The following is a 144,179-nucleotide window of genomic DNA, read 5'->3' as shown; positions in this document are numbered from 1 at the left end:
AAGGGAAAATCCCCACTTCGTCACACCTTGATTCTACCAGAGCTCACAGCCCTTTATCTTTTGCTCAGGCAGCAAAGGCTCTTGTTTTTGAAGCAGAAGGTCAGGAGTTCTACCCTGCTGCCGCATGACTGTGAGGTGAGCAATGCGTATATCTGCATATGATCGGCCACAGATTATTTATTTGTAAAATATAGGGCCACTGAACAGCCCTCGGATGGTAACAACTTTCAGTCACTACAGACAGTGCTGGATTCAAATTGATTTTGCCCTGCAGCTGAGAAACTGGATAGCACATCACCAATCCTTTGAGCCATGCAGTCTCCCATCTTACCAATATCCAGTTCCTTCCACTTAGGGCTAAGCCATGGAGGACCATCCCCACATCCTCTTCTCAAGTGTCACATTGCAGCAACCTGTCTTCTGACCAAGGAGAGCTAGGTGGGACTCTGTTCGGACCCACTAAAGCTCTCAGATTGGCCAGACACATTGCAGCAGACCAGTACAGGGGACCCTTGCCCAAAATATCCAAGTCTCCTATGCTGCTCTCACAGGGCATCCAAGGGGCCAGGAGCAGCGTTCCCCCTAAGCAGTGCGCACGCACACAGATCCTAAACCCCCCGCGCATGGCGAAACACCGCACGCACAAAAATTGGCACAGAAGCACAACAATTTGCACAGAAGAAATTTTTTGCGCACACGGCCTGTCAAATATCAGAAGGGAACATTGGTCAGGAGCTTGGCCTGGTTTGCAAAATACCATGCTTTATGTTTAAAATAAACAGCACTGGCTTTCAAGAGCAGTAACCTGGATATCTTTCCCAGGTTGGATGGACACGGATCATGGAACTTGCTGATCTCTAAGCACACTGATTAAAGAGGGCAGGGAAGGGAAGGTTGACCACTTTGTGAGGGAGAAAAGACTGAGGGGGAATGAGAGATTGAATTCATGGGGACGCTGAAGAATAACCTCCCTTAGACCCAATTCAGAGAAACATCCCTGTTCAGCACAGCACTTAACTTTAAGCACATGCTTAAGTCCCATTAAAGTCAATGGGACATGAAGTTAAGCACAAGCTTACATGCTGTCCTGAACTGGGCGCTAGGGAGCCTGCCCTGAATCGAGGTATCGAAGGCTGGAAGGGTTTGCCTTCACCTCTGTCCTTCTGGACTTTACAGAATTTGCTAGTGTTTTATGTCATCAGATTGTGCCCTACACCATTAACAAACCCTCTCTGGAGGGACATTGTTTTCTCGGGGAAGAACAAATCACAGGCCCTTGCTGCTGCAGTTCTCTCCCCAAAGAGCTAATGTGGACCTTCAGCCCCTTTGCACAGTAAATTAAAAGCAGCACTACACTCTGAAAGCTGTGTCAACCGCTTCATTTAGCACAAGTGTTATGTTAACTAACAGCCCTTTTCCACAGGGGCCTTTGGCCTCACAGAGCCTAATTTCCATGTAATTTACATTGGACAGTCACAGAATGCATCTCCTCTGTGTAACTTCCTCCAAATCATTATTTACCCACAGCATGCAATGAGCCACTCCAGCCAGTTCACAATGGATGGGGAACGGGGGATGCCATTCCAAAACGGGGAGGAGAGAGAAGCTGTTATCCGTGGTTGCTTAGAATCCTCATTGCTCAGGATTCTCAAAACCAGGCCAGACAAACACTGGAAAATGTACTGGCGGGAGTGTGTCTGCCATGGCAGGGTGCGGGCTGCATGGACTAATATTAATTCTTCTTGTTCTATTATTTATCAGCACAAAGCAAAAAATAAACAGTCAGATCCTGCTCCCATTGCAGTCAACAGGGATTTTGCCCTTGACTTCAGTAGGAACAGCCCAGGTGCCGGTTCATCCTTGCCTTAGGGAATTTACCATCTATAACCCCAATCCTGCAAGCGCAAAGGGATGGGTGCTTCCCTTCACGTGTGGAGTGTCGCTGATGTCAGTGGGGCTCAGTGCAGGGGCAGGGGTCCACCAACCCTCCTGAGTTCACACAATCAGGGTCATAAAGAGAGGCACAGAAGACAAGATGCACCACAGCAGGAAGGTGGTGTGGTTACTCTCTACTTCTGTTGACTTTGTAGATTAGTGGTTGTGAGACTTGCAGAGGGTGGGAGTCTCTCGGAGGGATTTGTGTGAGGAAAGGTGGTGGGAGGGCCTGGTGCACCAGGGCTAAGAGAGGTTTCAGAGTAACAGCCGTGTTAGTCTGTATTCGCAAAAAGAAAAGGAGTACTTGTGGCACCTTAGAGACTAACCAATTTATTTGAGCATGAGCTTTCGTGAGCTACATCCGATGAAGTGAGCTGTAGCTCACGAAAGCTCATGCTCAAATAAATTGGTTAGTCTCTAAGGTGCCACAAGTACTCCTTTTCTTTTTTCAGGGCTAAGAGGTCATTCCCTGCACAGGGAATAACAGAAAGGAAGGTCCAAAGGCAGGAGCAGGAGAAGGAAAGAGGGAGCAACCATGGCTGATGCAGTTGGCAGAGCAGAGAGGGTGTGGGGCATCAGGCCTTCTCCAGCTGTAACCATGATCCCATGACTGGGCCATCCCACTGCATTCCCCCAACCCCGAAGACAAAGTTTGAAATCAGAAATGAGAAAGTTAAAGCTGCCCAATACATGTGCCCAGTCTCAAACATATAGCCTCTGCACCCTGCCTTAAACATGTGGTCTCTCCCCGCAAGTACCACCACGCACCACTACTCCAGGCCTAGCTTGAAGGTTGGGTGGATGCCACAGAAGGCTACACTGAAGGGCCTGAGAACATTGGCACCTTGAGAAATCCTTGCCCTTGGAGTGGGGTTTGCCTGATGGGGGCATCCGCAGGGAGCTCCGTACATCATGTCTTTTGCTAGGACTCTCCAAGGGCAAAACCTCTCCTTTTACAAGCACCTAGCAGACCCATGCCTCCGTAACCCAGCCACAAAACAGAGCGTGCAGAAAGCCAGCCAGCCTACCTGCTGTTGTCTTTGAGGCAGGTAGCAAGTCTTCTCCTTCCAGTGTCTTCTGGGGTTGTGATAGGTTCGGTCACAGAGACCCCCTTGAGACTGTCACCTGATGTGGTGAATTTGCCTCCGAGCCCATTTTCCCTGCCAGCCTGAGACTCCAGAACCCTGCCTTGTTGAGCCAGACATGCTAGCCTGCTGCAGTACAGACCCAGGTCTGGTCCACACCCCCAAAAGCTACAGACTTTAACCAAGAACTGCTCAGCAGGTCACAAGGTGGGAATCCTTTGTCTCTCTCTGGGTTCCCACCCCTCCTTCTGAATGGAAAAGCACCAGGTGAAAGGTGGATTTCAGTACCAGGTGACATGTTCACATATCCTGGGAGACCCCTAGTCTCCAATCCTCCAGGACTGGCCTGCAGGTATGCAGCGGAGGCTTGCAGGTAAACAGAGCCATCTACAGTCAATTGTCCTAGTCAATGGGAGCCATCAAGAGTCCAAACCACCATTAATGGCCCACACTTTGCATAATTACAATAGGACCTCAGAGTTATGCTACACATTTCTAGTTTCAGATACAAGAGTGATACATTTATACAAATAGGATGACCACACTCAGTAGATTATAAGCTTTATAATGATACCTTACAAGAGACCTTTTGCACAAAGCATATCCCAGTTACATCATATTCACACTTATAAACATATTTCCATAAAACATATGGAGTGCAGCGTCACAGGGGTATCTCCCACCTCCCTAGGAAGCCCCACAATCTCTGTCTTCATGCCGCTCCCTGCTGGACAGTGGAAAGAACATTTAGTCAGGAGACACCCAGGCTGGGGTCTTGACTGAGAGGCTGTAGTGGCCACCATGGAGCAGCTCCCTGTCCTGCGATGTTTCAGAGTAGCAGCCGTGTTAGTCTGTATCCGCAAAAAGAACAGGAGGACTTGTGGCATCTTAGAGACTAACCCATTTATCTGAGCATAAGCTTTCGTGAGCTACAGCTCGCTCCACTGAATGCATCCGATGAAGTGAGCTGTAGCTCACGAAAGCTTATGCTCAAATAAATGGGTTAGTCTCTAAGGTGCCACAAGTCCTCCCGTTCTTTGTCCTGGGAGAAGAATTCTGTCTCCAACTTGCAAAGGAACCCCCTCCCTATGTGCCAATGTCACTTTTACCCAAGGGGAGGATTTACCTTGGGTGCCCATCCGCAGTTCGTCTCTTCTCCCTGTGTTAAATACGCTGAGCAAGATCCCCAGCTGGCCACGGCCTTCAGTGGAGTTACCCCCACTGAGGAACTGGCTCTCCCACTGTACCTAATGGGTGGCAGAAACGTGGTCTCTCATGGTACTAAAAGAGAAATCTCCCCCCTTGATCAGATCCTGAAACACACCATACTCCAAACCCTTGCCCATAGTTTAGAATTAGGTGTTGCTCTATAAGGAACAACCACCTTTGTTTGGAATTCTGACAGAATTCTACAACACGCCTGTCAGTCCTACTGGGTGAAGTCATTTTGATTTAACATTTCTATTGTGGTAGCAGCTAGAGGCCGGAACCAGTTCGGGGCTCCATTGTGCTAGGTGCTGTACAAACACATAGCAAAATGATATACACATATTCAGTGCCTTTTTGTGATGCACTCTGTCTCCAGCTGTCACTTTGCACATTACAGCCCAGTAACTGTAATTCAGTCTTCTCAATTAGAAAAATTTTGGGAGGAAACTCAAAATACAACAGGGGCATTTCTATTTGCCCAACTCTTGTAACCGCATCAAAAAAAGATATCAAGTTAGTTTGATAGGATCTATTTTTCATCAGCCCATGTTGATTGGCATTAATTACATTACTCTTTTAATTCTTTATTAATCGAGTCCTGTGTCAGCCATTCCATTATCTTGCCCAGGGTTCAATGTCAAACTGACAGGCCTACAATTACCCAAGTCATCTCGTTTACCCTTTTAAAATATTGGCACAACATTCGTTTTCTTCCAGTCTTCTTAAACTTCCTCACTGTTTCTTAATTTTGAAAATCAACATTAACGGTCCAGTGAGTTCCTTAGCCAGCTCTTTTTAAAATTCGTAGATGCAAATTATCTGGACCCACTGTTTTAAAGATGTTTAATTTTGAAACTGCTTTTTAACATCTTCCCGAGATACTAGTTGAACAGAAAGTACTATAATATGTTATGATTACATCATCTGTTTTGTCCCCAAATACAGAACAGAAATGTTTGTTGAACACTTCTGCCGTTTCTGCATTATTACCGATAATTCTACCATTTCCATCTGGTGATGGACCAATACCATTGTTAGGATTCTTTTTGTTCCTGTTATACTTTCAAAACTCCTCCTTACTGTCCTTAACTCTGTTGGTGAGAGTGTTCTCCTTGTGTTCCTTTGCTTCTCTAATAAATTTTTGACAATTCATAGCTTCTTGATTTAGACTTCAATGGGGTTCAGAATTTCACCCACTATTATCCATGATTATTTGCATAACATGGGTAGCTCTCTCACTAATTAATGCAAAGAGGTATAGAGTCACAAAAAAGGTTAATGTGATAGCACTGGGTCATTACATTTTACACCTACTTTAAGGCACTTTCACACTGCCAGATTGCTTTTAAGGTTAGTGTAAATAAGTGTCTGTGCTCACTGTCTTTAAGCTTTCTATTGCACTCACTGTGCTTGGCACTAATAATCCCAACTGGACTTGCTCAGTTTCTTCTTCATTTACTTCTCCTTGCTGCTGATATCAGCACTGGAGCAGAGCAGAATTCCCTGAATAACTTACTGATAAGCAGTCTGCAAAGTCTTATTAGAGTCCCTTCTGTGGAATGACTGACTATTCTCAGAAAGGACACCTTCGCTGTGCATTTAACCACATGGTTAATAAAGAAAGCAAAATAATTCCTACAGACCCAAAGTGCCCTCTTTCACGTCCTAGGAGTTCTCAGTGGATCTGTCTTATTGACATTATAATCCATGATGTACCTTTAACTCTTCAAATTGTCATGAGTTATCTGCAGAATTTTTTTTTTTAAACTAAAAAACAAACAAAACAAAAAACAACAACAGGCCCTTTGGTGCTTCCTCAACATCCTCAGAACAATCCTTGTCCATTTTAAACTATCCTAGTTTCTGACCTTTATGTTTCCTCCCATTTGTAATGGTCAGAATCAGTATGTTAATTGTGTGCCCCCCATTTATGAAATGTCAGTGGGGCCCAGAATATTTTTGTAACTAGCCATCCTGACTATGGAATTCTGTATGTTATTTGTACTATGGTAGCATGTAATGGCCCCAACTGAGTTCAGGGCTGAATTGTGCTAGGCACTGTACATCTACATAGTAAGAGACAGTCCCTACCCTGAGAAACTTATTGTCTAAGTAGATGAGATAGACAAAGGGTGGGAGGAAAGAAGACTGATTATCCCATTTCACAGATGGGGAACTGAGGCACAAAGATTTGCCCTATGGTCTCATAGGAGGTTGTTGCAGAACCAAGAACTGAATACAGAACTCCTGTGCCCCAGTCCAGTGCCGTATCCACTTTGACCAACTTTCCTGTTTCCACTTGTGATGTTCGGTCTTGTCCTATTATTTGAGGTAAAGCTCTGGCAAGATGTTCATCATTTTCACTGTTCTAAAGCTCTGATAGATACATTATGGTCAGCTGTTCAGCATGTTAAGATACTGCTGCTAAGGGCGACAGGTAGATCCAGATGCAACAACAGCTCGTATTTTATTCTTAATCATTATACAGTGGCATAAGTGTACATGTGGTCCGTAGAGTGGAAGATAAGAGGATGGACATAGACACTTCAAAGAAGGCAAGCCCATACATGTGACATCTGGGTGTGAATGTCAGCACATGAATTAGGTTCCTTGTGTCCATTTGCCATGTCAGCATTTAAATCACATGCTCTGAAACTGCCAAGGGGAATAACCAGGCATCTGAAAGAAAGCAAATCTGTTCTTGGCTTATGCTACTACGTACTATTCATGTTGTAGCATAAAGGCATCATTTGGCTACCACCGCAGTCAGTGACACAACTCCTGTTGACTTCAGTGAGAGCAGAAGCATGGGTACAGGAGCGCACACAGACATAACACATGGATCAGAAATGAGAAAATGACGGCTATGTCTGTCTATGTCTCCTGTTAGGCCAAATCTTGAGTCCCTTCTTACTCAGGGAAAGCTCTTGTTGAAAGTGATGGGATTCTCTTGAAGCCAATGAGAGGTTTGCCTGTGTATGGACTGAGTGAAAACTGAGCTTAGGCTTCAGAAAATGGCCCCCGGCTTAAAGTACTTTCCCCCTCGTTGGATCCCACATTTGGACCTGAGGACAGAAATGCACATGGAAGTGACTGATGGAGGAGCAATAGTATGCATTCTTGTGTATGTGTGTGTTTTATCACCATACTACAGATGGGAACAATAAGAAACAATTATACACATCTGTTCGAAAGCTTGTCTCTTTCACCAATAGAAGTTGGTCCAATAAAAGTTATTACCTCACCCACTTTGTCTCTTTTAAAAAAAATGTTAATCCGTAGAGCTTGAATACAGTTAGTTAGAGAGGCTCCTTGAGGTTCCGATACGAGCTGCACTGTAATATTAAACTTCTGTCATCTGAAGGTGTTTGTAACCTTTTGAATGTCTTATTACTGGTAACAAAACACTTCCAATGGGGGGAGGGGCAATACTTGGCTTTGTAGGCATACTTTCAACTTAATTCCAGAAGCCAAGTGCTTCCCTTTTAATGCTGAAACTCGCTGATTGACTAGATGGAAATGTTTTGCTGGGGAAGAAACTGGGGACTTGATGTTTCTTTTACACTAGTCTTGGGGGAGGAGGAGAAAAAACAAGAAGCTAATCTGCACTTTATCACAAAGTATCTAGACATGAAAGGACTTCTTGAAAGCAAGGAAGAATAAAGGGAAAATAAATTAAATGCATCAGAATAACACCTTGTCCTAAAACCAGAGTTTTGCATCCATTTTTGTCAGAAGATGGCTATCTCACGAAGCTTGTGCGAGCAAGCGCAATTCCCAACCAGTCCACACTATATATAAACTCCTGGCTGGGGTCTGGCTTTCTAAGCAAAGAAATTGACACTGGGTTGACATAGTTTAATGAAGGCCTATGACCCCCAGCTTCCTCCTTCAGGACTGCTCAGCCCACACCCTCAATCCAAGAGAGAGAGAGAGAGCAAGCCCACTCCCGCTTTCCATATACCCCAATGGGGTAATGAATCATTTGCTTCCAAGAGTCAGCAGAGCCAATTTACTCCAATGTACAGAACACAGTTCAGTCGTCAGCCTCAAGTTTGTGTGCAATGTGACTGAAGGAAAAGGAACTTAACAGGGAAAAATAATCACCTGCAATGGAAGGCTTGTTGTAAAACTCCGCAGACACCTTTCATATCAGTTATGACCCTGAGAAGCATCTGCCTAAGGGAAGTGAGAGTGGTCCATTAACACAGAGGACGGGGTACCAGGAGACCTGGATTCTATTTCCAGTTCTACCATTGTGTGAACATGGACAAGTCACTTAACCTTCATGTGCCTGTTTTACTCCTCTGTAAAATAAGGGTAATGACGCTTCCCCAACTTTTTAACATGCTTGGAGTACGACTAGCGACGAGAATACTGTTATGGGTGGGAGTCAGCATGTGGCACTGATAGAGTCTTACGGGTTCTTTTCCTCGGTGCTTGAGCAAGGTGCAGGATTTGAAGCCATGCTGTCCTGGCATTTGCTTTTGTAGCACAGGTTCTTTCAGGAAAGTCGTTGCAAACAGCAAGGGAGTTTGCTCTGTATCTCAGGCGTTGGTGCACATGAATCCCTGCTATTTGCTGCCTGGGTAAACACAACAGTTTAGTCTCCGGAGGGTTGTAATAATTTAGTCTTATCCAAATTACTGGGCTTAATACACGGGTAGCGGGGTGGAGTTTAGCCCCTGTGGTATGCAGGAGGTCAGACTCGATCATCTGGTGGTGTCTTCTGGCATTAAACTCTATGACTAATCCCTTTAACTAGAGTCTATCCTTGGTGCAGATTTGCTTCCTGGGAACAGTGCATGGGTGTTTGGCTGAGATTCCTGAAAGAAGGGTTGAATGTGGGCTGTTTGTGACCACTTCTGTTCTAGGATTGGCATATGTGCCCACATAAAAATAATGCGTATTTATTACATTAATAAAATACACAGACTGTGCCATGGATTTCTCCTCCAATGGGAAACTGACTTCCAAGACCCTGGAATCTGCTGCCATTTGGCAGAGGGATGACGACACATGGGCACTTAAATGCTGCTTTTATTACAACCTGGAGTGGTTAGGAGAACCCATACTTTAGTACCAAGGACCTCCCCCCATATGAAAATCATGTCCAAGAAATCCAAAGAGGTTTCTCTACTCAGTAAAATTTCATGTATTGTTCTGCAGGGAGATACTAACTCTTCCGGTCAGACACCAGAGGACGCTAGCTTTTCTTACTCACAATGCAGAGTTTTCTTATTTCACTTCTAAAGATTTACCATAAACTCTTTCTTACTCATATACTTCTAGGGATTAATGTTACAGTGAGGATGGGGAGATGCTGCTGTTATTCTAAACCTCTATGTTTATAAATATATATGGGTCAGATCCTCTGCTTGTGTAAATTGATATAGCTTCATGGACTACAATGAAGCTGCACCAAATTACACCATTTTAGGATCTGGGCTAGATATATTTTTAATTTACCCACCACTACTGCCCTCAAATAAAGCTTATCCTGCTGCTACCATTAAATGAGAACACTAGTGTTTATTCTACAAAAAGCCATTTTAGTGTCTACTTCAAACCAGCCTTGCAAAAGTCTACTCAGCCATCGATGGGATGAATACAGTTTTTGAACAGGAGAATGTTTCATTAGTAATGTATCATTAGTTTCATTTTGGCCATTATGGGAAGGGTAGGCAAGTCCTGGCTGGTGCATTTTCATAATGACTTTGGAAGGCTATCTGAATGCTTTGAATATTGCAGGTGAGTATATGCTCCTCTCTCCAAAATGCTGATTTGAATCTGCTCTGAAGAGCAGGCTTCCCAGACTTTCATGCAGCCACATTTTGTTTGCACAGATTTTGGGAGGGGAGTTTTTACTATCACTTGTATCACCACGATAATGCCTACAAGTTCTAGTCATGGACCAGAACTCCATTGTGCAGTGCGCTGTACAAACAAAGGACAAAAAAATCCAGAATCAAACAGCAAATTCTGAATATCGCATACTCAAAGGCATAATTCCACTAGTTCATGAACAAACCTTGGGGCCCAAATACTTTTGTTACCGACAACACCCAATAGATAAGCACCACGCTTCATTTATAGGTTAACAGAAAAAAAGGACAAATTCTGCTAACACATATTGAGTACAGTAACTCCTCGCTTAACGTTGTAGTTATGTTCCTGAAAAATGCTACTTTAAGCGAAACGACGTTAAGCAAATCCAATTTCCCCATAAGAATTAATGTAAATGTGGGGGTTAGGTTCCAGGGAAATTTTTTTCGCCAGACAAAAGACGTTATATACATATACAGTACAAGTTTTAAATAATTTTTAACAAACTATTTAATACTGTACTCAACAATGATGATTGTGAAGCTTGGTTGAGGAGGGGCGTAGTGGGGTTAGGGTGTGGGGGCTTGCCCCACTCTGCCCGTCCAGTGCTCCTACCAGGGAGGTGGGTCGGGGGCTTGCCTGCTCCCCAGCTGGAATGCGGGTGGGCAGAGTGGGATAAGCCCCAGCGCCCCGACCCCGCTCTCTGGCAGGAGTCCTGGGTGGGTGGGCGGAGCAGAGTGAGCCAAACAACCTTATAAAGGAACTTTGCGTGACTTTGAACGAGTACGTTCTCTAATAGATCAGCAACCTAATAACGAAACAATGTTAACCGGGACGACTTTAAGTGAGGAGTTACTGTAGCTGAACTAGCTCTGCTGGAAAACCTCACTGCTGGTATGTTGCATCTGCCGTAGGAAAGACAACCTCTGTCTTTGTTATGAACAAAACTACTTGCTTTAACCAAAGAAGGTTACACAGAACATGTCAGCCCAGCTTTCTGGGTAGCTCTAAATGGTGACACACAGAACAACGAACTTCTGCTTCTGGTTGAAGCCTGACCATTCCCATCTGCCTCAGCTTCCCATTCTGATAGTTCAAAAGGAGTCACCTGTGTAGAAACATGACACCTTCGTTCCTTGGAACACAAATGAGGAACACTCCTTGAACCAAGTTTCCAGTACTTGCCTCCAAAAGTACAGATTCTGAAATTTGAAAATTACGCTGTTTGTGATGCCAACCCCCCAAAAGGCCATATGCATGCACAGAGTGGCTAATCCTGGTGCTATTAGCTCTTTGGTGCATGCAAATGAGTTTTTGGAGTAAAAATGTCAGTTCTAATAGCACGGCACAGACAGACTCTGATGACATAATGCATACAGATTTTGCATATGTACTTTAAATGGCCATTTTTGATCATTTGGCCCCTTGTTGTCTTGCTTAATCATCTTCAAACTGAAGAACGAAAGTTTGGTCATTGGTCCTCAAACCATAACCCTATTGTGAGTGGCAGAACCGTTCAGATATGGCCACTAGAGGCTTGAACCTTGAATGAGTCTTTAAAAAAAAGGAGGGATGGAAAATCAAACATCCCCTGCTTCGCTTGAGCTTAGAGTGTGTCTGAGCTCGTTATGCTGAAGTAGAGTCCCTGAGCCAAGCACAAAGCCACAGGGATGTCAAGTAACTGCCTCCTCGACCTGTTCCGCAGACAAGTGCTGATACATGGACAGTGCACAAACCTGGGCTTTGATTCACTGCCTTCTTAATGCTTTGCCAGCCAGGAATGCTTTGCCACACAGAAACAAAGCATGACTCTACTGCTCCCTTAAAGCTAGCCCATCCCTAAATGGACTGGGTGTCACCACGCTTTTAGCATAGCTGCCTGCCTTTTTGCAGTTCAAATTTTCCTTTTAGAGCAGCTATTTCGTTTTGCAGCTTGGAGAGTGAGGGATGAGAGTTGGGGGGTGCTGAAGTAGGAATTTACATAATCTGATTAAAAGGGGATTATCCAATGGCTGCTAAACAGCCTTAGTGTGCTTGAGCTAAAAACCTTACTATTCATTGCTCTCACCACCCCGCAGAGAGATTGCACCTGCAGCACTGGCTAGCTCTCTACTGGGATCTTCAAGGTGGGGAGGAAGGGGATTTTAGAGACATGCTGCTTCATGTGTACATAGCCTTTAATTGAACTGTCTGGATTAGTTTTAAGGAAGCTAAAGTGAAAGCGGGGCCAGTTAGCGTTATCAGGAAGGGTCATCAGTTTCTGAAAAGGGCCAACTTGCATCGCTCCTCGTTGGTTTCCATTTGGGTGATTTATAATGTTAGATTAGCCAACAAGAGTTGCCTAGAAGATAATTCAGACCGAGATGCCCAGCATGTGCAAGAACTAGTGTCCACCAGTCTTACCCAAGTTTGTAAGTGGCCAGTGCTAAAGAGGGCAGAGTAAACCATGCAGTAGCCATCTCAACCCTGAACCCAACTGGCCAGTGGCAGAAGATCTGTACATCAAATTAGCGAAAGCATCCTTGGGTGGGGGCCATGCCAGCTTACTCCACAGAGAAGGGGCAGAGGAGAATATCAGTGGGGGGCAGTGGTATATGGCCCCAGATCCACTCCACCCTTCACTGTAAACATGCTTCTGCAGCTGTGAAGTTCCTTCACTCCTGGCTCTATGGCACACAGCCTTGGGAACAGCCTGCATCTTGTTCAACCTAGCCATGAAGGGAGATAACGAAACAACATGGACTAAAATGCCAGCAACACGCAGATGAAGCTTCCCACTCTATCGCACAGTCACCTCATACAGAAACAGCACCAGGCCACAGCTATTCAGGCAGGCTTTGCTGAGATCAGCAACGGGCTGAAGGGGAAACTAGGAAGGCCTGAGGCAATGCAAGTGGGTAGAAGGAAACACTTTGAATAACCCACCACGGATATATCGTCACCATCCAATGAGGGTGTGTGCCCTCACTTTGCTGTCTTCAGCCACTCTACATCCAATACTGGGTCACAGTCAAGATTTTGGTCCCCATCTTCAAAGCCACCCACGGGATTGGCTGCTGTTTGCTAGAGGATTATTTTACAATCTTGCATGATCATAACCTCCCATAACAGCTGTGATCCACCGAAACAATGCAACTCTCAACCTCCAGAGTGCACAGTAGTTAGAGTACTTTCAGTGACTTGGCCGATGAATCCGGAACTTGCTCCCAGAGAAGATCGTGAGCCTCTCAGCAAAACAGAAATTTGACTTTGAAAAGGGAACAAAAAGATGAAAACCCTACACTGCACCTACAATCTCCCGCCAATGCCCAAGAGGAAAAGAATAAACTGCATATGTCACATAGGAGTCACATCGCTTAATGAACTACTGGAAGATGCACGTGATATGAGCAATATAAAAACCTATACCGTACAGGATAGCACACATGGCACAGGATGATAAATGCTAAAGCAAAATCACAGGACAGTACGGAAAAGAAAAACAATGACACTATATCCATGAGTGACGCTATAGACAGGGATGCTACAAGGACAAAAATATTCTTAATTTAATGAAAAAATAGTTTGCACTGAACATCATCTCATGATGTACTATTCTTTGGAGGGTGGGGCAGGCAGGCGGTGCCTAAAGCTTCCTGTCTTTCTGCATGAGCCTGCCCTGGAGTTCATATGTCCTCCATTGTTGCAAGGTGCTTCCTCCTGAACAAGCAACTAATAAAGGTCTAAAGACATGCTACAGCCTCACAAACGGTGTATTCCACATCTGCACAGAGGCAGTCCATGAGACAATTTCATAACTTCATGACATTAGCCAGAATTCATAAGGTGTCCATAGACAGATTCCCCAAATAGTCACAAGCACTTATATAAAAATTACTGGGAAGAGCATATCTAAATCTAGCTGCATAGAGTGATCACAGTCTAGCAGAGTACCTCACGCCAGTGGAATACGCAAAGCTAGGACAGGCTTTGAACAACTACATGAATCAGTGACCAGAGAAATGAGGCAGAAATTGGGAGATCTACAAAGCACATTACACATCCAGAGAACTGGGTAACCAGTGTCAGAGGACAGACACACATGGAGAGAAACTGTTTTTACTCCAACATTCGAAAAAACTTGGCAGTACAAGAGATTCCCACAGGTGATGTTGAACAATTAAACGATTTTCACTGAAAGGAGAGGAGGAAAAACTCTGCATAACCCGGGAGAAAGGAGAGAAATGGTGCCATATTGTGTAGCAACTTCCCACCAAATCAGAAACGGACAAAGGACATGGGTAAAATCCCAAATCCACTTCGAAGCTTTACACCAGGCAGATTGTAATTAATCTGGCTGCCTTGTCACTAACTTTTTAAAAAACACGTTGGCAACATCTGTGTAGCTTGGTGTGTCGGGCCCCTGTATTAAAAAGATAAAAGGTTAAATCTTTCTTACCCAGGGCCTGGGCCATAGCCCAATGCAGTCAATAAGAGTCTTTCCATTGACCTCCAATGGGCTTTGTATTAGGCTCTAAATAGAAGGTAATCACAGGTGAACACCTGACCCTGCTGAAGTGACTGGAGTTCTACTATTGACCTCAATAGAGCCCGAATTTAATCCCACGCGTCTGTCCTCACTGCAGAGCTCATGTTGAGGGACTGAGGCAGACTCCAGGGCTAGGGAGGGTTCTTTTAATCAATAGTTTAAAGGCAGAGTGCCTTGGGGAGGCTGCTCTCTGGACCAGGGAAGATACCAGGCAGTGTGTGCTGGCCTCTCCCAGCAACCAGGAGAAAAATCTGGATTGCGGAACAGCATATCATTAAGAAAGGCTCTGGCTAAAGTGGGAATGAACTGGACATCTTTCCCTTGCTTTGAGTACACTTTGTCAACCCTGGCAGCCCCGAGAGACCATGAACCATCCTGGCAAACAGAAGCTGGATTCCCCAGAAGAAAAGGACTTTTTTTTGTTCAATCCAACATAAAAGATTCCCCTTTATAATCACCCGGGACTAATTTGTGAGCCTTTACTTACAGGGCCACACACCCAACTAGGTCCTGACATGCTGGTGCCCCCGGACCACATTCACCCACCACGGCTGTCTGCCTTGGCGTATCAGAAGGCTGGGCTGCAAGCAGCCATCCACAATCGTCACCCAAACAAATGTTAAGTGTGATTTATTTTTTCTCCTCCATGGCTCTCAATATTTTAATACCAGTAAGTGTGAATAAGGCATGATGCAGAATGATCCGTGAAATGGACAGAGCGTCAACAGAAGGAAGATGTTCTGCCTGTTTTATTTTTCTCCAATTCGTGTAACAGGGAGGGGAGCTTTCCTTCTTTTTTAGGGCAAAATGAAAAATAACGAGGGGGTGGGAAACTGCCGTTAGCATCTTTCTCTAGATAGGATCTCTGGGCCAGATCCCCCACTGCTGTAAGTCAGTTTCAGGGGAGCTACGGCCACTTACACCAGCTGGCTCTCTAACTTTGAGCTCTCTGCTGCAGAAACCCATGGGTCCAATCTTATCCTGATTGACGAGTTCAAACCTAAACCCCACAGAGTCACCAGGGGAAATTCTCTGGCCTGTGCCGTGCAGGGGGACAGACAAGAGGATCATAATGGTCCCTCTTCAGGACTCACAATCTAGGACTCTAATACACCTTGTAAATGCCCAGATACCACACGGGGGGTGGGGATGGGGGGTATCAGACAAATGCTCATAAAGACAAAAAGTCATCCCTAAACTTTGGTATAACTCAGATTCAAATCCAAATGTAGCAGCTGGTCCGGATCTCTAGAAGAAGCTACACGAAATCCCTGGATCCAAACACTCCTGAACTTCAGGAGAGTTCAGCTCTGTATCCAGGTTAAGTGGCTTAAGCCCAGCTCTGCTATTGACATAGTTCTCCTTATCACCCTCGCCACTTTGACTTTGTCCGGATATCTTCAGAAGGAGGGCCAGACTGTGATACCCTAACACAAAGTAATACCTGACTCCAGGGATAGTTCCACTGGAATTCATGGGACCGCTCTATTATTATCATTTATTTTATTAGTGTCTTGAGACCCCATTGTGTAAGGCACGTACATAAACATAAAGAATGACCCCTCTCCCAAAGAGCTTAAAAACTAAATAGACAACACACAGAAATGGGAAACAGAGGCATTAAGAAGTGAAGTAACTTGCCAAGGTCATACATCAGGTAAGTGAAAGAGGGAGGAATAGAACCCAGACATTCTGAGTCCCAGGCCAGGTCTCTCTCCACTTGACCACACTGCTGCCCATGGAATGAGGTGCTAGAAGCCCTAAGTGTCTGGCTTCTCATGATGTCCCTGGGACAAAGAACATTTTCACTGAGAACAATCATGCTGCTAAATGGACACACAGCAGCATCTGTTGTCTCCATCCCATATTCCCGCAGGCAGACCCTTTCAGATGTTACCCTGAACTTTGCAGTGGGTTAATAAAACTTCCTTTCATTCACCGGTTTCAGAGTAGCAGCCGTGTTAGTCTGTATTCGCAAAAAGAACAGGAGTACTAGTGGCACCTTAGAGACTAACCAATAATTTGAGCATAAGCTTTCGTGAGCTACAGCTCACTTCATCGGATTTCATTCACCATCACTCTTTCTCCATGACTCTGTGCCCCGGGGAGCTTTCAGATCTCTTTATCTGCCATCCATTCCCCAGGTACACAAAGTCGACCTCCCTGGAAACACAAAATGGGCGAGAAAGGAAAGAAAAGCTTCACTTGAGCAGCAGGTACATTTCTCACCATGAATCTCAACCCCCTTCTCCCCCCCATCCCCCCAGTCCTGCAAACAACTGTGGCTGCTTGGTCCAGCACCCAGCAGAGCTATGGAGCAATTGCCATGCCAAGGAAACACATTTAACCTCAGGGCTATTGTGGACAGTGTCCGACAGACATAAGTGACTAGAATGGTGGTGTGTGGTGTAGCAAGCGGGTGGGGGGAAACGGATGTAACTAACCTGATGTGTCGCTTGTTTCTTTTATCGAAAAGGACACCCCGTAGAGAGCACCCTCCCGTCTCTCCCGCTCCATTTGTTTGCGCTGCTGAACAACTGCTCAGCAATCGAGGACAGTTCAGTTCTGAAGGCCTTATGTTATTTATGAGGTTGGAAATCAGAGACATTTGGTTCATCGCCAGTAAATGGCACTGACTGGAAGGCAGGAGGGGAGGGCTTGTGCTTGGCTCTCCATTCCCTATTCATTGTGAAAAGGGGATCACTCCAGCTAACTGGCCCGTGGAGATAAGGATTTCAGACAATCTGCATTAGCCTGATAAGGACTGTTCGCATTGCAGAAAGATTATTTGTTAAGAACCTCAGTAAAATAAAATACAGTCAAAGAGCTTATCACAACTCATTTCCCACTCACTAAGCATGCCCACCCCCACCAATTTTTCTATAAATAAAGCCCCCTGCTTGTGTCCCAACTATCCAGGGAGGGTAAACAGATTGGGAGCCTCGTGCCCGGGGGAGAATATCCTGGAATCACCCAGTCTCTCTTGTTCGCTCTCTCATTGTTTGAATTATTGCTAGGATTCAGATTATCTGGAAGGGTAGAAACATGTTGTTCTTGCTTAAAAATACAGCTGATATAAGTCACTATGAAGTCACCAGCACTGCACCAGTTTGCACCAGCAGAGGGTCTGGCCCATAGTGGGCTGTTTCTCTCTCTCATTTTACTGCTCCCCCTCCAAAAAGTAAATCCCATCTTTAACATACAGACCCCAGGGATTTCTGAGCCCCTTGCAGCCCTTCCCTTCCCCCCTCACACAAAGCCAAGCAGGTGTTTGCAAGAGGCTGTGTTGTGACTCCTGCTTAGGGAAAAAGCCAGGGGTTTTGCTATAACCTCCCTCCCCCAACTTTGGAAATCGTCTAAAGGAAACCCCCATGCTCATAGCTTTACCCCCACCCCCTATCCCCTCCCACACACACACTCTCCCAGCCAGGAATAGGAGAGGTCTTCCTGCCTCCTGTTTTCTTTATTGCTCTTTCCTTCTATCACATTCCAGTGTTGTGCAGCGGCTGTTCCCCATCCCCCTCCGAATCACAAACCCCACTGATATCAATAGTAAGACAATCCCCCCTCCCCCGAGGTGGATTAAGGTTTCCTAGGGCCCTGGGCCAGAGCAAATGGGGGGCCCTCCCCACCCCTTCCACCTGTGGTCCCGCCCCCTCCACATGTGACCCCACCCATGGCCCCACCCCTTTCTGCCCCTTCCCCTGGGCCCTACCCCTGTTCCACTCAGGGTCCCCCCCACTGCAGCCCCAAGGCCGGAGAAGCTCTGTCCCCCCCATCCCTGAGGCCGCAACAGGAAATGAGACCTCCTCCAGTCCTGGGGCTGCAGCTGGGGTCCCAGTGGTGGGGCTTCCCCTGCTGCTCCCCAGCTTCTGCCGGGAACGGGGGTTCTGGGGGCTTCCCTGCCACTGCCCGACTACTGCTGGGGACAGGGTCTGGGAGTACTGGGACTTCCCCCACTGCCTCCCGGCTGCTGCTAGGGATGGGGGACACTTGGGCTTTCCCTGCTGCCCCCACCTGGCCGCCAGGAAGTGGGGTCAGGGGAACGGGGGTTTCCCACATCCAGCTGCCAAATAGCAGGGTCGAGGAGGTGCTTCCCCCACCACGGTGCCAGCCTGCCCACCCAGCGCTGCAGCCAGGGAGCAGGGTCAGGGCGTGGGGGCTTTTCCCGCCTGCCCAGGGCTCCAGGGCCCCTCACCTGGCCAGAGCCCCTGGGCACGGGCCCCGTAGGCCCACTAGCTAATCCGCCACTGACCTCCCCCTCCCCCATGCATTCAATGGACTTTGGACTAGTCCCGGAGATGCAGCATTCAGTGGATTATCCTGATTTCAGACAACCGGAACGGGGGCAGTGCCCTGATCCTGAGGCGGCAACAACAGCACCCAGAGAAAAACATTCATCCCTTGTCCCGTTCCTCCCCATTGGTCTTTTCCAAGCAGAGAAGTGAAATGACAAACTGACCTGTCCTGAAGGCCGTGTGGCCAGAGTAGTGTTGAGAGCCCCATAGCTGCTGATGAAAGCGCCCAGCGCCTCCCAGGGGAGGGCTCAACACTGGAACAACCCCAACAACTTGTCTCGGCAGAAGACTCCCTCTCTAATCAGGGCCTGAGTAGTTCCACTGGAATAAGCAGGACTAACCACAGAGTCAGGCATGACTCAACATAAGGGTGGCCAAATCTGTTCCTTAGTTAGGGGAGTTTCCAAGTGCCCAGTTGGATAAACTAATAAGAAACAATTGTAATAATGGCAGCTACCTGTCAATTATGGCTCAATACGTTGCCTGAAGGAAATGAACGTATAAAGAGAATACAGGCCAGTCTACTCTCTCTCACTACTGGCTCAGGACACAGTCGTAGGAGGTCTGCTAAATACACAAGCACAAAGGTATGACAGACTTCAGAGAAGTGATACCAGGCATGAGCTTGTCTCCCAGCCTCCTGTGTTATTAAAGCTATTTCAAGAACATTTCCTTTAGGCCGGAGGAGGACAGAATAACTATAGCCTGCAGCAGAATAATGGAGTTTCAAGGAGATACACACACCTGTTTGTGAACACTGAAAACATAGGACATCATCCAGAACATTGCCCACTTAAGGAAGACGACCTTTCTCTTCTAAATCAACTGTGGGCACGTCTGATTGTAAATCATGAGCTGCTGATCTTGGTCCAGATTCTAGCAGACAGGTTTTTATTACATGGATGTCATCATTTGTCATCAATATTTCAAGCTATTCTAAATTTTTCTAACCAGACCTATTCAAAGTCACCTCCGGACATACGACATGAGTAACTTCAGCCATCATTGCTACACTCACCCTTGTCATAGGACTAGTGAATTTTGCTTTGGGAAGATCCTAATGGACCAGAAAGTACAATAGGTACATTTTATCTCTCCACTTCACAGCTTCCCCTTATGTTTTAACGTTAGTTAAACTTTGGTACCTAACACTGCCAGTGCGTTCTGCCAATAGGAGTATTTTTCTCTTCTGCATCATCTTCCATCAGAGAATCCCAAAGCACTTTACAAACAGTGAATGAAGCCTTCCAATACACATGCAAGGCAGGAAAGTCCTATTTTACAAGTCGGTCATAAACTGAAGCCTGGCAGGTTGTGTGACTTGACCGAGATCACAGTATGAACCACTGACAGTCAGGAATAAAACAGAGATCAGATTCCCAGCCAACATTCTACCCAGGCTCCTCCTCTCTGTCCTTCCTAGGATTATAAATCACACAACTGTAGATTTTCTTTTGATGCATAGATCTGAGAGCTAAATTATTCAGTTGTTTTGAATGGCTATTGCATAGCCTCAGATTCTTGAGCACAGTGGATTCTGTGGCTGCACAATAAATAGGCCCATGTGACGATAGGTAGAAGAATGGATGTTCCAAAAAAAAAAAAAAAAAACCCCGACTTGAAACTTTGTTCTTACTTTTAGCTCTGGTCTAATACACAGATTTGGACCAGCCTAAACTATTCTGGTAAGAGTGGTTTTTTTACCAATACAGTCATATTGATACAACCCTGAGTGCAGATGCAGTTATACCAGCATAAAGGTGTTTTATATTGGCATAGCTTATTCCCTTCCCCATATGGGAACAGCTATACCAGTATATCTGCATTCAGCTAGGGGCATTGTATCACTTTATACTGGTTGAGTTGAAGGAGGGCAATTATGGTGTGTAAACAAGCCCTCAGGCTTTCTGCATGTTTTCTCTATGGCTAAGGCTGAGAAGGATGTAGAAAAATAATTGTCAAGGCACCAATGTTTACAAATAAAGAAAAACAGATTCCCCAGGAGATCAGGCACCATATGTCTGATCAGTCATATAGCCAAGCTGAGACCCACCCGCACATAATGGCTTCCCGAAATAAATATTTCGGGCTTGCTCTTGTCTCCAGCGGCTGGCACCTTTTTAATCGGCTCGCCCATGCAGTGTTTGCTCAGTACTCCCTCTTTCAGTGCAGCTGGGAAGGTTGTTACTAACGGGCGACCAAGCCTGAATGCTGACAATGGAGGACGATTATAACCGCCCGAAGAGTAAACATGCAGACTTTTCATCCAAAGAGACTGCTGCTGCCATGCCAGAGGCTGAGATATGGCTCCTGACACACAGAGTGATAAGTGGGGTGTAATGTCAGTTCAAGATGAGAGGCTACAAAAGTCAAACAGCAATTCTATTGCACTATAGCTACACTCAAGAGTCTTGACTTCCCTGGCTGGAGGTGACTGGCTAAAAAAGCCAAAAGCAGCATTAATTAGCTTATTTGTGGGAAAGGGGGCTGTTCAGTTTATTTTTGTAGCAACAGCAACGCTAACGGCTGAGTCAGGGAGAAGGGAAGAGAGTTGGGCACTGGAGGGACAGCTTCAGACTTTTAGCATTCCAGTCAGTATCAAACAGTCCTAAGGACCTTATCCAAAGTCCACTGAAGACAATGGAAGACTCCCATTGACTTCAGTACCAAAATCCATCTGCTATGTGCTTAGTGTTAGCTTGTGAGTGTGCGCTTTGCTCTGATGCAATTTCATTGGAGTATCTAGAAGGCATTCCTTATACTCCATATACTCCTAATGTCATCTATTCAGATTTAGCAGGCTCCCTTCAGATTTCTCCCTAACCGTAGATGGAGACTAACCATGCTGTGGATCTACTGAAACCAGAATGACCAGCCTACGACCGCAATAGAATGAGATCAGTGTAGTTAACAGCAAACCCTGGCCAGCTAACACCATGTAAGGTTTTGGAGTGGAAAAGTTCTTTTTTAGTCCAATGCCTGGACCCCAGTGGTCTGTGGCTCTCTCCCAGTGGAGCACCTGCACCCCAGAAATCTGTGGTTAGTTTTTACTCCTGTACCTTCGAAACACGTTTCAAACAGATTTACTATTGTTGCTTGCTGCTCTTGGTTTTCATTTCTTCCCTCTTAAATCCTGATTTGATATTTAGGGATTAATTTTCTAACACAAGAAGCTAAGTACTCATGAGATCAGCAAAAAGGGGAAGCTGCCCTTACAGTGTAAGGAAAACGAAGGTGCCCCTGTTTGAAAATTTGGCCTGTAGTATTTGTAGATTCCTGAGTGTGGCAGTTCTTAAGAGAAATTTTTTAAAAATGAATTTATACACCAGATTTTTCCCATTTTCTCAGCAGTTGACTCACTGAACACACACATTTAGAATTTCATATTGGAATCACCAACATCAGATAGTCATGCATCCATCAGTGACATGGTGCTCACAGTGGAGGCGACCATGGCATATGGATTAGACATGGCTGAAATCTGGAGCACTTGAATACTCAGGTATTCCTGCCTTCTTAATTATGCAAATTATAACTGTAATATTTTAAACCTTGGATCAAATTTCTCAAATAGGTTTTGACATTATTAGTTTTACGTATTATTGCAACACCTAGAGACCACACCTGAGATATGGGCTCCATTGTGCTAAACATCATACAAACACAGTCAGAGATAATCCCTGCCCTGAAGAGTTTACAATCTTAATAGACAAGACAGAGAAAAGGTGGGAGGGGAAACTGAGGCAGAGCGAGGTGACGTGACTTGACTTGCCGAAAGTCACACTGCAGTGCCAGGAACAGAAAAGCACAGTTACTTACCCTACAGTAACTGTGTTTTTGAGATGTGTGGTCCACACAGATTCCAGGGCCCCATGTGTGTGACACTGGATGATTTTGGCCAGCAGTGTCTGTTGGTGCCGTGCCTTTGCTAGAGATCCTTATGCTCCCCCACATAGAATATTAGGGTTGGAAGAGACCTCAGGAGGTCATCTAGTCCAACCTCCTGCTCAAAGCAGGACCAGCACCAACTAATCATCCCAGCCAAGGCTTTGTCAAGCAGGGCCTTAAAAATCTCTAAGGATGGAGATTCCACCACCTCGCTATGTAACCCATTCCAGTGCTCCACCACCCTCTTAGTGAAATAGTGTTTCCTAATATCCAATCTAGACCTCCCCCACTGCAACTTGAGACCATTGCTTCTTGTTCTGTCATCTGCCACCACTCAGAACAGCAAAGTTCCATCCTCTTTGGAACCCCCACTTCAGGTACTTGAAGGCTGCTATCGAATTCCTTCACTCTTCTCTTCTGCAGACTAAATAACCCCCGTTCTCTCAGCCTCTCCTTGTAAGTCGTGTGCCCCAGCCCCCTAATCGTTTTCGTTGCCCTCCGCTGGACTTGCTCCAATTTGTTCACATCCCTTCTCTAGTGGCAGGACCAAAACTGGATGCAATACTCCAGGTGTGGCCTCTCCAGTGCCGAAAAGAGGGGAATAATCACCTTCCTCGATCTGCTGGCAATGCTCCTACTAATACAGCCCAATATGCCGTTGGCCTTCTTGGCAACAAGGGCACACTGCTGACTCATATCCAGCTTCTCATCCACTGTAATCCCCAGGTCCTTTTCATGAGGGCACAAAGGGCAGAGTGAGCCCAACCATCCCTCAGTTCCATTGCCAATACAGACTCCCATAGAAGGACTCCATTGTGACCAGGAAGAAGAGTGGTAATCTAGGTGGACAATACATCTCAAAGAACCACACTTACTGTAAGGTAGGCAACTGGCTTTCTTCTCCAAGAGATTGTCCATATGGATTCCATACTTGGTGACTAACAAGCAAATGTCTACTTGCCCAGAGATGGGTAGTAGGAGTCCTAACTAAACAATGACTGCAGGACAGCCCTACCGAAAGAGGCTTCAGTCTCCATGGATACTAACAGGCGCAACAGTTAAATTTACTTAAATATTTTAAAAGATAAATAGTGATTTTCCTTGAATTTATCAACTTCTGCACATTATTTCTATATCTCATTTTATCTATATTTTCAACCCAATATCAGTAACCCACTAATGACTTCTAAGTAGCACAGACTGGTGTGAGCTCTCAGGATGCATGGCCTTGCACAGTTAACAAATCCCCCCCCCGTTTCTTGTCCAAGAATCCCACCAGGTTACAATGTCTTCAACAGGACTATTCATATGCTTAAAGTTAAACTGTGCCTAAATGTTTTCCTGGATCAGGGCCAGAGTACTTGGCACCTTGCAGGATTAAGCACTCACACTGTTGTAGTGAGATCAGAACCACACCCTGCAGCCTACAAAAATTTTCATTTTCAAAAATAAGGTGGGATTTTTAGTTAGGAGGACAAAAAAGAACAAATCTGCAAAATCAAAAATGCATCTGGGATTAGATTGTGTGTGCCACCCTCACAATTCAGTGCTTCATAACAGAATAAATACAGATTTTTAAGTCTGCCATTTACTCAGAAGTGATGATCAATACTATTACACAGTAGTTCAAGATCTGCATTTGGCATTTGCATAGAGCGCTAACATCAGAAAATGTGACTTCCAGTATCAAGGAATTAATTTTATCACGCTGGCTCTGGTTGTCAAGCTTAAGTGAGAGCAAGAGCAACACACCATGTGGGGTGATCGGAGCACAGCTACAACTCATCTCCAGCATGATAGGGTAAGCCAGATGCATAACAGGATAAGGCAGCAGGAAATGATTCCAGTGTGAGTATAATGTATCATTAATTTTCTACTTTTCTATCTTACTGTGTGTCTGTTGAAGACATCATCTGATCTATCGTCAGACGAACCATTTTCTGAAGGGGAAGCTGCAATAAGCTATTTCTAAAGGAGGACCCCCTAGGAATATTCTGCGAAATGGATGCAACTACATCCTGGGTTCAAACCTGCCCTAGTATATTTGCTTGCTGCTTTTGGTTTTGCCCGTGGTTCTTCCAGAATCTTCTGCCTCTTTCCTTATGTTGTTTCATCATGTGGCATCTGTTGTAATAAGTTTATATTTTATATTGCTGGAAGCAAAAAATAGGCTAACAAGTAAAGAAAGCAGACCAGGAGAGTTCTATAGGTAGAACAAAGTGTGTAGATATCGCTAAAAAGCTACCAAATTTCTGACAGATGTGAGGAATCTGTTACGCTTGCTATTGCCCTTCTGCAATCTTATGTGGGCATAGCAACTACATAAAGAAAGCAATGCAGGTAAGTGAAAGCTACTCACATTTTACTTGGCAAGAGTGGGTAAATAAATCAGTGAATGTCAGAAAGGTTTGCAGCAAGAGCTGGGAAGCTGGCACAAATTTTTCCCTCACTTACACCTGTGCAACCACAGTGAAGTCAATGGGATTGTACCAGTGTAAGTAAAGGGAGAATCTAATCCAATAATAATATCACCTATTTCTCAGATACAGTAAATAATTTCTGGTATTTTGTACAAACAACATTGTTTTCACAGAGTTTATTAAAAATAAAAGCATATGGTAAACGATTAAATAAAGAATTTAGAAAAACAAAGATCAAAAACATTCCTCTTCAAATTATTCCACAGTAAATAGTAACACTGAACCGTATGTTAAAAATGCTGTCCTAGATAACAAAACGTAATTGTACATTAGCAGACTGAGTAGAAAATTAAACTCATTCATTCAGGCCATGTCTACACTAGCGAGGTTACAGCAGCACAGCTGTATCAATGCAGCTGCACCACTGTAAGGCCTGGTCTACACTATGAGTTTATGTCGGATTTAGCAGCGTTACATCGAATTAACCCTGCACCCTTCTACACAACGAAGCCATTTTTTTTTACATAAAGGGCTCTTAAAACTGATTTCTGTACTCCTCCCCAACGAGGGGATTAGCGCTGAAATCGACATTGCCGTTTCGAATTAGGGTAAGTGTGGATGCAATTGGAAGGTATTGGCCTCCGGGAGCTATCCTACACTGCACCATTGTGACCGCTCTGGACAGCACTCTGAACTCAGATGCACTGGCCAGGTGAACAGGAAAAGCCCCTGGAACTTCTGAATCTCATTTCCTGTTTGGCCAGGCGAGCTCATCAGCACAGGGGACCATGCAGTCCCAGAATCGAAAAAGAGCTCCAGCATGGACCGAACGGGAGGTACTGGATCTGATCGCTGTATGGGGAGAGGAATCCGTGTTATCAGAACTACGTTTCAAAAGACAAAATGTCAAAACATTTCAAAAAATCTCCGAGGCCATGAGGGACAAAGGCTACAGCAGGGACGCAACACAGTGCCGCGTGAAACTTAAGGAGCTCAGACAAGCGTACCAGAAAACCAAAGAATCAAATGGACGCTCCGGGACAGAGCCCCAGACATGCCGCTTCTACGTTGAGCTGCATGCAATTCTAGGGGGGGGCCACCACCACTACCCCATCCCTGTCCGTGGACTCCGATGATGGGGTACTCTCGCCACGGCTGAGGATTTTGCGGATCGGGAAGTTGAGGAAGAGGAGGACGAGCTTGAGGAGAGCACACAGCACACCGTTCTCCCCGACAGCCAGGATCTTTTCATCACCCTGACTGAAATACCCTCCCAACCCAACCAAGCCGGAGAAGGGACCTCTGGTGAGTGTACCTTTTTAAATATAATACATGTTATAAAAGCAAGCATTTTTTAATGATTAAGTAGCCCTGAGGACTTGGGATGCATTCGTGGCCAGTACAGCTACTGGAAAAGTCTGTTAACGTGTCTGGGAGTGGAGTGGAAATCCTCCAGGGACATCTCCATGAAGCTCTCCTGGAGGTACTCTAAAAGCCTTTGCAAAAGGTTTCTGGGGAGAGCAGCCTTATTCTGTCCTCCATGGTAAGACACTTTACCACGCCATGCTAGTAGCAAGTAATCTGGTATCATTGCATGACAAAGCCTGGCAGCGTATGGTCGCGGTGTTTGCTGGCGTTCAAGCAACATCCGTTCTTGATCTCTCTGTGTTATCCTCAGGAGAGTGATATCGTTCATGGTAACCTGATTGAAATAGGGGAATTTACTTAAGGGGATATTCAGAGGTGGCCATTCCTACTGGGCTGTTTGCCTGTGGCTGAAAAGAAATCCTCCCCGCAGTTAGCCATGCGGTTGGGGGGGGTGGGGGCGGGAAGGGGGCATTGGCGCTGAGCTGTTCGCGTTTGGCTAGCAGAGATCTTCCCTGATACCAGCCACGCGGTGGGAGGAGGGGTAAAGCGACCATCCCAGAGAATTGGATGGGGGGTGCGGGGGTTTAGTTTGGTTTCTGCTGCTGCACGTTAACAGGAAAACCGCAGCAGTAAATGGCCAACTCAACGTGCTTTGCTCGGTATGGGAGAGGAGGGCGCTGCTGTTATGAAGGTTGCAGAAGCCGAAAGACTATGGCTCACCGTGGCCGCCTGCAAGCCGAATTCTGTTGCCCGGCACTGCGTGTGTGATCTCTAGCACGAAAGCCGCAGGCACTCAATATAAGATGCAAAATGTGACCTTATACCAAAATCACATGTGCTATGTAATGTGAATAGTGTTGTTCACCATGAAAGAGTATAGCCATTGTTCTGTAAAATGTACTTTAAAATACTTCACTCCTTTTTTTTCCTCCAGCAGCTGCAAATGTTTCAAGCTTCCCTCCTCTGTCCCAAAGGCTATCTCAGATAAGGCAGTGGAAAAAATGCACGCACATTGAAATGTTCTCTGAGCTCATGCAGTCGTCCAGCACAGAGCTCAGCAGAACGTGTAGAGGGGTCACAATAGCAGAGTATAGGGAGGTGGCGGCAGGAAGATCAGAGGAGGCATGAGGCAACGCCGGAGCTACTGCGGGATAAAATGGACATGCTCCGGCGTCTGGTGGAGGTTCAGAAACTGCAGCAGGATCACAGACTGCCGCTGCAGCCCCTGTTTAACCACCCTCTCTCCTCCCCAAGTTCCATAGCCGTCTCACCCAGACGCCCAAGAACGCGGGGGGAGGCTCCAGGCACCCAACCACTCCATCCCAATGGACAGCCCAAGCAACTGAAGGCTGTCATTCAAGAAGTTTTGAAGTGGCCTTTTCCTTCCCTCCTACCCTCCTCCCACACCCCACCCGGGCTACCTTGTCAGTTATCTCCCTATTTTTATAATCAATTAATAAAGAATACATGTTTTTTAAACGATAGTGACTTTATTTCCTTTGCAAGCAAGCTGTGATCGAAGGGGAGGGGGCGGGGGGCTTACAGGGAATTTAGAGGCAACCAAGGGGGTGGGTTTTCATCAAGAAGAAACAAACAGAAGTATCACACAGTACCCTGGCCAGTCATGAAACTGGTTTTCAAAGCTTCTCTGATGTGCAGCACTTCCTGCTGTGCTCTTCTAACTGCCCTAGTGTCTGGCTGCGCATATTCAGCGGCCAGGCGATTTGCATCAACCTGCCACCCTGCCATAATCGTCTCCCCCTTACTCTCACAGAGATTGTGGAGCACACAGCAAGCAGCAATAACAATGCGAATATTGGTTTTGCTGAGGTCTGAGCGAGTCAGTAAACTGCGCCAGTGACCCTCTAAATGTCCAAATGCACATTCTACCACCATTCTGCACTTGCTCAGCCTATAGTTGAACAGCTCCTTACTACTGTCCAGGCTGCCTGTGTACGGCTTCATGAGCCAGGGCATGCTGGGTCCCCAAGGATAACTATAGGCATTTCAACATCCCCAACAGTTATTCTCTGGTCTGGAAAGTAAATCCCTTCCTGCAGCCATTTAAACAGACCAGAGTTCCTGACGATGCGAGCGTCATGAACCTTTCCCGGCCATCCCACGTCGATGTTCGTGAAACATCCCTTGTGATCCACCAGTGCTTGCAGCGCCATTGAAAAGTACCCCTTGTGGTTTACGTACTGGCTGCCCTGGTGGTCCGGTACCAAGATAGGGATATGCGTTCCGTCTATAGCCCCACCACAGTTAGGGAATCCCTTTGCAGCAAAGCCATCCACTATGACCTGCACGTTTCCCAGAGTCACTGCCTTTGATAGCAGCAGCTCAATGATTGAGTTGACTACTTGCATCACAGCAACCCCCACAGTAGATTTGCCCACTCCAAATTGATTACCGACTGACCGGTAGCTGTCTGGCGTTGCAAGCTTCCACAGGGCTATTGCTACTCGCTTGTGAACTGTGAGGGCTGCTCTCATCTTGGTGTTCTTGCGCTTCAGGGCAGGGGAAAGCAAGTCACAAAGTTCCATAAAAGTGCCCTTACATATGCGAAAGTTTCGGAGCCACTGGGCATCATCCCAAATCTGCAACTCTATGCAGTCTCACCACTCTGTGCTTGTTTCCTGGGCCCAAAATCGGCGTTCCATGGCATGAGCCTGCCCCAGTAACACCATGATCTCCAAACTGCTGGGGACCGCGGTTTTAGAGAATTCTGCGTTCATGTCCTCATCACCGCGCTGCCGTCACCTCCTCGCCTGATTTCTCAGGTGCTGGTTCTGCATAAATTGCACGATAACGCGCGAGGTGTTTACAATGGTCATAACTGCTGCGGTGAGCTGAATGGGCTCCATGCTTGCTGTGCAATGGCGTCTGCTCGGGCAATCCAGGGAAAAGGGCGCGAAATGACTGTCTGCCGTTGCTCTGACGGAGGGAGGGGAGACTGACAACATGGCTTACGGGAATTAAAATCAACAAAGGGGGTGGCTTTGCATCAAGGAGAAACAGAATGGCTCCCTCAAGGATAGAACTCAAAATCCTGGGTTTAGCAAGCCGTTGATTTCAGGGAGGAAGGAGAAAATGAATACAAAACAAATCTGGTCTATTTCTTCTTTTGATCCACTTCATCTGTCTTTATACATCTTGCCGGCAGCAGATGGTGCAGTACGACTGCTGGCCATCGTCCTGTCCTGGGTGCTCGGCAGAAGATGGTGCAGTATGACTGCTGGCCATCGTCGTCTCCTGGCTGCTCATTAGAAGACGGTGCAGTAGGACTGCCAGCAGGACTGAATCCCCATGAGACGAAACTTAAAAGGGAAATGACCTGGCTGAGACACTCCCATGTTTGCCCAGGTGCCCCTGACGACCTCACCAAGGTCAGCTAAAAGAGCACCCTGGAGTACGGCGATGATGGCTACCAGTCATACTGCACTGTCTGCAGCCAAAAGGCAATGAGCGGCTGCTGTGTAGCAATGCAGTACCGCGTCTGCCAGCACCCAGGAGACATACGGTTACTGTGAGCTGAGCGGGCTCCGTGCTTGCCATGGTATGGCGTCTGCACGGGTAACCCAGGAAAAAAGGCACGAAACGATTGTCGGCCGTTGCTTTCATGGAGGGAAGGGGGGGCCTGACGATATATACCCAGAACCACCTGTGACAATGTTTTTGCCCTATCAGGCATTGGGATTTCTACCCAGAATTCAAATGGGCGGCAGAGACTGCGGGAACTGTGGGATAGCTACCCACAGTGCAACGTTCCAGAAGTCGATGGTTGCCTCGGTACTATGGATGCACTCCGCCGACTAAATGCACTTAGAGCATTTGTGTGGGGACACACACAATTGACTGTATAAAAACACTTTCTACAAAACCGAATTCTATAAATTCAACCTAATTTCATAGTGTAGACATGGCCTAAGAGCGCTCGCCTAGCTGCTCTCTGCCGATGGAAGAGAGCTCTCCCAGAAACATAATAAAACTACCTCAATGAGTGGCAGTAGCGATGTCATCAGGTAAAGCTCTCCACCGAATAGCAACATTCACACTACCACTTAGGCCAGTGAAACTTATGTTGCTCCTGGGGGTGGTTTTTTCACACCCTGAGTGACACAAGTTTTGTCAACATAAGTGGTAGTGTAGACAGGGCCTTAGTCAGTGTTAAAGAATATCTTTTTCTCTTCAGAAGAAATGTATTTTAACAGCCTGGACAATCAGTTAAACACACACACATATACAGTATTGTAGTCAGATATTTAAAACATTCTCTTCTGCTTAGGGGATGAGTATTTTTGTTTTTGCTTCTAGCCTTTCCATTTACAAATATAAAATCACAAACTTGTGACAGGATTGCACATTTTCTATCCTGACACTGTCTTATCTTTCCATTCCAAAGCTCTATCACATTGTAAAAACAGAGAGCAACTGTACCGTATTTAATAACATAGTGCTGCATAACACAGAGCTCTGAATAATACAGCCATCAAAAGGAGATTAGCTTTAGGCCATATGTAACAACAACAAAAAAGAATGCAAGAAGTACCACCTGAAAACTCATCCCTTCACAGACTCAGTGCTTCACCTCATCAAGGAAAAACATTACTAGGATTTAACCTCTTCCCCTCCCCAATTTGGCAAAAAATACTGACGTTTTTGCAGCGTTTAAAAAGCCAGTAGTAATTAAGGATGTGACAAATCCATTTTTTAAAGTACTAGACAAATTCTGAATTATTTACTGCAGTATTCAGTGGCAGGAGAGTTCTGGAATTAGGAGGGTTGGCAGGAATAAAGTGTGTCGTGCACTCTGTAAATACCAGGGAAGCCCCAGAGTGCACCTGGAATGGTACAGCAGTAAAACAGTCACTCAGATGCAGCTGTGTTAGCTATTCAAAACTGTATTAACTTGGATACATAAATACTCAATTTTTCAGGTATTTGTATCAACTAAATACAAAACTAAGATTTGTCCTATCTGTAGCCAGTAACTGACAAAAAAGCCGTGACTTGTAGATAACCGTCATACTCAAGGAAAGAAATCTGGAGTACAGCCTTATTATACACAGATATGAAAGCATCAAATTGCTTAACTACTTGACATTGGCACCATGAGTGCTCCAGGGTTAGTGCCAGTACATGTGGTATTCATATTTCATTAACAACCCCAAAGCTCGACTTGCCCACTGAGAAGGAGCTGAACAAATCAGGGTCATTTAGCTTCACTGACTTCACTTTGGGAATACTCTAGATCCATCTCGCTAAACGGATCCAAGCACAGATTCAAACAGAAGCTATTATTCAGCAATCCCTCCCCAAAACAAAAAACAAGAAAGTTTACTGTACTGACCAACAATGCAAGTAGTAATGAAAGGAGATACAGTTGAGAGATTTTTATATCCAGTGACACACCAGCAGTAGCCTTTAGATTACACTACTGTAAATCTGAGGAAGGAGTTGGCAGTTGTATACAAATTAACAGCCTGGGGTTTACACTTAAAAGATGAGGGTAGTGATTCTCAACCTCGTCCATATCATGACCCCAGGTTACAACAATAAAGAAGTTTCAGGACTCTGCTCCTATCTAACTCTAAAAAAAGGGAGGGTGATTATGACCCTATAAAATCTGTTTACAACTCCCAGGTTACTTGAGACCCATGGTTTAGAGCATCAAAGATCAGAATTCTGGACTCTCCTTTTATACAAAGTGTCCCCCTGTAGCATATGGCTCCATGTTAAAAATACAAAGCGTGGATAGCATTCCCTGACATATTTACATAAAGTGGTTAATAGAAAACGTCTCTACTTTTAACTGAGCCCCAAGTTCAGGGTTTCCCAAGGGCATATTAGGAAAGCCCACACCTCCTCTGATGTGGATAGGACTCTTCAGTGTCTTACCCTACCTTTTCATCCAGGGCTGCCTTTGTATCCCTATCTTAGCTGTGCCCCTTCACAAAGCAGTGACTCCTGCTCTGAGTAACTGGACAACATTCCAGTGACCTCTGAAGTCAGACTGACTGCCACAACCACTGGGGGATGCTTTAGATCAATGCATCTATCTATTTATGTAAGGTATTTCTATGGTGCCCACCACTCTAGTATTTCAGTGCTGAATGTCTAAGCAAATGACATCCTTCCCCCCACAAGACAAAGCATACTGAGCCATTTGGTCTGGGTTCAAGTTTAATTTTTCCTACCTATATCCCCACTTCAATCTTTCTTACACTCCTTTTGTACCTTTCCTCTCAGATAGTCTTCTCAGTTCACACATACTACCTTCATTCTCTTCCTTTAGCTGTCACAGAGAATGCCAGATGTAAGTGTCGTGAGTAGTACACACACCACCTATTATGCCAAAAAAGATTCAAGATCTCCTTAGGAAGTGGATGAAAACTGATCTCAACATCTTGGGGTTAGGGAAATTAAGCATGGATAGGTCCAGTGGTACCAAACAAATCCTGGTTACATCCATGTGATCAGTAGACTTGAATGACATCATCCCATTCATCAACAGGCCACATCCCATTGGACTGCACATTGGATGGAGAGCTTTTCCAGTCCCACATCTTCACAGGTACCTTCCAGTCCTTGCCATAGTTGGCTTCGACATATTGGAGGGTTTCACAAGGCACATGTACCTTGAGTTCTACAAACTCAGTCCAACACAGTGTAAACTTAGGAAACAGGTACCTATGTTACAATAAGAGAACACAATAGTTAAGACTCAAATATAGGTATGATATTCAGTAAACAAAACCTTGAAAGCCACTACAACATTTGATTTTTAAAATTATGAAGGAGTACAGATTGTGTATTGTGGCCAGAGCATAAGACAGAGTCAGGGACATCTTCATTTCAATTCCTTCCCTGCCCACAAATGGCTGCATGATTTTGGGCAAGTCACTTAACCTCCCCACTTCTGTTTCCTATCTGTGAAATAGGGATAATATTGACTTATTTACCTTACAGAGATGTTGTGAGGATTAACTAGTTAATGGTTGTCAAGTGCTTTGAAGCTGGAGTTTTATTATGGCTACATGCTCAATATGCTCTCCCTGATTGCTTCTCTGCAGATGCAATGCCCTTAAAAATAAAAATCACAAAGAAAACCAAACCTGCCATGGGGCACTGAAGTAATACGAGTTGCCAGACCTATGCAGAATGCCCCTCCCTCTTTTCACACCTGTGGTAGAATGAGACATACCAGCAATGCCCAGGTGATCCAATGGAGAAGATACAGACCACGGAGCCTAGGATCTACTTCCAACTTTGTCACTGACTTGTGATGCAAACCCAGGACAAGGGAGGAGGGGAGGGATAGCTCAGTGGTTTGAGCATTGGCCTGCTAAACCCAGGGTTGTGAGTTCAATCCTTGAGGGGGCCATTTAGGGATCTGGGGCAAAAATTGGGGATTGGTCCTGCTTTAAGCAGGGGGTTGGACTAGATGACCTCCTGAGGTCCCTTCCAACCCTGATATTCTATGATTAAGTTACTTCGGGTTAGACTGTAACCCTACAAGCTGACCTGGACAAATAGTAGTCAAGCAGCCCCAGAAACAGCACATGTGCCGCGCATATTTTATTTTAATTTTTTTGCAGAAAAAAGCGTCTGCTGAAGAGTTGCTACAGTTCCACCTTTTGCCCACCAGAGGGCGCTGTAGCATCAAAACACAGCAGCTGCTCCCAGCTAGGATAGGGAAGAGAAAGAGCCTGCAGTGCCTTCTTCAGAGCACCTGTTGGGCCAGGTCAGGAGACAGGGGATATGGGGAGACAGACAGCATGGGGCTGCTGGGGATCAGACAGGGGCCCATAAAGGCTAGTGGGGGAGGACAGACTGGGCCAGGGGCTGAATGGGAGTAGAGGCGCAGGGCCACGGGGGGGAGGGAGGTGCAGGGCCACATTGGCAGAGAGGGAGGGGGTGCAGAGCTACAAGGGGGAAGGGTTATGGCTAAGTGGGGCACAGAGACACATGGAAATGAGGGAAGGGGGCTGGTTGAGGGGTTCAGAGACACACTGGGATAGGAGAAGGGTGTAAGCCAACATGAGGACAGGAGGGTGGCTGAATGGAGGCCACAGAGACACATGGGGACAGGCACAGATGTGCCTCACTGAATGGGAGAGGCTAGGGGTCAGCAAGGGTCTGCATGAGGAGATGCTCCCTAACAATCCTTCCCCACCCCCCCAAAATACCTGTTCCATATTTTTCCCACCCACACCCAACAACCCTTCAAGTTCATACCCAGGCTCCTTCCCAGCAATTACTTCCCTCTCCCACACTGACTCCTCTAAACCTTTGCACTGCTTCTGAGGGGTGCAGAAAATATGGTTCTGTAGTTTCAATGAATTATTACTCAAGAGTTCTGTATTAATATGCCTAGTAAGGAATCTATTTGTCAAAAAAACATTTTCTGATCTTTTTGTTTTCTATATTGTTACAGACATACTTGCTGATAGGTATTTTGAAATAATTTACCAAAATAATTGAAACTGGTGTGATTATATTGTGTTATTTTGACAAATAAAATATGCAGAATCTTTCAGAATTTTAAAATAGCGTGCGCAGAATGTTTAATTTTTTGGTGCAGAATTCCTCCAGGAGTATCATGTGCATAAAGTTAATCACAATATATGTGTTTGCACGATTGGGGCCATACTCACAAAACTGTCTATTCAAGGCATCTCTTGTGGAAGTTAGGAAACCAGCTCCCCAAGAACAAAATATGACTACATGAAAAATAGCTACAATTCTAAAAAATTAGAACAACATGTGCCAAACATAACTGCTCAGATACTTTGCTTTCCTTTCCCATATCCTTAATCTATATTTTGGCTATTCAAATTATGCATTTCTTGGAGTAGGGACCCTGCTTTTATTCATGACTGTAAAGCATCAAGATCACTTCTAGTATGATGTAAATAACTGGTGAGCATTCTACACTGGGCATTTACTCTGTGTGGTAAAAATGACACTATTTGATCATACCAGTTCCCTAACAGAAGTCTGCAACAAGCCTTAGCACACACTAGTTAAGGCACAACACTCCTATGCTGACTGTCAAATTAAGTGATCCTTAAGTGATCACTCTGGTTACAGTGTGTATGGTAACACCCATTGTTTCATGTTCTCTATGTATATAAATCTCCCCACTGTATTTTCCACTAAATGCATCCGATGAAGTGAGCTGTAGCTCAGGAAAGCTTATGCTCAAATAAATTGGTTAGTCTCTAAGGTGCCACAAGCACTCCTTTTCTTTTTGCGAATACAGACTAACAGGGCTGCTACTCTGAAACCTGTCAAATTAAGAGTCTCTCAAATGCCAGTATAAAAGTCACCGCTGCTCAACCAGCTGCACTGTCCTTATAATTCAGAGGCAAAAACATTGTTAAAATACTTATAGTTGTAAATAATTATACAACTACAATTGTTCCAATAAAATTTTACTAAATTAATGTTTGAAAATGAGGAAATTCATAGTGTTCCTATACTAATATTATTTACCCTAATGCTAAGTTTTTTGTTAATTTCCCAATGTGATTTGTTTGTTCAGTTGGTTGATTTAAATCTAATGTATCTTATTGTTTCTACCGTGAAATATTAAGTTGTTGCTATACCACAGTAACTTCAGAGCTTCTAAATTCTGCAGCATTCACTCCCAACCATAGAAATTCTGGTACAGTAGAACCTCAAAGATATGAACACCAGAGTTCTGGACTGGACACCTTGTGAAACCGGAAGTAACCAATCAGGCAGCAGCAGAGAGAAAGGGGGAAAAAAAAAAAAAAAAAAGCAAGTACTGTACTGTGCCTGTATTGCATCTTAAAGGTAGGCACATCTGGGCTGCCTATCCCCACCCCATCCCCACCAGCAGGGCAGCCACTTACAGCAAGATGCTAGGGTTGCCAGACTAAGGCAGCTGGAGCCAGCAGAGCAGGAGCAGGGCTGGGGTCCACACAGCTTTTTCCCCTCCCTGCCAGGAGGGAGATGAGCTGTTTTTACCCCCACCCCCAGCTGGGAGGGGGGACATGCTGTTTTCTCTCTCACACAGACACACATGCCCCTGGCTGCAGGGGCCAAGCTTGCAAACTCATGCCAGGGCTGAGTAGGGAGCTCAGCTGCTGCTTGGAGTGTCAGCTGTTGGATTTGGAGCCCAAACTGCGCTTTGTTCAGAGTTACGAACATTTCAGAGTTACAGACAACCTCCATTCCCAAGGTGTCCATAACTCTGAGGTTTGACTGTATCACCACCACTTATTCTTGAAGAACAGTCAATTCAGAGATGATTTATTGTATGACCATACAGTTCCAGGGGCTCAGACCTAGTCAAGGTCACTTAGAGATAAAACAAAATAAAAAGTTAAATGCGAGCTCTGTATGTACTTATGATAGAGCTTCTAATTTCTGCAGCAGTAACTCTATAGCTTCTAAACTCTATAGTTTTCACTTTGATGTTTAGAAGCTCTCCCATCCGCAGCCTTGTACAGCTCTGTTTTTAAGGTGATAACAAGTCTTAGAAATTCACTCCAAGCTGAAGAATTAGATTCTAGCATGACTTAAACAGAATAACTTCTGTCTTGGTTGACCAACCCCATTTCCTCCCACGTTTCACAATCATTTTGAAAGAACAAAGGGAAAGCACCTAATGGTGGTGGGTATCACAGCCTTTAAAGTCAAGAGTAGTTAATATTAAGGTTTAATGGCAAATAAATAAATAAAATAAAATAAAATAAAAATAAAAAAAATCTCCCCTCGTATCTCTCCTTTTGAGAAGGTATTTAATACAATGGAAGCTAGGTTAAGACATTCTAAACAGGTACATTCTGTTACTGATCAAGAGGACTAATTTCCATGCCTCTTTTTGGTATATATTAGATATAGTTTACTATACCTAGAAAGCACCTCTTTAGGATTTAACGTTTTCATTATACTGACTACTTTCTAACCACACCTATCACAGACCAAACTTCCACACCAGCCTCTCTCCAATACTGCTTAAAAAGGATTAGAACAATCATATTTTTGTCTTCATCTGTGAAAGCTGGAACATCTGTACCATATCCAAGAGTGCAGCACCTTGGGCACAACACTGGAGCATGAATTCAAAGCCAACATCCATTCTCACACATGGGAGGCATTCTGCCTTGTGCAGGGAGAAAAAACACTGCTTTCATGCTCCTAATGACTGGTGCACTTATATAATTTTGGAAGAGAATATCAGCTCTTTTGACAAGGAACTGGATGTCACAACATAGGTACAGCACAACTTTTGGCCCGCACAACCTTTATCACTGGAGATGAGGTATCAGATGGAAAGAACCCAGTCTAACTCTCAGAACCCAGGCTGAGTTTGCGCGGCTGACTGTTTATATAAGAATGACCATACTGGGTCAGACCCAATGATCCATCTAGCCCAGTATCCTGTTCCCGACAGTGGCCACCACCATATGCTTCAGAGGGAATGAACAGAACATGGCAATTATTGAGTCATCCATCCCATGTCATTCAGTCCTGGCTTCTGGCAGTCAGAGGTTTAGGGATACCCAGAGCAATGGGTTGCCTCCCTGACCCTCCTCGCTAACCGCTATTGATGGACCTATCCTCCATGAACTTAACCTGCATGCTTAAATCTACATTTACCTGCATATTTGATAGAGAAAAGAGCAAGATGCTGTAAATGGGGTTCCATGTTTCCTAAGCCACTTTCATAACAGGAACATACTTTAAAAAACATCAAAGGCATTTGATAGTAAGGACTCATATCACTGCAGAAATGCTATTGTGAAATGTACTGTTGTGGACCATTACAGCAGAATCTCAATGAGTTGGGTTATTTTGCAAGGGACATGTGAGCCCCCGTGCCATAATCTCTAATCACACAGATAGATGACTGAACCCTCAGTGCTACAAAATAAATAAAAACAAGCACTTGAAAGAAAAAAATGGTAGGCTTGATTCCCCTTTTCCATTTTTATTAAACTAGTGCTGGTCTTAGTCCAGATGACATCTGTTTAACGATTAGATTCCAAGGCTACTGCAGATTTTCAAAGGGCCTGCTGACAATGCTGAATATAACACCAATTTGACGAGACACTTAAATGTCACTTTTCAGAGTAGCAGCCGTGTTAGTCTGTATTCGCAAAAAGAAAAGGAGTACTTGTGGCACCTTAGAGTATTTAATAACAGCATCTAATGCGGTAACAACTTGTTCAACTAGTTTTCCCTTCTATAGATTTGAAATGAATTCATACTTAAATTTCTTGCCCGATTTGGCTTGAGTTCCTCCATTCCATATGTGGTCATCGTCTTCATAGAAGAAAAAAATATCAAGTTTCACACCATCTTCTCCCTGAAAGGATAGTTCCAAGCTGTCTTCTACCTGTGAGACAGTCAAATACACCTCATATACTCATAATACAATCAGGAAAAAAACAGTAAGAGGTTGCCTGTGATTTATTTGTGCTGACATGTTACAGGGGAGTAATTGCCTTGTTACAATCTCGGGTGTCCCCCTCAGTGGGGAACACATGAAGGGTAAAAAGATAAAAAGAATCTGGTCACCTTTAACAAGCCCTCTCTAAGACCACAGAAGACCAGTTTCCATAGCTCTATCCTGTATACAGATTTGCAACAATGCAAGTGTAACCACATTTCTTTAGCCAGATCTCACAGCAGGAGTATTTTATTAGAACTCAAAATGCAAAACTGTCTTCAATTTGAGAAGGAGATGGATTCTCACATAAAAGAGCAGAATAACCTCAATGAATTACTTTTTAACGTTCCTTCCTTTTAGTTTCATAAGTCCATTAGCACCAGTTAATGATGAATCTCCTGGATCCAAGCTAAACTAAGATTGTTTGTGAGATCACACGCTGGCATAGGGGTTGTATATAGCCCCTGATTAAACACTTATAATTACATTTAATTAACAATGTTTTTTTTAAACTTGAAGGTCTTCCGCATCTCTGTCCAAGACCTGTGATTTTGTCTCTTCACTCCACCCTTGTGACCCTGCACTGTAGCCACTGACTTTTTGGAGTCTAACAATGCTGTTTCTTGAACCATCTGGGGCTTTCTGATGGGCACCCTGAGGCACTTCCCTTGCAGTCCTTCCAGCCCCTGCCGGCTGTAAGCACTAGTCTATGCAGAATGACACCCCTATAAGCAGGCCAAATCAATAGCAACAACACAATCCACCTTCTTATTTAAAGTTCTCTAGTGACACTAACACACAATTAGAAACCCCTTTAATATAACAGTATATACAGAATAGAATTCAGAGGCAGGATCAGGATTCCATTATGAAAGGTGTTTCCCTAGCCAGAAAGTGCATGAAGTCAATAAGTTTACACATGGATAAATTAAATGTGCACAAACATTTGCAGGATCAAGGCTTATGAGATCCTCTCTTATGAAAACTGTTTTTAAACACCTTCAGACAACCAGAACCTTGAGAAAAATGTTATAATGAAAGTTAAGTTCACAGTTCAGATTTGTTACCTACTAACCTTGCCGAACTTGTGCTTCAGTGATAGTCCTGCCTTCTGAAATGCTGGAATAATATCAGATCTATAGTCTTGTATGAAGACCCCCAAATCCACATCTTTGCTATAAGGAATAATATTGCACTGTCTATACCAGCCTAAAATGGAGAAAAAATGAAATCAGAGACATGGTGAATACACAGCTAGAGCTGAAACAAAGTAAGAATGAAGTTTCATGTGCCACTAGCTGAGACATCTTTGAGGGAAGCCACTCAGCTGCCCCCTACAGAGACACCTGGATTGGAAGAGGAGGAGCATAGGGAGCTACTCCACTTGTGGCCCAGCTGTCTCCCCTGGAAAAGCTAGGACTGTGAAGGGGCCCTATCACCACTTAAATAACGACCCCTCAATCTCTCCTAAAGGTATGTTTTCTAACTTACATTTTTAAAAGAAAACCATTCCTGATCTGAGCCCTTTATGCCAGGTTTAATCTAATATTTATGGAGTCACAATTCTATTTTAAAAAATGGATTACTTCATTTCAAATACTAGGTATTTCTGGGATGTAAACTGCCTACCCACTGCTGTTGGGAAATGGTGAGACTAGAAACCAGACATGCTTCCCCCCTCCCCCTTTTTGTTTAAGCCACATCATAGGGAACTGCACATCACTATAATAATACTCCATTTAAAGGCAAAAATAAACCCTAACATTTAATGAAATGCTAACAAGAATTATTAAATCTATGGCTATAATATACTTTGGAATTTAACATTCTCTTTCACCAATAATGAATTTGAGATATTGCTTTCAACCTTGATACAGTCAATAGGTTACCATATGGTCCCCCCCTACTGAAGTTTTATAAATAATTTATCACATTAAACACCAAGTTTGTGTGGGATGGAGGAAAATCTGCATCTAAAATAAAAGATAACTGAGAAGTAAGATTCCTCTGCATTTTCTTTCAAGTACCTTTACAAATTATTATTAGTGACCTGGTCCTGCAAGTTGCTGAGAGTTTCCTGAGAGGTGATCAATGTACTGACATACTACTGACTTAAATGGAAACGCTCAACATTTCATATGAAGCATGCCCAGCATCTCAAATGGCTGGGCTCCAAGTGGCTTCTGAAAGGGATCTTGGAAATAAAACAAATACTGCTTTATTTTATTGTAATTTGTGAATTCCTCATTTTGACTTAGTAGTGAAGTTATTTTAACTGTGCTAATGCACTGGACTCCTGCTTCACACACCTATCAGATACCACCTACTAACCTGAAGCATTCAGCTGTCAATCTCAGCCACCAGCACTGGAACTAAACAGGATTAATTGTTTCAGATTTCGAAAGGGGCTTCAATGGGTTTGAAAAGCAATACGATATAAGCTCAAATACTTTACCAAGGCACGTTCCACTGCTCAGCCAGAACCTCACCCCTAAGTTATTTAATGTCAGGGCAGCCAGATGCAGCAATGCTTTTGCTTTTCTCCTAAACTCCACTGCATCAAGAGAGGCATCATCAGGGTACAGCTAAAGGGATAAGGAAATTAAACTACTTTCAGACATAAATGCACCTTAATTTTGAAAATGTTCTTAGTTAAAGAAAAAAAAAAAAAAGGCAATTTTTTTCAAGACTTTGATTAGTCTCTGGACACTGTCCACATCGCCATCTTGTGGCTGTTTGGCAATACAAATGGTGAAATGAGAAAAGTAAAATTTAAATGCCTATACAAGAAACCAGCGGTTCTCAGCCGGGGGTTCGTGGCCCCCTGGGGGTCCGTGAGCCCTTTCAAGGGGGCCATGGGGCCACGCAACTAAAGCCCTGATTCCTGGGGCGCCACATGGGGCGGAAGACGGACTGAAGCCTAGAGCCCTGATGCTCCCTGTGAGGCAGAAGCAGAGTTGGGGACATGGAGGGCATTCCCCCACCCTCCATACACCCCAAACTGCAGCACTAGATTATGACAGTCTCAGGGGCAGCTCTGCACCTCCCCCCCCACATCTCCTCTCCCTGCCCCTTGGCCACGTTGCAGGTGGAAGCTGGAGCTGGGCAGTGCGGGGCAGCTGCTGCTCTGGCAAGCGCCATGTAGTAGGCAGCAGCAGCGTTCCTTCCTCTCCTGCTGGTGCCCCAAGTTGAAGCTGCTCCTCAGCGATTTGCTCCAGCAGAGGCAACCGGTAAGAGTCCCCCAAGGTGGAGAGACCCAGCTCTGTGGCTGGCTGACCCCTTGTGGAACAGGGACTGCAGGGGAGTCCTCCCAGCACACAGCCCCTAGCACCCCTCTCCCTGCATCCTGAGCTATCTCCTGCCTGCACACAGACTCAGCTATCCCCATCCCTGCATCTAAGCTACTCCTGTCTGCACACAGCCCCTAGCCGCCCCCTCCCTCTACCCACAGCCACCCTGTGTGCACACAGCCCCTAGCTACCCCATCCCTGGACGCTAAGCTGTTTTCAAACTTTTTGAGCTAAGCCCCCCAACTTTGAGTTATAATTTTGGGTTGCACCTGCCCCCCAACCCAGACAGGCTGGGTGGCCTACTGAGGTGAGTCAAGGGATGGAGGTGGCACTCCCTCCCTGGACCCCACCATGCAGAGGTGGTTCAAGCACTGCTGGCCCCTTCTCCCCCGCCCCCAAACAGAAGTAAAAATATGCCTATACCCAAGGCCCCTCCCCGAAGCCCCTCCACCCCCGAGGGGCCATGGAGTTTTTATAGCATGTCGAGGGGGGGCCCTCAGATAGAAAAAGGTTGAGAACCCCTGTAATAAACCATCCTCTTTGTTATCTTTTCCAAACTGATAAAATGTAAAAGTCAGTATTAACATACTACTGGAATGATCCACACCAAAACCAAAAAGATGAATGTATATATTAAAGAAACAAAATATGTAAATGCTGGTTTCAGAGTAACAGCCGTGTTAGTCTGTATTTGCAAAAAGAAAAGGAGTACTTGTGGCACCTTAGAGACTAACCAATTTATTTGAGCATAAGCTTTATGAAGTGAGCTGTAGCTCACGAAAGCATACAACATACAACAAAAGGTCTCTATCCCAGATAACTCTGGTACCAACTTTCCAAAACAAAACTTTTTTTTTCTTTGCTCTGAACAAGCTTTAAAAAGATTCAGCCCAATCAATCACTTCAAAAGTTACAAACCCCTGAAAAAGGGGATTTTGAATGAATATACTTTCAAATTTAAGCATAATACCACAAATGTGCTGTAATGCATGGTCAATCCTACTGTGACCAAAATCAAAAAATTACCAGAAAATTGGGACTCTCGTTTACACTACGGATATTTTATACAACTCTGACAGAGAAGAGGGGTCTTAAAGTGTGTGCAAATTTATATATTATCATTTATCTATTCTCCATATGATTTCAAATGCAGAGACAAATGCACCCAGAATAGAACCAAACAGATGAAACAACTTTAGTTATTCACAGAAAAAAGTTCTAGTTATACGCTCAATTTTTAAAAAAAATTAGTTTCTTTACTTTGTGAGAACGAAAGCCACCATGCTGCACTTATGCAAGAGTTTAATTTTAAGCCTATGAGTAGACCCATTCAAGTCAAACACATACCTACGTTTTTGCAGGATGGGGGTGTATGAGTGGAAATCTACTTTACATTTCCTGACTACCACTCACCTGAAAGAAAGCCCGAGCTTCTCTGTACCTACATTCAAGAAACCTAGAGTGTGACATCTCCTCTAGAAATTGGGACAGATTTTTTGGAATCTGAACTTTTAAGTCATCAATGGAAAGTTGTAGTACTTCTGGCCTGCAGTGAAAGAAAGACATTATATTATCCTGGCCAAGAATGCATCATCCGTGACTAATCAAATGCCACCTCCTATCTCTGGCCCAGGTTATAAAGATCTAAAACATGTTGAGCACTTGAGCAGTTGCTACCTATATCCAAATGTATTACATCTGATTACACAAAACCAGAACCTCTTGGGTGCAACAAAATCTACAAGCTACTCTCCTAGGCAAAGATTTTCAAAATAGGAGCTAATATTAGACTCCTAAATCCATATTTAGACAACTGAATAAATCACCTTATTTTTCAAATGTGCCAAATACCCAGCAGCTCACACTGAGTTAACTGGGAGCTGCTGTTTTTTCAGAGCATTTGAAAAACGAGGCCATTTATTCAGTTGCCTAAATATGGATTTAGGAGTCTAATATTAGCCCCTATTTTGAAAGTCTTGGCTCATATTAATAATTTAACAATAGTTTAGGCCTTCAAGACAACTGAAATGTTGAATGACATTTGATAGTTAATGTCCTGGATTTTAAATGTTTATGCATATAATAAATACAAGAGTCCTAGGTATAGAGGGGACATTTAGTAACTCAGTAATTCTTAGCAAAAATAAATCAATGTGTTTTCCTTTTTTTTTTTTTTAAACTACAAGTGTTTGTTCTGTTCTGGTTGTTGTGACAATTTCAAGTAGACTGCAAGAATATTATTCTCACAGTCAGGCTGTATGCATCTTGCTTCTCCAAGATTGCAGCAAGTGCGTAGATTTGCCATTTTTCATATGCTACTGAAACACTGCATAAGTGAAAGCAGCCTACTTGTGGCTTAGAAGACTTACAATACAAAAGTACACATTGCTCAGGGAAGGCAAAAATAAAAGGAAAGATAGAAAGAGAAATTGAGACGCAAAGAATCAAGTTACAAGAGTTCCAGTCAACCATTGCTGAGCTCTTTATCAGTTTCCCAAAGGCCTGTCCCACAGATGTTACTCTCTGTGGACTCCCACCCTCCTCTTTTTAACCTTCCCTTATTATAACCTTATTCTAATTATTTCTGACACTACTATTTTACCATGTTTACTGAAGTGAATGAAAGAATCAGGCCCCTATAATGAAAAAAATAAATAAAGTCACAGTACAGCAAATGTGAAGTCAATTCTCTCTCAAAACCCACCCTCAAACTCCAGATCTGATCACCCTGGAAATCTGGGGAAGTTCAGAGCCAGGCCACCTGTTTTTGACCAATTTTAGCAGAGGCACTTTCATGTCAAGTTCCTATTTCAGTCACTTACAGTAACTTTAAAAATGGAAGAGAAGCACAGTTTAAGCACAAGACTGGGGACAAACAATTTATCCCAGATCTGACACAGACTTTGCACATCTACCAAGGCAATTCACTTAACCTGGCTGCTTCAACTTCCCAATCTGTACAGTGAGAATACAAGTACTTCCTACCTGATGGGGTGTTGTGAGGATTAATATTTGTGAAATGCATTGAATATAAAAGCACTATAGGCTTGATCCCGGTTCCATTTAAGTAAATAGCAACACTCCCATTGCTTTCAATGGTGCAGAAGCAGATAATACGTTACTATTCCTATTCTGGCTGAAACTGCTTGATTCATTCAAAATTTTATTTTTGGTGGGAAGCTTTTGGTAAAATTCCAGTTGGTCATTTCTGAGGTAAGCAGGCCTGCAAAACCACTGGTTTTCAAAAGTCCATATATAAGCAACTAAATAAGTGGACCTAAATCTACTGCACCAGCAAAACCCCACAGTTGTGCATAAATATGGGTTCCCTTATTTACATGCACCAATATGGGGGAGGGGTTTGACGCAATGGGTTCAAATGCATTTCTGACCCAGCTATGCTGGCATAAAAGAGGTCTCTCTTCAATATCCTTCCACTTTAGTCACTAGGTCAGAGGTGGGCAAACTACGGTCCGTGAGCCACGTCCAGCCCACAGGACCCTCCTGCCCGGCCCCTGAGCCCCTGCTGTCCCCCCTATCCCACAGCCTCAGCTCACTGCACCGCTGGTGCAATGCTCCGGGCGGTGGGGCTGCAAGCTCTTGCCGGGCAGCACAGCTGCAGAGCCACGGCCTGACCCGATGCTCTGTGCTGCGTGGTGGCGTGGCTGGGCGGCGTGGCTGCCTGTGCTGGTGCTCTGGACGGCGCGGCTGTAGCGCCGTCAGCCACCGGTGCTCCAGGCAATGCGGTAAGGGGCCGCAGGGGTTGGATAGAGGGCAGGGGAGTTTGGAGTGGTGGTCAGGGGGTGGGGGTGTGGATACGGGTCAGGGTGGTCAGATGGCGGGGAATAGGGGGGTTGAATGTGGGCATGGGTCCTGGGGGCAGTCAAGAAGGAGAGTGGGAGTTGGATGGGGCGGCGGGGGGCAGTCAGGAGCAGGGGTTCCAGGGGCGGTGAGGGGACAGGGAGAAGGGGTGGTTGGATGGGGTAGGGGTCCCCCCGGGGGGGGGCAGTCAGGAATGAGAGGAGGGGTTGGAGGGGCAGGGGTTCGGGGGCAGTCAGGGAACAGGGAGGGGTGAATGGGGTAGGGGTCCCAGGGGGCAGTCAGGGAACAGGGGGTTGGATGGGGCAGGAGTCTTGGGGGAGAGGAGGGGGGCGGGGCCGGGCCACGCCTGGCTGTTTAGAGAGGCCCAGCCTCCTCTAACCGGCCCTCCATAGAATTTGGAAACCCAATGTGGCCCTCAGGCCAAAAAGTTTGCTTGCCCCTGCACTAGGTACTGTTACACAGTCCTTTGCTGCAAATGTAGTCTCCCCTTTTCTCAATGCTTAGAGTGTCACATATGAAGTTTTCTGACCAAGTTTTGGCTTTGTAGCATAATACAAAACGTACGGAAAGAGGTTACTAATATCAGATATTGCGGTTACACTTCTTTAATATCAGATATTGCTAATATGACAATCCCCATCTTGCCTGACATATATTTACATCAAAATATTTCAGACATAAGCTGACAAGCAGAGTCATTCAATTATCTGCTGGCAAGATGTGCTACTATACCTCTTTGGAAATCAAAATATCCTACCACAAATCAATGCTGGGTTGGCCCATTACTGGATCTCTCACGCCCAGGTTAAGCCACTTAACCTCTCTGTGTCTCAATTTCTCCATCTGTAAATTGGGGAAAATACTTGTTTTACTATTAATATCACTGGATCTGTCACCTTAAACTTTTGATTCACCTGCATTTTAGTGAACACGAGATGAATTTCATAACTTGCTCTTTAGACCCGTGAATTACTGATTTTAAGACAAAGTGGTAGTATTTAACGTGCTATAATAGACTTAAATCCTCCTTGTTGTCCTCCATTTATAACTTACTTGTTGTAAGCTCCAGGGTAGTGACCAAAGTGTAGCTTTCGAAAAGGCACAAACTTTCTGTCTATGTTTTGTTTCAGCCGCAATGGACCATGCCAGACATAGTTACCACTCCTCTCATAAAAGACCACCAGGTGGATGGCATGAGCTGCCAGTTTGAAGATATAGTGGAAGGGAATTTCAATCCCAGAGAGGTCATCCATCCCTTCCAAACGGGGGTCTTTGTTCTGTATCTTTAGCCACTGGAACCCCATTTTTTCAGCAGCTCTCAACAAGCTCACCTAAACATCAGAGAAACAACACTTTCTGTGAAAAGGACAAAAACAAGACTTCAACACTAAGGGCCAATTCTTCATGAACTTACGTGACTCCTGATTTACAACATACAACTTAGATCAGAATCAAGCCCTACCTATTCCAGAATTTCTCCTAAACCTTAAAAGGATGGTAACTGTCTATGCACATTTTCGTTTTCTATTTGTTTTCACTTCAGCTACCTTAATCACAGCAATACCAAAATAAACAGGTTAAGCTTTTTTTTTTTTTAAATGTCCCCATTTCTTCCAGTTTTGTAGCGCACAATGAAACCATATGATGAGTTCCCTCTTTTGGTGAAAGCCCTGTAATCATAAAATAGAAACTGGGATATGACACCTCTTCCACTACTTAGGGCTTGAACGTTTAAGACCAGGTATACACTACACACATTGGTATAACTACGTCACTCAGAGGTGTGAAAAATCCACACCCCTGAGCGAAGCAGTTATACCGACCTAACCCCCAGTGTAGACAGCGCTACTTTGACAGGAAGGCTTCTCCTGTTGACATACCTACCGCCTTTTGCGGAGATGGATGAACTATGTCAAAAGGAGAAGCTCTCCCGACAGCAGAGTAGCTTCTTCACTAAAACGTTCTACGTGTAGACAAGCCCTTAGTTTGCAGCAAGCTGGGGTGTGAATCTACCCTGCACTAGTCTGCAGCACACCCTCAGTGTGGATCCTGCTGACATGCATTAGCAGTTCGTTAATGCACTTTGATTAGTCCCATTTCAAAAAGGACAAGATCAATTCACATTAACGAACTGTTGATGTGCGTCAGCAGAGTGCACATTGACAGCACACGGCAGGCTCGTGCAGGGTAGAGTCACAGCCCAACTTGCTGAGAACTAAATGTTCATGTAGACAAGCCCTTACTTAAATCCAACTCCCACAAAATGTTTGAAGAAAACTGCCACTGTGTAAATATATATGCACAGATTTTTCACAGGAATGATTATAAATGTTTACACTGAAGCGGCCAACCTCTGTGCTACTTTACAGATTCTACTATGCAACACTGTACCCTTTCTGATGCCTTATGCAAGTACTCAGCTCCCTGGTATTCTTCTCTTCTTGTTTGAATCCTACCTCTTTAGCCATTAAAACACACATAAACAAACCACACACGTAGAGATTTCACATCTTTCCATCCACTACCAACATCTCAAAATGTTCAGTGTTTCATTCTCTTCATTATCTAGTCTACAAAGGTTGTTATACAATGGTCATCACTGTAGTATCCAAGTGACTTCCTGAAGTGCATTAACCAACGTGACTAACATCTGTCATGTGTTTGTTCTGATACGTCTTATGACTCCAGATAGTCTTTGCTTTGTGAAGAGACTAGATAATTTCACTGCTAGATTAAATCATGATCATCACTTCATCCTTCAGCTTTCTCCGTTCAGTCTCTGACCCTTTTGTCTCCCATCTATCTTTGCCTGTTTCAACCATATCCGCCCCAGCGAGATCATAACTTCCTCTAAAACCGAATGCTTCGAAGACTGTAGTCCTTCTACAGAGTAAAAAGTCCTCTTTTTCCCATTGTCTCTATTACTTTCCTTAACTCGGACCTTTACTTTGCATCCAACGCTGAAACCTTGAGAAAGTCCTTGACTTTGAATTTACTTGTTTCCTCCCACATCACCTTGTCTTTAGCTTTGGATCACTCTCAGGTTCAATGTAGGGATGAATTCTGGCTCTTCTGACATCCTTATTTATCCCTTGATTATATCATGACTTGACTGTTGCAAATCCTCCTTTTATGATCTGCATAAATGTTAGCCTAAATTTCATGAGTTACATGAAGCCAATCAGCTTTAACATATTCCAAAGGGAGCGGAATAAGATGATGACTAAAGAGAAGAAGAAGATCACTCAAGACTTAAAGAGCTCTTTTCAACAGCAAATCCAGAACTGTAAGCTCCCCTTTTACAGATGGCATCAAAGAGGGAAATCTAGAATAGTGTGCTGACTCATGGCCCTATACTCAGTTTCTGTAAGCTAAAATTAGCACTGGCAAAGAGAAAGAAAGAAATACAGCTGGCCTTCCTTACTCAGGCCCAAAATGGGCCACCACTTTTCACTGTGTTTGAGTAAGAATTTTACATTTGCCTGTCTCACATATTTTTCTCCTTTCTTAAATAAAATTATTTAGATTTTTATTGAAGTCATCTTCATACATCTTGTGCTAGTTAATCAAATAATACACATTTCCAGAATACAGTAATTTTGTACATCTAGCTTTTCTTTTTATCATAAAGCCCCAGCTTTTTCTGTCAGAAACAGTTTAATGAAAATCTTATAATATAAAAAGTAAATGACAAGGTACCAAACATGCATCAATATATGGTTGCTGTACATTATGAAACAATCATATCAATGCACATTAACAGCTCTGCTACCTCTGCAATGGATACTACTCAGAATTTACTATGGCCATATGTATCGTAAGTTTCTATTTCTTTTTCTTCTCCCTTTCTTACAGATCTCTCCCTCTCTTCCTTCTGAAAGTTGGTCCCCTCTCACCTCAGTCTATGTATGTTGTGGACTGTGACCCAACTATCTTTGGGCTACCTGATGAATTCTCAATTCACTGAAACAGCCATTGAAACATTTTATCTGAGCTTTCTTAAAGAGTGTTGGCAGAAGCTACTCTCTCCTAGGGACCTCCCTGCCATGTGCCTTGCATCTTGAACAGACTGTTGCATGACTTCCCTTTACCTCAAGAGGTTTCAAAATAAAATAAAATAAAATAAAATTTAGGTACACCACCACCTTTAGACCAGTTCCACATCATGAACTTTAAACCTGGAAGTCTTTAAGTATGTTCTGTTCAACCATTAATCCTATAATGGCTGGGTGCATTACAGCAGACAAAACTGAAAAGGGAGAAAATCTTACTTCATGTTTCCATGTTTTATCCAGTAGTGCAAACGTGGTGAAATCCCGTGGAACACAGAAATACTTGCATTCTGGGCTCATGCCATCAGAAGAGCTGCTGAGCTGTTCAAAGTCTTTATGAATTAATCCCAGAACCAAAGGATCAATGACATACACTGGTACATTGTGACTGGACACTAAACCAAGGAATTTCTTAATCACGTGCTGTTTGGAAGAGCAAAAAATAAGAATCAGATCACCCTACCAGTGTGTAAAAGTTAACCTTTTAAAATTATGAATCCATTAGGAATTGATCTCTCCCAATAAGACTTCTGCAATGGGAACAGAAAGTGGAACAAGCACCAAACCTGATAGAGTCAAAGGAGTTTACAGAGTGAAGTATGTACAGTAACTCCTCACTTAAAGTCATCCTGGTTAACGTTGTTTCGTTGTTACATTGCTTATCAATTAGGGAACATACTCGTTTAAAGTTGTGCAATGCTCCCTTATAACGTGGTTTGGCAGCCGCCTGCTTTGTCCACTGCTTGCCGGAAGAGCAGCCCGTTGGAGCTAGCTGGTGGGGGCTTGGAACCAGTGTGGACTGATGGGCAGCCCCCCATCAGCTCCCTGCTCCCCTAAGTTCTCTGTGCAGCAGCTGCCAAGCAGGCTATCAATTGCTGGCAGTTCAGCTGTCCCTCCCCCCACTGCCATGTGCTGCTCCCGCCCTCTGCCTTGGAGCTGCTCTCCAGAGCCTCCTGCTTGCTTGGGGGGCGGAGGGGAAGGAGGAGGAGAGGGGGGCTAATGTCAGGGTGTCCCCCTCCCCCCTGCACCCCGTTTACCCCATCTCCATAGAGCAGGGGGACACATGACAGGGCTCAGGACGGAGGGAGCTTCCTGGCAGCAGCTGCCATGGGTCTCAGCTTGCTGATTAACTTAACAACTTAGCCCTGGTCTACACTAGGACTTTAGGTCGAATTTAGCAGCGTTAAATCGATGTAAACCTGCACCCGTCCACACTTTATTTCGACTTAAAGGGCTCTTAAAATCGATTTCCTTACTCCACTCCAACAAGTGGATTAGCGCTTACATCGGCCTTGCCGGGTCGAATTTGGGGTACTGTGGACACAATTCGACGGTATTGGCCTCCGGGAGCTATCCCAGAGTGCTCCATTGTGACCGCTCTGGACAGCACTCTCAACTCAGATGCACGATTGTTTGCCGTTGCTCTGACGCAGGGAGGGGCAACTGACGACACGGCTTACAGGGCTGGCTTACAGGGAGTTAAAATCAACAAAGGGGGTGGCTTTACATCAAGGAGTATTTCAGGCAGGACTTCACGGAGGGTTCCAATAAGAAATGGAGCACCTAAGTTATTGTTCTTATTGGAACAAGGAGGTTAGTCTGGCCTCTGATTGATACATGGCTAGATTTACCTCGCTGCACCTTCTCTGCGAGTGACTGCAGTGTGACCTAGAGGAATGAGTCGCCTAGACAGGGGGCGGGGGAGGAGGGGGTTTGCAAATGAGTACAAAACAAAACTGGTCTATTTCTTGTTTTGATACACTCCATCTATCTTTTACATCTTTGGCTGGCAGCAGACGGTGCAGAAGAACTGCATGCCATCCACATCTCATGGCTGCTCAGCAGAAGATGGTACAATAGGACTGCTAGCCATCCTCATCTCTTGCCTGCCCGGCAGAAGATGATGCAATAGGACTGCTAGCAATTCGTATCGCCTGCCTGCTCACCATAAGATGGTTCAATAGGACTGACTGCAGGACTAAAGAGAATGACCTGATCAAGTCACTCCAAATTTAGTCCCTGCGCCCATGTCTGCCCAGGCGCTCCTGATCGACCTCACACAGGTGACCAGGAGCACCTCGGACATGATGATGACGGCTACCAGTCCTATTGCACCGTTTGGTACCACAAGGCAATGGGTTGCTGCTGCTGTGTGGCAATGCAGTACCACGTCTGCCAGCACCAGGAGACATACGGTGACAGTGAGCTGAGCGGGCTCCATGCTTGCCGTGGTATGGTGTCTGCACAGGTAACTCAGGAAAAAAGGCGCGAAATGATTGTCTGCCCTTGCTTTCACGGAGGGAGGGAGGGAGGGAACGGGGGCCTGATGATATGTACCCAGAACCACCCGCGACAATGTTTTAGCCCCATCAGGCATTGGGATCTCAACCCAGAATTCCAATGGGCAGCGGAGACTGCGGGAACTGTGGTATAGCTACCCACAGTGCAACGCTCCGGAAGTCGACTCTAGCCTCGGTACTGTGGAAGCACTCCGCTGAGTTAATGCACTTAATGCACTTAGAGCATTTTGTGTGGGGATACACACACTCGAATATATAAAACCGATTTCTAAAAAACCGACTTCTATAAATTCGACCTAACTTCCTAGTGTAGACATACCCTTAGTGTACTTAAGAGTGGTGTCAGTGTACTTAAAGGGGAAATGCGCATCTCTCTCTCTCTCTCTCTCTCACACACAAGGTGCGTGTCTCTATCTGCCATGCTGTCTCCCCTCCTTCCATTCCTGCTGCCTTGTAGAGTGTGAGGCTACATTAACAACAATTAGTTAACCCTTGAGGGCTCAGCCAATTGCTAGTTCATCATTTAGCAGTCAGGCATTCCCTGAGAAATATCCCACCCTCTGACTCCACCACCTCAACCAAGCTTCACAACCATCATCGCTGTGTACAGTATTAAATTGTTTGTTTAAAACTTATACTGTGTGTGTGTATATATCTTGTCTGGCAAAAAAAATATTCCCTGGAACCTAACCCCGCCCCCCATTTACATGATTTCTTACGGGGAAACTGGATTCGCTTAACATTGTTTCGCTTAAAGTTGCATTTTTCAGGAACATAAATACACGTTAAGTGAGGAGTTACTGTACATAAAAGAACAGGGTTGTCCCGTGACACACATTTAAAATCCTTCACTGACTGGCTATACTTTATGTGCAATAGCATGTGTATGATGTAGTCCTTATGTGGACATATAGGCGCTCTCATGTCCATATATTTTTAAGAACTCTAAGCTCACGTTTTGGGTTCAGTGTTTCTGGCCAGTGCAGTTCTTGCTGTACAGCAGAGCCCTCTACTGGAAAAAGTAGGGCCAGACTAGCTTTTGAGACAATGATCGTTAGACAACAGCAGCAAAATTAAGAGTAAATTGTGGGTTTAGTGAAATGTACTGGCTTTTTTCACTTATGAAATAAGTTAACAAAAATATATTATTTTCCTGAAAGCACAAATTGTGATATTCATACGAATTAGAATTTAAATTCTTTACAAGACTATTTTTAAAAAATCCCAGTCAACAGGATTATATAATCATGTGAGCTAGTCATCTTACAAAACGGTCATTCAAATTTGGGAGGAAGAGGAGTTTATTATTACACTTAGTAGATACTATATGCCATAATAATAATTAGCATGTATTCACCACTTTAGGTCTTCAAAGCACTATACACGTATTAACTAATTAATTCTCATCAATATGACAGAAACAAATATATATTCTTATCCTATTTTACAAATGGTGAAACGACAAGAAGAGTGAAGGAAACTATCTTTGATCATAAAACATGCTCATGGTAGCACTATTTCAGGGTGTCTTTTGCTGTGAAACTGGCAAAATCTAATCAGGAATTTTTGCTTATTTATTTTTGAGGGGCAAGGGAGAAGTATTAGCAGGTGGATTTCAAGAGTATCCTCAGCAAACTGCGACATTTGGTCACTCCATTAAGGGGAACTGCACAATTCATGCCATCAATGGTTTCTGGTATGTACAAAATGAGCATTGTTCAGACAAGCATATATGTAATGCACTCTTTGTTTTGTCTAGACCACTCTGATGTTTTTAAGTATAAAAAAAGTACTGTAAGGACTAGATGCTTCAGCAAGATTATCCAGTCTCTAGGTGGGTGATTTGTTAGCTTGACTCATACACAGGTATTCTTTCAATTAGATACATTCACATCTCCATGGAAGATGAAAAATCAACAAACATTTACAGCAATTTATTGTACTGTGACAACAATTAAAAGTTAATCTAATTTAACACTGCAGGATGGATTAAATCAATTACAAGCAAATGCCTTAATGTGCAGTTCTACTCTGAAAAGTGAATGTAAAAATGGCATTGCAGGATTGCATGTTCATCATACCTCAGTGATTCCAGATCAAATGTGTTCCGTTAAGAGACTCTGCCCCACCCTCCAACTACCACCCTGCAATCTGAACCTGGCATTTGAATGTCAAGCTATGGTTTTGTTTGGGTCATACATTGTGTCCAATAATATACATCTGTGGCCCATATTCTGCCACCTCTAGAACACAACTGGCTTTAACAGGGATGCACAAGTGTAAGTGACAACAGAATACAGCTCAGCAAATTGAATTTATGCACCAGTTCTATAGGAGTTTCACAAGAAGGGATGAAATCCATTCCCCCCGTGAGCTCTGCAGAGCCAACACAACTACTAGGAAGGTAAAGTAGTAAAAGTATTACTTTTGTCATTAAAGTGAGCAGATTTGCCTCTGAATATCAGGGAATAAATCTGTGGGAAAAGGAAGGTGTCATTTTTACAGCGGAAATGCTCTTCAAGTTTAGACTTAAATAGGGTGACCAGACAGCAAGTGTGAAAAATTGGGACGGGGGTGGGGCATAATAGGAGCTTATATAAGAAAAAAAACCCAAAATCAGGACTGTCCCTATAAAATTGGGACATCTTGTCACCCTAGACTTAAACAAGAGGTAGCGGGGGATAGTCCTGAAGTCAAGAATTTTCAGGTATTCAGAGAAGTTGAATAATTTAGGGCTTTATCCTGCAGGATGAAAGCTGAGAAACAACTGCAATGAGCCTCCAGCAGGATAAGTATTCTGCTTTGTTACTAACAATCCAAGTAAAGTAAAGTAAAAGCTACAAGGGCACTATTCCTGCAGGCTGTTGAGCCAGAAAGAACATCATGTCCAGTACATCTCACGAAGCACTCAGTAGCTGGCTATGAGAAATGCCACGTCTTAGAATCATCACATATTCTGTGTAAGGCGGCAGTCCTCGCAGCTGCCCCTGCTTTGACTTTCCCCAAATACAGCTCTTGAACATACCAGAGTAGCCGTTACACCTGGCTGGCAGTACCTAAACATCTTTAAAATGACTACTATGCACATCGCTTGCAAGCGCAGGACCGTATCTAAACCAAAGGACACAGCTAGGGCACATTCTTAAGGCTGCCAGGCATCTGGTTTTTGACCAGAACGCTCAGTCGAAAAGGGACCCTGGTGGCTCTGGTCAGCACGGCTGACTGGGCCGTTAAAAGTCAGGCTGGAGGTGCTGCAGGGCTAAGGCAGGCTAGTATCTACCTGTCCTGGCACCGCACTGCGTCCTGGAAGTGGCCAGCAGGTCTGGCGCCTGCGGGGGTGGGCACGGGGTTCCGCACGCTGCCCCCGCCCTGAGCACCAGCTCCATATTCCCATTGGCCGGGGGTGCGGGGGGGACGGAGGCAGGGGGAGGGGGAGAAAAGAGTGCGGTGCCTGCTTGTGAGAGTAGCGCGCGGAGCATCCTGGTCCCCTCACCTAGGAACCGGACCTGCTGGCCACTTCCGGGGCTCAGCGCGGAGCCAGGATAGGCAGGGAGTCTCCCTTGGCCCCGCTGTGCTGCTGACCGGGAGCCGCCCAAGGTAAGCCTGTGCCCCAACCCTCTGGCCCAGGCCTGTGCCACCCCCGAAAAGCAGAAGCCCTCATTTCTGGCCCCACCCCAGAGTCCGCACCCCCAGCCCAAAGCCCGTACCCTCTCCCATACCCTAACCCCCTGCCTCAACCCGCAGCCCCCTCCCACATTCCAAATCCCTCGGCTCCACCCCCCCAGCCTGAACCCCAAACCCCTCATCCCCATTCCAGAGCCCGCACCCCCAGCTGGAGCCCTCACTCCCCTCCCGCACACCAACTCCCTGCCCCAGCCTGGAGCCCCCTCTCGTACCCTGGGGTGGGGTCTCGGGGATGGGGCAGGCCAAGAGGCGGAGCCACAGGGAAGGGGCGGGGCAAGGATATTCAGTTTTGTGTGATTACAAAGTTGACAACCCTACACAGTCTCCCCCTTACATCCACTTTTCTCCATAACCATCAGTGTGGTGTTCATTGCAGGCACAGAGATTTGTTCACAACCCACTTTTCTAAGCAGGTTCTGAACAAATACCAAGCATAAGCATTACAACTTTGGCTCTCTGAGCTTCTTTCAGCAGTGCTCAACAGCCTGCAGGATTAAGCCCTAAAAAAAGCAGCCAACCAAAACATATCTTGATATTGAAGTAATAATAAGACGTAGAAAGGTAACTTTGCCCCCTGTTTGTGAAGAACTTTATAAGTCAGCATAAACAACTAACATGAAGCTAGAGTGACAGCAAGCAAAACAAGGTCAAACAACTTGGAAGAGTGTGCAGTATTATGTAATATAACTATCTACCAGTAAAAATTTTAGCTGGTGATTTTGTGCCAGCTACAGCGTATTAAACAAGCTGGAATTCCAATAAGCAAAGCATTTCAATATTCAGTTTGGAAGGACACAAAGGCATGGATCAGAACTTCTGCATCAGAAAAGGAAAGACAAAGCCAGATTCTGCAGAAATGTTTCTTAAAAGGTGGAAAAGTGTCTTAAGGACTACACAGACAAAAGAATCTCCAAGGTCCCCAAACCCACAAACCTAGCTTAATACCTCTGTTTCAAAAATAGGGAATTTCAACCAATGTCTTCAAATGCTTTGTAATATTGCTCATCTGACAAAGGCCTCATCTGGTACGTATAAGTATTACACTGTATGGTGATCCAACAGAAGGTATCTTTTACTTTACCCAGATTTTTGAAAGGTGAACATGGATACAAACATTTCTGGTATAAAATTTAACCAGCAATGGCAAGGACTCTAGACAAAAATCCAAATACAAATAATTGCATAATTCCACACTTGCTATCAACTCTTTTTAAATATTCGATTTTGGATTCTTCATGAAGGCTACTGAGAGTCTTACTGTACTGTAGCATATACACAGGATTATGAACTGTAGTTAAAATAAACTATTTCCTAAAAGGCAGATAATTTAGTATGACAGTGTGCATGCTCTAATGATCCCCAGAGTCTGTGTCAGCGGGGGCTTTTTGCTCCTGGTAGGTTCAACCATGCTGGATTGTTTTGTCAGTACATGGCCTGAGTCCCATTCTGATGAGAGAGAAGTTTACATCATGAAATTGTCACAATTGGCTCAAACTGTGACCTGTGCTGGTTGTCTCATCAAAAGTGGCCAAGGATTGAACAGACATGGAAAATGACTTCCCTCTGAGCCCTGAAGCACCATAATTATATTAAGCGTCAAACAGAGTTGAACGAACAATTTAAACCGTTCCAACTGAATAGGTTTTGAAACCAGTATATTATAGATGGGGGCACAGGAGCTTGGGGAAGCTTGCACTGCACTCCCATTAGCATGCCCAAGTGTATCCTACTGATAAACAGAAGACTTCAGAAGACTTTCAGTGTTCAAATCCATCAATCTGATACCTTTCACAAACACTAAATTCACTTTTAAAAAAGGTAAATTAAAGATTTCCAGTTTCTGTGTTAGTGTCTTGGCCCAATTCTAATCAGATTAAATTACATGCTGCTTATCTAACTTGTCCCTGCTGTTTTAATAGGATAAGTTATTCTTCACTTCCTGTATCTAAACTATTTTGTTATACTGATGCCACCACTACAAGCCTAAGTTCCACTCCAGAAACAGGTGCATGATCCTGAGACAGCCGAGCACTCAGAAATCCCCTTTACTTTAATGGTCATGTTCAGGGCGGTAAGATCAAGGCTGCTTCCATTTAAAACAACAAAATTCCCAATGACTAAACTGGACGCAGAAGAGGACCCATAATTTGCAATTCTATAAGAGTTTATTGATACTTACAGGGATGCTGTATAAATAAATAACATTGAACATACCCATTGTATGCCGTCTTGTCCTGACTGGCTTCCTTTAACTTTTGAAAAAACAGCTCCATTCTAGCAAGAACAAGGACAAAAGATATTTTGACACCTAAGATGTCCCAAATGGTGGTTTTGTTTAGATTTATAAAAGGAAATTGTACATATCTTTTTCACAAACACTTTACATTTCAAGGATTGCAGTTTTAAGTCACTTATATATGTTACATGAAGTAAAAATCATGCCCAGGAATATTCACTTAATATATTTAGAAGGACCATGCAAGGACTGCTGGATCTAGCCTTATGTTTCCAAGTCAATAGGACAATTAGTAAAAGAAAAAAGGACAGGGTGGGTAAGAATAAACAAAACGATTTTTTAAAATGTAAATTAAATATAGGTTTATTTAAAAAAACAAACCTATTTAAAATTACCTTTTGGATAACAACCTGTGTTTAGGCCTAAACTTATTATAATCTATTAAAATCATTTAATTAAATACAAAAAATAATATTAAGCAGTACATTTAGGGGACTGGAACACATGACTCATGAGGAGAGGCTGAGGGAACTGGGATTGTTTAATCTGCGGAAGAGAAGAATGAGGGGGGATTTGAGAGCTGCTTTCAACTACCTGAATGGGTGTTCCAAAGAGATGGATCTATACTGTTCTCACTGGTAGCAGATGACAGAACAAGGAGCAATGGTCTCAAGTTGCAGTGGGGGAGGTTTAGGTTGGATATTAGGAAAAACTTTTTCACTAGGAGGGTGGTGAAACCCTGGAATGCGTTACCTAGGGAGGTGGTGGAATCTCCTTCCTTAGATGTTTTTAAGGTCAGACTTGACAAAGCCCTGGCTGGGATGATTTAGTTGGGGCTTGGTCCTGCTTTGAGCAGGGGGTTGGACTAGATGACCTCCTGAGGTCCCTTCCAACCCTGATATTCTATGATTCTGTGTTTGCTGCCAAAGTATTAAAGAAAGTCAAATTACTGAACTCGTGGAAGTTACTGGCTGAGGATCTGAAATCATATTATGCTAAAGTGCTAAACCAGCTTTTGACAGCAGTAGCCTCTTCTGCGGTTGCAGCGAGAATATTTCCTTCATTTCAGTTTGTTCAGCAAGTTCAGTGCACTCAAAATTAAAAAAATAATTGGGAGTTAGAAAAGGAAAACAAGCTTTCTTGCTTTTCAATCTATGATTAAAAACAACGTGAGATGATGATATTTACTACTGTTAAATGAAGACATGGTAACCAGAAACAATAAGTTCAATTCACTAACTACAGATAATACTTCGTTTAATAAATCAGTTAGTTTTAAAGGCAAGATATGTTTTGATAATTATTTTCTTATGCATCCAGGCTATTTAAGGTAGTTTTATTTAATTTAAAATGCTGGTTTTCTGCATTTTAAATGTAATTTGAATTTCCATCCAACTAGGGCTGGATGCAAAGTGCAAGTAAAAAATTAACCTAGTGAACAAGAAATGCATCATTCACCATTTTCTAACAAATATAAAAAAATATACAAATTAAATAACTTCTTTTAAGTTAAGCAATATACTAAAATGTACAAATGCAAAACGCGATTAAAATTGATTTTTTAAATCAAGGTTTCCTATTTGTTGATTAAAATCATGATTAAAATCAGTGATTTAAATCAATCCACCCTGAAAAAGGAAGATGAAATAATGCCAGTAGCCCCAGAACACTGGGGAAAAGTCATACCTTAGGTTCAGTGGTGCAGCCTGTCAAAGATATGACCCTCAATGGATAAGTTTGAGAAGGAAAATATTTGTGTCATAAGAAAATATTTGTGTTAAAGCCTCAGATTCCTAGCTACCTAGAGGACAATGATTTCTAATTCACAGCCTTGCTGTGGACAGCATATGAGGAAGCCAGACTGTAATGTCATGTAACACTAAGAAGACTTCAGACTGAATAAGTGTTCCCCCCACCAAAAGAGCTAAGCCGGAAATTAGATACCAACAGACTTTCCTTCTAAAGAAGGAGTAAGTGAAGACATACTGTTGCCTTCAGTTCTTGTACTGTGTGTATTGAAATCTAGAGATAAACCATGTAATCCTCATGAGGCAAGATTTCACTTCTAGCACCATCTTAGCTAATTATTGCCTTTATTTTCCCATTACGGAAAGATTACATCTAGCCACATGTGCCTCTTGGTTCTCAATCAGAATCATAACTACAGGAATTTACATTTGGTATCTAGAAAGCTTTACAGTAGAACCCCAGAGACAGGTTAAAGGTGACTGATTCTGCAGAAACAGTAGCTTCTTTTAATTTTAACACATCTGTTGAAGATGCTGCAAACAACAAATTGCATTTTACTTTTTTGCTTCCCTAAACAGCCTTACAGAAACTCAAGGCTGACTCAGGTTTCAACACAGAATCATACATCAGTCTGGGTTAAGTAAAGGTGCATGCACTTGGGAAGTTTTTAAAAAAACTTTTGATGTACCAGACCGAGTTCGAATGTGCAGAAAAACCTGGAATTGTGGAAATTCAATCCAGTGTCTGATTTCATTGGTAAAGTCTTTGTCTAGCTGGCAGAGTGGCTCAGGATTGAGAGTAACATTCTAACCTCATTTTTTCTATGGTACCTACTCACTGTGTCCTGTTGGGTAATGTATTTAACTTTTGCAAGTCAATCTTATGGTAATAGTCGTCAATCCCACAGGGATTTTTGAGTAATAATTAGTTAATATTTTTAATGCACCTGAGCATAATAAGTACTATTTTAATCCCCCCCCTGCAAATTCAAGTCTTTAAAGTGATATTTTTTACCTTTGGAGATAAGTAGTACTTATAATAGTACAACTGGAACAGGAGAAACACTGAACTTGTCAAGGTAAGAAGAGCCAAAACCACGTTCTTATTAATTCTCTGCATTAGTCTTCAGGGCTCACTTGATTATCACTTGAAAGCAGGTCAGTCTTTTTCATCTTTTCAGATTGCGTATTACTTCTTTGCTTTTCTGTGAGAAAAGGAAGGTTGCTTAGTTTAAGTAAAAAAAAAAAATATACAAAATCTACTTTTTAATACCAAGGTATAACAGTTCTGAAAAGCTAACTGAAACTATAGTAAATTGTGTGAACATAAAGTACTTACAGAAGAAAAAAAAGAGTAATGCAAATTATGTGTAAATCCACATGAAATGGGTGCTAATCAGTGAAACTGCTGGGTTTCTAGTCTTATCTTTGAAAAAACATATTTTAAACAAATAAAACCCCTTCAAACTACAGCCAATCTAGATGCAATCCTAACTATATAAGCAAGACATCTAGGAAAGCTACTGGAGTGAGAACACAATCGATGTGCAACTAGCATGTTTAATAAGAAACAATCACCTACTGAAGGGGAAGAAATGCCAACTAAATAAGAGAGACTACCTAAAAAGACTCATTGGCTGGGGAGAGGAACAATGTTTGCATTGAGACCATTTTGTTATTTAAAATATTTAACTATAATGGGAGAAAGAGGAAAAACAGATCTAAAACAATCAGAGCAAGAAACCAGGATTGATTAATAGGAAAGAGAACGTTTTTCTCTTTTGTGTGTTATTTTTTCTTTCACTTGACCAGAAATAGGGGCATCTAATGAGAATGCAGTGAAACTTCATTCTGTGAGAGAAAATCCTGCATTTGAGGAGACACCAGACACTAGAACAGTCATTTATACTGTGATTACATCTCTGATTATGTCTCATGTATTGTGTTGTTCAGAATGATAACATTGGTTCATTTCCTTTCTTCAATCCTGCTCTTCCTTAGCTAAATAGCTTCCATGGTTCCCTGTCCATATAAAATGAGCTTAGAGTAGTACTGATGATGCTAGTCAACGAAACATAAATCAGAGCTTTAAACATAGTGAGTCTGAACACTAACATTTAAATCTAGCACTAGTAGTAGAATGCAACTACCATTCAGGGTATCAAAGTTTGAGACTCCAGTTCAATCTGTCACTTCTGAGCTGGCATAATTTGGGAAATTTGCTGGGTGGGAAACACCTATGGCTCTTCTCTAGTAAGGTTTTCAGATACTTTGTAAATTGGATTCTATTCTGGCACTAACACCAGCATACAATCAAACTCAGCAGCGTCTGATTTCATAAGTAAAGGATTTCTCTAGTTGGCCTAATGGTCTGAGCTCAGGATGGGGAGTCAAATTCTAATCTCATCTGTTCTACCTACTCACCATGTTTTAGGTAATTTAAGCATGTCAGTTTTATCATAACAGTTGTAAATAATCTCCCTGCCCAATGTATTCTGAGAGGACTTTTTTTTTTTTTTAATCTCATTCTTCTTAAGCATCATGGGAGATCAGACACTGGACAGGGAGGGCTAGGACTCTGAGGTAGCACTGAGCATTCTCTCAGGTGGTTGGCTGGCTGGATTTTGCTCACATAGTCAGGGTCTAACTGATCATCATATATGGGGTCAGAAAAGAATTTCCCCCCAGATCAGATTAGCAGTGCCCGGGGGTGTAGGGATGTCACCTTCCTCTGCGGAGTATGGGTGTGGGTCACTTGCCAAAATTATCCCGCCATATTTCACTTAATCCCTGCCATTGTAGGGGCCTCAGACATTGGTGCACTCTCCTATTCTCTGCCTTGGGCATATAACAGTCTAGTCTCCTGTGGACTGAAATACTTGGGTCTCATTTTGGTCACCGGTTACTGTGCAGGTATGGGTGGTGGCTTGTGATCTAGAGGTGGTCAGACTAGATTTGTGGTTTTCAACCATTTCTTTATTTGCAGACCCCTAAAAAATTTCACATGGAGGTACAGACCCCTTTGAAAATCTTAGACATAGTCTGCACACCCCCAGGAGTCTGTGAACCACAGGTTGAAAAGCACTGGACTAGATGATCTAATGGTCCCTTTTTGCCTTAAATTCTATGTTCTGAGGAATAGTTAATCTTTGAGAAGCACGCTGAGCATATTTAGGCTTCCCAACCCTCCCGGTTTGGCCAGGAGTCTCCCGGAACTGGGCTCGATATGCCGGAGGCTACTGAAGCTAATCCTGGAGACTTTAAGCTGCTAGAAGTCCGGCAGCACAGAAGGTCTAAGGCTGACACCCTACCTGCCTTGGTTCCACACCGCTCCTGGAAGCGGCTGGCATGTCCAGTGGCTCCTAGAAGGTGGTGCAGCCAGGGGGGTCTCTGCGCACCGCACCAACTCCACTGCTCCCATTGGCTGGGAACAGGCAACCATGGCAATGGGAGCTGCAGGGGCAGTGCTTACAGGCGGGGGCAGTGTACAGAGCCGCCTGGCTGCCCAGGAGCCGCTGCTGCTTCTAGAACCCGTCTGAGATAAGTGCCATCCGGTCGGTGCCTGCAGCCCAAACCCCCTCCCAGAGCCTGCACTCCAAACCCCCTGCCCCAGGTCAGAACCCCCTCCAACACCCAAACCCTCTCCCAGAGCCTGCACCCCAAACCCCCTGCCCCAGGTCAGAACCCCCTCCAACACCCAAACTCCCTCCCAGAGCCTGCACCCCCAAACCCCCTGTCCCAGGTCAGAACCCCCTCCAACACCCAAACTCCCTCCCAGAGCCTGCACCCCAAAGCCCCCTGCCCCAGGTCAGAACTCCCTCCAACACCCAAACCCTCTCCCAGAGCCTGCACCCCAAACCCCCTGCCCCAGGTCAGAACCCCCTCCAACACCCAACCCCCCTCCCAGAGCCTGCACCCCAAACCCCCTGCCCCAGGTCAGAACCCCCTCCAACACCCAACCCCCCTCCCAGAGCCTGCACCCCAAACCCCCTGCCCCAGGTCAGAACCCCCTCCAACACCCAAACTCCCTCCCAGAGCCTGCACCCCCAAGCCCCCTGCCCCAGGTCAGAACCCCCTCCAACACCCAAACTCCCTCCCAGAGCCTGCACCCCCAAGCCCCCTGCCCCAGGTCAGAACTCCCTCCAACACCCAAACTCCCTCCCAGAGCCTGCACCCCCAAACCCCCTGCCCCAGGTCAGAACCCCCTCCAACACCCAAACCCTCTCCCAGAGCCTGCACCCCAACCCCCCTGCCCCAGGTCAGAACCCCCTCCAACACCCAACCCCCCTCCCAGAGCCTGCACCCCAAACCCCCTGCCCCAGGTCAGAACTCCCTCCAACACCCAAACTCCCTCCCAGAGCCTGCACCCCCAAACCCCCTGCCCCAGGTCAGAACCCCCTCCAACACCCAAACTCCCTCCCAGAGCCTGCACCCCAAAGCCCCCTGCCCCAGGTCAGAACCCCCTCCAACACCCAACCCCCCTCCCAGAGCCTGCACCCCCAAACCCCCTGCCCCAGGTCAGAACCCCCTCCAACACCCAAACTCCCTCCCAGAGCCTGCACCCCAAAGCCCCCTGCCCCAGGTCAGAACCCCCTCCAACACCCAAACTCCCTCCCAGAGCCTGCACCCCCAAACCCCCTGCCCCAGGTCAGAACCCCCTCCAACACCCAAACTCCCTCCCAGAGTCTGCCTCAACCCTGAGCCCCCTCCAACACCCAAGCTCCCTGCCCCAGCCCAGGGAAAGTGAGGGGGGGGGGAGAGCGAGAGACGGAGGCAGCGAGCGGGGTCGGGGCCTCGGAAAAGGGCGGGGGCAGAGGGGCGCTGGGGAAGGGGGGTCTGTGATCAGACAGCTGGCAGCGCTAAGCATAGGAAGGCCCAAGTCCTGCTGTTTTTTGGTTCCATGCCGGTCTCCGCACAGAGGCTGGGCGGGAGGCGGTTGTGCGGCTCCCACCTCAGGAGACAGGCAGCGCTTCTAAGAGCCCGCCGGGGCAGCCCAGACCTGCAGCCCCGCCCTGGGCCGAGACGCCCGCGGCCCGCCCCGAGTCACCCCACGCAAGCGGCGGAGGCGGCGGCTGCTGGGAGGGCGCTTCGCTGCCCGGCAGGCCGCAGAGCCCGGCTCGGGGCCCGGAGGGAGCGAGCCCGGGGTGGGTTCTCCCGCAGCTGGGCGGGGCGGAAGCTACCGGGGGCCCGAGCCCCCGCCAACTGACCAGGGCCGGATCCACCCCGGGGCTGCAGTCGCCCGAACCGGAGCCAGCCCCACCCCCACACCGGCCCCAGGGGGGCTTGGGCAGCCCCCGCAGGCCGCCATTCCGTTACCTTGGCTGCCGCCACCGCGCGCCGCTTGCGTCCGCCAGGGGGGCGTGGTTTGCAGCAGCCGTAAAGCCGTAGAGGCGCCCGCCTGCGGCGGGGTCGTCTGCGCATGCGCCAGGCCGGGGCCCGCGTCGCGCGCTGTGCTCCGCGGCCTGCGCGTGCGGCCGGGCTGCCCCTCGCGTCTCAGCCGGCAACGAGGCGGACGCCGCCGCCGGCGGTGCCTCATGGGCCTGCCGGGCGTGCGGCCTGCAGGAGGCCCAGGGCAAGCTGGCCCCTCCGAAACCTTGCCCTCGAACGAGCCCCGCACGCCGCGGCCCCTGTGCCCGCAGCCTGGGGCGGTGCCGGCGAGAGGGCGCCGCGGAGACGGGGGTGGGGAGCCCGCCTGGACGCGGCAGGTCGGCTCGGGAGGGCAGCCCTTGGTTCGAGGCGGGTGGCAGCGCCCTACGTCCGCGGGCCCCCTGAACCAGGCTCCCCGTGGGCCCGCCTGCGTCTCGCGCTGCTCAGGGGGTCGGGGGACGGGGACAGAAGGTCTGGGGTTTTTTACCCGCGGAAGCGTGTCAGGGCGTGGCTGCGCCGGCGAGTCAGAGCGCGTGGAAGCAGCGCCGGGCGCCCGGACTCAGGCCGCGTCCCCCCCGGCAAGGCCCCGCCGAGCGCCCGGACTCTGCGGCTGGAGCGCGCCTGCTAATTCCCCCGGCGAGAGGCATAACACGTGCTGCGTCCCGGCTGGAGCCCCGCGGCGCCGGTGTGGAGGCCCTGGTCGGTTAACGCGCTCTGAGCAGCCTCCAGAAGCGTCCCACGCTGCCTGTTCTAGCCACTCTGGTCATCACGTTGAACTCCTCTGCCCTGCCCTCAGGTGACCAATCGTCAGACCCACCCTTTAAATTCTCTGGGGATTTTGAAAGTCCCCTTCCTGTTTGCTCAGCCAGGTGTGGAGTGCTCTCAGCACATCTTTCCAAGTAAGCATGCCTCCCCCCGCCAGGCGATCCCCAGTACGGAACAATGGCAAGGTGCTGGACCTCATCAGTATTTGGGGGGAAGAAAGCTGTCCAGTCCCAGCTGTGCTCCAGTCATAGGAATTATGATATCAAGGGACAGGATGGAAAAGGGCCATGACCAGAACACACTGCAGTGCAGGATTAAAGTGAAAGAGCTGCGGAATGCCTACTGCAAAGCCTGCAAGGCAAACAGCTGCTCAAGTGCTGCCCCCTTGACCTGCCTTTTCTACAAAGAGCTGGATGCGATACTTGAGGGTGACCCCACCTCCCCTCCGAGTACCACCATGGACACTTCAGAGCCCAGTTCAACAAGGCAGGAGGAGGAGGGAGACACCTTGACATCCCTAGCTGCATGCAGCCAGGAGCTGTTCTCAAGCCAGGAGGAAGGTAGCCAGTCGCAGTGGCTGGTGCTTGGGGAAGGACAAACACCAGAGGAGGTTTCCTGTAAGCAGCTTTTTTTTTGGGAAGGAAGTTGTTCGGTGTGAGCTCTTGGGGCAAAGGCTGCATGCGTGCCTAGATGCGGAATAGGGCTTTGATGTGCTCTCTCACATTGTGGTAAGCAGCCTCAGTGATCTCTTCAAAGGTCTCATGCAGAAGCTGGGCAAGCCGCTTGTACAGGTTCCTTGGGAGAGCTACTATGCTCCTTGTCCCAGTCAGGCTAACATGTCCGCGCCACTGTGCCGTGAGGGGCAGAGAGACCATTGCTGCACACGGGCAAGCTGCATAGGGGCCAGGGCGGAAGCCGCATTGTAGAAGACCCTCCCTTGCTTTCCAGGTCACTCTCAGCAGCGAGATAGCTTTCAGGACAAACTCCTGTGGAAAATGTGGGGACAGTGCTCAGTACAGGGGCTCCCTGCAGCTGTTGGCTCTCACCAAGGCACAGAACCCCAGAGGACAGTATGGCCAGGAAACAGTCAGTTGCCCTTGCCCCTGTACTTACTCACCATTTTGGGGCTCCTGTGGGTTATCTGTACTTGCTTTGGGATGGGCAAATTCTGCCATTGTGTAGACTGTGGTTGTCTTTAAGTATGGGTAAATCATTATGCTGTCTGGTGTGAACAGTGCTACCTCTGTTAAGTGTTGCATTTTGCCTTTACAGATGCAACCTTGAGATCTCAGCTGTCTGTGTTATCACTGGCCAAAAGACTCCAAAGAATTAAGAAGAGGCCACGTAGAAGCAAAGAGGACATGTTGCATGAAGTAATGCAGCAGTCCCTTAATGAAAAATCAAAAAGCACAGGAGTGGCAGGAGAGGGAAAGGAGGGTCCACCAGCAGAATGCGGATCGCTGGCACCAAAGCATGGAGCAGCTGCCAAGCATTATGGAGCACGAAGCGGACACGATACAGGTGCTTGTAGCCATGCAGGCAGAGCACTACCATGCTCACCCCCCCTGCAGTCCTTGTCCCAAAACTTTCCCTTGTGCCCCCATATCACCTCCAACCCACTCTCCCCCACATCTGGGTTCTTATTGCCACCAGCTGCCTCTAACACCTATAGCTTCACCACCCAGACCTACAACCCTTACCTACTGCACTCAACCCCCATTACCATGCATTTTAGTCACGTGGTAGCTATTCCCCTCATGGGGGCAGAGGTTTTTTTCTCCCAGCACTGGTGCCGCAACTACACCACCACCTTAAAGCGCTGCTGACCACGTACCCTTAGATAAAGGGAAGCTGGCAGAGACTTAGTTTGTACAAAAGGGAGGCACTGAGTGGGTTAAGAGAAAGTGGGGTGATTGTCCTTCCTATCATCCTTTCATTAAGAAGTTTTCAGTTTGGGGTCCTGCTGGATCCTCAGTGACACCTGGAAGAACAAGTAGCACCAGGGGCCCAAAGCATCATTTTACACAGGTAAGTGGGGTGTCTTAGGGGATGGGGAGAGCAAGGTGGCTCTGGGTGGGGGAGTCATCACATGGAGGGTCATGTACCCCCGTGTCCCTCCCATGAGTGCAGTACTGGCAAGAAATGATTTCTGCTTGCACCACTGCGTGCAGGGCTCTGTTCATCCAACCCCATCACTGCCAGAGGTGGGCTCTAAGAAGTGACACCAGCTATATACAGGAGCTGGATGTGTAGGCAAAGCAGGGGTTAAAGGCCAAGCTTGCAAAGTTAGTACCATACTCCAACTAAATTTCATATCAGCCCATTCACTGCATGCACAGGCAGGGCTTCACTTTTTAGCCACCTAGGAGATTGTCCCGAGCTCATGTCTGTAAATAATAAGCTCTTTAATGCTAGGACTAAGAGGCTAGGGCTACAGTCCTATAATAGAAAAAACAGTTGGGCAAGGAGAAACATACAAGTGACATAGATGAGGTGGTCTTCCCTCCCCCCAAAAAACTATTTAACAGCTATTTATAGGATGGGTGAAGTAGGCACCTAAAAATAGGAAGGGGAACTGGATAAACCTTTCTGTGACAGGAGAAAACTTGCAATGTGCATTTGCCAAGATGCAGATATGAATTGACATCCTATTGCCCCACATGGTTCTGACAGCTCAAAACAGCAGGAAACTACTTATGATCCAGTGTTGTATGGAGTGTAAGAGACAGATCCATTAGTACTTCAGCTTACTACTGGTATGACCTGCCTCCCTCTGGGTACAGCTCTCATATGCCATATTCAGCAGCTTTTATGCTATGCTACTGAAAAACAATAAAGTCAGTCTGACACTAAATGAAGAGTGCAGTTTTGCCTGACATTTAAGTAGATTCTTAGAGCTATTAGAAGGCTCCACTTTGACAGTGTTGAATGTACCTCGTTGATGTGTTTCATATTTTTAATTCAAACTAATGGTTACATTGAAACATTAGGAAAATATATTGAAGAAATAGTATTTAAGACTGAACACAGCTAGAGAAAAGGTGAAGTAGAATGCTGGAATTCAAAAAAGGTAATTATAGGATGGTCACTCATTCTGTTCAGTAGACCATGTAATTTTTACAGGTTTGGTTTTGATCTAATCTAATACTTGCAGTGTAAAATACACACCACTATCTTAATGCTCAAGTAGGAGCATCTTTCAACCTACACAGTTCATATTTCAGCCAAAATAAGATGCTGCGACAAGGGTATTATGCAGCTGTTTCAAAATTAATTTATTAATACAAAATGTTTGTAAGATATACAGTTTGAGTTAGACACAGCAAATAAAATACTTTGTGGGCTCTAAGGCACCCCTGTAGTGCTGTTATGACAGGTCTGTTATCTTGGGATACTTTATACCAAGAATGAGGAATGAAGCACTGATTACAGAATACCTGAGGTATTGTCAAAGTGATGTACATGGAAATCAATGTGCAATCTAAAGTAAAAATCAGTGGGACAATTCAAGATCATTAAGTACACTCACATTATGCCACAGCAGGAGCATGGATTATAGCTCCACTTATGAAAGGCACATGCAGCAAAAGGTGTTAAACAATGGAGGGAAATGAAAAGCTTTGCCTGATAGTCAGATATCCATAAAGCCCATTTCACAGTGCCTGGGAAAACAAATGCCAGATTTCCCCTTCCAACAGTCAATAAAATGTTTGGAAAAATCTGAGTTTAGGTGGAAGATCACACTTGAATTAGTCTACCAAGATTATTAAAATCTGTAATGTACTATGCTCAGAAGAGTAGAGAGAGTTACTTTTTTTGTGTGTGAAGCTGAATATTTTCCCTATAGCAACTAGTTAGTTTCTTCACCTTGTGTGTGAGGTGTGAAGGATCAGTAATTTAGAAAAGATGTAGGAAACCTATGTGTATGCTCCTGCAACCATGTTACACAGGGCACATACTTACTTTTCCTACTTACAAGCTTTTTGAAAGACCATGGAAGTAAGTCTTAACTGAAAATTCAGTCACTGCCCTTTATATCCTGCACCAGAAGACAAACTTAAGGTATGCATGCACGTATATGGATGTAGGTTATCAACTATCCATTTCCAAAATTAATAACCCTTAAACTTCAGTAGATTCACATACTTCCACTGCCTTTTTATGCAAATGTATTTTTTTTTTTTTTTTACAGTTTACCACTATATTAAAAAACCCTTATTATGCCCTGTTAACAGATGTAATGTAATTTACAGAGACTAACAGCAATCCCTTAACCAAAAACTTCTGTAAATAGCAGAAATACATTTAAAAGATAAATCACATTTTTACAAGAGAACTCCAATTTAGCTACAATCCTTCCCCCTCCCCCCCCAAATACTTGAATTTTACAATGAGCAAGGCCATTAAATTACTTACATACTTGGAAACACTGTGCTACATGCAAAGAATCTAGCACAGCTCTAATGGGAGCTGTGCCAGCACCACCATTCAAGAGGGTTGCAAATTTGCACAATCAAATCAAGTGGCAGAGTAGCCTCCAATAAAATCCGCTTGCCAGAAACAGTCTCAGGGTATTCATACATTCTTCCTATGTCAACACATTCTGAAGCTGCAGCTAGTACTTTATCTTTGTTTACACTGTACCTAAAAATAGCACCGAAGATGCTATGCAATACCATTAATATACCTGCACTTTCCACAAATGTAAAAAGATCTGCAAGATGTTAGCACAAAAACCATAATCTAAGAACGAACATCTGAAGCGCTTAAGGCAATTCCTCATCTCCATATTCTATTTACTAAAAAAAGGAGACTTAGCAAAAATTCAACACTTGTGCATTAACTACTGCAGAGTAACTTCAAACTTTAAGGGCAAAATAACCCATACGTTATCATTTAGAACAGCTATATCTTGGATATCAAAATAAACCTTGTGCAGCATAAGTCACAGTACTAAATACTTCAGCTTGTTTCAAACTAAGCTACCATAATAGTTTAAGAAAAAAATAATCAAGAATTCCACTGTCTACATCTTGTGCATAATCAAGTGTACCTTGCAGGTTTCCTTACAGTTTGCTAAAATGTTCAAGTAAATTATGTATCTGCACTCAATTTTTGGGTTTGATTCAATGGTTACTGGTTTTTTCCTTATACATGTTAAGTTTTCCTTTACTTTGTGTAAGAGTGAGTGTATGCTGCAAGGTATCAGGAACTGTAGCTAACTATCCCACATTGAAAAGTTAAAGATGGACAGATAGGAACAGAAACTAACCTTTACCACCATCAACTTAAGAGTCTCAAAATAGAAAAAAGCTTACTCTTCCCTTCTAAAAATCAATTTTGTGCCCCATCCTGCATGCTTCTAAACTCCCTCAATTCACTGGACATTATGAATGCTCACATTGCTGCATTAAGGACCTGATTCTCCAAAATATGAAGGTAATTAGGATGATGGCTTCACAAGACAACATGGACTGTCCCAGAGTACTATGATAAGCCGATTCAGATGTTATGAGCTCAATTAGCACAAAACCATTTGCCAATCATTTGAAATTGTTTTCAGTTTTGTACATTTAAATTGGACAAGAAGTTCAGCAAAGGAGAGAAAACATACTGGAAGCTGTTTTCTTCCTCTTCCCACACAAAAAAGATTTGTATAACCATATTATAAAATAAGCATGAAAAGGAAGCCATGAAAAAATGTTGAATTCATGTATAGAACTGAATACCAAAAAAGGTAATTCGCTTATCCTCTGTTTCTTAAAGGAGTAGCAAATGCTGTGCAACACTACTGGAGATCATGGGCCAAATTCAACTATGTATAAAACAGATTAAATACATCTGATTTTGCCTGTGATCTCCACAGTTGTTGCACGAGATTTCTTCACTCTACTTTCCTTCAAGAGGAAGAAATGAAATGCTCCTAAACTTAGAGGAATGTCTCTGTTTCCAGGGACTGAATGTGCAGAGTGCAAATCATCCCTCCCTACATCATTCGGTTCAACTCCCAAGAAGGGAGGCATTTCAACACAGCCACCAGCATTATGCTCGAAGAAAAGTCTTAGTGTGACTGTGCACCATAAGAGACCTCTAATTACAGAATTAAAAATTGGTCACAATATTGTCCATCACCTGCAGGTCATTTTGTGGGACCCTGGACTAGAACAGGAAGGGAAACACTGATTAAAAGTGGCTAAAATAGATTTAACACTAGTACAAAACCTACTTTTATACTAAAATGTTTTCTCTTAGCTCTCTCCATTAACATGAATAATTTTTCTACTGTATGCAAAGGTTTGCTGCTAAGGACTGGGATCACTAGATATCCTCTCCAAGATCTCCAATTAGCAACTGGTTGCCTCAATGGGGAGAAATACATGGAGAGCAGACATCCATATGAAATTGCTGTAGGAGGGGTCTGAATCTGGTCACTGTAGCAAAAAAAATCCCTTTTACTGAAGAGTGATTCTACTGTTTGTTAAAACCACTGAGTGCAGTATGTGTCTCTCCCAAAGCAGCACAAGAACCATAAACAGATTTCATAAAAAGCAGTCTAGATTAGCAATCTTTACAAAGGAGTACAAAATAACCTAGAAGTGGCAACCATTAAAATGGGAGGAGGAGGGCTGGTGCAGTGGTCTAGTAACAGTTTAATGCTTTGTCCTGTTTCAGGGAAGAACTCCAGGGCTGGAAAAAGTAGACATATTCAGTCCCATGAAAGGGGTGAAAGGAGGAACCTCAGCATTGTTTAGTGACCACCTCTAGTAAGCACGACCAGAATTATTTCATTCTGGAGATCACAGGCAGTAAGGAAAGAGTTGCTTGGGGAGCCTTTCAGATGGGAGGGTGCATTTAAAAAGATAAGAGCTTGGGGGGGTTCAGAACTTTAAAAAATCCAGAGCATTCAAAGATACACAAAGTGGTCCTACCCAGTTAAATTATGCTCTTAAAAATACAAGCTCCTAGTAGCTTTCCAGTTTTGTAGTCTCATTCTATTTAGACAATGTTTGCTAGTGAGTAGTTTTTATTATTCACTATCTACTTGTGTTAGAAGTGATATAGGTGGGGTTGAGCAGTAAGCAATGTGCTGCCCAGTCTAACTTTAGAGATATTCATATGCCTTCCTTTTTTGAAAGAGTGCATATAGTAGAGATTAAGTACGATGAACTAATCTGCTACATTAATGTGCATGATCACTATGTAATTTAGTGAAATTAGTGGTACTCTTTCTTCATTAAAATGAATGTAATGTATAAGTGCAACATTGAATGAGTGTTGGGCTGTCTACTTTAAGCTTTAGCTTAGCTGCATTCTTGAAGTCTTAAAACACCTCATCACCACCACTGCATGTTTACACACTTCAAACTCATTAGAAAGCTTTAAATTGTATAAATCTGGTTGAAACAGGACAAAACCTTATTTAAACTGCATATTAAAAACAAGACACTTAAATATAGAAAGCATGGAAGCACTTTAAAGCCTACCCGTACTCCAAGCTGGATGCTTTAAAAAAAGTAATCAAATATAGCTGAAAGCTTATTAAGGGTAATATTGGGGAAGTGTGTTATGCATATCTCCCCAATAATCTAAGTAGAAGGCTCACACAGTAAAGATCAGGAATGCTCTGAAAACACTGGTGTAAAAATTGATGTGAAGTCTTCATTTTCACTAAAGTGATGCAGGATTACTGAGCTCGTGTTCTAACTATGAATAGCCTATAAAGGGATACTCAGCACTGCCCATTTAGACAACTAAAGACCATCACAAAATGATACACTATTTATTCAACTAATACCAGAGGGTAGCCAACCTGTGTCAAAATGACATTAGCTACTCTACGAGAACATCTCAAGTCTCAAACTTGCATTATGCCATATCCATGTGTGGAAATTTGGGGGACTGGTTTCTTCAAAGGGTCACATATTTAAAGCTTCCATTTAGGACCTCAAAATGGACTCCTTTTCAGGGTGGGGGAACAAGGAGTGAAAAAAGTGTATAGTAGTAAGTGCCGTTCAAACTAAGATCGTACCTGCCATGTGCAGTTATACTGAAATGATGAAGTATCTAATACAATCAAATTCAGTCTAATATAAAAGCACATAGTAGCTACAGCTCCTGACTTCCCCGTCCAAAACATCAAAAAAAGTCAGTCTCGCTTTCTATCTGGCTTTCTGGATTCACAGTAAATTTCTGCTAATGCTTCAGCCCAGAACTTTTGCACTATTGGTGCCCAGGCCTTAAAGCAGCAGTGGGGTAGCAAAGCCAGTTAATCCATTGCTCACAAGCTCCTGTAAATAGCAGCTGCACAGAAAAACCCACTCAGAAACAGGAGTATAGTATCCAAATAGACACATTATTGGGTAACATTGGTTAGGCTGGTAGCTGAACCACTCAATCCATTTTCACTCTTCTGGAGCATTTTCACAGCACTCGGCACTTGCAGTCCAGTACTCAATGCAAGTCCGCCACACCAGACCTAGAAGATAAACCATGACACAAAGCTACAGTGAGTCAATGTTTCAAAGCCAGTAAAATCCATTTTTCCCCCACCCACATTTTCAAATGCAAATTAAAGATGACTTCACATGCTAAAACTACAGTTGTCCCTTTTAGGAGATTCCCTGTCCAGTATGTTGACTGAAGAGTAGGAAGTGGGTATTCTACTTAAAATAACCCTCAAGTGTCTATGAGAGGCACTGCCTAGTACACAGTGATGTCCTGATGAAGATAGTCAGAGGGGACAGGGGAGTTAGAGCATAGAAATCAGAAGTGTGTTCTCTTCAGGAATTTAAGGAAAAACAACCCAGAAATTGGGATAAATACAACATAGGTAGATAGAGATCAGATTGGTCTGGTACAAAGATACTGATTTTTCAGACAAAGGAAAATGCAGCAGATCTACGCTACCTGGATTTCAATAAGGCATTTGACACAGTTCCATATGGGAGAAGATGGGGATTAATATGAGAATTGAAAGGTGGGTATGGAACACATTAAAAGGTCATGACACTAGGTCATACAGAAAGGTGACCTGTCAGACTGGGGGAAGGTTACTAGCAATGTTCCTCAGGGATCAGTTTTGGGACCAATCTTATTTAACATTTTCATTAATGACCTTGACAAAAAAGTGGGTGTGCACTAATAAAAAGGTTGCCCATATGATCTTAATTCTGCCCATTTGTGCATCCACTCTGTGTACTGAATAATGCAGAGGTCCTAAAAAGAATATATTGAGAGACTGTGCATATGCATTATGATATGAGGGGGAAGAATTTAAGGATGCCTGTGCAACCTAGATTCATAGATATTTAGGTCAGAAGGGACCATTATGATCATCTAGTCTGACCTCCTGCACAACACAAGCCACAGAATTTACCCACCACTCCTGCAAAAAACCTCACACCTATATCTGTGCTATTGAACTCCTCAAATCGTAGTTTAAAGACTTCAAGGAGCAGAGAATCCTCCAGCAAGTGACCCGTGCCCCATGCTACAACATTTAAAAGTGTGCAACCTCACTTCTGGTATTTCTTATCTTGAGTGTTTGACTGCAACCTAAATGTTTTTGTAATGCCCATGTTTTTAAAAAAAAAAATAAAAGGAGTGAACAAGTTTTATTGTGTGCAACTCCCTCCCACAAAATCCCACAACACATTCTGAGCAGCGTCTGAATCTTCGGTATTGCGTCAAAGATAGCAACCTTGTCCTGTAGCTCAAGAGGCAGTAATCCCAAAGGAGGACTGCTTGGTAGGAGAAGCCCAGACAAGTCCAGCTATGTCCCTTTACCTGATGTGAGTTGGAACTGCTGCCCCATGTGGTTCCCCCAGCCTGTCTCCTCTCCCACACTACTGCTCAGGGATGCTCCTCTCCCACTACTGCTACTCCTACAGCTGCTAGAAAAGTGCTCTGCTGCAGCAGCAGCAGGATGAGCCAAACTAGATACACAGCATGCTTGGTGATTTTGGCAGGCAAGAAGGGAAATGGTGATTTTTAAGCTTCTGTTGAGATATAAACTTAGACTTCCCCTGCTGCACAATGAAGGGCTACCACAAACAAAAGATGAGAGCTTTTCAAAGAAAATGCTCACAAGAATCCCATATGCCAAGTGTTAGACAACCAAAACAGAGGTCAAAACATATCAGTGCTAAAAATAGAAGTAAAGTTAATTGGGTACTGACCATGAAACCTGGTAGTAGTGGTTGGGTAAATTTTGTTTTGAAGGTGTATAACAACTGCTTTGAACTTGCATTATAAAATGAGAGCTGACCTGAAAGAGAAAACCAAGTTTTAAAAACTGTATATGAAACTTGGTGTTAACAAGAGGATATAAATCCAAAATGGTTCTGAACAATGAAGAATTGGAGCCCCAAAAGAGGATACAAAGTGACAGGTACCACTTAGGTGGTCAGCATACTGCAGATGTCAGCAAGAAATTTGTTACTCTTCATTCCTGGAATTTGGAGCTGTACGATGTGGGTTTTACATGTGTAGTTCATAAGCTCTTATACCTGCTATTGTTAGGAGTTGCTTCGAGGAGTTGGTACTTGATCAAAAAAAAGACATCTCTTACTAAGGTAAAGGAATTTCAATTAGTGCCATATAGTCCACTTCCTTATTTCAGCAAACAATCAAATACTACCCTCTCTACAGAGCTGTGTGTTAGCCTGGTTACCTTATTGCATAGAAAAGGTCACCACCTACTGTCAGTGGCCAAAGAGTACAGTACAGATGTAAGAACAGCAGCTGTCCAAAATATCTGTGGCAGCATTGCAAAGTAAGGGCTGAGAAGGCAATGCAAGTCAGTTCGCAGAACTTGCAAGGAAAGAGAAAGCCCAAGGCCGTAAGCCCAGGTAACCTCCAAGCTTAGTTTTATTCTAGTGGCAGTTTCCATAGTACTGGTTGTCTAGGTAGTATGTAAAAGTCTTATTTTATTGCTCTTTCCATTTGAGAAATAGCTAAAGTCATCTTTTGGTTAATCCAAGTTCATCTGGGTATCTGAAAATGGAACAGCGATTTACAACATATTGTCATTAAACAACTACTTTTCTGTTCATAACCCTTCACTACTTATTTATCAAGTAAGTTGTGAGAGGTAGGACAAGGTCTAGGTCTATTTCTCTTAGTTCCATATTCGCTGAATGTTTTCGCCATTTTTCAGAAGTCTCTCCTCACACATTGTATCCAGACTTTTTTAAATTTGTGTTACAGAAAAGTTTGCAGTGTTCATGGCTCCATTTGAAAATCAGAGTTAAGTAATTTGACAGTTATGTACAGTACCTTCATATCTCTCTCAATATGGTCTCCCTCCTCACCATGAAAAGGCAGATTAGTGTTGCTCCTAGGTTGAATCCTAATGTATTTCCACAACATTTACAGTATTATGTACTCCTGCAATTTGGCAATATCCATCCATTACTAAATTTCAATCTATGAAGTCCACAACAATATAAAGTTACCTCCATCAAAGTCACAGTACACTCCTATTCTGTCCGGAACAGTCATATCTAGGGCTTTGGCTTTATTATTGTGCTTTGCAGCAAAGGTGGTTTGTAGCCAGTTGTTGACATGGATACACCAGCTTGTGTTAGTCTTTCCCAGTTGATCAAATTTTCCCAGATTTTTATATGCTACTCCCACACTGTAGGATTTGCAGTCCTTCTGGGCTCTCACCTCCCAGTAGTGCTGTCCACTTTCAATAGCAGTGTCTCCTGTAACAGACCACAGATGTAGAGGTTTTTTTATTCTTTACGCCGACGCATGCAGTACAGGATATACTTCTCACTGGGCAAAACAATGAAGCCTACTCAAGAAATAACTGCTAGGTAAAGACTTAGAGGTTGTAGACAGTGAGCCTAGCGGAAACAGACCAAAATCCAATAAATTTAAGACTATTAGAAACCTTGTGTATATTCATCACATTCAGTTAAGGTGGAACAGAGAGGCTTTTTCTGCTCTCTACCAAAAACAGGTAATTTAACAGAATGTTGCATTTAACAAAACAACTGCACCTTGATGCTATTACAATTGGCACATTAGCTAAAATACTTCTGCTAAATGACTTTTCTATCTTTTGGATAACCTTACAGTAAAAGACTACTTCTTAAATGCTAGAATTTCCTGCATACATAAGTATCTTCACTCCCTGAATGAGCACAAGGATCTCTGCACAGATCTAAAAAGGAGAATCTAGCGTACAGATCCCAGTCTGAGCCCAGGTTGCAGAAGTCATTGTCAGAAAAACTTTGGGATTACAAGCTACAAATTGTCTCCTGATGGAAACCCAGATCTATCTGCCCTTGCTCAACACTAAGTAAGAGTTAAAGCAAAAAATTCACCCTACCCAACACTGTGTACGATTCACCAGTAAAGCGATCTCTGCTGCCCCTTATCGATGGTGACCTCGAACTAATAGATGTCCTCTTTGGAGATGGTGTGCCACTTCTATAAAAGAAATAAAATAATTTGCACTCCAGTATGGGGAAGTTTATAGACCAGTCAAATAATGGACAGGAAGTTTTATTTCTCTTGCAGGATACAGATTATTTTATGTGAGTCATGCCTGAAGTGTTAGGTGCTTGTGTTGCAATTTCAAGTGGCATGCTGGACCAGCCATTAGCTGCACTATAAACCCTTCTATATATAAGTGAGCTAGGGATCATGCACAAGGAGGGCTGACTAAGAGGGAAGATGATGAAAAGCAAACAAAGATTTAATGAAGATGAGGTAGTGAAGAGGAAAGCCAGGAGCAGCTGAACAAGTGAATGGGAGGAGAGTAAAATCAAAATTTAGAATTTAAAATGAGCCATCTGTCATTCAAATTATATGCAAGAGGTAATAAGTTTCCCCCCATTGCTTGCAGAAACCTAGAAAGTTTTGATAACAAATTTAGATGTTGGAAAATGGCAAATAATGAACATGGCAGGTCACTTATTGATATTCAGGTGTATAGTGAAGCATGAGACAAAGTGTTGATGTTCATCACAACACAGCCTAGAATGTCACTGCAATTTTTAAGTTGCTTGCAGAAAAAAGTAGCTAGTCTATACACCCATTGATAAATCCTGTGTGCACTTTATTATATTTTTAGAGAAGTTTAAGACTCCAAAAGGCAAACAATGCTACAGTAACACTGAAGAGAATCTTTTAAAGGAAATAAAATGGGCCTGATGCTAGTATTTCTGTAAATATTAGATACAAGTTTGTGTGCTAAATTTCAATAGATGATGGAGGTGGAAAAAGCTTGCTAAGATTCGGCAGCTCAAGAATTTTTAATGCATTAAAACCAGCTACTTATAAAGCAATATTCTTCCACTCAAGAATGATGATCAGACCAAAAAAAAATGTAGGGGAGTAGATATGGTCTACTTGTTACCGTACTGGAGAAGCCTCTCAAGGCTGTTACATTCATTAATATATCTACTCTCAGACATGTAGTGTGAAAGTACTCAGAAGTCCTATGAAACAGAACCTTTTAAAAAAAAGGGGGGGGGGGGGGTTCATAGGGCATTTTTCAGGTACTAAAGCAAGACCAAGGAAGGCCTGTGTTCTCTAATCAGACTTCAAAAGAGAAAAGTGTTCCAGAAATAACAGAACAGTGTAAAATTTTGTTTACAGCATTTTATCCCTCTTTACTGAGGGAATCAGTTGGGTGGGAACCAATATTTTAGAAAGAATCTAGTTAGACTAAACATTTTACTGTTCTTTAGGTAAGCCCCACACCACAACTCCTCTAGTAATTCAGGCCTAGACAGGGCATTTGAGGAGGTTATCTGCACCTAAAGTGAAGATTTGAGAAGGGAGAGTCTGAACAGTAAATGAGATTTCATTGAACTTTCTCTCTCTCTCTTTTTTTTTTTTTTTTTAAAGGACTGCTTAGTTAGGCACCTTGGATTAAAGTTTACCTTTCACTATTAATACAATGTTTTGCTTTTCATTCAGATTAGATGACTTAGGCTGTATCTTCACTACCACCACAAAAAAAAAAGAAGTGTTTTTACAGTGAGAACATACAGCTTAGTTATCTCACTGCAAAATCCTAGCAGAAACAATGTTCTGTCGTTTACGCCACAACGCAACTAGGCAAGGTCAACTATGAATGTGGTGGCGGGTATGGTGTTGACCTTGTTTAGCTACAATGCTAGAAAGATCACCTGTGCCTTGTCTCCACTGACTTTACAACTAGGTAATTAATTAATTAATTGTTAGTATCTCATTGCTAGCACAACACTGCAGTGTTTCTGTTGCTAACACTGTAAGATGATGTTTAAGTCCCTGGTTATTTCTGAAAATTCACAATAATTCCTGTTTATAAAAGTTCAACACTTTTTCCTCATGAATTATTTCTAATCTATACTGAAATGACAACATCCTTTTTAACTATAACATCACTCTGTGTAATATCAGAGTAATGGAATATTGTTCCTCAAGTGCATGCCTATAGTATCAAGGTTCCAGCATTTAACTGTTCAGAGACCAATTATAGCATTTTGCACGACAGATTAATAGTGTTCTCAAATTGTGCTAATACACTTGGTCATATCCCCTGACCTGATTGTAATTTAGATACGCCTTAAGGAGCAGGCTTGAATTTGCCAGATTGTAGGATGTCATAGCAGCTCCTAAACTGCTTGCAAAAAGAGGAACAAGGTAGGTGGGATAGTCTTTTATTGGACCTACTTCTATTGGTGAAAGACAAGCTTTTGAGCTACAGACCTCTTCAGGCCTGTGTTTCACCAACAGAAGTTTGTCCAATAAAAGATTATCTCACCAACCTTGTCCCACTAATATCCTGAGACCAACATGGCTACAATACTGCAAGAAGAGGGTATAAAATAAGATAACAGTACTTTAAAAGCAGCATGTAGCAGTTTCTAAGCAAGCCAACGGAAACATTTTAAAGGCTTGTGATAAATAGGAATAAAAAGTAGCAGTTTACTTACCAAAAGAAAAGGAAATAAGTGAAAGCATGAAAAACAGCAAAGCCAAGAATTAAAGCATATTTTCAGAGGGGAAAATATCCACTGCAACATTCCATCCTGCTCCACGTACGCCACTGCTGAGAAGCCATCCGCTTCTGTCTATCAGAAGTGAGGGCTTAGATTTTCCTTTAGATGATTTTCCAGCAAGATACGCAGAAAGTGACATGGTCATTTAGAGATTCATTTGACAGACAAAGGCAGCATAATAAAAGCAGACATTTTGCAAGTTGGGATTTTTCCTCCACTCAATTTTGAACAAGTTACTTCAAACTTTGAAAATATGCTACTTTATTTGAAAAAAGTGGTCTGTAAATGACCATTTCATCCAATGGTTTGACCTTATCCACATGACTCCAACAGCCTTTAACAGTTCACACAGTAACCTTTACTATCTTGGATAAAAATGAGTAAATAAGATAGTGTATTATTAAACAATTAAGCTGTCCTTTTCACACAAACTACCAATCAGAGGAGTAAGTCTGGGATAAAATGGGCACAAAACAAGTTTGTTAGCTTATCACTTGCTGTTGGGCCTTCTTCAAATTTTATTCTAATGCAGGTCTTGGAAAGACAGTCCAGAACAGGAGGTGGGGCAGTAGCTTCTCCCAAGCCTCCAGCATGAAGAACCAGAAAGCTTATCTAATAGCTTCTCCTGGAATAGAGCCTACCTTACATGCTAGACTGGGCAGGGTGACTGGTTCCTTCCGCAGAGAAAAATATCGAGAGTTGGCTAGAATTTTTCTATGTGTTTAACAATCTTGTGTCCATGAAGGGAGCAGTGCACAGAAATCTAGATAACGGAACAAGTAGTGGTGGTCTCTAGAAGCAGTAGCAGAAAAAGAAGTTACTCTTTGGCATGCTTCCTGAAACTAAAATTAAGGACAATATACTAATCTCAGGAGCAGTTTTTCCCCAAAGGATAGGTTTTACAGCTGCTGACCTCCCAGGCAGTCAAGTTTATAACATGTATGCATGATGAGAAGTGCAAGGGGGAGGAGAGAGAAAAAGAGAAGGGGGAGGAAGATACAGGAGATTCTGGGCAACAGTGTATTTCTATTTTGATCCCATAAATAAACAAACAGAGGTCTCTGATGACCACAGAGGAGCGGAGCCCCTTGATACTGGAGAGCGGTGCCAACTGGGAGACCGGAGTGGCTCCCCCACATGGGTCGCCAGTGCTGCAGGCCGATGCAACAGAGACGGTGGTCTTATGGCAGACATCATCACCGGTTTGCCCACAGAATATATGGTGCCCAGAACCGGTGCCGGCGACCTCACCTGCCTAGGAGGTGAAGGTGGTGCCGTAAGCGCCAAAAGGTTTGCTGCCGCCTCAAACGCCTCTGGCATGAAGGGAGCTATAGCTCCTTGCGGCAGTAGGCCGGTGAGTGGTGCGGCCCGGACTCAACTGGACTCGTCCCAGGGCAGGAGTTAACGGAGTCCCCACTGAATGTGTGCCCGATGGGGGCTTGCTGGCCAACTGGTCTTTAGACCTGGTCGGGGAGTGCCCTCTGTCAGCCTTTCCTTTTGTGGGGCACTGGGGAATGGGAATGGTGCCTCACCGATGTCTGGGACCTGTGGATGGAACCATGGCGGTGCCGAGGGTATCTAGCAGAGTCCTTCCTCGGCACCAGCTCACACGTTGACTGTGCTGAGCACTGTGAACTGAGGATGTGGCACTCGAGGCCGGATCTGCTGCGCCAGGTTCCAACTGAGGCCAAAGTGCTGCTTCCATAAGTAACGCTCGGAGGTGCTTCTCACTGTCTTTAAGGGTGCTGGGGTGAAAACATCTACAGATTTTACAATGGTCTCGAAGGTACCCCTCACCAAGACACTTCAAGCACGAAGTGTGCAGGTCACTTTTCGGCATAAATCTGCCACAGTCCGAGCATTGTGTAAAGCCTGGAGACGGAAGCATATGCTGGTGTCCCCCCAAAAACATCAGGGGGACCCCCCAAAGGAAAAACTATTACACTAACTATATACACGAACACTGCAAACGCGTGCTTGCTGAGGCAAGAGAAACAGAGTTCCAACTAGCTGTCACAGGTGGTAAGACGGAACGGGGGGGGGGGGGGGGGGAGGAGGAGGAGAGGTTGGCAGGGCCCTATATTGGGCACCATGAAGGCGTGACTCCAGGGGGTACCCAGGCCAAATCTACAGATACTGCTAGAGGAAAAAATCTTCCTTCCGTCATGCACATGGCATGCACGTACCTGATTGGAATTGACATGAACAAGCACTTGAAGAACTAAGAATTAAAGACTGTAAGCTGTTTGGGGCAGGGATTGTCTTGTTCTGTGTCTGTTCAGTACGTAGTACAAGGGGGTCCTGGTCCATGACTGGGGCTTCTAGGCACAATGGTAATATACATTAATGTTAGATTGTATTGAAACTTGAGCATGTACAGCTCCATTTGATTCAAAGGCGTTATGGCATATCCCACTCTTAGGGTAACAGGCTGTTCTCCAGAGAACGGGGACTGCATCAACCTTCCCCATGGATGAAGATTAGATTACTAACCCATTAAATAAAAGCAGACAAAAAAGAAAGGTACTGTCTTGGTTACTGATGAAGGCTGTTGGATAGGCTCATGTTTTATCTAGAGAAAGAGCAAGTATTAAAAAGGAAAACTCTGAAGATTTTCAGCAAAGCTAGAGGCTAGATCCTAGAACTAGAAAAGTTGTAAGTTATCACCTTGTATTGTTCTTCAGTACTGTAATCTGGCCACTGTCAGACAGAAATAAGCAATCATTAAAAGAGGTTACTACTAAAAATTGTACACATTAATTTTAGAAACAAATCTTATCAGCCTTTCAAAACTGGTCAGATCACTGGCAACCACCAGCAGCCAGGAAGGCATTTATTGTTTTAATGTTAGGTAACTGAATGTGTGTCACATTAGATGTTCGTAATCATACAAATAAGTCTTGACTAAGTAGCATTTTATATGATATTTAGAGAAAAAGATAATTTAACTAGATTTGGCCTTCTGGTAAAGCTTAATCTTTAGTAAAGGCTACAATCTTTATTGCACAGCCCTTTAACTTTCACAGATATTTTACTCAACTTGCTATCAAAAGATGTTGGTAACCTCACTGACAATAGTTTAGAAATATCAGTATCCTTTCTCCTTCATTCATCAGTTATGGTTCCATGAGGCAACCCAAACTGGAACTGCATCCTACTATGTGAAGTTCATTCCATTTTTTAATTGACAGGTTACCCATTTCATCCCTTACTGTCCATATCAGATGCAAGATAGTAAGTTTAGAAGTTGAAACAGCTGACAGTCATGGGGAATGCCTCATCAACAGTGATAAACTGACAGGCAGTTAAGGGCAGCCAAAACACCTCTATATACACCACTTGTAGGTATGACAGATCTTATATAATTAAGGTTAGTACATGAATAGACTCAAGACTACTCAAGTACAAGAGTCTGCCTCTTCCCCCTTTCCCTTATCCAGTGTGTTTGAGATGACCTCAAGCTTGAAAGTCTAGAGCAGTGGTTCTCAACCAGGAGTATGTGCATCTCTGGAGATTACAGCAACTCTAGATATTTGCCTAGTTTTACAACAGGCTACATAAAAAGCACTAGCGAAGTCAGTACCAACTAAAATGTCATACTGACAATGACCAGTTTGTACTATACGCTGAAATACAAGTATGATATTTATATTCCAATCAATTTATTTTATATGGTAAACATGAGAAAGCAAGCAATTTTTCAGTATTAGTGTGCTGTAACACTTGTTTACAAAATCAGATTTAAAAGTACACAAGTAGTTAAGTGAGGTGAAATTGGGGTACACAAGATAAAAATCAGACTCCTGAAATGGGTACAGTAGTCTGGAAAGGTTGAGAACCACTGGTCTAGAGTACTTAAACAAAAAACGGTATTTATACAACGCCATGGAAAGCAACCCGCCTCCATGGTTGAGAACAGCAGTCTGGCAGACAACTGATGCAAAGAATGTAGCATGACTATGGAGATGGAAATGTCTGTCAAGGACAGCTTTTCAGGGTATGCCAATACACCTCTACTCTTTCCAAAAAAGGGCCATGGATTGGTTCTCTATGCCGTTTCTTTTGTTTTATCCAACTCCATCCATCTACAGTACAATATTCAGTCAGAATACTCAGAAGAATTCTTCGAATTCAGAAGAATACTCAGTCATTCTTCGAACTGGTGGTTCTACCGTACCTAAGTGTGTCAGACCTGAAGCTCAGATAATTACTGTCCAAAAGTGAAATAACTGGAGATGGCTGAATCTTTGACTTGGGCCACATTTATTATACAACTCCTTGGATTCACAAAAGCAGATTGGTAGGTGTTAGAAGGTCTTGAATCTAAAACTAACTCTTGATTTGGCTTCTCTTCAAATATTTGAAGTGGCTTATTTGAATGTCTCCTCTTAGTGGGACTACATGCCTTATCCTTCTCTTGGGCCTTCCCCATCCTATATCACAGCAATATTTCTTCCAAATAGAAATATCCGGATGAAATTTTCTTTGGTGTCCACAGTTACACCAACCAGATGAGTGACTGGAGATAAGGAGTAATGCAAACTCCCACAGAGGCAGGAGTGTGCCAGCTACGAATATTACTGACTTTCCTCCCTTCACTTCCTGGGCCGTGTCCACAGTCCAAGAAGTCAGGAATACCTGACAACTCCCTATTTAAGAATCTTCAATACAACCCTATGGTCCAGGGAATCAGCATTTCATGTTATGCTAATTCAAAACTAATATACTAAGTATCTTAAGCAAAAACAGTGCCCTAAAACAGTTTGCCACTCTAAACATATTAACCTTATTCAATCTAAGACTTCAGGTTACAGATAGAGTTAAAGTTCTCACCTGCCTTTATTCTCTTTTCCTTTTATTTTGTTTTCTTGGCCTTTGCCTCCAGTAGGATCCCACTCAACATAAGAATCTTCAACTTTCAGGTTCAGATGAGACGATGTATTGTCCAAACTGAAGACAAGTGCTGGTCAAGACAAGATTTCAAAGAGTAAAAAACACATGGATTATCTCCCCCTGCTGTCTACAAGAAAAAAAAAATTAGGAGTAGTAGACAACAATGCACTATAAAAAAAAAAAAATCAATTATAGTTAAGGCTCCATGTTTGTCATGGAGGTCAGATTCCGTGACCTCCGATTTCTGCAGCAGCCTGGCGCGGCTGACCCGGGGGCTGCCTGAGCAGCTTCGGCAGCCCTTGGGCCCGTTGCATTGACTGCTGCTAGGGCAGTCTTGGGTCTCCCCTCACCCCACTACAGCAGCAGGAGCTTGGGGAGGGAGGCAGCTCCCAGAAGGGCAACGGGAACTCCCCTTCCTCAGCTCCTAGGTCCACATGCTGCCTCTGCCTGCAGACACTGCTCCAGCAGCTCCCATTCACCACAGTTCCCAGCCAATGGGAGCTGCTTAACTGACGCTTGGGACGGAGTGGAGGCAGCATATGGAGCTAGGGTCACCACTTCCCAGGAGCTGGGTAGGGAGCCTGCCCCCACCCCACCCCCACAGCAACCCCCAGACACCCAAGTTTTAGTAAGGGGTATATAGTAAAATTCATGGACAGGTCACAGGCCATGAATTTTTGTTTCCACCCATGACCTGTCCATGACTTTTACTAAAAATACCTGTGACAAAAATGTAGCCTTATAATTGGTCTGACATTTGTAACTATAAACAAGTGAAATCCAGCCAGTCCAACTGTAGTCTCGGGACCATGCCACACAGAACACCTTCAAATCGGTGAGTCTCAGCAATTAAAATGTTACTATTAAATCAGAGAGACTTTATCGCTCAAATTATAAATCTTGGAGTATTGAGTGACAAAAAAAACTAAGCCCATCTTCTGCACTCCATATCACTGTCTTCTGCAAGCTATTTCTGTGATGAAGATTTAACTGTCATAATCTGTTGATTACAATAAAGCTGAAGCAACAGCAAATACACAGGGACAGTCGAACTGCAAAATGACCTGCAGAGATTAAAGCAGGCATTAGGATGTAAGCAACTAAAGAAGACTCAGTAGTAATTAGTGTCAAATCCTTCACTGTGAGAGAGAAAAAGACAGCATAGAGTAGAGTAAACATAGCCAACCGGCTGCATCCATGATTTTAGAGATCTGATTTTCACCTCTCCTCTGAATACTGTCCTGCTATCATCATCAAGTACTATATTTACTGCAGGGAGAAGTGTTTAAGATCAAGGGGTCCACAATTCACAAGCTTGAACCACAGCAATATGCAAACAAACAGATTGAGATCAGAGGCCCATGCTACCCAATATAAAACCAAGATAAAAAATTATGCCAATACTTTGAATTCAATGTCTCACTGGAATTTAAGCAAGTTCCATCTTTGTTATTGCTGACTAAGCAAAATAATTGAGCCTCTTGGGAGTTATGCTTCTGAAGCTAAAGGAAGGAGCCTAACAGTGATTGCCATATTAATAGGTACTACTTAATTTGAACACATTAGAGACTTCCATTTTGCATTTCAATATGCCTATTTTTTAAATAATCGCTTTAAGAGTTGAGATTGCAGTAGAGTTCAATTGAAAGACAGTACAATACAGTTCAAACACAGCTGTCCATCATGAAGCAGCACTTACCAGAAGTAAAATGGAATTAGCCAATTTTTCTAAATTAATTAACCCCCTGCCCTCCAGGATATCCACTGTGTTGCAGCAAATTCTTGTAAAGATTACTACTACTGTACCTGATTAAGTCCTGAAAATTGCCTCCACTTTGTTTTAGATGTTTCTCTTGAAGTTTACATAGTAATCCTAGAGGGATTCTCTATGTTTTGAATCTGATTACCCTGTAAGGTATTTACCATCCTGATTTTACATAGGTGATTCTTTTACCTTTTCTTTAATTAAAGTTCTTCTTCTAAGAACCTGATTGCTTTTTCAATGTTCTTAAGATCCAAGGGTTTGGGTCTGTGTTCACCTGTACAAATTGGTGAGGATTTTTATCAAGCCTTCCCCAGGAAAGGGAGTGTAGGGCTTGGGGGGATATTTTGGGGGAAGACGTCTCCAAGTGGGCTCTTTCCCTGTTCTTTGTTTAACATGCTTGGTGGTGGCAGCATAGGGTTCAAGGACAAGGCAAAGTTTGTACCTTGGGGAAGTTTTTAACCTAAGCTGATAAGAATAAGCTCAGGGGGTCTTTCATGCAGGTCCCCACATCTGTACCCTAGAGTTCAGAGTGGGGAAGGAACCCTGACAACCCATCAGTTTGATCTTTTTGGTTTTCAATAAGAATTAAGTCTAACAGACTAAAAACCATCTACTTGGTCATCTTTTTTAGAACGCCTCAGTATAAAACTGAGCACCTTAATTACATCTATGAAGTTCTTGAAAAGCTACTTTTAAACTCTTCTTCTCTATAAAACATTGTAGGTCTAGTAATAAATGCCTTGAAGGTTCCAGAAAGAGCTAGATTTAAGTAGACTGGAGGTTGTGACAAACCCTCGAAGACCCTCCCAAGAGAAAAAACCCACACAAAAACAAAAACAACACCACACATGCAATCTAAAAAAAGTTAAACCTTCACTGTCAACTGTAAGTGAGAAACTGCAGTCTGGAAAACTGACAGCATAATATTGGAGTTGAAGATTTTGATTTAAAAAAAAAAAAAAAAAAAAAAAAAAGGGATAAAAGAACCCATGACTTTCCTGAAAGGACATATGGCTCCAGAAATATTTTAAACTGACAGGGTCAGAGGTGACAGCTTAGTAAGCTAGGTCTAAGCTTAAAATCCCTCATCTCTCTGGAACCAGAATTTCAAATCCTCTCTGTTGACTTAGCCCTCTATTTTTCCAAAGCAGATAACTGAACCCACATTAGCGTCCTTCAGAACTGGAACCCTGTCTATTCTGCATGGACATTAGAGATCTGATTGCCCTTTTTCTAAAGAGTGTTGGCTGTGGTGGCGGCTCTGGTCCAAAAAAGCTGCCCTCACACTAATACTGCACACTGCCTTGTTTGTTGCTGTCCTACAACCCAAAAATAGTAGTGATGTTCTGAAGTTGTGTTGAGACGTTCTGCTCGGACATACCAACCAACCAACCATATCCCAACTCCATAAGCATCACTCAGTGTTCTGAAGAGCAGTAAGTTACTCATCCTGTTGATCTAGAGTATGTTCAGAATGTGTCCCTTAAAAGGCAGAAACAAAAAAATCTCAAAATTTCAGTATTTGGTTTTTTGATGGGATATACTATATAGAAAGTACGCTTTCAATGGAGAATGATGTTTATCCACTTTTCAGAATAAAGTGTGGGGTTTTATGTTGTGTCAATGACAACCTCCCACCCCCAACTTTGCTCATTTTACAACGGTTGCATATATTTAACTTTACAGCTGCCAACCTTGCAGACTGAACCTGGGATTTGAAAGTCCAGCTGTGCTTACTGGGTCACAAATCAGTAGTGATATTCTGCATTTAGAATTTAGCTGTTTCCTCTGAAGTGCTAACAACTGTTGGTACTGCACAAATCACAAGCATCTGCTTACTCTTATAACAAAAGAAAAAATACTATACAGCTATTTTGCCACTGAGCCAAGCAGATACAACTCTGAATCCATACAGCAATCTACAGAGTAAAAAAGGTGTCAATTACCAAACAGTCACTGACCGCAACTTAATATGAGTATATACAGAATATTTTCATTATTTGCCATCTAAAAATTTAGAGCCTACAGATTAGTATCCAGTATTGAATGACTATGTGCAATTCTGGGATTTAAAGCATAATTACACCTGCTTTTTGAGCTACCTTTCAGTGGTCATGTACTTACCCAAGACAGCTTCACTTGGTAATCCAAAAATTGAAACTCTTGGGAAGTGCTATAGACTATATGGGTGTTCTTTGATATTCTCAGAAGATTTCTGCAGTTCCAGTTCACTACACAAATTTACAAGACTGACTCCCCAGATATCTGTGCCCTCCCCTCCGACAGCAATCCTCAAATGTTAACAATAGGCTGTCACCTACTGTTCAAGTTATGTGAACAGGTATATGGTGCTCAGGAGCATTCCGTCAAGCTCTGCCCTCACACCAAGCAGCTCCAGGTAACAGCAAAAATCTTTCCTCAGAAAAGTTAAATTAATAACTAACTGGTGAAATAACTAACTGACCAGCAGTTTACAGTAGACAATCTCAGACATTGGAGCCAGGAACGGTTACACACCTACAGAGATTTTTCAGCTTCTCGGAGCTAGATAGTTATATACAGTAGAGTGATAGGCATGTTTGTAATCCTTTTCCATGTAGGGTCACTAACAGAGGACATTTGAATTTCATCCCACAAACCCTGGACCCAGGTTTTCATTGCCTCTTACTCTGCTGCCATTAGCCTGACTAGCTAAAGAGTGCTAAATTCTCCTCAGCGTTTACAATATTGTTTTCTACACATTCATGCGAGACTGTCATGTCATTTTACCTTTAGTCTCCAAAGTCACTGGATCAGAGTATTCCCCTGCCACAGCCTTGTTGCAAGCTCTTACCCGAAAGTTCATATATTTTGAATCAAATTTCAGTCCTGAAAAAAATTTTGAAGCACTTAAAGTTAGACATAATTTTTGTGGTTAGTTCCTTATATTCTAGATTAAGAAAATAAGAGGAAAGTTGATTTAGTATATAATGAGAACTAGTAGCTAAAAACAAGGTGACCCAGGTCTGCATAGGAAGGCCCTGTAACTGACCAGTTATCTGGAGGCTACATTCATTTACTGAGTAGCATTTTTGTTTGCAGTAAGGATGCCCCTTCAACGGAAAGTGTTTTGTATAGTTGAACATTCTATGTTTGCAGTGTTGTTGTAGCCATGTTGGTCCCAGACATGAACAGCAGCTCGGTGTAAGCTCAAAAGCTAGTCTTTCACCAAGAGAAGTAGGTCCAATAAGTGATATTATCTCACCCACCTTGTGTCTAATAGGATTCTGTTATATACAAAAAAAAAAACCCAAAAATGAGCGTTTGTGTTCAGAGTCACCTCAAGAGCAGAAGACTTTTTAAGGAGGGTAAATGAGCAATCTTTACCAGATAATGTATATTCAGTGCCCTTAATATAGTCTATCAGCTCCCAGCATGTTTCATCTTTTACTCGAGGAAGCCCATCAAAATTAGTTTTCCTATATTCCAGTACAAAATGATCAATTTTGTTGTCTTCTTCTGGCATTCTCCATACTATTGTTACAGCGTTGTCAGCTACCAGACACTCTACTGGGTCTATCTCCGGAGCTTTGGGGACTGCAAAAGAACAAAAAAACAAAAGAACATTAGAGTATTGATGAAAAAAAAAAACACCCCAGTGTTGCAGTCTGTTCCTTCGGATCTACACAAAAGAATCAGAAATTGCCTTTGGTTCAGTAGCACTCATTCCTTTCAAGGATGTGCACTCAATTATCTACAAATTGGAACTTAAACAAAATACTCTGCCTGTTAAGTGAATATATTAAACACAAAATTAGCACTTTGCTAACAAATATGCATTAGCTCTAGGATTAACTTCTACCATTCTTGTCTTTGTTCTTCTGATAGTACAGGTCAGGCTGACCTCCTTGTATAAACAGTAATAAGCAAACAGAGCTGGCAGGGACTGGCAATTGTGGTTCCATGGTTTTAAGGCTCTTTCAGCTAGATCTTTTTACATATCATTCAGAGCTAGAGCCCTGATATAGGATCATGCAGCAAGAGCATGCTTCCATCACTTTAGAAAAAAGGTTGGTTTATAATATTTGGATACAAGCACCACTACACAGATTTACAATATAACATTTCCAGAGAAAACAAGGTACATACAGATACGACAGTGACCTGAACACAAAGCATTTACTAATAAGTTAATGAGTGTGTGTATATCTATATATCAAGATGGTGAACTTTTATCACAACATTTTATTCAAAACAAAAGTCTACCAATGATTATGGTTTATTTTCTGTAGTGTATTTTCTAGCAAAATCCAAGCAAAAGGATAAGAGCTAAAAAGCAAACCAGCTTCTCACCGCCAGGACATTGAGGAAAGTATGTTTGCAATAATCATAATTTAAGGTTTACTCAAATTACTGTGTTTTTATTGTTATCCTCCAAGTCCTCTAATCGCTCTGAAATCAGTAGACTAAGTTAACATAAAAGATGATCTCATTCTATCCTTCAAGTACCATATTAAAAAATTCAACTTCCTTTACTAAGCCCTACTAATTAAGTTTCTGATTACCCTTACACTAGAAACAAAACTCACTCCTTACTCCCAGTGTGATACCGGGTCATATTGCAGACCCTCAGCATCTCATGACACCAGCTCCCTAAGAAACATATCAGGGCACATTCTACAACTTGAACCAATTTCACTATATTTCTCTTTCCCATCTATATCCCCAAATATTAACATCTGAGGCACACACCATGCGTGGAGCAGGAAAGAGGCATCAGAAGATGGGTGCACGACAGATAGTAATATACTAATGGATAGCAGGTAAAGTAGGATTTAAAACCCAAAACAAAACCCAACCTTACCAGTGGTCTATTTTAATCAAAGAAAATTTCATAGTTTCTTTCTGAACATAGAACAATGCATAAAGCAAGCAAAAAAAGTGAGTAGCCAATTACAGCTGGAGTCCATGACCAAAACCTTATTTCATCACTAAGCTGAAACCAAGAACTTTAGGAGTCAAAATTTACATTGACAGGAAAGGAAAGTAGAATCCATGCGTTTCTTGTTCAAGAATCTGTTTTTGCCTATAAAAGGAAAACCATTTTCTACCTAATACTCAAACAGCTTCGGCAGTTTTCAAAGGGGTCCTAAAAATAGTTTTTGAAGTATGCTTGCTCACACCCCATTAGGTATTTTATTCCCGAGGCTTGTCACTTTGAAGCAAGCTATTCCTCTTTCAAGTCACATAAAAATGCATTAATGGAGTTTCACGTTTAGGCCTCTTTCTGTGGAAATACATTCCGTTTACAAAGAAGGTGATTCCCACCCCCCGCCAAACACTCAGCCCTGTAAATAGTCTGAGTTCTGATTCAAGCATCATTGGACATTCTTCAGTCTAACTTAGACCCACAATTAAATCTTGAGAATCTATGGTCTTCAAATTGGCAGAGTGTCCTGTGGCACCTTACAGACTAACAGACCTGCCACAGGACTCTTCCGCTGCTTTTACAGATCCAGACTAACATGGCTACCCCGCTGCTACTTGGTCTTCAAATTGTGACTTAAGTTACATCTGTAACACAGCTGCTTTCACTGGGTTTTCACAGATGTAGCCAATTGGAACTTGGTAAGCAGTTCTGTTGATGCACAGGATGCAGCAGAAATTTTTAGCTCACTTTTAACTATCAGCTCTGCAGAGTGAGGATGACTAAGCAGTAAGAACTTTGTCATTCAAGCCAGCAAATACAGGGTTATTTTTCCTCCCCGTCAAAACCCAGTGAGTTTGTTATGTTTTTATTTTAAATGAAGCCATATACATACAAATTACTTAAGTGTATTTAATCCTCAGAGGGCACATTGCCCAAAATGAACAGATTGCAAATTCAGGCAAGATCACCAGCAAGTATTTAGTCTACTAATTAGGATCTGACCTCAGATCCCAATACTTTCCCAACTTGTTTGGTCTGGCAATAGGTGTGCCGAAAAAAGCAGTCTGAAAGCATTAACACCATGTGTGGTCACACTGGTCTGGCTGGACATACATCCTAGTCATTTGAAAGTTCAACTTCCCTGACGTGTTTAATTCTACCTACTAGCCATGCTCCTCTCCAGTCATCACTGACTACCTATTCCCCTTTAGGTTCTAGACAGAAAAATTGTAAAAGCATCTGCAGATAAGCATAAGAACTTTTATATTAATTCTTTTTCAGCTTTTGAAGATGCTGAAGTTAGAAGTCTAATATTAATATCAAAAGGTATTTAAATTATATTCGTGTAAATACTTCAGAGTGACAAACATTCAGTACCATTAGGTTGGTTTTGATTTCTAACATGAAGTTTTCGCCATCTGAATACACAACAGTAGCACATTTACCAAGTAAGGTGGTGCCATTTTCTGTCACTTTTTAGAGCTGACCACTTGGTTATTTAATCACTATGCCTGTCTCCGGTTCAGTGTGCTCGTTCCATATATCCCAAATGAAGGTCAGTCAGAGACAGACACCACCACTGAAGAGAGACAAGACTATTTATTGGGAAATTTACTGAAGCTCTTCATCAGTGAAGCAAACACCATTCTTTTGGCTGATGTAGTACAACTTAAATTGCAGCATGCTTAAAAACAGTGATGCACGCTTCAGTAGAAGAGTGCAAGTTATAATTCAATGATCCCAGCAGGTGTGTCATGAAGTGTATGAAACATGTCGGAGTGACTGAAATTTTAGGTAACTTTTTATTTGCATTGAAGACCAGCAGACATCTCTCAAATCTCTGAAAAGCTTAAAGTTTTGCTTTTACTGTATAGTTTCTCTTTATGCAAATGGACCCTAGTCAGAGCACGAGGGGAAAAAAGGATATTCCACTTGAAGTTACAAAACAAAGAAGGTTTCTGAGTGCAGAAAAAACTCACTCCAGCTCACTTCTTATAGCATGAAATGAAGGTAGCATTAAGCCAGAGTGTTGCACATTTATAACTTGCCAAGAGAAGATACTTTGTTTATTAGCCTTCCCAGCAGAAGCAGGAAGTCTTCAGTCTATGTACATATCCCATGCAGCCAGCCTCCCAAGCATGCCACTTTGAAGAGTTACTGAACATTTTTAAATATCACAACTTAAGTGTAAATGCTTTTCACTTCTCACAAGGGTTATTTGAATAGAACACAGGACAAGTTGTAGTCATAAGATTTGATGTTCCAGCAGGGCTCGTGGTTTACAAAATGTTTGGGAATTTCTGTCTAAGTTGTATAGAGATTGAGAACAAAGATTTATGAAAGTGGTAAGCTAAGTTTTAGAGAATCACAAAAACAATTCTAACTGGTTTAAAGAGAAATATAGTAGTATTTGAAGAGAAGATTATAGAAGTCAGTCAGCAACAGGTTAAGAGTTTGAGAGAAATACTAAGACATCTATCATTCAGAGGCCATGCCAGCAACTTTTGAAGCACCTACCTCTACCCATTATTTTTGGCATCTTCTTATATACCAGATAGAAAGATGAGATTCTTTCATGTGTTTACTTTTAGAAGTTGTAAGATACTCCTGTACCATTGTGATGAGCACTGTCTAGGCATTTATATACCACCTCCTCATCAAGTTTGGGATTTCAAACTGTCTGAATCAACGCCCAGTTTAAGTTTTGCCTACAAGAATCTGTGCTGCTATAAGCAGTGACAGAGCTCTATACCAAATAGTTACAAGCTATTTAAGTTATCCACCAGGGAGGGAAAAAAAAAAAATCCAGTGATATCCTTACAGTTGATCTTTCCACATTTAAATGCCAAGTGCCGGATTATCTTGTATGAACAAGAATGTAGCTAACCAAAATTATGTTAAGAAGGAGGACGACTTGTGGCACCTTAGACTAACCAATTTATTTGAGCATAAGCTTTCGTGAGCTACAGCTCACTTCATCGGATGCATACTGTGGAAAGACACAGTATGCATCCGATGAAGTGAGCTGTAGCTCACGAAAGCTTATGCTCAAATAAATTGGTTAGTCTCTAAGGTGCCACAAGTACTCCTTTTCTTTTTGCGAATACAGACTAACACGGCTGCTACTCTGAAAACTAACAGCACTGGTTACTCAAGTCCTCCATTTGTCTCCCCACATAACAGGTACAGTATACAAGCAGCATTTCAAGCTTCCTCCCTTATCTAGAAAGGGTAAGAGGATAATTGAGTTACCATTTTCACCCGGAGGCTAAGGACTGAATGGTAATTTCAGCACAGCTCATCGTGAGTTGCCAATTAAGCACCATGATAGTGATTTGAGACAAACGCTAAGCACAGGACCAAGATTACCTCCACATCATACAGCAAAAGGGACCATGACTGCCAGCAGGAGGCTTAATAGTTCTGGAAACAGTGTTGAGATGGTTATTAATTCCCACACCAAAGGAAAGGCTTCCTTAAGTTGGAGCTCAGGCTGTAAATATCAGCAATTTAAAGTTTAGTGGACTGTTACATTTGAGAATCTAATATCTAATCCAGATATCTAATATCAAAGATCAGATCATCTTTTTAAAAGGAAGTACAAAAAGGAAGTCAGAGGAACTTGAACACTCTTGTCTCTACACTTATATCCCTGGCATTTTGTGAACTGAATGTGAAGTAGTAACATGTCAAACAAGACTCGGCTTGTGAGTATGTTAAACACTTGATACCTTGCCAGTGCAGGAAGGATCTTAGGCAATTACTTATAACGGTGAAGTACAGGTCTGGGAGCAAAGAACAAGTTCCATTCCCACCTTTGTTGACTGGCCCTTATACTGTATGAAGGTCTATATGTGTGTTACCACCTTTATGAAGTAGATGATCTAGATCTGATATTTGCCAAGTAAATATTGAAGAAACTGCTTAAGATAGCTGAAAAAATCCACATATTAAAACGCATTAAACAAACTATTGTTTATCCCAGATATCTTATAGTATAAAAATTCAATTCACTACAGACTTAATTTTACCTGGCAAAAACTTTAAAGCCTGGAGCATCTGCCTTTCCTGAGAGAAGTCCACCATCAAGTGAGTCATGTTATCACTGACCTTTGGTTTCAAAGAGATGCGGAATGCTGAAGCCATTGTGACTCTACAGAAAAGAAAGGCTGATTAGGAAAACGTGGTTCATATTTTGGAAATTCTATACTCAGGAAGTTAACTTCTGAGGTGTGTCAAAGCCATGTGATCCTTTATAATTCACTTCAGAAGTTGCTACAGGTTTGACTGCACTGTTCTTCCCTTATATTTGAAAAAAATCAGCTCCCACATTTTAAAATGGTGTTGTTAACCAGTTTTCTAAAGTTTAAGTTACAAGAAGTGTTTCACTGCTCAAAAGATCTGGTGTTAGTTGCAAGTGCCTCCCTCTCACTTGATCTGTGACATGAGTCTCCATGTAAGTACCTAGAAGTGACTAAAGAGACTTCAGGCCTGATTCTCCCAGGCTTCGTACCTGGGGTATTCATTTAAACCTGTACACACAGTAATGCTAGCCACTGAAAGTGAAAAATTCTGATCTGGTAGCATTTTACAGCCACTTTGCACAAGCCTAGAATCATAGGACTGGAAGGGACCTCAGGAAGTTATCTTGTCTGGTCCCCTAAACTCATAACAAGACTAAGTATTATCTAAACCATCCCCGACAGGTGTTTGTCTAACCTGCTCTGAATCTCCAGCAATAGAGATTCCACAGCCTCCCTAGGCAATTTATTCCAGTGCTTAACTTTCTGTCAGGGTAGTTTTTTCCTGCAATGTCCAACCTAAACTGCCCTTGCTGCAATTTAAGCTCCTTAACCTCTGAGGATAGGACAAGAAGCAAAGAACAATTTTTCTCTCTCCTCCTTGTAATAGCCTTTTATGTACTTGAAAAAAGGTATGTCCCCTCTCAGTCTTCTCTTCTCCAGACTGAACAAGCCAAGTTTCCCTTCCCCCCCAATCTTCCTTCATAGGTCACATTTTCCAGACCTTTACATCGTTTTTGTTGCTCTTCTCTGGACTGTCTCCAATTTGTCCACATCTTTCTTGAAATGTAATGCCCAGAACTGGACACAATACTCCAGTTGAAGCCTAATCAGCATAGAGTAGAGGGGAAAGAATTACTTCTCATGTCTTGCTTAAAATGCTCCTGCTAATACATCCCAGAATTATGTTTGCAGTTTTTGCAACAATGTTACACTGTTGACTCCTTTAGCCTGTGATCCATTATGACTCCCAGATCCCTTTCTGCAGTACTCCTTTCTAGGCAGTCATTTCCCATTTTGAATGCGTGCAACTGACTGTTCCTTCCTACTTGGAGTACTTTCATTTGTCCTTACTGAATTTCATCCTATTTACTTCAGACCACTTCTCCAATTTGTCCAGATCATTTTGAATTTTAATCCTTATCCTCCAAAGCACTTGCAACCCCTCCCATCTTGGTACCATCAACAAACTTTATAAGAATATTCTCTATGCCATTATCTAAATCACTGAAGATGATATTCAGCAGAACTGGACCCGGAGCTGATCCCTGTGGGACCACATTTGTATGCCCTTCCAGCTTGACTGTGAACCACTGATAACTGGTTGGAAAACCATTCCCAGAGGGTAGTTATGCACCCACCTTACAGTAACTCCATCTAGGCTGTATTTCCCTAGTTTATGAAAAGGTCTATCACCTCCCCACCCATCCACAAAGCTTGTTACCCTGTCAATGAAAGCTATTAGGTTGGTGAGACATGATTTGTTCTTGACAAATCCATACTGACTGTTACTTATCACCTTATTATCTTCGAGGTGTCTGCAAAATGATTGCTTAATTATTTGCTCCATTATCTTTCTGGGTACAGAAGTTACGATGACTGACTGTAATTCTCTGGGTTGTCTTTATTTCCTTTTTATAGATGAGCACTATATTTGCCCCTTTTCCAGTCCCCTGGAATCTCTCTCATCTTCCATGACTTTTCAAAGATAATCACTAATGGCTCATATCTCCTCAATCAGCTCCTTGACTATTCTAGGATGTATTTCATCAGGCCCAGGTGACTTGAAGCAGGACCAAATGAAAGACACAAGGCATTGAAGAATTAAGGCCTTAATCTGATTCTCAAGTATCAACTTATGTATCCATAATTAGAAATGCACTAGCTACCAACACTGTAGAACACAATTTGTTCCTCAATTACAGAAGACCAATAAAGATTTCACTATAAAGCACCTTCAGTCTTCCATTGAAGAAAATTCCAGTTGTCTCTTTAAAATGCAGATTCCCATTTTGAAAGTACTAGACATGACTCAGAAACAAAGTCTGTTTTCTCCTGAATCAAATAGCATGCTTTATTAGCACCACCCTACTCATCTAATTTAGGGGACGAGGAGAGGTTAGTTGTATACATTTGACCGTACATTATATAACCAGTATCATGGTAGAGACTGGAGCATAAAATAGTTAACAGCTTTCATGTTCACTCTCAGATCTGACTTCATAGCTCCAGAATCAGCAGAGACTGAGCACGGGTATGATAACATCACAAGTCTATGTAAGTGGGAGGCAGTAGGAAAAGGAGAGCAAGGCCTGGTCTACACTATGAGTTTATGTCGGATTTAGCAGCGTTACATCGAATTAACCCTGCACCCGTCCACACAACGAAGCCTCTCTTTTGGACATAAAGGGCTCTTAAAACTGATTTCTGCACTCCCCAACGAGGGAATTAGCGCTGAAATCGACATCGCCGTTTTGAATTAGGGTAAGTGTGGACGCAATTCAAAGGTATTGGCCTCCGGGAGCTATCCTACACTGCACCATTGTGACCGCTCTGGACAGCGCTCTGAACTCAGATGCACTGGCCAGGTGTACAGGAAAAGCCCTGTGCACGTCTGAATCTCATTTCCTGTTTGGCCAGGCAAGCTCATCAGCACAGGGGACCATGCAGTCCCAGAATCAAAAAAGAGCTCCAGCATGGACCGAACGGGAGGTACTGGATCTGATCGCTGTATGGGGAGAGGAATCCGTGTTATCAGAACTACGTTTCAAAAGACAAAATACCAAAACATTTCAAAACAATCTCCAAGGCCATGAGGGACAGAAGCTACAGCAGGGATGCAACACAGTGCCACGTGAAACTTAAGGAGCTCAGACAAGCGTACCAGAAAACCAAAGAATCAAACGGACGCTCCGGGACAGAGCCCCAGACATGCCGCTTCTACGTTGAGCTGCATAGCAATTCTAGGTAGTGGCCACCACCACTACCCCATCCCTGTCCGTGGACTCCGATGATGGGGTACTCTCCGCCATGGCTGAGGATTTTGCGGATCGGGAAGATGAAGAGGAAGATGAGCTTGAGGACAGCACACAGCACACTGTTCTCCCCGACGGGCAGGATCTTTTCATCACCCTGACTGAAATACCCTCCCAACCCAACCAAGCCGGAGAAGGGACCTCTGGTGAGTGTACCTTTTTAAATATAATACATGTTATAAAAGCAAGCATTTTTTAAATGATTAAGTAGCCCTGAGGACTTGGGATGCATTCGTGGCCAGTACAGCTACTGGAAAAGTCTGTTAACGTGTCTGGAGATGGAGCGGAAATCTTCCAGGGACATCTCCATGAAGCTCTCCTGGATGTACTCCCAAAGCCTTTGCAAAAGGTTTCTGGGGAGGGCAGCCTCATTCGGTCCTCCATGGTAGGACACTTTACCACAGCAGGCCAGCAGCACGTAGTCTGGAATCATTGCATAACAAAGCATGGCAGCGTATGGTCCAGGTGTTTGCTGGCATTCAAGCAACATCCGTTCTTGATCTCTCTGGGTTATCCTCAGGAGAGTGATATCGTTCATGGTAACCTGGTTGAAATAGGGGAATTTAATTAAGGGGATATTCAGAGGTGGCCGCACCTACTTGGCTGTTTGCTTGTGTCTGAAAAGAAATCCTCCCCGCAGTTAGCCACGCAGTTGGGGGCGGCGCGGCACTGGCACTGAGCTGTTCGCATTTGGCTAGCAGGGATTTCCCTGATACCAGCCACATGGTGGGGGGAGGGGTAAAGTAATCATCCCAGAGAATTGGATGGGGGGGGCGGGGTTAAGTTTGGTTTCTGCTGCTGCATGTTAACAGGAAAACTGCAGCACTAAACAGCCAACTCAACGTGCTTTGCTTGGTATGGGAGAGGAGGGCACTGCTGTTATGAAGGTTGCAGAAGCCGGAAGACTATGGCTTACCATGGCCACCTGCAAGCTGAATTCTGTTGCCTGGCACTGCGTGTGTGATCTTTAAACACAAGATGCAAAATGCGACCTTGTACCAAAATCACATGTGCTATGTAATGTGAATAGTGTTGTTCACCGTGGAAGAGTATAGCCATTGTTCTGTAAAATGTACCTTTAAAATACTTCACTCTTTTTTCCTCCAGCAGCTGCAAATGTTTCAAGCCTCCCTCCTCCATCCCAAAAGGCTCTCTCAGATAAGGTGGTGAAAAAAATGCATCCACAATGAAATGTTCTTTGAACTCATGCAGTCGTTCGGCACTGACGGAGCTCAGCAGAACGTGTGGAGGGACACAATAGCAGAGTATAGGAAAGGAGCCAATGAACGTGAAGAGAGGTGGTGACAGGAAGATCAGAGGAGGCATGAGGCAATGCTGGGGCTACTGTGGGATCAAACAGACATGCTCCGGCATCTGCTGGAGGTTCATGAACAGCAGCATCATCACAGACTGCCGCTGCAGCCCCTGTTTAACCGCCCTCCCTCCTCCCCAAGTTCCATAGCCTCCTCACCCAGATGCCCAAGAACGCAGGGGGGGAAAACTCCAGGCACCCAATCACTCCACCCCAGTGGATAGGCCAAGCAACAGAAGGGTATCATTCAAGAAGTTCTGAAGTGGCCTTTTCCTTCCCTCCTCCCACACCCCACCCGGGCTATCTCCCTATTTTTATAATCAATAAAGAATACTTGTTTTTTAAAATTATAGTGACTATTTCCTTTGCAAGCAAGCTGTCATCGAAAGGGGGAGCCGGGGGGGGAGCTTACAGGGAATTTAGAGGCAACCAAGGGGGTGGGTTTTCATCAAGGAGAAACAAACAGAAGTGTCACAGAGAACCCTGGCCAGTCATGAAACTGGTTTTCAAAGCTTCTCTAACGCGCAGTGCTTCCTGCTGTGCTCTAACAGCCCTGGTGTCTGGCTGCGTGTATTCAGCGGCCAGGCGATTTGCATCAACCTGCCACCCTGCCATAATCGTCTCCCCCTTACTCTCAGAGATTATGCAGCACACAGCAAGCAGCAATAACAGTGGGAATATTGGTTTTGCTGAGGTCTGAGCGAGTCAGTAAACTGCGCCAGCGATCCTTTAAATGTCCAAATGCACACTACCACCATTCTGCACTTGCTCAGCCTATAGTTGAACAGCTTCTTACTACGATCCTGCACTTAGGACGGAAGAATCCCATGCACCGGTACAGACTAGGGCGAATGGCGAGGCAGCAGTTCTGCAGAAAAGGACCTAGGGGTTACAGTGGACGAGAAGCTGGATATGAGTCAGTGTGCCCTTGTTGCCAAGAAGGCCAATGGCATTTTGGGTTGTATAAGTAGAGGCATTGCCAGCAGATTGAGGGACGTGATCGTTCCCCTCTATTCGACATTGGTGAGGCCTCATCTGGAGTACTGTGTCCAGTTTTGGGCCCCACACTACAAGAAGGATGTGGAAAAATTGGAAAACATCCATCGGAGGGCAACAAAAATGATGAGGGGACTGGAACACGACTTATGAGGAGAGGCTGAGGGAACTGGGATTGTTTAGTCTGCGGAAGAGAAGAATGAGGGGGGATTTGAGAGCTGCTTTCAACTACCTGAAAGGGGGTTCCAAAGAGGATGGATCTAGACTGTTCTCAGCGGTAGCTGATGACCGAACAAGGAGTAATGGTCTCAAGCTGCAGTGGGGGAGGTTTAGGTTGGATATTAGGAAAAAAAACTTTCACTAGGAGGGTGGTGAAACACTGGAATGAGTTACCTAGGGAGGTGGTGGAATCTCCTTAGAAGTTTTTAAAGTCAGGCTTGACAAAGCCCTGGCTGGGATGATTTAGTTGGGGATCGGTCCTGCTTTGAGCAGGGGGTTGGACTAGGTGACCTCCTGAGGTCCCTTCCAACCTTGATATTCTATGATACGGTCCAGGGTGCCTGTTGACGGCTTCATGAGCCAGGGCATTAAGGGGTAGGCTGGGTCCCCAAGGGTAACTATAGGCATTTCAACATCCCTGTCAAGGTTCCTTCCCCACTCTGAACTCTAGAGTACAGATGTGGGGACCTGCATGAAACCCCCTAAGCTTATTTTTACGGGCTTAGGTTAAAACTCCCCCAAGGTACAAACTATTTTACCTTTTGCCCTTGGACTTTATTGCTGCCACCACCAAGCATCTAACAGGGAAGAGCCCGCTTGGAAACGTCTTTCCCCCAAAATCCTCCCCAAACCCTACACCCCCTTTCCTGGGGAAGGCTTGATAAAAATCCTCACCAATTTGCATATGTGAACACAGACCCAAACCCTTGGATCTTAAGAACAGTGAAAAAGCAATCAGGTTCTTAAAAGAAGAATTTTAATAGAAGAAACTGTAAAAAGAATCACCTCTGTAAAATCAGGATGCTAAATACCTTACAGGGTGATCAGATTCAAAACACAGAGAATCCCTCTAGGCAAAACCTTAAGTTACAAAAAGACCAAAACAGGAATCTACATTCCATTCAGCACAGCTTATTTTATCAGCCATTTAAACAAAACAGAATCTAATGCATATCTAACTAGATTACTTACTAAGTTCTAATACTCCATTCCTTTTCTGTTCCTGGCAAAAGCATCACACAGAGAGAACCTTTGTTTTCTCCCCCCCCTCCCCAGCTTTGAGAGTATCTTATCTCCTCATTGGTCATTTTGGTCAGGTGCCAGCAAGGTTGTCCTAGCTTCTTAACCCTTTACAGGTGAAAGGGTTTTTCCTCTGGCCAGGAGGGATTTTAAAGGTGTTTACCCTTCCCTTTATATTTATGACACCCCCCAAAAGTCACAGATAGGGTGAAACGCTGGCTGTGATTTCTTCCTGGAGCTCTAGGAGAAAACAGAGTTAATAAGACAGCCACACCTCTAAATATACTACCAAGACTAACAATATTTACCACATCTCAAAGACGATTTTAACCAGTTGATTCTGGGAAACTTTCACGGGAGAGTGCATCAGCCACTTTGTTAGAAGCTCCTGAGATGTGCTGGATGTCAAAACCAAAATCTTGGAGAGCTAATCTCCACCGAATAAGTTGTTTGTTACTTCCCGTGGCGGTATAAAGCCACCGTAGTGCAGCATGGTCGGTTTGCAGGTGGAAATGCCGTCCCCAAACATATGGGCGTTCAGCTTTTCCAGAGCATAGACAATGGTGTAACATTCTTTTTCACTGACTGACCAGTTGCTTTCCCTCTCAGACAGCTTCTTGCTGAGAAACACTACAGGGTGGAATTCTTGATCCGGTCCTTCCTGCATTAAAACTGCTCCCACACCACGCTCGGATGCATCTCTGGTTACTAGGAATGGTTTGTCAAAGTCTGGGGCCCTTAGTACAGGGTCAGACATGAGTGTCGCTTTAAGCTGGTTAAAGGCCTTCTGACACTCTTCTGTCCACTGAAACGCATTTGGCTGTTTCTTTTTGGTTAGGTCTGTCAGTGGGGCGGCGATTTGGCTGTATTGCGGTACAAGTCGCCTGTAATAACCGGCCAAGCCTAAGAAGGATTAGACCTGTTTCTTTGACTTTGGGACAGGCCACTTTTGGATAGCATCCACTTTGGCCTGTAGGGGGTTGATAGTTCCTTGACCCACCTGGTGTCCAAGGTAAGTCACTCTGTTTAAGCCGATTTGACACTTCTTAGCCTTAACAGTTAGTCCTGCCTCCCTTATGTGCTCAAAGACTTTTTGTAGATGTTCCAGCTGTTCTGCCCAGGAATCCGAAAATATGGCCACATCGTCAAGGTAGACGACGGCATATTCTCCTAATCCCGCTAGAAGACCATCTACAAGTCTTTGGAAGGTGGCAGGTGCATTCCGCAGCCCGAAAGGGAGTACATTAAATTCATACAGCCTGACGTGTGGTGAAGGCTGACCTTTCCTTGGTGGATTCATCTAGCGGTATCTGCCAGTACCCCTTGGTTAAGTCCAACGTAGAGATGAACTGGGCCCGTCCCAGTTTCTCTAATAGTTCATCTGTGCGAGGCATTGGATAGTTGTCTGGGCGAGTTACAGCATTTAGCTTACGGTAGTCCACGCAAAAACGTATCTCCCCATCTGATTTGGGAACTAGAACCACTGGAGATGCCTATGCACTGCCAGAGGGGCAGATTACCCCCATTTGTAACATATCCTGGATCTCCCGTTCTATAGCAGTTTTAGCTTGAGGAGACACCCGGTAAGATTGGACATTAATTGGGTGAGCATTACCTGTGCCAATGGAGTGGTATGCCCATTCAGTCAGTCCTGGGGTGGCTGAGAACGTCGGCGCGTAGCTAGTGCACAGCTCCTTGCAGTGACAGCAGATCATACGCCCAAGGGTCATGGAGAGGTTCACCTCTTCCACGCCATTAGCACTTTTCCTTTCATAGTAGACACCTTCAGGCCACTCAGCGTCATCTCCTCCCTGGGCTGTAAACTGACAAACCTTTAATTCTCTGGAATAAAAGGGCTTTAGAGAACTAATATGGTACACCTTAGGCTTTCGGTTGGAGGTAGGGAATGCTATGAGATAATTAACAGCTCCCAGGCCCTCCTGGACCATGAATGGCTCTTCCCACAACACTTCCATTTTATGGGCCTGGAGTGCCTTTAAGACCATGACCTGGTCTCCTACTTTGAAGGAACGCTCTCTGGTATATTTATCATACCAGGCTTTTTGCTCTTTTTGAGCATCTTGTAGGTTTTCTTTAGCAAGGGCTAGAGAGGTTCGGAGGGTGTTCTGTAGGTTGGTTACCAAGTCCAGAATGTTAGTTCCTGGAGAAGGTGTAAACTCCTCCCATTGCTGCTTCACCAACTGTAATGGCCCCTTAACCTCATGGCCATATACAAGTTCAAACGGTGAAAACCCTGAACTGGGATGTGGTACAGCTCTGTAGGCAAAGAGCAACTGCTGCAACATTAGGTCCCAATCATTGGAGTGCTTATTTATGTACCATGGCCCCCAAAGTTCCATTAAACTTCTCCACCAAGCCATTTGTTTGATGGTGGTAAGGAGTGGCAACCAAGTGATTTATCCCATGAGCTTCCCAAAGGCTTTCCATAGTTCCTGCCAGGAAATTAGTTCCTGCATCTGTGAGGATGTCGGAGGTCAACCTACCCTGGCAAAAATGTCTGTTAGTGCCTGGCACACACTTTTAGCCCTGGGGTTGCTTAGAGCTACTACTTCCGGCCATCAGGTGGCAAAATCCATGAAAGTCAGTATGTACTGCTTTCCTCTGGGTGTCTTTTTTGGAAAAAGACTCAGAATATCCACAGCTACTTGCTGAAATGGAACTTTAATGATGGGGAGTGGCTGGAGAGGGGCTTTGACCTGGTCTTGAGGTTTTCCCACTCTTTGGCATACCTCAGAAGACTGGATATAGGTAGAAACATCCTTGCCCAGTCCCTCCCAGTGGAATGACCTCCCCAAAACAGTCTTTGGTACTGTTCACCCCAGCATGGCCACTAGGATCATTGTGGGCAAAGCTCAAGAGCTTGACCCGGTACTTAGTTGGAACTACCAACTGTCTGAGGATGCCAGTCTTCCTGGTGTCCACCAGAAAGAGTTTCCTTGTATAAAAGTCCTCTTTCTACAACAAACCTGGATTGATTAGAAGAGCTGAGAGAGACAGTGGGTTGCTCCGTGCCACCGTCCAAGCTCTCTGGAGGCTTTCATCTGCTTCCTGTTCAGTCTGGAACTGTTCCCTTGATGCTGGAGACATCAGTTCCTCATTAGATTGTGGACCTAGGCTTGGTCCCTCTGGAAGCGATGTAGGGGATGGGGCTGTTTCTGTTGACTGTGAACCGCTCTCCGCTGGTTCACTATGTTGGGGTTCAGGCTCTGGCTGAGCCTCTGGTGTAGGGTTATCAGCTGCTGCCGGTTCAGGTTCGGTGGGGCCCTCTGGTGTTGGGGTTGCAAGTACTGGATTCAGTGCTGGCAACGTGTCTGGTGCTGGTTGTTCTGCTGGTTCCGGTTCTGGGACTGGCTCTGTCTGGGTCTCTGGGACTGGATCCACTACTGCTGTTGCAGACATTGGCCTGGGATCCAGGTCCATCACCTCTGACCGAGTCCTGGTAGAAGTTTCCGGAACAGAGCTAGGCGTGATGGCTTGTTTAGCCTGGCTGCGGGTGACCATTCCCACCCTCTTGGCTAGCTTCACATGATTGGCCAAGTCTTCCCCCAACAGCATGGGGATGGGATAATCATCATAGACTGCAAAAGTCCACGTTCCTGATCAGCCTTGTACTGGACAGGCAACTTGGCTGTAGGCAAATTGAAAGAGTTTGACTTGAAGGGTTGAATTGTCACTGGGATCTCTGGGTCAATTCAATTGGGGTCCACTAAGGAAGCATGGATAGCTGACACTTGTGCTCCGATGTCCCTCCACGTGATGACCTTCTTCCCGCCCACACTCAGTTTCCCTCCGCTCCAAGGGTATCTGGGAGGTATCTGGGCCTGAGGACCTCCGGTGCAATGAACTGTAATCTGTTGGGGTTCTTGGGGCAGTTGGCCTTCACATGCCCCAGCTCGTTACATTTACAACATCATCCAGCTGACGGATCACTGGGGCGAGATGGGTGACCAGAGAACGGTGTGGCAGGACGATAAGGTGTCTGGAGTATTCCTTGGTGTATAGTTGGGGCCTTGGGCTGTCCCTGGTAGTAGGGTGTGGTCTGAGGGTGTCCCTCCCTCCAACTGTGACCAGGGTTGTTCTTCTCTCCTCCCTCCACCCATTTTGTTCTGGCTTGCCCCGCCTCTCTGGCAGTCTGGGACTGCTTGTATCGATCAGCGTAAGAAGCAAGACTTTCTGCTGAGTCCATTTCCTTATCCCATAAACACTGTTTTATTTCCTCCTTGGACATATTCAGGAATTGCTCCTGAGCTATCAAATCACACATTCCATTAAAGCTAGTGACCCCCCTTCCTTGGGCCCATTTATCTAACAGATCCTTCATCTGGTTTAGATAAGCCATATTACTTAGTCCAGGCTCTCTTAAGGGTTCGAAATTTTACTCTGTACATTTCAGATGTAATTTGACATTGCTTTAAAACCAAATCCTTGAACTTATTATAGTCAGAAGCTTCATCAGTAGGCATCTTATTGAATATTTCCAGAGCTCTTCCAGTCAATTTTGCGACCAATGTGGTCTCTTGTGAGCTTCAGGAATTTTATGGAGAGTGCAGTGTCTCAAAGGTGAGAAAATATTCAGCAATATCACTGGATTCATCATACTGTGGACATCATTGCTCCCATTTGTGGATTGTTGGGGAAGGATTGTTAGGGTTATCCAGGAGATTCCGCTCAGCCCTTACCTTCTCCATCTCCAGTTCATGCTTCCTCTTTTTCCTTTTCCTCCATAGCTCTCCTGTGAGCAGCCTCTAGGGCTTTTTCTGCCTCTTTCGCTGCCTCCAGTCTGGTTAACTCCAATTTGTGTTGTGCCTTGGTTTCTGTCATGTTTGCCTCTGTTTTTAACTAACTTTACACCCAAGAGTTAGAAATAAACAAGCAAGCAAAAAACTTGGCTTGTCAAACAAAATAGGTTGTGCTGTAACTGGATATCTATGTTCTCTGATAGTGGTTGTCAGTCTACAGAAAAATCCTTAAAAAAAACCTAACACCTTTGTCTCCAGGCAAATAGACAGAAAACCCCTCTAGCTGCTCTTAGGTAAAAAAAAAAAAAAAAAAAAAAAAAAGAACTTCAGGTCTGTGAAGACTTGTGAATTTCCCTGCAGGAGGTTAACTACCCTGCCTTTAGGTAGAGAAAACTCCAGCTCATAAAAGACAATTCCCTTTGTCTCTGCTCTGGCCCCCAGGCAGAGATAAAAAAAAAAAAAAAACACAACTGTTTTCCGCTGAAAACCTGCTTTCCAGCAGCCCAAAGGAAAAAAAAATTTCCTTTAAGATTTTTGTTTTTGTTTTGAACAAGAAGCACAACCTCAAATTGATCTCAAAATGATTTCAAGGTAATCCCACCACTGCCACCATGTCAAGGTACCTTCCCCACTCTGAACTCTAGGGTACAGATGTGGGGATCTGCATGAAAACCCCCTAAGCTTATTTTTACGGGCTTAGGTTAAAACTCCCCCAAGGTACAAACTATTTTACCTTTTGCCCTTGGACTTCATTGCTGCCACCACCAAGCGTCTAACAGGGAAAGAGCCTGCTTGGAAATGTCTTTCCCCCAAAATCCTCCCCAAACCCCACACCCCCTTTCCTGGGGAAGGCTTGATAAAAATCCTCACCAATTTGCATATGTGAACACAGACCCAAACCCTTGGATCTTAACTATGAAAAAGCAATCAGGTTCTTAAAAGAAGAATTTTAATAGAAGAAACTGTAAAAAGAATCACCTCTGTAAAATCAGGATGCTAAATACCTTACAGGGTGATCAGATTCAAAACAGAGAATCCCTCTAGGCAAAATCTTAAGTTACAAAAAGACACAAAAACAGGAATCTACATTCCATTCAGCACAGCTTATTTTATCAGCCATTTAAACAAAACAGAACCTAATGCATATCTAGCTAGTTACTTACTAAGTTCTAAGACTCCATTCCTTTTCTGTTCCTGGCAAAAGCATCACACAGACAGAGAGAACCTGTGTTTTCTCCCCCGCTCCAGCTTTGAAAGTATCTTGTCTCCTCATTGGTTATTTTGGTCAGGTGCCAGTGAGGTTATCCTAGCTTCTTAACCCTTTACACGTAAAAGGGTTTTTCTCCCTCTGGCCAGGAGGGATTTTAAAGGTCTTTACCCTTCCCTTTATATTTATGACAATCCTCAACAGTTATTTTCTGGTCTGGGAAGTAAATCCCTTCCTGCAGCCGTTTAAACAGACTAGAGTTCCTGAAGATGCGAGTGTCGTGAACCTTTCCCAACCATCCCAAGTCGATGTCGGTGAAACATCCCTTGTGATCCACCGGTGCTTACAGCACCATTGAAAAGTACCCCTTGTGGTTTATGTACTGGCTGCCCTGGTGGTCCGGTACCAAGATAGGGATATGCGTTCCGTCTATAGCCCCACCAGTTAGGGAATCCCATTGCAGCAAAGCCATCCACTATGACCTGCACGTTTCCCAGAGTCACTGCCTTTGATAGCAGCAGCTCAATGATTGCGTTGACTACTTGCATCACAGCAACCCCCACAGTAGATTTGCCCACTCCAAAGGGATTACCGACTGACCGATAGCTGTCTGGCGTTGCAAGCTTCCACAGGGCTATTGCTACTCGCTTGTGAACTGTGAGGGCTGCTCTCATCTTGGTATTCCTGCGCTTCAGGGCAGGGGAAAGCAAGTCACAATGTTCCATAAAAGCGCCCTTACGCATGCGAAAGTTTCGGAGCCACTGGGAATCATCCCAAACTTGCAACACTATACGGTCCCACCACTCTGTGCTTGTTTCCCAGGCCCACAATCGGCATTGCACAGCATGAGCCTGCCCCAGTAACACCACGATCTCCAAATTGCTGGGGACCGCAGTTTTAGAGAATTCTGAGTTCATGTCCTCATCACCGCACTGCCTTCGCCTCCTCACCTGGTTTCTCAGGTGCTGGTTCTGCATAAACTGCATGATAATGCGTGAGGTGTTTACAATGGTCATAACTGCTGCGGTGAGCTGAACAGGCTCCATGCTTGCTGTGCTATGGGCAATCCAGGGAAAAGGGCGCAAAATGATTGTCTGCCGTTGCTCTGACAGAGGGAGGGGAGACTGACAACATGGCTTACAGGGTTGGCTTACAGGGAATTAAAATCAACAAAGGGGATGGCTTTGCATCAAGGAGAAACAGAATGGCTCCCTCAAGGATAGAGCTCACAATCCTGGGTTTAGCAGGCCGCTGATTTCACGGAGGGAGGGAGCAAGGAGAAAATGAATACAACACAAATCTGGTTTATTTCTTCTTTTGATCCACTTCACCTATCTTTATACATCTTGCCGGCAGCAGACGGTGCAGTACGACTGCTGGCCATCGTTGTCTCCTGGCTGCTCATTAGAAGACAGTGCAGTAGGACTGCCAGCAGGACTGAATCCCCATGAGACGAAACTTAAAAGGGAAATGACCTGGCTGAGTCACTCCCATGTTTGCCCAGGAGCCCCTGACCCACCTCACCGAGGTCAGCTAAAAGAGCACCCTGGAGTATGTAGACAATGACTACGGTCATATTGCCTCTTGGCAGCAGGCAGTGCAATGAGCGGCTGCTGTGTAGCAATGCAGTACTGTGGCTGCCAGCACCCAGGAGACATACAGTGACAGTGAGCTGAGCGGGCTTCATGCTTGCTGTGCTATGGCATCTGCACGGATAACCCAGGAAAAAAGGCACGAAACAATTGTCTGCCGTTCCTTTCACGGAGGGAGGGAGAGAAGGGGGGCCTGACTATATGTACCCAGAACCACCCATGACAATGTTTTTGCCCCATCAGGCATTGAGATTTCTACCCAGATTTCAAATGGGGGCGGAGACTGCGGGAACTGCACTGTGGGCAGCTATCCCACAACGCTCCAGAAGTCGACGGTTGGCTCGGTATAGTGGACGCACTCCACTGACTAAGTGCACTGAGAGCATTTGTGTGGGGACACACACAATTGACTGTATAAAAACACTTTCTACAAAAGCGAATTCTAGAAATTCGACCTAATTTCGTAGTGTAGACATGGCCTAAGAGCGCTCGCCTAGCTGCTCTCTGCCGATGGAAGAGAGCTCTCCCAGAAACAGGTGCCTTCCAGCTAGGTCTTTAGCTCCTTATAACATACAAAGTTGTACAGCATTACCCTGGAGTGTTGTCCATCTGTCAAATGCTCTTCTGAAATCGAATGTTCACTCTATCCTACCCACTTTTTTAAAAAACATGAAAAACTTAAGAAAAATCAAGTTCTGAAAAGGAGCAACTAATGACATGCTGTTTCAGAAATCAAAAGTTGGACAAAAGAAGCATTTTTACCAAATTCACACCCAGGGATCTGTGACATCTGAGAAGTGGCTAGCAAATCGGATTCTTAAGTGTTTTTGTGAAGGAACAGGAGCAACACTTCTTCCCATACCCACCCCATGAAGAGAGCCAGTCTTACTGAAACTACAGTTACAATAGTGAGTGAATGAAGCACAAAAAAGGGTTTTAGCAGTGGAGACAGTGAGGGAAAAGTAGTAACAGATCTTAGAGACTTAATGGAGAAAGAAAAGAGTACAGAGGATGACAGGTTGCCGGGGGAAAAGGACAGTGTAGTTGGCATTGAAAAGAGCAGACACACTGTGGCCATTTCATTGCCAAAAATAGTGTGGAAATCAAAAGTGGACGATATTCCAGTTCAAAAGGTTACTAAATTTTGAGCTATTACAAGATCAATTCCAACTCTGACCCACGCCACAATAACCTTAGATACCTAATTAAACAGATTGGTGATTTTTCATAAACTTAAATTTTATGCCAACCTTCCTAAACAGTGGAGAGAAATCGGAGAATACAGCTTCAATTTGAGGACAAGAGAACTAAAGTATCAATGTTTATAATAACATGAATTCCTAAAGATGGAATTTTAGAACTGTAAGCCATCAGTTTTAGACTATGAAAATTATTCAGGATTGTGATAGCTGTGAAATAGTTAAATCTCAGAAACTGACAGGGGCCTCTCAAACAATCTCTGAATGAACGGGATTATACACCCGCTACTGGAGTACTTAAACTATCTTGTCTTGACCAGATGGTGAAGTGGTGTCAGTTATCCATGTTTTGAGTTTTTACTTCTTGACCATATCCATTTGTAGACTTACATTCTTTCTAAGTTTGCATTTCCTGCAGAGAATTTTACAGTTTGCTGGTAATCCTAAAAACTACTAGTTCAAAGTGGCAGTACCCAAGAGTCAAAAATAGGATTTGACCAACAGCTCAATATCCAATACCAGTAGCCCTGTAGCTCACAATTAAGTCAGAAGTACTTGAATTTTCCCCATCACCAACTTTCCAGCATGCATCACTAGCAGCCCCACAGCTATCACTGCTCAGCCAACAGACTAAGCCCCAAAAGTACAAAAGCTTGATTGACCTTAACAGAATCTTGTGTTGTCAATAGTTACAAGTTGTCCAAGCAGAAACTTCCCATAACTACAACCTAGTTGTGAAACTTCTGCATGTCTGGCCAACAGAACCAGCTGTATAGAGAGTCACTGTTCAAACTGGCTGCAGCAGAGTGGCTGAATGCTGCTAGAGTAGCTTCATGAGCTTGGAAGGGATAACAGGAGGCGTGCTACTGTTCAAAGAACTGAAGCACATTAAACAAAACTTCTGCCACCACCATTCCTAAACTTCTTTCTACTAAGGGTTCTCTATTTCTGCTTGGGCTTGGATAGAAAGCTTAGTTTCCCATAGCAATCAACACTGAGTTTACCTTGGACACCAATTCCAGCATGAAACTAGCTTTTTTCCTTTGGCAATTAACTTGTTAGTTCTCATGAAAATGTTTTACTCAACAGCCAACCCGCTGGGTCAGTGGAAGCAACATACTCTGGAAACTCTTGGTAGGGCTGGTCTTCCACATGCTGAATACAGCTTGTGTCTAAAAGTTTTAGAAGTGCTTCCAGTCTCCATTGAGACCCACTGATATACCCGAGTTTGCTAGGCATGTTTTGAATAGATTGTCCCGGTCCAGAAGAAAGATGTGCTTACCTTAACATTGTTTCATCATAAAATACTTGGCAGATTAGAAGTTTTCCACTCTAAAAAAGTTGATTTAAGTATGTGTTGAAGACTCTTCACATCCAAAAAGAAATCACCTTGGCAAAAAAAATCACTAATGCAGGCAGTGAACCCACTGGCATCAGTACTGGTGATACCATGAGAAAGACATTCTTTGTAAACACTAGAATAACTTAGCTAGAAAAAGATTCTAGCTGCAAGGCATCCCCTCATACTCAAAACAGAGCATTAAGCCTGCAGAAATTTTTAAGTCAGGATCCTATATTTAGGAATTTAAGGGAAACCGTCAACTTGATAAAAATAGATTGTAAAAAATGTTTTCAAATTTTACATCCACTTGTCTGTCCACGTGGTTTTCTCACCACACTTTCTGGGTTGTTACCCATTTCCCTCCTCCTGTTGCTGTGTGAAAGACTCACACAAAAGGAGAAAGAGGTTAACCAGCTAGACAGGGGAGAGTAAGAAACTGACTATATGGAATGCTGTCAAATAATGTATATAATCTTTCAATTGTGATACTCTTGTAAGCAATACCTAAGAGCATCAGAAAGTTGACTGTTCCCCTTTAAGACTGTACTTTTGAGTTCAGTGAAAAGATATTAACAATTACAAAGCAAGAAGTTTTGTAGAAGGTTTTGTACCATACCTATCTTTGATCTGTCTGGCAGCCTTGGTGCATATCAGGAAGAAGAGAGAGAAGGTAATTAGTGCTTCCATGCAAGTCTCAACAGCAGTAACATGCAAGAAGAGTTAGATTATGAATCCCACAGCTATGCAGCTCAGACTCAAACACCAAACAATATTTTACCACTTTGATGTAAGATTTTTCTTTCCATAAGCTTGTGTTAATGCACAATGGTTAGAAATGCTGTAATAAGTCAGATCAGAGCAAATCAACTTCAAAAGCCACACCAAACCAACTCCAAATTACTGGGCTTTTTCTTCTAGTGTAAGAGCAGATATCCAGTTTATCACTTTAAATTTCTTTCCTGCATCCATAATTCCAAATTTAAAAGTAAAAAGTACAAAGACAGCAGCATTTACTTAGGTTCTGCTCTTTTGAATCAATAGTGTAAAGTACTTGTTTTATTGCCAATGGTGTTTATCCATACCATAACCTGTCAGAAGCCTAACTTGTGGAATAGGTATCAAAGAGGAAAGGAAAATTTCCCTCTGAAAGTTATTGTACTGTTTCGTCAATCCTGCTTTACGGTAGATTTTCCCCATCTATTCCTCAGAAGCTCCAATATATGGAGTTGCACAAATACTCAACTTCCTGCTATTATTGTAGTACACCCAGAATCAATATGGCTGATCTACGGGTATCAAAGTTTTAAATTTACCATTTGAAAACAGGGAGGCCTGGTCACATTTAAGAATAAAAAGGTTATTGAACAAGTTAACAGTGAGAAGATGGGTGGATTCATCTTTCACCTAGAGTTTCTAGTTGGTTTGAGGTTGCCTTCAACTGAGATTTTTATTTTGAGGATTAACTCTCAAGGAACAGCACCAGAAAGCTTAGGACATTGCTCTGGACATAAGAGTATTTTACAAAACCTAAGAGAAAGGTTTTTGTAAAGTACAAGCATGTTTACATAAAAATATCTTTCCATTGGAGACATTATTGGTTTGATAGGAAAGTCTTGTAATAAAGAAATTATACTACAATATCACATAAGGGATCTTATGTTGATTGTAATTGTACTAGATGAATGTCAATATGCTGTACATAGTTGGACTATTTAAACCTACAAAAATCAGTGAGGCTGAATTTCACTTCAATTTAGAATACCTGCAGAGGACCCTCTGAGCAGAGGTGAATTTCACTCCAAGTGTCCTTATTTGCTAAATATCTGTTGTGTAAAGTATACTAAAAATAGAGAGTTTGACCAATGACATTCCTCAAGGGAGGAGATCCTACTTTGGCAACCCTAATAGGGTCTTATGTAGCAGCTCTTATTTACAATTCCTCGTAGCTGCGCCTTTAAAAAGGTAGGTTCAACTTTTTGAAGGGGGGGCACGGAAAACAAAAAACAAACCACTTCTCCTAGAACCAGGATTTAAGAATGTTCCAGGGAAGCCCCAGAATCCATCCTGTCATTTCTCTAATGAAGCAAACATTTAGCTCTCAATCCTGCAATTACCCCTTCAAAAGAAAAAAAAACAAAAAAACCAAGTAACACCTGAAAGATGTCAGTGTAGTTTCTATACAGAGAAGGAAGATGAACATCTCATTTTAGAAATGAGAATTGCTGATCTAATGAGCTGGCTCAGCAGACTATGCTAGGAGACATTTGCAGTTGATCCAGTTTTCTTCTCCTAGCTACATTCCTTGTCAGTCATGGTGGTCTTTAGTGCTGTTCATGGTTTTTCCATGTCACAATTTCACAGTGAGCAATTTAGATGAAGTTTTTCAGCTTGTTTCAAAAATTCACAGAAGCCTAATTCACTAAATATCACTTTGACAAAAAAAAAAAAATCCATCCTCAATCATAGTTTAAATGCAGTAGACATGAATAGGATTTGACATCTCCCCCCACATTGAGATAGCTGTTCTCAAATTAAGTGATTAACTCTGAAAATAAACAGAAGATTCTCTGTACTATGGGGTTTTACATGTTATTGAAAGCTGAATGACTCATTAGCCGGCTAGCCATACAAAAACCTGTATTTGGCTCTACTCAGCAAGGAACGTGAAACATGTCAAAATAGTGACTTGCATCAGTTCATCAGTGTGGCCATAAGAGACACTTAAATTTAGACTTGACGCATTTGATCAGTTTAAATGCAGTTTGTGTATAAAAATTAAATAGGAAACTTGCAAGAAAAGTCTTTGACTGTTCTTGACTGGACAGTGAGCGCAAATCAGTGCCAACCCTGCTTCATACTGCTGTACATGACATGAGTCACTTCGACCATCTACAGCTGAGACAGGACAATGGAAACATTTAAATGAAGTTCTCTATAGAACTTAGACCATTACTATGGTTCCCAAGTAGGTATAAATATCCAATTACTTATAGTATAGCATGTGGTTGCTATCTTCCCCTCTTAAGTTTTTACTTTATGGACATATGAAAATAAATGCAAAAGTTGTGCCCTGTATAATGTAACAAAATTGCAATGGCTGGAATATTTGTCAGTCAACTCTACTGCTCCCATTTCATTTAACAACACTTACATCAAGTCACTGCCTATGATGCATCTCTAAAATGGGGAGAGACTTTCTGTATACAGAATCAGTCTTGATGCACTGTTTTACTGATCAATATTCCACAGCTAAAAGAATGAGTTCTGCAAAGATAGTATACTGTTATTATGTCAGGTAGAGATCTGCAGTGCTTCAACATTAATATTCAGCCAAGTACCAACATTGCACAGTCCTACAATGGAGATATGCACTAATTTAGCGTATGCAATTTACTGTATTTTTCAATTAATATCTCCACATTTGAGTGTAATTCTGTTTTTTTAAGAAACATGCTTCCATTAAGCAAGCAGTTTCTCAGCCTCTTAGATGGTTGCTTAAGATTGGTATCTACAGTGAAATCTGAGTCCCAATAGTCATGACATCCTAAAAAGTGGATTCATCTCAAGCCTAATTATAGTATTGCAGTTTTAACCTAAAAATAAGCTAAGGCACGCACCATGGTGTCCACAACAAATGGTGTCCACAACAGATGCAGCCAAGTGCTTTTGCATGTATGAAAGAACATTGTGAGGATAATATAAGCTTACAAATCAGCCCTACTTCCCAGGGGATTTCATTAGTGGGTTTTATTTTGGTTTTTAAACCAAGGGTTTAGTTTGAATAAAAAGATTTCCAAGGTATTAGCTCTTGCATACTGCAATTAAATGTAAGAAGGTCTTCATTTTTTCTGTACTTAAATATTAAAAATGAGTACTTCAAAAGGCAGGGGCAGTCTTGTCTCCCCCTGCCACCCCTTCCAAGTATTAAAGCTCAATGAAGTAAAAAATCCACTGTCATAGCTGTGGGAGCATGTAGACCAGAACAGAGCCCTACAGCTCATGAAAAATCTGTGCTCACAGAGAGCTGAAGTGGAGACTACAGCCCAGGCTAACTGTGCAAGTTACAAATACTAGATTACAGCAGACTACACTTGTTCTTGGTACCTTGAATACTGCAGATTTTGTGATCCAAATGCCAAAAGAAATGGTCATTACAATTAGTGTAAGATGATTTCCATTAATAAAGTCTGTGTGCTTTCCAGTTGACTCTAGCTATAACATAGCTTTGGGTACAATACTTCTGAAGAGCTGTTTAAGATCTGACCCAGTTTTAACATGTCAAGAAATGACAAGTCATAAGCCATCATGTATTAGGCTCCCTAACTTTTAAGTACTAGATAGATATTTAGCTTTAACTTGTCAGTCCTTCGGGGAAAAAAAAAAAAACAAACAAACAGGTTTCAAGAGGGAAAAAGCAAGAACTCACACTGCCACTTTAAGAGTAAGATTGTCCTATTTACTAGAACATTTCCAGTATCCTTGTTATCAAGTGAAAATTAAAATGGCAGAAAATACAAGTAATTGGGTTTTGGATTTGATGTGGCTCACTGCATTGTTAGTACAAAACAAATATGGTACATGACACTGACGAAGTCAAATGTGGGATATCCTAGTAATAGATCTGAAGCTGCAGTAACTGGATTGCCAGCATTTTACCAGGTGCATTGTGTTTCCACTCCTCTACCTTTCCCTTGGTGCATTTCCCCCATTCAATTGTAAGTTTGTTAATGGTAATGTACATATATTGTTTGTATTAGCTACACCGAATCACTCAAACCGTCTCTGGACTGTCATTGTGCTGGAGATTTGTACAAAAAACCCATACATTAGAAGGCCTGCAAGGCATATGGTAAAAACTGCCCTGAGGAGCTTACAGATGCTAATGTAAGATTTTAAACAGCAGTTAAATCAAATGGCTATAGCAGCTGTCATGGTAACAACCCATCAAAACCAGGAGTTAGCAAAAAGCAATACTAGGGTAGTTTAGAATGAAAATATACCAATATAGCTACTGATTTTTCACCTTTTAACAGCCAACTTGGCACTATGGCTCAAGGCACTAGCTCCTTTTCCAGATTCCTCTCCTCTTACACTACTGTTACGCTAAGCGGTTTGTAATGTCAGATTTATGATAAAATCCCATTCAAGTTAAGAAAACAGAACTGTGTTTTCCTTATTCACATCAGTTTAATTTTCTACCTTTGAGAATTCCTCAGGGTCCTTTATGTCCAGTGACCGTGCAGCAAATTCTAGTAGTTCTTCAGAATTCTCCAAGGCATTACTACATTGGCTAAGTTGATTCTAGGGTCAGAAAACAGGAGAGAGTTCCAAATATTAAAATTTGGAGAGTTGGTAAGATAGTTTTGACAGCTTCCCTCCGGGGTGCCACTTGGAACTGGGGTACCACTGAGCCTGCCTGACCCACCAGCCTGGGCTCCCTCTCAAACTGTGGTGCTGTGATAAGTTGCCAAGCTCTCTGAGCTTGCTCTTTCACCAGCATACATACAGATAGGGACACACCTAGCTGCAGCTTCACACACAGATGTGGAGATCAGCTCTGCAGCTAAAGCACCTCCCAGTTGCTAAGGCACACACCCCCTTCTGGAGTGTGAACACAAAATTATACCATCTTGTGCTGCACAGGGAACTGCGCAGTATAAGCTCATAAAATTCACCGTCTCCCTCAATGTATAAAGAGATATGCAACAGCTTTCTGCCCCAAATTATAATTTCCACACGTACTGCTTTTAGACCAAACAAAACTAGTTTAACTACAAAAGATAGATTTTAAGTGGTAAACAGATCAAAGCAGATTACCGTAGTAAAACAAAACCACAAACTGATCTTAAACACACTAAATTAGATAGGATATGAATTAGCAAATTCTCACCCTGAGTGATAAACAGGCTGGCAGATTCTTAAGGCACAAGCTGCCTTGGCTTTCCCAGGTTCATACATAGGCTAAAAATCCCTCTAGCCTGGGACCATCACTTCCCCCAGTTCAGTCCTCGGCTCTCAGGTGTTTCCAGGTGTGTTGTTGTAGGGAGAGTGAGGTATCATCAGGTCATTATCCCCCTTTTATATCTTCTTCCCACTTGCTGGAAAGCTCTTTTGCTGTGACCTGGGTCAAACAGTTCCCATTGTGTAATGATATCTCAGAGGTTTCTATTGCACACAGTTCCAGGGGTAATCCTTGTGCACATTTTCTCAATTAGCCATTAATATTGTTTGGCCTTTTTACTGTTTTACCTGAAAGGCTGCTTGTGGGGGTTTTCAACCTCCACAACATGGTTCAGTAACACCTACATAACCAAACTTCATAACTTCACATACAACAATAGCACATACAATCCAATGAGATATTACTGTCTAGCAGATCAAGACTTTTAGAATGATACCTCACAAGGCACATTTTGTACAAAACATATCCTAATTACAAGATAGTGGTGAATATTGGGGTGCCAGGGTTTCACAATAGTGAGTACTAGTATGAACAGCAGAATTTGGACATTCATCCCAGCTGCACTATAAATGTTACTAAGTATCAGCTCTGCCACCCAAAGGCTTTGGCATCCTTCTTGGCAGGACACATCATCTTAGCTAAGTAAGTTTCTACGGCTGAAACTTAAGGATGTGTACTATGCCCTATGAAACTAAGGAGCAAATAATTAGTTAGATGGCACCCGTAAGGCCCGATGAATGTATAACTGCAGTCTACTGCTCTTACCATACTAAAAATTGTAAACATTTTACAGAGTGTGCCAAATAAATTAAAGTGTATGTTGCAGATATGGTTAAAAAGCTTTCAGTATGGCTTGAACCATGCTTTCCAGTTTTAAAAAATCTTAGTTCAATATTATGGAGATACCCCTTCAAATGTAATTTAGTACTGTGTACAATATCTTAACTGCAGACCAAAGGATAGGGCAAGGGAGACATGAGTTTTGTCCTAGCTCTGCCATCAACTTGTTGCTGTGTAGGTCATTTAATCTGCATCAATTTCTCTGTAATGTGCTGCTTACTCACTCTTGAGATCTAGGGATACAGCACTGCAAGTGCCCAATAGATCTGCTGATACTGTACAGCAAATAAATGTAAGTCTCTTCCCTGAATAGCTTCCAGTAGCAAACCAAAAAATTGCGCAATACAGAACTTGCCTCTTTCTAAAGAGAGACACTCATGCCAGTTTCAAAGCCCTTTGTTCTCAAAACTAGAGATGTAAATATCTGTTTAAAAACTATATAATTTTAATTGTTTAACTGATAAACCTTTAACCGAGGTCCCTCTGGCCAGCTGCAGCTGGTCAGCCGGGGTTAACGGTTAAGGTCAATTAACAGCAAGCCTAATGCTTACTAGTTAACATTTTACATCCCTATCTCAAACGCTGCATAAGTGTAACTAGTTTTTGCAGAGTTATGTTCAGTGAGAGGCTGAATCCATCTAGACTTTTTAGGTAAGACTATTAATAAAAGTTTAGGATCTAAGTAATTGTCTTTAGCAGCAAAAGATTGTTTGATACCTCAAAGTTTATATCAATTCTCTGTGATTTCTGACTGAATTAATGCAAACTTCCCTCAAGCCAGTCAATGTAGCTTCTGTCCACTGACCCACATGTGACTGTTGCTGATATATCAGCTTTGATATACAGCGCACAACATTGCATAATATTGCCATAGAAGCAGACATCTCAACAATAGCAGTGTTTAGCTAAGGGCATCTCTAAACAATTTGCCAAGATACAGCAGACAGACACTAGCATTAGCATTCCGGATGGATGCATCAGTATTTGGAAACAGAAGGAATGGAAGGAGCCATGTCAGTTGTAAACAAGTGTAATTAGGATAGATGGCCCCACAAATAAGTAGTGTTTCTTCCAGCCTCACAGGTTTTAAAGGGTGGGTTCCAGTTTTAATCATGGGCCTATAGAAGAGTTCAATATTCTTGTGAGATGACATCAACTTTAGAAGAGAGTTAATTAAAATCACCCACATTACAATATCTGGTAGATCTGTAATAAATCTACCAGTTATACAGACATGACTGTACAACTTACAAGTTCTTCCCATTTAAAGGCATGGAATAGGTAGTTTTCCAATCCAGATAGTATCAGGAAGACTGCCTGTGTAAACACAGCACAAACACTTCCTGGTGACAGTAAAATTAGGAGACATTGCTTCCTCAACTCCAATCAAGAGTCACACCCAGTTAAACTCTAGACCAGTGTTTCTCAAACTGGGGTCTGTGAGGGTACTCCAGGGGGTCCACAGGCTCTGCTGATCAATTCAACTCCTCCCCCTCCCTCCCAGCACCTCCTGCACCCTGGGGAACAGCTGTTCAGCGGCATGCAGGAGGCACTGGGAGGGAGGGGAAGATGTGGGATGGGTGCATGAGGGCTTGGGGGTCCATGAAAAATTTCAGAGTGGTGGTCCTCAGGTTGCTAAAGTTGAGAACTGCTGCCCTAGACTAAGCTCCATTATTTCAGCTATACTTTTGTACAGTTGACCTATATAGTGCATTGTTAGCCAACAAGGAGTCCAGCCTGCAGTCTTGACTAAAAATTTGATTTATCAATTAAGGTACATCTAGAATAGTCACCATTATCCTTTACCTGCTTTTAGTAGGCCTTTGGAGATTCATAAAGTGCAGTTCTATTCTGAAACAACTCCTCTCCATCCCCCTCCAAAAAAGTACCATGGGACTCCTTGAATCATGAGACACTGAAGGTGATCAAATTTGAAGACTAAGAAAATAAACATTTCCAGGGCTGGTAGCTATAACAACTTTCCCTGAAAGGCAAGCCGACAAAACCTGCAAGTATTCAGTCACCAGTAACATTCCACGGGCCCTCTTTTTTCCTTCGGATTTCAAGAAGTGGCAGTGCAGTCATACAATACATAGGTTTCAGGTAACAGTTGTTGGTTCAACTGTACGACACTGACAGACAAGCTTTCAGAATGTCAAGCCCTCTGTTAGGTCATGAAATTAAGTTCCTTAAAGTTTTCTATATGGTATGATCATAACTGTAGATTTAAACCCTCCTGCTTCAGATCATGATCTGAGCAATGACAGCCCAGTTAGGGATTTCTTGCACCTTCCTTTGAGGCAACTGGTACTGGCCACTATCAGACGTGATACATGTCTAAATAAAGCACTGGTCTAATTAAATACCAGAACTCCTATCAGGTATACATGCTGTTTGCTTCCACAGCTACCCCACCCCAACCATTAAAATATTGAACACCTTATAAACATTAGTGATTTCACCCACACATGTGAAGTAACAAGGATTATCCCCATTTTTTGAGACAGGAATCTGAGGCACAGAAAAGTGACTTGCCTAAGGTTCTATAGGAAGTCTCTGGCAGAGTTAAGTGCCAAGTAGATCTGCTCATGCTGTACAGTGAGTAAATGTTAGCCTCTGACCTTAAAAGCCTCGAGTAGCAAGCTAAAAAGTTTGCAGAATACAGAACTTGCCTCTTTCTAAAGAGTGTCAGCCAGGCCAGTTTCAAAACCCTTTGTTCTCAGTCAAACACTACATAAATGTAATTAGGCTCTTGACTGGAACTTCAGTAACTAAACTTATTTTAAGACTAAAAAAAAAAATCTAAATGACAATACTAGCTCTTGTATTTGGTATGAAATTTAAGAAGGATATAGGAAAAACCTGTATGTTAAAACCTCTCGGCTTGGTCTCAGAGCTCCAACACCAGCACTGCTATGAGGGAGCTAGAAGAGTATAATGAGTAAAGACAAGAAAGCACATCAAGTGCCTTAGTCAGAGTCTATTTGCAGGAATTCTGGAACAAAAGTTGAGTGGCTGATGTGGGTATTGAGATGCAAACGACCACAACGGTCTTCCAGCCCTATTATTTCATAGCAGTGCTAAAGAATAAAGCCAGAAAATGTCTCTTTCCTGTGTACTCTGGAAACTGTTTTGTGAAATTTAATCCAAGTTTAGCTGCCAAACCTTTGAGTATGGATATTACTAGTGAACAGGCCCCTAAAGGAGCCATGGAAATTTGTTCTGAGAAACACAGTCTAGGACTTAAAACAACAAAAAAACCACACTAGGAATAAGGGGAGCATATCCTTTCAGAGCAGGAGGGTGAAGAGGAAAGGTAGACAGACATTTTCACAATAAAGGAAAATAAGGATACCATTCCATCCACATTGGAGTCCTCCTTAAAGCAAATTCAATGTTAAACACAATAAGGTTTTTTAACTAGAGGAACAGCAATTAAAAAGATAAGATTCATAGTCCCTTGCAACATATGCCAATGTTTATCTTTCCAAAAGCTACACTTTATTTTCTCCAATAGTTTGTCACGGATACAAAGTTGATGTCCAGTTCAGAAAGTCAGTTGTTTTGTTTATATGTCATCACACTCCCGCTCCCAAAGATACACCCTGTGTAGGGGACTAACTGTAGAATACCTGTTCTTATATCCAATTTTGTAATTCAACACTTCAGAAAAACGTAAGTATTGGGAACTGTGTAGCAACAAGTACCTCATACTTTTCCAGTGGAGGACAGACAACTCCTTATGTGTAAAGAGCAAGGAGGAGGAAGTATGGATCAGTAAGTAGGTGCTAGCCTAGGACTTAAGACCTGGATTCAATTCCTAGGTCTGTTACAATCTGCCTGTGTGGCCCTCAGCATGTCACTTAGCTTCTCTGTTCCATCAGTAAAATGGGGGAACAGCACTTCCTTATACTCAACATTCATGTGAGTTAAATATATTTAAAAATTTGAGGGACTCATGCAATGAAAGCCATGTAAGTAATTAAGATAGAACACACACCTTAGCTAGGAGTAAACATTTGTTATAAATACTTGCTGCAAAATCATTTTGCGTTGACTAAAACTAGCTAATTTGTGAAGAATTACATCCTTAGTACTGCAAAAACTTTCAGATGTATGTAATTACCTGTAGCTCTTGAGATTTATGAGCTTGTTCTTGCTTAATACTGTTGGTCATACTTTCCTTCATCTCATCCAGTATAGAATACAGACCATCAAATTCCTCATCCAGCTCAGCAATTACATTAGAAGAATTAGCCTAAGAAGAGAATCGTAACTGTGTTTCAGTTGTGCAAGAACAGTGATGCAGTCTTCTAGAGTGAAAGCTTCCCTGCCTCCCCACCCCAAACTACAATTTGCAATGATCACTCTGCATGTTGTCATGCTACCCCATCTCATAAAAATTTGCTAGTCATGATGCAATTTGTATGGTGGGCCTCTCAAGCAGACTAGAGAATTTAGAATATTACAGGCCACCAGTTGGTTATGTCAGCAATGCTACAAACAGAATACTGCACAGCACACAGGTATGTGTAAACATTAGTTATCCAATAGTACAAACCTCTCATTGTCATGAGTCTCAAGCTCTCACACACAAAAAACTAGTAGTTCTCACACACACACGTAATTACCTAGTTCTATGAGCAGCAATTGGTTTTATTTGCCACTACTTAAGAAACTTGCTTTTAGATTTACAGTGTTACAGACACACCAATGCTGAGCAAAGAGCACAGAGGTATAAGCATCAGGCAGTAGATAAATTAGAAAAAAATTAATCCTTGTTGTAGACTGAGAGAAGGGGTAAAGATACAACACAAGTCTGACAGTCTGTTATCTTCCAGTTTACTGATTTAAAAGCACTAACCTGAAAAGCAAGACAAGTGTTGATGATCAGACCAAAGAAATCTCAACATGTCACATGAATATTGGCTTTTCAGAAGAATGTGAGCTGGATTTAACTAGGAAAAAAAGTTCACACACAACTACCACAGCTTCCACTTCACACAAGGTGGCAGAAGCTTCAAAAACTATAGGGAAGAGTCTAAATGATGAGTCCAGTCTCAGCATTTCTCAAAAACAGGGATTTTTCAGTTTCAGAATTGAAATGTATACTTGCATTTTACTTTCAGTAGAATCACCCATAAACAGAAAAACCACCACAACAGCTTTCCTTTTTGGTTTTTAAGAATTGTCAATAGCAGCTCTTTACACACCAAGAATTTTTTTAAGTGAGCGTCAATAATCCAAGTCTGACTGACCTCCCACCCCTCAACTTCATCACATTTGCAAATATAATGATTTACAGATATTAACACGTGTACCTGAACACCTTTTAACGTATGGCTCAGTGTGTCGATAAAGTTCTGGATTTCATCATTTTTGTTCGCCAAAGTAGAGATAATCCTTTGTAGAGCTTCCTGGAATTACAAAGAAATTCAAAAGCAAATTCAATATTTGTGTAAAGATTATATATATTTTCTATCTTGTGAGCAATTTTAAATAGTTTGCTACCCCAAAGACAATGTTTATTACTGAATGAAAACCTTGTCTGCCTATCACTTCCCACTGTAACACCAAAGACAATACAAACATGGATTCAAGTCCTAATGTGAAATTAGAGTTTTGTTTCAAAACGACAACATTTTGTTAAAGCTAGGAAGGCCCAAAACAGTCAAAGATGTGAGATCTAAGACAGGGGTTCTCACAAGAGATTTTTTGGTGCCCTCAGCGTGTGGCCACCAACTATTGCTGGTAGCCGCTCTGCAAATTTTTCCTAAAATACTTAATTAACTTGAGGGGGAAAAAAATTACAAACGATTTGGACATATATGTGCATATTTATGTAGGTTTTTTTGCAGACTCAAATAAAAATGATGTACAGTTTTCTCTGTTCTTTACTGGACCTCAACAGAATAGAAACAAATAATATGTTTTGCATATTCTTGTCCCTTTTTGTTGTTTCTTTTGCTTTATGTGGTTGCTTATTTTTTTAATACTTGCTAGCTAGTAAGTCTGTCTGTGTGAAAACAGATATTTGTATTTTGTTAATATCACTTCAGCAGACTTGCTAGCTAGCAAGGAGGCAGCGAAAAGTGATATTAACAGACATACAAATATTTTTCACAACAGACTTACTCAGCCCTGGCAAGCTGGGGGACAAATTAAGCCCTGGATGTGGAGGTGGGTAGGGAGGCAGCTCAGGGTCAGGGATTATGTGGGGGTGAGTCCAGGGACTGGAGCCCTGAGCAATGGCTGGGGGTGAGCCTGGGGCCAGGGGATGAAGCTTGCCACCACACAGCTGGAGTCTGCTGCCTGGCCACCCCAAATCTGAAACCTGAGCCCCGCCACCTGCCTGCTCTTCCAACATCTGTGGCTCTAGAGGGGGACAGGACCCAACCCCTACTGGCAGCCCTGGGAGGGGCCGTTGCTTTGCCGCCCTCCCATATCACCACCCAGGAGAGGCTGGGGACACACAAAAAGCCCCTAGTAGCAGCATGCAGCCACGATTGCTGCATTGAGAAACGCTATCTAAGAGGTATTCCACCAAGGTATATGGCTTTTTCCTTATTTTAAGAAGTCTTTTCTACTCCTTTACACATTTGATCATGTAATTTGTATAAAGCATGGCTAAAACTTCAGTGTTTTTGGCTTGGCTGTCAACAGAAGTTGGTATATAAGCAACTGTGTTTAAACTAACATTTCTTCCTAGTCCCATCCTTAATTCATTCTACAAATTCATCACAGGAAAATTTATTACTTCTGATCTCACAAATAAAGTGTGTGTGTATGATTCTCCAGTTCCTCAGAAATATTTAAAAAAAACCTGGAACTGGGTAACTGCCTAGAAACAAGTCAGCTGATCAACCTTGTGGTATAGCACTCAGGTAACTTAAAACTGGTGGGATGCTGTCCACTGTCTCTAGAGGGTATGCCAACATCCAGTTCAACAGAATATTGAAAGGTAAGCTATGGAGAACACTAAGAACTGAATTATACTAGTATCCACCTACCTGCACTCTAAGGATTTTAATATGAGATACATCACTTATCAGTGTTTCAGTGGGGAAAAAAAAAAAAAAAAAAATCAGCAAGCTATCTACAGTCCCTGCTTCCTGCCAGAAGGCCCTTAGGAAAAGATACCTTCCAATTTCAAGTTTGGAAAGTTTACCTTTACACCTATCAAGAGTTGGCATGAGGTAGTCATGCAATACTATTCTGGTTAATTGTGTGCAACTGCATACAATTGACAAATCTTTCCAATTTTTATTACTCTTCAATGAGGACAGTCAAATTGCTATGGTGATATGTACCAGGATCCATTACTTCCCTCAAATTACTGTTATGAATATATTTCTACCATTTGGTTTAGAATAGAAGCTTTCCCATTGATTAAAGTATTATATAGGAATATTATGGACAAAGTTGTTTTTAAGTTATTCCCTCAGACAGTCTAATCTGACCAACTGCTTTCTGGTTCACTACTGACCAGGAGCAATTGTGCTTGTGTCAGACAAGCCCACAGCTAAGCCTTAGATCCTATAAACATAACCATCAGTATGGATGAGTCAGAAAACTCTCAATCCTCTTGACTTGGATTTACTAGATCCTGTTGGTTCTGCCATTTGAAAAACATTTTATAGCCATGTACAATAAAGTCTGAATTTACCTGAAGGCAAAGGTCTATCTAGGTAACATTCAAATAAAGTCCTTTGCACAGCCACTCCTAAAATACAAACAATGTATCACTCCCATTTTCTACTTGCTAACAGTTGTCCCACCATAAACAAGATTGTGCCAATGATCCTAGAGTTAGGACTAATGGGGGGAGAAACAAGGATCGGCAAGACTATTAGAAATAGTACATAAAACTTTCAAGGCTACAGTTTCAGTTTCATCAAGCAGGAAGGAATACCATGAAGTTCGGCTAACTTTAATCCTAACCATATATTTTTCCCCATATTGGTGAAAAAAGGTAAAGGTTGAAAAATCCACTAATGGAGTGAGTAGCTTTCCTTGGCAGGTGTTGGGGCCCAAGCCATCAATTTCAAATAAAAGAGCTAGAAGTCAGCAGCTAGTATTTTGTTTGCAAATAATCGTCCAAATGAATAGTAAAATGCAAGATGAAGCAGACTACAGCTCATCTCCGAAGGCTGGCAGCTCCATCCTCTCTTCTGCTGTCCATAATTTCATTAAGATGAACTGTAGGAAAACAGAGGACCAATCTATACTTAAAAGGCTGCTGTGGCACAGTTGAAGATCTTCAGTGAAAATGCTAGTATGCCAACAGGAGGGCTTCTCCCATTGACACAGTTAGTCCACCTCCCCCAGAGGCAGTAGCTATGCTGATGAGAGAATTAGCACTGTCTATACCAGGGGTTAGGTTGGTTTAACTGTGTCGCTCAGGGGTATGGATTTTTCACAGCCCTGGGCAACATAGTTATACCAATGCAAGTTTCCAGTGTAGACCTGGCTATGAGCAAAAGTAGAGGCTTACATCCCATCGGAGAATGGCCTAACAAGCAAGTTGCAGTGAAGCCCCTTGGCTAATTCCCCACAGAGGGGGATTCAAATAACACTGCACAGAAGGTAAGCATTGTGCTTATCAGGCATTGTCCTGGATGTCATTGGTGAGCCCCTTCATTTTTGTACTTCCTTCTGGCTAGTCAGGCTTAGTACCCCAATTAGTACATGTTCATGGAGTCACTGAAGTCCTAAGATAAGGTTTAGATGTGTTAATATTGTATGCTAACAATCTGTTCATGGCAAATTAATTACATTGTAATTTAAGAATTAGATTTAGTGCCTCTGAATAGCACATTAATGCCCATGAGTTACATGATGTGATCGGATACATTTTGTATTGAGGGAGTGCAGGCTCAAATGGTTTGGTTGTGTAAAGCACAGTCCTGACAACTATGTGGGTAAGACCAACCCATCAAGATAGAAAGAAAAAGAGGCCAACCCAAGAAGCGATTGGCAAAACTATAACCTACCCTCATGAGAAGATGGCATCGGGCTTTCTGATATGTAGCAGTGAGTCTCAGCTGACCCGATCAGCTCAGTGCACCCCACATACTTATTATATTGATTTAAAGAATGTCTTGAAATATATCATTGAAAAACGAGCAACTCACTGATTATAATTTTTATGTTAACAGTACATAATCTCACAAGAATACTAAATGTGCTGGAAATGTTTTTAAAATGTGGTAGGGCTTAAAGCACCCCGTGTTGACCAAGGAACATGGCTCCACCTGCTTGTATTGTCTCCAATGTAAGTTGATCAAGGAGAGGCAATGAAGTACATTTACATAAACTGTAAACAAAGCCATCAAAGAGGAGGAGACAACAAAACAAACAAAAACACATGGCATCAGCTCTCTGGTGGACACAGCAAGCTGAGCCCCCTGGAAACAAGGATGAACCTTGAGAATATGAGTGGAGAAAACAAGCCATTTTAGCATTCTTCACCTGAAGAAACAAAGACATCAAGCACTTTGAGATCGGAGTTGGATCCTGCCTGAGGACTAGCCAGCCCTGCTAGAAGACTTGTTAAAATGGACTATGGTGAGAAAAATCAAGGATTCCAGCTTGTTAAATTGGGTTTTAGCATTAGAAGCACTGTCAAAGCCGATTCCCTACTCTGGCACTTTGAGTACAGAAGGTGGGGACCCGCAAGGATTCTAAAAATTAATACTGGCCACTCCAGGCTTGTATTAAACTCCCAAGGTTACAGTTTCTGACCTTGGATACACAGATGCTGCCACCACCCAAATGCAAAAAAAACAAAAAAAACAAAAAAAAAAAATACACCCCCTTTGAAATCAGAAAGGCACACTTTGGAATTCCTTCCTGTGAGGTACCCTCAAGCCCTTTCATCCCCCTCCGGGGAAGAGCGGAAAAAGAAAAATAAAGGAAATCAGCTGTTGCCACCAGCTAATTTAAGAACACATGCACAAACATCTTAGGACACCAAAAATCCAATCCTGTTCTTAAAAAAGGTAAATTTTATTAAAAACAAAAAAAGAAAATATATCTGGAACTTAGGCTTTTGCTAGATTTTAAAAAAACCCACTTACAAAATTTAAACATCAAGAATAACCTTCTTGAGGTCCAGCTTAAAGGTTAAAAGCAAAACAAAAAGTATTTGGGGTTAGCACAGAGGGGTCCACAAGCCAATAAACAGAAATAAACCTAATCGTGTTTTTCTAGACATTCCCTAGTTTACTTACATATCTGGGGTTTCAGATAAGCAATCTCTAGGTATTATCTGATGGTTTTTCATATCTGGCTTAAGCTTCTCACTGCATAACTGCTCCCTGTTCCCCTTTTTCCCCCCAGAGAATCACAACACCTAGACAAAGGGAAGGTTGTGGGTTGTTGTTTTTTGTCCCCCCCCACCCCCCGGCATTTTTAAAAGTTCTAGCCCTCCCATTGGTTCTTTTGGTCAGGTGCCCACTCCTTTCCTTTTACTTGTGGGCTTGTTAACCCTTTATAGGTAAAGGAAGCAGAGAACCACCACCAAGAGGGATTCCATAGCCAACTGAGTGTCCACAAAAGGGAGCTACCCTCCCTCCCTCCCCCCATTTATCACAAACATATTTTCACTTTTGTTTATTTGGAACCTTTTCTATCCCTATTCCTTCTGTTTGGTATCATTTAAGTATCTGTCCTTTGTGGATTTTACTCTTTCCGTTTAAAACACTCCACTGAGATTGTTTATTAACAATCTCAGTGGAGTGTTTTAAACGGAAAGAGTAAAATCCACAGTCAAACTAACAGGCTGATGCTGTGTATGGTCTTCTCATTGTAGCACTCATAAAACCTTATCAAATTTGCTGGTCCTTTAGAGAAAGGCTGAGCACTGCATGGGAGACAGTTTTGGGTAGACACAGGACCAGAGGGACAGTTAGTATCACCCTGCATGGAGTAACCAGGCTGGTGGAAGCCAGAGTGAGGTCACTGTGCTGTATGCAGGTGGCTGGTGTCAGGCCTCTGAGTCAAAGTTGCACAGTACAGAAGCACGTAAGGTTGTAAGTGACACTTTACTGGTCTAGGTGAAACTCCAAAGCGTCACAGTGGAATATCATAAAGGAAGACGTTAGACTGTGGTGTAATAGACTAGAGGACATAGCATTGAACAGAGCACTCTGGGGGGGGGGAGACTCCTAAAGCGGACTCCATTAGATGGGATTAACAAAAAGACGACAATACATTTTGTGTATCTAAAATTTCACAAGCAAGTCTGTCATACTACACTACAAATATACAGTAATAGACATGACAAGATTTTTTGTAAGTTTACAGATACACAAGATGTCCCTTCCTAAATGACACTTGATTTATATGCATTTCTATGGCACTCACATAGCAACTGAACACCTCAAATATTAATGAAATATACATAAGGTTATTCATTTGGCCCTAGCAAGTATGGGTCTAGCTCTGAGTCTGAGCCTCTGCAAAACCTTTCATTTAAGAATGAGGTTTCAAGACATTACGATTTCAAAGGTAACTTTCCAAATGTTAACGAAGCATAAAGCAAGCTACTGCCCTCTTCAAGTCTGAAGATAGCTGTAATATTTCTGCTACTGTTCATAGCTTCTCCAAGCAGCACCAAAGGGAGATTAACAATACCTATGGTCGGTTTCAAGGATACTATGCAGAACCCCATGGGGCAGCAGTAAAACTTAGAAATCATGTGAATGCTACTGTTTGGAAAAGCTCTGACTAGCAGAGACAGGCACTGGAGAGGACCACCCAAAATAAAAAGGCTCCAGAAAAGGGTAAAGCAGAAGCCACTACTCAAGACTGGGAGAATCAGTAGAATAGCAGAGGCCCTCTCCCCTACTCCTACCGCTTGTGGGAGGGGAGAAGAGAATAATTCCTTTTCTCTTCCAGCAACTAAAGGTGGATGGAGGTTCAATTTTATACAACATTTAATGAGGAAGAGACTTACAGAAGTTCACCCCCTTACCTCTTCAACCAAAAGGCCCCGTGAGAGCACCCTGACAGGAGTCTACCACAGAGCTGGCTTAACAACCAGTTATGTGGTAGCATTTCTCATCTGCATATTTCAAAGTAGTAAGCTTAGTCATCCAGACAATAGGTGTGTGAAGTTTTTCAAGCCCCAAAAAAATCAAGGTACAACTCATAGCTAACAATAGTTCCAGTGTTTCTGGGCTACTGCCAGTAGTTAGGTGAGATCCTAAAGGAGGAGGCAGGGAAAAATCCTTCCTGATACCTGGTCAGGGACCCACAAAGTTGGGTCAAGATTACTTGCAGAGCCTATGCTAACTTTTTCCTGTTGGCGCAGTCTCCTAACCCAACCACTTCTCTGCAGGTCAATAATTTGATTGGGTGGGGGACAGGCAAGGAAGGTGACAGAAGGGAACGTGGGCCAACAGCCACATTTTAAAAACATACAAGAAATGTAATTAATTTGTCCCCTTCAATGCAGTTTCACATTAACAGTAAACAGAGGGATTCACCTATGTCAACAATCTACTTACGGGTGGCCAAAATGCACAATAAGAGAGATCTATACCAGACTGGTGTTTTATAACATACAACTAGTATCCTGCTTGTTGGGATGCTAAGTCTTTTGTTTAGCTCAACGTTTACATTTGTTGGTTTACAACCCCTTTACATCCCTCTCGTAGGAGGGATCAGACCAATATTGCAGAACACTTTCCACCTATTTTCCCAGCATTTTCTTCCTAGTAGCTCTCTTACACTTGACCATTTTGCAGTATGCCAAGTTACTGATAAGAATTTTTCTTCCACTGCTGAAACATTGTCCTATTTTCTCACTAGTACAGGCAAATCCCTTAGGGAAACCTGCTACTTCCCAGGAACTGTTGCGCATGTATGCTGCTCCGCTCTCCTCTCCTCCCCTCCCCTGTATGTCGCAAGGGAGTTTCTTCTCAGCTATACTATACGGTTTTCATACAGCCTCTCTGTGAAAAAGCCGTCTCCAAAGCTACAAGTTAGACAAACGGCAAAGGAGAGAGAGAGAAATGGAGAGCGTACAGACAGAAGGATGGATTCCCTCTCACATGAAGATTTTAAGTTAGACGCACTCAATGGAAGCTACGTTTAGTGGGCAGCTACGCTCCACCTCAGCATCCCCCCTGCCTCTAGGGCTGAAAGCAACAGGTCCCACGGGACCCAGCCGGCTGCAGGCACCCTAACGCTGCCCTGTCGCCCGAAGGCAGCTTCCAAGCGAGCCTTGCTCCGCCACGCGCAGCGATCCCGCCGACGGTACCCAGCACTTACACAGCACTTTCCCGAGGCGGCCACTCAGGTTTGCCTTGCAGCAAAACAAAGCTGAACAAAAGCCTCCGACAGCCCCCAAGGCTGTGACCAACACCCCCCCGCCCCCCGCCGCGTCCCCCAGACCCACCCCACGGCTCGGGCGGGGCAAAGAGCGAGTCACCCCAACCTGCCTCCCCCCCCCCCCTCCGCAGCCATTCCCGCTGCCTCCTCACACCTGCCGGGGAGGCCCCCCCGTGAGGGTGGGCGCGGCCCGTTACCGCCCGAGAGGCGGGGGACGCGGGGGGCGGGAGCCAGCCCCCCCTCCCCCAGCGACACTCCCTCACACCAGTCTCCCGCGCGCCCACTACCAACCCCCACCCCGGGCGCTCACTCACTTTCTGGGCATCCATAGCGAGGCTGCGGCAGGCGCGCGCGGAAGACAGCCTATCGCTCAGCCCACCCGCTAATAAAAGTCGTCTGCGGGAGAGAGGCTCGACTCTCGCACCCTCAGCGCGCGTCCACCGGCACCTCTGCGCCTGCGCTGTCCTGTCCCCCACAAACCCCTTCCATCCCCGCCCAACGTGCCCGCCCTTTCCCGGGCAGGACGCACCGCCCCATTCCTTGCTCGTCCAATAGAGATGCACCGCCTCGACCAGGCACCGCCTCCTCCCGGGCCCGTCTGACAGGGCGCACCGCCCTTTCCCCCCCCCCCTCCGTCCTTTACGTGACTAGGAACGTCTACTTCGAGGTGGGAGGGGAAAGGCGAGAGAGATGGAGGTGGGAGCTGCAGCCCTGGCGCCTGCGCAGTGGGCGTGATGCACACCGGCGGCTCGGGCGGGGGTTGGCCTGGGGGCGTCTCACGCTAAAGGAACGAGGCTTCCCCGGAGTCGCAGGTTCGCGTCCAGGCGGCGCGCGTGCTCTGCCCAGTGCAGGAACCAAACTCAGTCCCAGCCAGGCCTGGGCTATTCCCACAGCACAGGGGAGTGGAGGGTGTATTGACCTGGCAAAGGCCAGCAGTGGAGTCTGTATCCACGCCATAGCCGCCCCCTCAGGGGCAGAAGCCATTTTCATTCTGGCCTGAGTTGACAAGTGACCAATGATTTTCACTGGCCAGCAGCTCCAAGGTGTTAAAGAAATCATGAGTCAGGCCCCCAAAATCATGACATTTTTTAAAAAAACTTAAACTTTTAGTTATTTTTATTTGCCTCTTGCTTTCAGAGCCTGTAGGGCACACTTGGCTCATGGCTTTAAGCTTTTTTTCCACACCCAGGAGGGCTAAAAAAAAAGTAATTTTATTTTAGTGAAAACTGAGATGCATACAGGAGCTGGGGCTTTAAGAAGAGCAGCAGATATCTCAAGACTAGCAATAAAAGCAGAAGAGTTGGCAACACTGGATTTTGGATTGCCTCCATTTTTGTATGTCCGGCTGGGATGCCTCAAAGGGACCTCACTTCTAGAGAGCAGGTGCTCAGCACTTTCTGAAAATCAGGCCCTTATAAGGCATCTCAAGTTGGACACATAAAAATCACTAATTACTTTTGAAAAGTTTTGGCCCCTGAGCCTGACAGAGGCTCAAGCACATTACCAGTGCTTTTGAAATAATAATTGTGGGTACACCTGTGAACATCACCATATTTCTGAATGTTTCAGGATAAGTATCCACTTTCTAAGGTTTTCACCCACTTTGGTGCTTTGTCTTGTATACAGCAGTCAAACTTTACACATTAGGAATCTTCCCCCTAAACCTAATATGTATTTAGTTTGCCATACGTGTAAACAAGCTTTGTAGTATTTCAGGGCCTTCTGACCCACAGAATAAAAAGTGTGTCATACAGCTTTTGAAATGTGTGGTAACTCTTCACATCAGTGACGTTTTACAAATATATAACTATAAAAACATTCACAGTATTTGAGAGTATCTGTGACTGTATCACTCTTGACTGGGGCTTTGGCATTATTGTAATGTAATTGATTAATAATAGTATAAACTCTGGTTGCAAAGTAAAAGAAAAGAAAACCGCATTATGGTAACTCTCCAGGACTACCTTCACTACTACAACATCACCACTTAATGGTAAAAAGGATTTATTAAGCCAATTTTGGCCTCGGTTTGCTTTACTTATTTAGGGATGAACCCCCATTTTTCCTTAGTATCATTGATTTTTCTAAAGTGTTACGGACTTCCTACCTTCATGAGAGTCAATCAGGCACTCAAAGGAAATTTTATAAAACTAGATACCTAGTAACAGGAGGGAATGAATTCTCTGGTGAGGTAGAACTCCACACCCTTTTGTTATTAGTATTGTTTAAGATTTGTGAGATCAGGACCCCATTGTATTAGACACTGTAAAAACACATAGCAAGAGACAGGCCCTGCTTCAAAGAGCTTACAATGATAAATATGTGACAAAGGGTGAGAAGGGAAATGGGCACAGAGAGGTGAAATGACTGGCCCAGTGTCACACAGGACCAGGCAACAGAGCCAGAAATACAGCTCGGATCTCCTAAATCTGAAAATGATAAGGGTATGGAACCACTTCTATATGAGGGGAGATTAAAAAGACTGGGACTATTCAGCTTGGAAAATTGATGTCTGAGGGGAGCTAAGATAGAGGCCTATAAAATCATGACTGGTGTGGAGAAAGTGAATAAGGAAGTGTTATTTACCCATTCACATAACACAAGAACCAAGGGTCACCCAATGAAATTAATAGGCAACAGGGTTAAAAAAAACACAAGGAACTACTTCTTCATACAGTGCACAGTCAATCTGTGGAACTCATTGCCAGGGGATGTTGTGATGTCCAAAAGTATAACTGGGTTAAAAAAAGAATCAGATAAATTCATGGAAGATAGATCGATCAATGGCTAGTAGCTAAGATAGTCAGGGCTGGAGCCCCATACTCTGGATTTCCCTAAAGCTCTGACTGCCAGAAGCTGGGACTGGATGACAAGGGACAGATAATCCAATAAACTGCCCTGTTCTGATCACTCCCTCTGAAGCATCTAGCAGAGGCTATTGTCTGAAGACAGGATACTGGGCTAGATGGACCATTGGTCTGACCCAGTCTGGCTGTTCTTAGATTGCAGCCTCATGCCTCATGTAGCAGGCTATGCTGCCTGTCAAGGGCTGGAACTGTTTTATTGTATGATTCTGAGGGTCTGTGTTTTGTTTTGTTTTTCCCCCCAAATCACACACACACAACTGTGCACATAATTACCATGACCCTGTGAGCAAAAAAGAATATTAGTGTGAGCAAATCTAATAGACAATTGACGAGTTGCCCATCCAAAAGCAGTAATTTTGCATTCAGATTAGCCATGTGATTGTGCATGTCACTATATAAGTAAAGAGACCCGAAGAAGAGCTCTGTGTAGCTCAACAGCTTGTATCTGTCAGCAACAGAAGTTGGTCCAATAAAAGGTATTACCTCGCCCACCAAATATTCTAGGACTTACGGCTACAACAACGCTGCAAACATTGTGAAAATAAGTCCCTTTATGTTCATGTAACCTAAAGATAAAGAACCTGTGCACATGAAAATGAAACACTAAGGTCTTGGAGACAACTCTTGCTTTTTTTCTTATTGCAGAGTCTGGTGGCTCAAACCAGTTTACATAGCCATTTGTTTCCACTTAATTTCTCTTGATTAATTTTGTAATCCTAAAAAAATGTAACCGTCATTTGAAATATAAAGGAGAGCAAGAACATCTTTAAACTGGGGTCTGTTTGAACACACCACACTTTGAGTGATGAGTTCCAAAGAATCTGTGCCTTTGACTACACTCTCCTGATTTGTTTTATTGCAACAATAGCAGTGAAGATACAATACGCTCATTCAAAGTGTCCCAGATTGTTTTACTGCAGAATGTGGACATTCATTCTGTAAAACAGTATAACCGTATAAAACAGTTTGTATGTTATGCGTCAGTTCATAATGTAGGCGGCAACAATCCTTTTTCTCTTAAATATAAACTTTCTGCATTCCTGGTTGCAATCTACTCTGCTGTACAGAAAAGTTCACATGCCACTATTAGGAAATGGTGTTATCACTGACGTTCCATTGTACAGTGATTAGTTCAGTTGATTGGTTCAGTATTACATACCCTCCTATTCTGTCAGCCAATCTGTCACTCCTACACAGAAAAAAATTAACCCTATTTTGACCAAAACCTGGAACTCTCTTGAAGCTAGCAGGCCAGGGCTTTAGCTGGTACAAATCAGAATAGATCTTCTGAAGTCATTTTACACTAATTTACACCATCTGAGGACACAGCCTATTAGTGGGAACATGAAACAGATTTAGAACCACATCATCATTGTAACTGTTACAGAGCGATCTGCACATGCTGCTTTCTCTCATTCCATGTGTTCTTCAGGTATTTCATCTCCTTAATTATGATGCCCTTTAGAACGGGACTTTGTATTTTAAACTGTATATGCGCATTATATCTTTATGAAGGCTAAAGAACGATAAAGCTATGTATCTTGTAGTTAGAACGAAGACTGATAATACAACTATGGGTTTAAAAATAAATGCAGTACTTAACACTTCTGTGCACAACTTCTTAAAGGTTACTCTGAATTTGTAGATCCATTGTGCCCATAATCACTGATAAGAAGAGTTATCAACCATCTTTTTCCCAAATAGTGCAAAACCAAATAATAAAAGTCAGTGGAGTTTAAAAATGAAATCTGCTTTTTGCTGGAGCTAGAGGGAATCCAGGAGTTCAAATAGCAGGCCACTGGAGGGCAACACCTAAGCTCAATCAGGAGCCTTAGGCTAAAGTTTATATTGCCTTATTTTTTATCAGTTACCAATAAAACCAAATCCCAGGAAGGGGGACAGTTTGGGGTCCAAATGGCCTGGGTCAAAGCCCACTGAAGGCAAAGGGAGTCTTGTAATTGATTTCATTGGGCTTTTGATCAGTCCTTGACTCAGGGTCTGAATGCTGTGGCTAAATTCAAGCACAAACCATCAGACGCATGTGCCTTCACCAGTGCCGGATTAAGGTATAAGCTAACTAAACTACAGCTTAGGTCACTGCAATATGAGGGGCCTCTAAAACAGAAAAAACAGAATCCATTAAAAATTTTATCAAAATCAGTTGATAAAGGCGATATGGGAAAAAAAAGATTCTCTCTAGATATAGACATTTTCATTCAAATCTGACAAAAATATACACATCTGGCTCCACAAATACCCTTACCCTATCCTTACCCTTCACTAATTGTTCATTATTGACAGGCGGGAGGCCAGGGTTGAGGGAAAAAAAACTACAATTGCACTTGTAAAATTAGTATTTCTACAAGTAAGTCTGTTAGCAGTCTCCTAAGGCAGTGTTTTGTTGGCCAGCTGCTACTGGTAAAATTATGACCTTGCCCTCACAGTTTATTTAAATAAATAAATAAATAAATAAATAAATAATCTCACTGCTGATAAAATCGGGAAAAATGTGAAGTCGGAGACGGCAGTGTCGTGAAGCCGTCCTGCCTAGCTCATACTTGTATGTTAGTGTGTTCTTTCTCCTTTTGACCTGTACATACGGACAATAGTGTATTTTAGTGCGCACGCCGCTTTCTGCGTCATGCGCTATCCATGCTTCACATGGACTTGGGTCGAGTGGATCTTGAGGAGGATACATTTTTGTTGGCTCCCCTCCGTCAGTTTCGGGAACCTTCACAGTAAATATCAGAGAGTGCTGACGAGAGGATAAATAGAGGGTTTTGAGAGAAGTGAAGGAAGACAAAGCCCTGCCTGGGATGATTTAGCTGGGGTTGGTCCTGCTTTGAGCAAGTGGTTGGACTAGATGACCTCCTGAGGTCTCTTCCAATCCTAATCTTCTATAATTCTCTGATTCTAAGATATACATATATATCAAAATATTCTGAGTACTTGGTGAGCAAGTTATTTCAAACTATGTGCATATATGATTTATAGGCTATTAAAGCTTATAATATTCATTATATTTGCTTGAATATAGGCTAGTGTTTCTCACTTTCTCAATGCCTGTCTCGAGATTACCAGTCTTTTTTCTGGTAAATTCTTTCTTTCTCTTTCGCACATACAGCCTGTTGTCACTCTGTGTGTCTGAGGTTTTTACTCGAGATTATTAGTGGTCTTGGGAGAGACAGAGGATAGAGAAGTGAACGTGAAGAGAGATGTCTGCCTAGAGAAAAGACTGGGATTTTCTGCTCGGGGGGTTTGGAGTGCGCAAGGTAATATTTTATTATTGGTAGTATGCTCTGTAAAAATTCTTATATAGACTTATAAATTACATATCATATGCATAATACATTGTATTTTTATAGTATGGCAAAAGAAAAATCCCAACAATTCATTGTTTCGTAGCGAAAATTAAATCAGAATAGACATTTGTAAATATATTTTATATATAGTCTGGATAAACTTTGTATTTCCCTAACAAAATTAATCAAATGTTTTTTCATTTATTCAAAGAAGGATAATTTTCCTTATTCATGGTGTAAAAAAAAATATATATCCTCTCTTGTTTTCATGTGAGAACATAGACAAAATAGCACTAACTTTCACAGAAATATCCTGATAAAATAACACAGGTTTTCGGCATACATATATGAATAAAAATATTATTTGTTGTATAGATATATACATCTCAATATTTATAATATACAATTATTTTTTATTGGTTTCAATAAAAACTTTCTGCTACTAATTTTAATATCAATATTAGGTATTTAAGCACAACCTCCTATGAAAACAAAACAAACCAATTTGCTGGAACAATACAACCCGCATACAATTTTCTGATGGTTTGCTTATTGCCTGGGTGTAATTCATATCAATATAACTAATAGTTGAACTTTAAGCTTGTGGGTGATCTGCATCCTATATCCTCTATTGCCTCTTAGATAGAGGATAGAAGATGTCAATAGAGGATACAAGAGTGTCATTGTGTATTCAGACAAGGAATTCCACAATTTAGATGCCCCAACAGAAAAGAAAAATTTCCTGAGAACTCTTCTAGGAAATTGTATTATTTCCTGTATTATTTTTATTTTTTATATTGTATTGTTTACTTCCACTTTACTTACATGCGCAATTAGTTCAAAGAATGTGTCTAAAATTTATTTCTCTCATGATGTCATTGTTACAGAGAGGGCTGCTGAAAATGAAGATTATTATTCTATTTTTACAATTTCGCCTTTGTATATACGCAAATATAAAGCTTTCGTGTTTATATATTCAGTGTCCTTTTTGTGAAAATAATAAATACTTTTTTTTTTTTATGGTGTGGGGCCTCTTACACTTGACATAGTTTAGGGCCTCACAGTGTCATAATCCAGCCCTTGCCTTTCCACTTCAAAATTATACTCAAGGTGAGGATTAAACTGCATACATTTATGGGGAGCTTAGAGCCTTTTATAAGTGTCATATACATAAATCAGTGGTGGGCAACCTGCGGCTCGCGGGCTGCATGTGGCCCATCAAGGTATTCCGCTGGCTGGCCACCAGACAGTTTGTATACATTTGCTTGGCCACCCGCAGCTCCCAGTGGCCATGGTTCGCTGTTCCCAGCCAATGAGAGCTGTGGGAAGCAGCGTGGACCGCAGGGATGTGCTGGCTGCTGCTTCCCACAGCTCCCATTGGCCTGTAATGGCGAACCGTGGCCACTGGGAGCTGTGGGCGGCCGTGCAAAAGTAACCAAACTGTCTGGCAGCCTGCCAGCGGAATACCCTGATGGGCTGCATGGGACGGCTGCAGGTTGCCCACTACTGACATAAATCTAAAAGACAAACACTTGACAGGTAAACTTCCAGGTCATGTTTCCAGTATTGTGCCTATTCTCTTTTTCACAGTGACAAATTAGAAATCCTAAAAAAAAAGATTAGGGGCTGGGGAGAAAATGTCTTTCAACAGCTCTGCTCTGCTCTGATCTTCTGAGAAGAGCCAGAGATGGCATGCTAAAGGAGTATACACTGCATATGGATCAAAACTCTCTGCATTTCCATTTTCTGCAAAAGTGCGCTCTCTCTCACCATCAGGAACAATTTGAAAAACTTCGTAGTAACTATTGAAGCTGATTTCAAATGAGAATAGAATGAAATAAGATCTCTGAAAAAGGTGGACACTGAAAGAAAACAAGAAAGATCAATATTGCTTTAGAATTCTGTCGTATAAGAGAGTCTGGTTTGGATAATCAATCTAAAGTATGAGAGGGGACACGGTCAAAGAAAATGGTTTTCAAACTTTTTGGTGTTGGGTATTCCTTAATACATATTTTTCATTCTCTAATTTCATATGAAATCCGCACTGTACCAGGGAATGTGGGCCCTTGATAGGCACAGCCAGGCCTGTTCCACTGCTACTAGTTATCAGCCCCTTAAGTTCAAAACGAGGCATTCAGGGTGGTGTGGTACTGAGAAGGAGCCCCTGACTGGACCCAGAGTAAGACATAAAAGCTCCCTGGCTCAGTCTGAGGATGGGAGAGCCAGCTGTTGGGCTTCTGGATGTGAGTGTAACGAGGTGTAGGTAGGACTGGTGCTGAGCAGCTGACGGAGAGAGAGATGGCAAAGGGGTCATGGTGGGAAGTAGCCTGTGGAAGCTAGAACAGATAGCTCCTCCTCTGTATGCAGAGTCTAGGGGCTTGTTCCTGGTCTAGAGTGAAGGACTGGGCTTCCCTATATCTCAGCTGCACATTATGCTGAGTGGCAATCAGGTTAAGCAGAAGCCACCTGTGAGTAAGTGAAAGAATTTAGAGCTGGTTTATCTGCAAACTTGCACTGAACTAATTACTTCTGTTTTATTATTATTTGTGTTATTGTAGTGCCTAGGAGCCATAACCATGAACCAGGAGCCCATTGTGCTAGGTGCTGTACAAACACAGAACAAAAGACAACCCCTGCCCCAAAGGGCTTGCTTGAATCCACACCTCTTGTTCTTTCCATGCAAGTCTTTGTGTGAACACTTAGGGCGTGTCTCTATGGAAACTTAAGGCAGGTTTACACTACAAATTTACAGATTGTAGCGTATCTACTGGAGATCCTGTAAGCCAGTAGTTTTCAAACTTTTTTTCTGGTGATCCAGTTGAAGAAAATTGTTGATGCTTGCAATCCAATGGAGCTGGGGATGAGAGGTTTGGGGTATGGGAGGGGCTCAGGGCTGGGGCAGAGGGTTGGTGTGTGGGGGTGAAGGCTGTGGGGTGGGGCCGGGAATGTGGGGTTCAGGGTGTGGGAGGGGGCTCTGAGCTGGGGCAGTGGTGCAGGAGGGAGTCGGGGCTCTGGGCTGGGGGTGCAGATTCTCGGGTGGGGCCAGGGATAAGGGGTTTGGGGTGCATGAAGGAGCTCAGGCTTTGGGGGGGCTCAGGGATGGGGCAGGGGATTGGGGCACAGGCTTACCTCAGGTGGCTCCCAGTCAATAGCGCAGTGGGGGTGCAGAGGCAGGCCTCTGGCCTGTCCTGACACCACAGACCACGCTGGACCCCGGAAGCAGCCAGCAGCAGGTCCAGCTCCTAGGTGGAGGTACGCAAGTCACTCTGCGTGGCTCTCACCCGCAGGCACCGTCCCCTCCCCAGCTCCCATTGGCCAGTTCCCAGCCAATGGGAGTGCGCAGCCGGTGCTCGGGGCAGCACACGGAGCCCCGGAGCCCTCCCGCCTAGGAGCTGGACCTGCTGCTGGCCGCTTCCTGGGCACAGTGCGGTGTTGGAACATGTAGGGACTAGCCTGCCTTAGCCGGGCAGCACCACCGATGGGACATTTAACGGCCTGGTCAGCAACGCTGACCCGAGCCGCCATGACCCAGTCCCTTCCATTCCATGGTTTGAAAACCACTGCTCTAAGCCAATGGGAGAGAGCTGTCCTGTCGGTTTAATAACTCCACCTGCCTGAAAGGCGGTAGCTATGTCAGCTCAAGAAGCTCTCCTGTCAACATAGCACTATCTACACAAGGGGGTTAAGGTTGGTATAACTACATTACTCAGGGATGTCAATTTTTCACACCCCTGAGAGACTTAGTTATACTGAATTAAGTTTGTAGTGTAGACCAAGCCGTAGTGGTTTGAGCATTTGCTTGCTAAACCCAGGGTTGTGAGTTCAATCCTTGAGGGGGCTGTTTAGGGATCTAGGGCAAAAATTGGGGATTGGTCCTGCTTTGAGCAGGGGGTGGGACTAGATGACCTCCTGAGGTCCCTTCCAACCCTGATATTCTATGATTGATTCTGTGATTAGAAATTCCACAGTGTGCTTTGACCTTCTGCTGTTTGCAGTATGTCAGGGCTCACTAGGAAAGTTTTAGGTTTCAGAGTAACAGCCGTGTTAGTCTGTATTCGCAAAAA

The 144,179-nt window shown here is 43.4% G+C and overlaps 3 protein-coding genes and 1 long non-coding RNA gene across 12 annotated transcripts; 2 read left to right on the top strand and 2 right to left on the bottom strand.

Moving 5' to 3' along the window:
* Window positions 1-30,801: 30,801 nt before the first annotated feature.
* FKTN (fukutin) lies at window positions 30,802-66,014 on the bottom strand. Of its 7 annotated transcripts, none has more exons than XM_043547552.1 (10): window positions 65,974-66,014; window positions 61,135-61,324; window positions 58,350-58,409; window positions 50,371-50,574; window positions 47,153-47,430; window positions 43,691-43,823; window positions 41,443-41,572; window positions 40,063-40,196; window positions 38,806-38,933; window positions 30,802-33,250 (listed from the first exon to the last, which is right to left on the bottom strand). In XM_043547552.1, exons 2-10 carry the CDS (start codon window positions 61,237-61,239, stop codon window positions 33,037-33,039), a joined length of 1,386 nt encoding a protein of 461 aa, XP_043403487.1. In that variant the 5' UTR covers window positions 61,240-61,324; window positions 65,974-66,014; the 3' UTR covers window positions 30,802-33,036. The 7 variants fall into 7 exon arrangements, with proteins under 7 accessions (XP_043403487.1, XP_037758268.1, XP_037758269.1 ...); XM_037902340.2 differs by lacking the exon at window positions 65,974-66,014 and adding an exon at window positions 65,436-65,531; XM_037902341.2 differs by lacking the exon at window positions 65,974-66,014 and adding an exon at window positions 63,431-63,682.
* On the top strand, window positions 63,346-67,584 carry LOC119566728 (translation initiation factor IF-2). Its single transcript, XM_037903131.1, has 3 exons — window positions 63,346-63,410; window positions 65,125-66,282; window positions 67,524-67,584. Exons 1-3 carry the CDS (start codon window positions 63,346-63,348, stop codon window positions 67,582-67,584), a joined length of 1,284 nt encoding a protein of 427 aa, XP_037759059.1.
* A 1,918-nt stretch (window positions 67,585-69,502) lies between these two features.
* FSD1L (fibronectin type III and SPRY domain containing 1 like) lies at window positions 69,503-134,416 on the bottom strand. Of its 3 annotated transcripts, XM_037902335.2 has the most exons (14): window positions 134,261-134,416; window positions 125,930-126,025; window positions 124,735-124,866; window positions 119,006-119,107; window positions 114,423-114,445; window positions 96,855-96,976; window positions 91,281-91,490; window positions 90,684-90,782; window positions 86,090-86,219; window positions 83,924-83,956; window positions 78,592-78,692; window positions 77,708-77,959; window positions 76,430-76,518; window positions 69,503-74,727 (listed from the first exon to the last, which is right to left on the bottom strand). In XM_037902335.2, exons 1-14 carry the CDS (start codon window positions 134,273-134,275, stop codon window positions 74,605-74,607), a joined length of 1,527 nt encoding a protein of 508 aa, XP_037758263.1. In that variant the 5' UTR covers window positions 134,276-134,416; the 3' UTR covers window positions 69,503-74,604. The 3 variants fall into 3 exon arrangements, with proteins under 3 accessions (XP_037758263.1, XP_037758265.1, XP_037758267.1); XM_037902337.2 differs by lacking the exon at window positions 83,924-83,956 and having other exon boundaries at window positions 134,261-134,414; XM_037902339.2 differs by lacking the exon at window positions 119,006-119,107 and having other exon boundaries at window positions 134,261-134,414.
* Window positions 100,058-101,818, top strand: LOC119566607. Its single transcript, XR_005225879.2, has 2 exons — window positions 100,058-100,305; window positions 101,267-101,818. It is a non-coding gene; the product is annotated as an uncharacterized LOC119566607 (long non-coding RNA).
* Window positions 134,417-144,179: the final 9,763 nt, after the last annotated feature.

The sequence above is a fragment of the Chelonia mydas genome, chromosome 5 (genome assembly GCF_015237465.2).
Source record: "Chelonia mydas isolate rCheMyd1 chromosome 5, rCheMyd1.pri.v2, whole genome shotgun sequence".
Taxonomy (NCBI): Eukaryota; Metazoa; Chordata; order Testudines; family Cheloniidae; genus Chelonia; species Chelonia mydas.
The sequence above is the reverse complement of the archived record's forward strand: the minus strand, read 5'-3'. Positions and strand labels throughout refer to the sequence as shown.

Excerpts from the sequence above, each read along its gene's own strand:
- FKTN (XM_043547552.1), bottom strand. The coding sequence starts at position 61,239 with ATGCAGAGAATTAATAAGAACGTGGTTTTGGCTCTTCTTACCTTGACA. Across the intron at positions 58,410-61,134 it reads AGTACTACTTATCTCCAAAG|AATGGAGCTGTTTTTTCAAA; the intron begins GTAAAAAATATC and ends TGTTCTTGCTAG. Across the intron at positions 33,251-38,805 it reads AAATCGGGCAAGAAATTTAA|GTACCTGTTTCCTAAGTTTA; the intron begins GTATGAATTCAT and ends ATTGTAACATAG.
- LOC119566728 (XM_037903131.1), top strand. The coding sequence starts at position 63,346 with ATGCCGGAGGCTACTGAAGCTAATCCTGGAGACTTTAAGCTGCTAGAA. Across the intron at positions 63,411-65,124 it reads GAAGTCCGGCAGCACAGAAG|CCCCGCCCTGGGCCGAGACG; the intron begins GTCTAAGGCTGA and ends CCAGACCTGCAG. Across the intron at positions 66,283-67,523 it reads CTCCTCTGCCCTGCCCTCAG|ATGCAACCTTGAGATCTCAG; the intron begins GTGACCAATCGT and ends TTGCCTTTACAG.
- FSD1L (XM_037902335.2), bottom strand. Across the intron at positions 114,446-119,005 it reads ACCCTGAGGAATTCTCAAAG|GCTGCCAGACAGATCAAAGA; the intron begins GTAGAAAATTAA and ends ATATGCACCAAG. Across the intron at positions 90,783-91,280 it reads CACTGAATATACATTATCTG|GACTGAAATTTGATTCAAAA; the intron begins GTAAAGATTGCT and ends AATTTTTTTCAG.